We start from the raw sequence: 144,179 nt of genomic DNA, 5'->3' as shown, positions 1-144,179 counted from the left end.
AGCAACCAACAATAAATCAGATGTGTAAGTCGACGTCACACACAGAAAATATGGTCAAAGGGAGTATGAGAGCACTGCACGTGTAACACTGTTTTTTAAAAAAATCTAAACATCTAAAAATTATGGGGTATAGGAATGCTGTAGCAGGCAGAAGAGTAAATGTAGGTTTGAGACAATTTAGGATCGTTGGTAGAAATGAGAAAGGAGAAAGAATCCTAGAATTCTGGATTAAATCTGTGCTAGTAACAAGAATTACACTGTTCAAGAATCAAAACAAAAGCAATAGTTAGCGGAGAAGGTCCGTTCTGCCTAAGCTCTTCAGGATCTGGACCACATTGATTGCACCACTGTAGAGCAGCCCCTCCAGGGGGTAAACAACTCTTTTATGGATACGTTCGTGGCAAGCACGGTACCCCGAGCTTGTGCAGCTCTCTTTCCTTTCCAGGCTGCATAACTTCCCTTTTCACATCCCCCCCCCCCCAGTGTCCGATCCTAACCCCCCCCCTCTTTCTCCCTCTCTTTGTTGTATGTTTTGCGCCTACGTCCGGAGACTGACACTTTTGAACGAATGAAGTAGTTTCTCTTCTTTTATCTCTACAATGTAAAGCATCTGTCCTTACTTTATTATTCCCTTTCGTTGATTCTTCCTTTTACCATCTCCGCTGCGGCGTTTGAGAATTTTTACCTTCTTTCCTTTTCTTTGTTCCTCCCTTTTCCTTTCTTTCCTCCCTATGCGTCTGAAGACCAACCCAATCGTTCCCTCACGTAGCCGGTGACGGGGTAACGCATAATTCCCCACCTCAGGTAGACAAGTAAGACACATACGTACTACCTGGTAAAGGCCGGACCCAGGGAGGGGAGATTACCTGAGCTGGTACCTTCCAACCGTGCCTGTTGTTCGTCCGTTTCTTGGGAGTGTGAACTGAGGTGTGGACAATCAATTAAGGCGGGTAAGACGTCAAATGGTCAGACTTGGAGCAGGAGAGGCACCACAGGACATTTTAATTTTCACTGTCTATACTTTTACAAATAAATTCATAAATTCAGAATTCGCACTCATAGCAGTGGAAGTTCGAAAACATAACGAAATGATTTTTGTTACATGTGAAATTTCATCATTTTTTCACTTATTTGTTGCTATAGGTACACTTTTCTTTATAGGTAAGAGAGATTTTTCGATGAATTTTGCACAGCATACAAACCATACTTAAAGGTGTACGAAACTCTAGAATTTTCCAAATCTATTAAAAACTGTGGTAAAAATTGACGTAATTAACTATAAAATTTGTGTTTTTTCTAAACATGAAATTTAAAATACAACCGCTCATTCGTTTTTTCATAAATTAAATAAATTCTATGGTTTCATACACCTGTAAGCATGGTATGTATGCTGTGCAAAATTCATCGAAGAATCTCTCTAACTTATGAAGAAAAGTGTATCTATAGCAGCAAATGCACCCATTAGTAAGTGAAAAAATGATGAAATTTCACACGTAAAAAAAATTATTTTGTTATGTTTTCTAACTTCCACTGCAATGAGTGTGAATCCGGAATCCTTCCTGATGATGCTGACAAAGTTTTATGAACTTATTTGTAAAAGTATAGACACTGGAAATTAAAATGTCGTGTGATGCCTCTCCTGCTCTAAGTCGGTCCGTTTGACGTCCTACCCCCCTTAAGGCGGAGGTGTCCTCATATAGGAAGGAGCACATCATAGGAGACGCCGGAAATCGTGGGGGATATTTTCACAATGTTTTCTGCTACTTCTACAACTTGTGTCCAGAAGAGAAAGCTAGATGAGTTTCAGCCACAAAAAATTCTCCAATCAGTGCCAAAGTTCCTAGTTGTTTCTCGGTCTGATGGCCGATACTTCTCAACAGTAAACCCTTTCATTATTCAGAAAGATGTCAACACAATTGCAGGTCCTGTAAAGTCTTGGTCCCTGTTACGAAATGGCGCCTTGTTCTTAGACAGTGCCCTCCTGGCACAAAAATTGCTTCGAACTACACTGTTGCAGGCCTTCCCTGTCTGGGTGGAAGGTCACCATGCTTTAAACTCAAGACACAGTGTGGTTTATACAAGATTACTCGATGGATTATCAAATGAGGACTTTCAAAATTACCTGTGTGATCAGGGAGTAACAGCCGTACATCGAGTAATGAAATGGATTGAAAAGGAATTGGTACCAACCCACACTCTCTTCTTGACGTTTGACAGAGTTCAGCTTCCATTGAACATTGAAGCACGATATGAGATAATTTCAGTTCGCCCTTACATCCCCAATCCTACGCGTTTCTGTCAGTATCAGAGGTTTAATCGTTCCAGCCAGTCATGTTCCAATATGGCCAAATGCGTTACCTGTGGTAGAGATGCCCATGAGGGTGATTGTCCATCACTATCCTCTCATTGCATCATCTGTATGGGCGACCACGCTGCTTCTTCTAGAGACCGTCCTATTTTTAAAGATTAACGGATTATTTAGGAAACCTGAGTGAAGGAAAAGATGTTATTCGCCAGTAGTAAGCCCATTGCGCTCTCAGAGGGTAAATATAGCACTGTCCTCACCTCTCCTCCACCTACTAAGGAGGTAGCCATGCAGACTTGCGATCTCACCTTTAGCGCCACGGTCGTCAGATGGACCAGCCCAAAGATTGCCTGTTCCACCTCCTCACTATCATCTGCCGACTCTAAGGCTTAACCTTCATCGGCACCTGCTAAATCATGGGCCCAAAATTGGACGCCTGGACTTCCAAAAAGAGCCTACTCGAAGACTTTTTATGTAGCCAGACCTCGCAATTATCTACTACTCCTTCATCTCAAAATCCTGCTTCCAAGTAGGCTCATAAGAAACACAGTTCCTCTCCTCTGCCATGGCATGTCTCTTCTACAGCGCTACCTAGCGATATCCGCCCTCTACCATCTTCTGTGTTCTCAAAGCTGTTGGCCGATGAACAACATGATTAGTGGTGGCAATAGCTACTCCCAAACAATATATGGGTCAGGATCTTCTGCCTCTGACTAAATGCCATTCCATGTCATTGGCTACCAGCTCTCAGCGGTCGCTGAGCTTACGGCTACCATGGTGAGATTTTTCCTTTTTTCGTCCACCATATATCAATTATCCATTGCAATATCACTTTGTCTTCCCTTATTTCCAATCAGTCTGGTTTGATCTCCTCTATGTTGCTGGTGTTCTGGCACACAGGGGACTTATGATACTATCCAGTATCACCCAATTCACTTACACAGATCCTTCCAAGCTGGTGCTGTACATCTTTCCTTTCTCTGTTTGTACCATATACATCTCATCGTCCACAGCAGTGACAATACCCGATCTGCTTCATCTCCTTGGTCACCCCCACCCCCCTACTTGCTGGTAAGGGACTTCAAAGCTGACCAGCCGCTTTGGGGCTCTCTGTGTCCTTATCTGAGGTGCTCCATATTGATTGACCTCTTCCACCAAACGATTCTTGTTTGCCTCAGCACTGGGGAACCCACATTTTTGTCTGCCTCCACGACAACCTACTCTCGTTTTGACCTTGAATGGTTCGTTGCTGATACATGCTCAAGTGACCATTTTCCGTGTGTCCTTCGATGACAGTCACAAGTGCCATCTATGTGCCTAAGGCGCTGGCAGTTTTCCCAAGCCCATTGGACACTTTTCTCCTCTCAAATTTCCTAGCATTGACGATCAGGTCACTCATGTTACGAAAGTTGGAACGTTCAGTAACTTATACCTCCCCTTTGCCCATGAGCCCCCCGTTCCTTGGTGGAACGAAGCGTGCTGTGACGCAGTACGTGAGCAGTGACATGCTCTTCGCGTTTTCCTCCATCATCTTATGTTGGCCAACTGTATCTGCCATAATCAGTTACGTGCGCAATGTTGTCACATCATATGCAATACCAAGAAGGCAAGCTGGGACTTCTTTAGTAGCTCCTTTAATACCTTCACTCCCACATCAATTGTTTGGGGTCGAATCCGACTGATAACCAGCACATCAAGCCTTCCCTGACCTCTGGGCTAACTGTCATGCAGGATTCCTTAGTGGACCCACTCGCAATGTATAACTCATTGGGTCGACACTTTGCTGAGATTTTGAGCTCTTTTAATTACCCACCAGCATTTCTGCCGAAGAAACGATTAGCTGAAGAGCGACCTCTTGCTTTTTCCTCTCAAAGTCGTGAAAGCTATAACGCCGTTTTTCCTATGCTGGAACTCAGACATGCACTCTCCCCCTCTCGCTCTTCTGCACTGGGATTGGATGATATCCACGTCCAAATGTTGCTGCACCTATCATATCCTAGTTATGCTACCTCCTTCGCCTTTGTAACTGACTTTAGGTCAACAGTAACTTTCCCATAAGATGGCGGGAAGCCATCGTCATTCCTGTTGCAAAACCGGGAAAGGACAAACATCTCCCCTTCAGCTATCGCCCAATCTCTCTCACATGTAGGGTTTGTAATGTTTTGGAGCCTATGGTAAATTGCCATTTAGGGTGGTGGCTGGAATCCCGAAGCCTTTTAATAACTGACCAATGCGGTTTCCGACAGTATAGTTCTGCCGTTGATCATCTTGTTGCTCTCCCCACTTATATCATGTACAATTTCCTCAGGAAACGCCAAATTGTAGCTGTATTTTTTGATCTGGTGGGGGCAGACGTAATCCGCACACCGTTCTCTTGGGCTTTCGTGGTTGGCAACCCCTTTTCATTCGTTAATTTATGACAGAGCGTACATTTAAGGTGCGGGTGAACACTACTCCGTACTTTCTCCCAAGAACACGGGGTGCCCCAGGGCTCCATGCAAAGTGTTGTACTTTTTGCCATCGCCATAGACCCAGTTATGGATTGCCTCCTTCCTGATGGCTCAGGCTCCCTTTTTGTCAATGATTTTGCAGTCTACTACAGCTCTCAATGGACCAGCCTTTTCGGACGTCATCTTCAAGGATATATCGATCACTTCCACTCATAAAGCATCTACACTGGCTTCCAGTAAGATCGTCTGTGTAAATTTTTGGCGTCGTACGAAGTTTTATGTACGTTCCCTACACATAGGCTCTGTAGACCTTCCGTTCACTGACGTCGCCAAATTCTTGGGACATGTTTGAGAGTGAGCTGTTCTTCCAACGTTTCATATCTTTCGGCTCACTATCTCCGATCCCTCAACACGCTCCATGTTCTGAGTGGTATTTACTGGGGAGCAGACAGTGTTCCCCCTCTGCCCAGATCGCGCCTTAGTGCACTCGAAATTGGATTATAAAAGCGTAGTTTACGTCTCTACATGACTGTCTTTTCTTCAGCGCCTACATTCTGTCCACCACTGTGGACAGCGTTTAACATCTCGAGTTTTTTACACTAGCCCCATGGAGAGCCTTTACGCTTAGACTGCTGACACTCCACTGTTCAGTTGGTGAGCTGTCCTTCTGAGTCGTTATGCTAGTTGTCTATCTTCCGTGCCTGCTCATATGACCCATGCCCTTTCTTTCGACCCCTCCTTGGATTTAGGGTATGCTGACAGCCCTTCCTCTCTACTAACACCGGGAATCTGCTTCTGTCAACTGCTACACTCACCACCTTGGCTTCTCCCCCGGACCTGCCTTCTCCGTGACCTTTCTCACCTTCCCAAGGTTAGCACCCCCCAACTGTTTATTGTTGGGCATTTGCTGCTCTGTTTGCACAAATGGAGGAAGCCACATCTATTTACACTGACGGCTCCAAGACCACCTTTGGTGTTGGGAATGTCTATATTATTGACAACACCCCTATTAGATTTTGGCTTCCCGACCATCTCTCTATCACATCCACCCTCTGGTCCACTGGATTCTGGACTTACACATACTCCACTTAGGTGGCATCTCTGTGACATTCTTCTGGATCCCAGGGCATGTTGGTATGTGTGGAAACGAGGGAGCCGATACAGAAGCAAAGGCTGCTGTCTCTCTTGCTCGGCCCGCTGTTCGCATGATTCCCTTTGCCGATATACAGAACGTGTTATGTCATCGTGTTGCTCTTTTATGGCACACACACACACACACACACACACACACACACACCACACACACACACATTGTTCTGTACATTTGGATAATAAATATCGGGACACAAACCTTCTTCCCTGTGCTTGGACACCATCATCCCAGCCTCGTTGTCGGTAGGAGAATATTTTAAAACTAGACTCCAGCACTGTCTTTTTAGCCATCGATATGTTTCTAAGTGGCGACTCCCTCCTGCTCTGTCCCCACTGCTCTCAAGGGATACCATTTACTTGAGTGCCCCTATTTTAATCCGCTATATGCCTGTTTTCAGCTGTCGCCTGATATTCTCCCCTTTTAGAAGATGATGCACACCCAGCTGATGGCGTCCTTGCTTTTATAAGTGTTAGTGAGATGAGATTCGTCTTTTGAAGCTCGTTTCGGGGAAAACAATCCCACTTCAGTAGCACTTTTCTAAGATTTCTTTCCGTTTTCAGTGCCCCTCCTCCAGTTTTGCTCCCATTGCTGCTGATTTATATTCCTGTTTTTACCCTTCACTGAGCCACAGAATGGGCGGTTGTGACGTTAGCTGTTTTGTGCCCTAAAACTATGGTAAAAAAAAGTAACAACAGGCATGATAAACAGAAACTCAGCCTGCAGTAGATCACATTTCTCTCTGTCAACACATTTAGAGTGCTGAGATTACATCATTTATTGCTGGGAAGAGGGGTGCAGGGGCAGCCTCTTTACCCCAGAGCAGTATTTGCATCCAAAGTTTTCAGTTATTTGTTAGATATAATCCAATCATTGTCTCCCTCTGCAGGTTTTTCTCTCTACTGCTTTCATGGCATTTATTTCCTGATGTCTACACATGTATCCTATTATGCAGTCCCTTCTTTTCACAGTTTTCCATGTACTGCCAGTATCATAGATCCTGCAGAGAACTTCTGCAGTTCCTTTATTCAGTTCACCTTATTCTCAACATCCCCATTTTGAATGCTCCAGTTCTCTTCTCTTCCTGTATCTCCCATAACCCATGATTAACTTTCATACAATACTGTGCTCCGAATGTACATTCTTACATATTTCGTCACCAGATCTAGGCCTATCTTTGGTACCAGAAGCCCCAATTTTTCCTAAAAAGATGTTTTCCTGTGTTACTTTACTTCTTGTAACAACCTGGCTTTGTCTTTTTGTGAAAATTTGCTTCCCAGGTAGCAGAATCACTTAAATTCCTTTACGTTGTGGTCTCTAATTTTAATAAGTTTGTCACTGAGCTGTTCTGCTGCTCTGCAATCTTTCTTTGTTTAAATCACAATTCTGTGCTCATCCAACTGTTCACTGCATTCAACAGCTCTGGTAATTCTTCTTCACTTTTGGTGATCATGGTAATATCACCAGTGAATTTTATTAATGCAATACCTTCTCCCTCAGTTTTAATTTAATTCCTGTGAAGTTTATTCATTTCCACAAACGATTCCTTGATGTTAAGTTTGAATAACTGGGGAGACTAACTGAATCCCTGTATTGCCACTTTTTAGTCATATTACTTTTTTAAATTTCTTACTGTTCCTTGTTGATTATTGTACATTCAGTTACGTATATAATCTTCCTGTCTTCTATAAAATTTGTATTTTTGAGAATTTCACGTGCCACATTATTTTACATTGTCAATCTTTTTGAAGGTGGGCTAATCCAATGAAGGTCCATTGATATTCCTTACGCCTTGCTTCCCTTATCAAATACAAGATCAGATCTACCTAGTCGTTTCATTGCAACCTTCTGCAAGCATCATATAAGTTCCAAAGGAATGTTATTTAACCATTCTGCTTAGTTTTTATGCTACTCTTCCACAGCTTTGTTATTCCTCTGTTATTCTCTGCGTCTAATGACTAATGTTTCCCAAATCGACTTTCATTTCTCCTCCTATGGCGTCATCCAGTAGTTCGTTTCCCTCATGGAGGTGCTGCTCTGCGTACCATTTTCATTGTACTGATGAGCAAATCCCACAGAGGACAATTCAGTAATGAGAGCACATGTTAGGCCAAATGTCTTGAAATTTTTCCTGGATATGATGTCCCAGAGATCATATACATTTCAAAACTTGTTGTAGAATAAGAAATTTTCTTAGTCGCTCTATGTGTTAATATGATACTTTTCGAAGTTTAGAAATTTCACTTGTCCTTACCATTTTACTATCTGTTACTATTAAAGCAGTTATAAAGATACACTCATACAAATGCCTGTACCTGAAGCACATTGTTTGCTCCATACTGTTTGGTTTCAGGTGCCACACATCATGGATTGGAATCCACCCAATCCTAGGACGTTTATTATGTATAGTAAAAGACAATATAGAAAAGGGAACAGACGAACTGCAAGACAGTTACGTTCTGTGGGCTACATACAAATAGCCACAACCCACTCGCATGGTACAACTTGATGTGATTGTCACTGCCAAGTCGTTTGCACCATCTGGACAGCTACTCTTGTTGTCAGCGTGTGTTCTGGGTTTGTGTGTGTGTTTGTGTTTGTGTGTGTAGGCCCACCGCCACCACCAATGCCGGCGCATCCCGCCAGTCTCTTATTGCTGTGTCTCACATGGGGTGAGTTCCCTCATTAAAGTGTAAATTCTCAGTCTAAATTTAGTTAGGTTCATCAAAGTGAAGTGGAAATATAATCAGAACATACAGTCAGATGAATAATAGGGTGGTATCCACAGGATCAGGTCGTAGTATCATGAGAGAGGGGTTAATTAAGAACAGGTTGGTAGGGGAAATAGTGATTTATTGTCAACAGTTCAGTGATTAATCTGATCAAAATCAGCAAACCGATGCCAACAATAATTCAGACAACGCCGTACACAGAAAATCTAGTCGCAGGGAGAGAGTATGAGTGCACTGAATGTGAAACACGCTGCATCACAAGAGATGTATTGGATTTGTCTAGTAGGGGTCAGACAAACATACGTTTAGGAGACCATTTCGGGTGCTTGGCAGGACTGAGAGAGGAGAAAGAACCCAATAATTTGCCATGACATTTCTGCTAGTAAAAAGAAATATACTCGCCAAGCACCAAACAGAAGCAAACGTCAGCAGAGCCTCAACTTGTCAGCGTGTGGACCACCTTGATCGCACCTCTGTAATTTTGGTGCTCATGGCGCTCTAAACCTGTTGCTCAAACTGACAGAAACATCATCTACAGCGGGCAGAGCTTTTGCTTCGCATATGTGTGGTTACTGGGACTGGCTGTTACGCCAAAGTCCGCAGTCATTTGTGGTACGCATTCCTGTCTCTGTCTTGCCCAACACTCTCCTACACTCCTACACTCTCCAGCTACCTCTAGCACCATGGCATTATTCCCTGATGCCTTTATATATAACCTATTACCCCGATGCTTGTACTTGTCACAGTTTCCCGCATATCGCTGTCCTCACCTATTCAGCACAGACGTTCCAGAGTTCCTCTGTTATAAGTTCACCTAATTTCAACATCCTCCTATAGCACCGCATTTAGAATTCCCCAATTCCCGTCCTGTTTTCCCCGTAATCCACGAGTCATTTTCATGCACTACTGTGCTGCAATCGTACATTCAGATTTGTCTTTCACAAATTAAAACATCTTTGGTATTAGTAACTTTGTTTTGTGAGGAAATTCCTGTTTTTCTATGCTACTTTACTCCATACAACAACCATGCTTTGTCCCTTAGCGTGAAATGGCTTCATGGGTAGAAGAATTAAAATAAATATAATTCGTCTACTTTGTGGTTCTTAATTCTGAAGTAAACTTTGCCAACATTGTTATTTCTGCCACTTCCCAATACTTTCCTCTTTCTTCTGTTCATTAATCCTAATTCGGTGCTCATTGCACTGTTCATTACATTCACCAACTCCTTCTCACTTCCAGTGAACAAAGAAATATCACCAGTGAATTTTACCAACATAGTCCTATTCACTTTCAATTTAAATTAAATTCCTGGAAGTTTCTTCAATTCCACCATCCATCCTTCAGTGTTCAGTCTGAACATCTGTGGAGACTACCTGCATCCCTGTCTTTCACCATCTTTCATCAGAGTACCAGTCCTTGTTGATTATTGTACATATTATGTTACCTGCTTCTCCCTTTGTCTCATATCTATTTTTAAAGAAAAAATTCGCACATTTTCACTGTTTCACATTGTCGGTCGTCATTTAAAGATTTACAAATCCAATAAAGATCTCTTGATTTTTCTTATTAATTTCTTCCTCTAACAAGTCGAAGGTCAGCTCGGCCGCCCTGGATCCTTTGCTCCAAATTTAGCGTACTCAAACAGGTCCTCAGCTTTGTCTTCCATTCTCCTGTATGTTGTTACCATTCTTGTCAGTAATTTGGCCTTGCGCGCTTCCAGAATGTTTGGATTATCCTTTTCTGCAAGTCCGTTGTTATAACTCCTGTCTCATGGATTATAAAGACCAATGTGAATACTCATCTGATTGCCATGTTCCCCAATGGTCATGTAAGTTCCGAAGGAACATTAACTGACCATTTTGGCTTGTTTGTATGCAACTTTTCTGTGGCGGTGTTAAAATGTGACTCTAACGGACAGTCCCCCACGTTTTCCAATTAAGCTTTCATTTTTTCTTATGTCTTCAGATAGTTCCTCCCACTCATAGAGGTCTCTAACGTACCGTTTTCTGCCATCTGTTTTCCCCTGCACGTTTAACAGAGGAATTCCTTTCGAACTCTTGTTGACACTTGTGCATTTGGTTTCACTGAAGGTTGTTCCGACTTTCTCATGTGCCGAATGTGTGCTTCCTACGTTCATTTCTTCTGATTCTTCGTGCAGTCATTCTGCTTTTACGTCCCTCAAATTTCTACTGATTTCATTTCTTAGTAACCCATAATGCTGTATTCCTGCCTTGTCCTTTTCCTTTTCGTCAAACAGTTCAAACGAGTTCAGTTGCCTGAGACTGCAGTCATGTGTGTGAATTACGTTTGCCCATGTGTGTGTGTGTGTGTGTGCGTGCATGCGCGTATCTATTGCTGATGAAGGCCTATGGACGAAAGCTTCAATTGTGAGAGTCTTTTTGTTGTGCCTATCAACAACTCAGCATCTCCACCATAAGGTGACTCCCAACTTTCCTTCTCATTATATTGTTACAAATATTTCTTCAGAGTTCCTCTCCTTGTACCTACATTTATTTGTCAAACTTTCGTTATTGACATTTTCGGAGACGTCAACCACTGTATGCCTGAACTACCAGCTATGGCATTCATTATCGCATTATCTAGAGCTTCATAGAAATTCAAATTTCCATTCCATTACTCAGCACTTCAGTATCCATTTATTTACAAATTGATTCCTCATGACAATTCTCTTAAAATTCACTTCACTCCTCATCATAACTAAATTTTGATCTGACTGCAAATCGGTTCCTTGGTACACTTTACAATTCAATACCTGATTTCGGAAGGTGTGTCTGGTTGTGATATACTCCAGCTAGAAACGTCTTTACCATCTATACCTCCGCCTCCCTCCCTAAGAGCCGAAAACGCTGAGACACAGAAGCAGTCATGCAAATGTCACAGAATACAAGGTATAGCCTTGCAGCAAGTCCACCATCGAGAACATGTGGCGGAATGATGCAGGAGGGCTCCTCCACAGGGAGCGCTTGTAACAGTAACACCGACGACCTTAAATGGCGATCGATGCTAACGTTAAACATCTGTGAGGAATTTTTGAGAAAGTTGTGGCTGTGAGGTAACCTAATGAGAACAGAACAATCAGGTTGGGATTCTTTTCAGAAACACACCAGTATAGTATAACCAATAGTAAACAGGTGGGTCAGGAACAGACGTTCTCCCAGCACAAAAGCAAGTAGTAACATTATGTATTAATATTGGTCACCAGCCTAATTAGGCATTCTTGTATCAAACAATATAATAAAGCAGAAGGCTGTTTCTAAGGCTAACCCAACCTTCCTTGATACACACACACACACACACACACACAAACAAATTCTTTCTTTATATCTGTTCACAGTGCAACACAGTAACCAAAACCTTGCAGATAAATGTAGTAATAACTTGGAAGTCAGACAAACAAATGGCTAATGAGATAGCAAACAGTAACACATGCCTCTCAACAACATGTACCTTAAATGAACTAGATGCAGCAGTTCATAGAATCAATCACCAACACACATGAAACTAATAGCAGTACTAAATGATTCTGATTTAAATGAAGGGGTCTTAAAATCATAATCTATAACATCATTGCTTAGTACAGGCTCTATATGCCTGTGCATTAACCAACTTGAATTAGAACAGCTAACACAGGAAGTATTTCTTAAGCTCAGTCTGAAGCAATTGAACAGAATGCAAATCTAACTGCATTGGCTCTGAAGGAGCCTTTACTTTGCTTCATTAACTAATTAGCCTACAACATGAGGGCCCTTAAACTTTTGTGGTTTGAAGAACCATGCTTATTAACAAAACTTCACATGTATGTATGGGAAATGGTAAGTATTCTCATCAATATTTATTAAGTGAAGCACAACAAGAACGTAGCTCTCAAAATAACAAATGTGCTTTGATAAGCAGTCTTTTAACAAACTCAAAATATATTTGGATGTGCAAATGCCAACACAACATTAAAATCAAGTTCAGACACTTTCTCGTGAAATGAACAGTGATAAAACTTCGTAATTATGATCAAAGTGCATAAATGCAACAATTAATAACCTTTTTTGACTTCAAAGCCATATTACTTATCTTTTAACTAGCAACTTTAATATTTTCGGGCAGCTGGTCAGGAAAGGCAAATTATTTAAGGAAATGACAGCAGATAGATGTAAAAATGCACTGGAAATGGAATATTTCTCAAAATAAAAAACTGAACTATCGACACTATAACTCCACAAATTAGAAAGCAATCACAACTATTTTTACAGCTGCCAAATAAGTCTCTGTCATAAGTTAGGACACACCGAATTGGTTTTTAATTTGGGATAATCATGGGTGTGAGGTGGAGATTTTAGCAGCACCATGATTATTGTTAGAATCAACCAAATTTCACAAGTACTTGGCCCATTTACAGACTGCCAAATATAACAATTTCGTCGAAGGCAGGTGGACTGGTGGCATAATTTGCAGTGGCTGTTAACATGGCGGCGATGTAGTCATAGCAGTACTGTTGGCCTCACTCTGCTGCAGACCTTGGCGTCGGAATTTTATTTTTACAGGTCCAAAAAGCAAGCCATGATATTAGTATCACCAAATACAGCACCCAACGCCCATAAATAACGCTCTTAACCTCCTCTGGCCGCAAAACTCAAAGAATATTAGCCATAATGATGAGCTGCTGTTAGCGAGATGTTAACTGCAGCACTGCTCAGCTTAGCTCTCTGGCAGATGTCACAAGACCTAATACATTCGGTGACCTTTCTACTCGCACTATTGGCAATCACTATAACATTAGTCAGGTTATCTAGACGGTACATTGACTCACTGTGGTCCAACACTAAACGAAAATAATCTGGCATCTGTATCAAATTGGCTAGACCAACACACCCTCCATTCGTCAGTAATGAACTCATTCCTTCTATAAAAGATATTTTTAAGAATTTTAGAATGTTTCTTAATCTGGGAATACTGTATGTTATCAAAATTTACTTCCATAGAAGTCGAATTCTCATTTTGGTGGTATCTCATGTTTTTGTAAATTTGTTCAGTTTTCTTTTTTGCCTGAAACTTCCTTCACGTAATTATTTTGTAAAGTTCCATCTTCATTGCATTCCTTGGCTACCTCATCAATAGCATTGAGACAATGCATCTGCCACATAATTTTCTGTACCCTTTACATAGCAGGTGATATGGGTCTTATGATCACTGGCGAAAGCGACTGGGAGAAGGTATTGGAGGTCGTCAGCAAATTTGAACTTGAATCGAGTGCGAAGCTAATCAACATAAAATCATGCATCATGAAAGTGGGATGTGGAATATTTTTGCAAAACAGACGAGACCTCAATGTGGTTGCCCATACGAAAATTTAGGACACTGACTACAGGTCTGATATCAATCGTGCTACTGCAGCAAACTCTAGGAAAATCCTTCACAGCGTTCCAGCTAGCATCGGAGAACATAGCGCGAGCAGACTCGACGACATCCAAAAGCCAGACTCTGCAGATATGTACATGGTCTCTGAAGTCAACTGTGTGGCACAGGTTTTACCCGTAAAACGTGAAACAGCAGCAATATTTGTCACAGCTTTGGGTCATTTTGTAACTCTTGGTAACATTTTCAAGGTAAAGTTTGACATGTTGACCATTTCCGCTGGAAACCTGGGGGATAAAATCTCAGCGATGCTATGGAAGAAGACACCCACGATCCTCACGTCCCACTTACCAGACGAAATTACTCCGACTGTCTTGAATCCAACCCTAGATGTAGAGCACATCCCCAATGGCTTTTATCATTGTGCACAATTTTCATTTGAACTCAGGTATACTCGAAACAGAGTTCGCCCATCGAATATGGTAGAAGGTAGGAACATATATGTGGAATTTATTGGGAAGCAAAAGCAGAAATGTGACTGTACGAAAGAGCTGCACTACAGCTAGAAGGTCATTTGGATAAATATCAGCAGCCCTCCCATACCAACAACTGTGCAAACCACTAGCACAGGGCGGTAAACAGGAAAGTAGCAACCACAGCAAAACATGAAATCCATCTGAGAAATTCGCCAACACGCAAGAATTGCGACCTGATAGACATAGAGGAAGACACGATTGTGTGCGCTTCACCGAAGGACGTCTGGCGCGTTATCAGACAATTGATAGCCACAATAACACGAACTCCACCTTGCCTGCCGATTTCTTGAATCCTGGCGATGTAACATGTCCATTTATAATGAAGAAATGCTAACAAAACTAACGTACTTCCATATAAAAAAAACTTAGGTTTGTGTTAAAATACATACTTCTGTGCATTTTTTTATGGTTTGTATTAACCAATTACCCTAGCCCCTCTCCTCACGTTCGGTCTGTGGAATCGATTCGTCAGTATTTGATGTGGTTTACGAAATATATCCAGCGGTAATGTTAGGTGACTCACCCTATATATATATATATATATATATATATACAGCAGGGTGGTCCATTGACAGTGACCAGGCCAAATATCTCACAAAGTAAGCATCAAACGGAAAAACTACAACGAACGAAACTCGTCTATCTTGAAGGGGGAAGTAGATTCTATGGTTGGCCCGCTAGATGGCTCTGCCATGGGTCAAACTGATATCAACTGCGTTTTTTAAAAATGGGAACCCCCATTTTTTATTACATACTCGTGTAATATGTAAAGAAACATGAATGTTTTAGTTAAACCACTTTTTCGCTTTGTGGTAGATGGCGCTGTAATAGTCACAAACGTATAAGTACGTGGTATCACGTAACATTCCGCCAGTGCGAACGGTATTTGTTTCGTGATACGTTACCCATGTTAAAATGCGACCGTTTACGAAATGCGGAGAAGGTCGATATCGTGTTGATGTATGGCTATTGTGATCAAAATGCGCAACGGGCGTGTGCTATGTATGCTGCTCGGTATCCTGGACAACATCATCGAAGTGTCCGGACCGTTCGCCGGATAGTTACGTTATTTAAGGAAACAGTAAGTGTTCAGCCACACGTGAAACGTCAACCACGACCTGCAACAAATGATGATGCCCAAGTAGGTGTCTTAGCTGCTGTCGCGGATAATCCGCGCATCACTAGCAGACAAATTATACGAGAATCGGGAATCTCATAAACGTCGGTGTTGAGAATGCTACATCAACATCGATTGCATCCGTACCATATTTCTATAAACCAGGAATTGCATGACGACGACTTTGAACGTCGTGTACAGTTCTGCCACTGGGCACAAGAGAAATTACGGGACGATGACAGATTTTTTGCACGCGTTCTGTTTAGCGACGAAGCGTCATTCACCAACAGTGGTAACGTAAACTGGCATAATATGCACTATTGGGCAATGAAAAATCCACGATGGCTGCCACAAGTGGTACATCAGTGACCTTGGCGGAGTAATGTATGGTGCGGCATTACGGGAGGAAGGATGATTGGCCCCCATTTTATCGATAGGAATCTAAATAGTGCAATGTATGCTGATTTCCTACGTAATGTTGTACCGATGTTACTACAAGATGTTTCACTGCATGACAGAATGGCGATGTACTTCCAACATGATGGATGTCCGGCACATAGCTGCCGTGCGGTTGAAGCGGTACAGCGTCATGACAGGTGGATTGGTCGTCGAAGCACCATATCGTGGCTCGCACGTTCACCGTATCTGACGTCCCCAGATTTCTTTCTGTGAAAGAAAGTTGAAGGATATTTGCTATCGTGATCCACCGACAACGCCTGACAACATGCGTCAGCGCATTGTCAGTGCATGTGCTAACATTACGGAAGGCGAATTACTCGCTATTGAGAGGAATGTCGTTACACGTATTGCCAAATGCATCATCATTTTGAGCATTTATTCCATTAATGTGGTATTTTACAGGTAATCACGGTGTAACGGCATGCGTTCTCGGTAATGATAGGTTCACAAAGATACATGTATCACATTGGAACAACCGAAATAAAATGCTCAGATGTACCTACGTTCTGTATTTTAATTTAAAAAACCTACCCGTTACCAACTGTTCGTCTAAAATTATGAGCCACATGTTTGTGACCATCATAGCACCATCTATCACAAAGTGAAAAAGTGGTCCAACTAAAGCATTCATATTTCTTTACATACTACACGAATATGTAATACAAATGGGTGCTCCTATCTCAAAAAACGCAGTTGATACCCGTTTGACCTATGGCAGCGCCATCTAGTGGGCCAACCATAGCGCCATCTGCTTTCCCCCAGGCAGGTTTAGCTCTTTGTAGTTTTTTCGTTTAACGCTTATATCGTGAAATAATTGGCCCGGTCACGGTCAATGGTATATATATGGTGTTACTAAAAGGTACGGCCAAACTTTCAGGAAACATTCCTCACTCACAAATAAAGAAAAGGTGTTATGTGGACATGTGTCCAGAAACGCTTAATTTCCATGTTAGAGCTCACTTTAGTTTCGTCAGTATGTACTGTACTTCCTCGATTCACCGCCAGTTGGCCCAATTGAAGGCTTCCACCCCATGAACCATGGACCTTGCCGTTGGTGGGGAGGCTTGCGTGCCTCAGCGATACAGATGGCCGTACTGTAGGTGCATCCAAAACGGAGGGGTATCTGTTGAGAGGCCAGACAAACGTGTGGTTCCTGAAGAGTGGCAGCAGCCTTTTCAGTAGTTGCAAGGGCAACAGTCTGGATGATTGACTGATCTGGCCTTGTAACAATAGCCAAAACGGCCTTGCTGTGCTGGTACTGCGAACGGCTGAAAGCAAGGGGAAACTACAGCCGTAATTTTTCCCAAGGGCATGCAGCTTTACTGTATGGTTAAATGATGATGGCGTCCTCTTGGGTAAAATATACCGGAGGTAAAATAGTCCCCCATTCGGATCTCCGGGTGGGGACTACTCAAGAGGATGTCGTTAGCAGGAGAAAGAAAGCTGGCGTTCTACGGATCGGAGCGTGGAATGTCAGATCCCTTAATCGGGCAGGTAGGTTAGAAAATTTAAAAAGGGAAATGGATAGGTTGAAGTTAGATATAGTGGGAATTAGTGAAGTTCGGTGGCAGGAGGAACAAGACTTCTGGTCAGGTGACTACAGGGTTATAAACACAAAATCAAATAGGGGTCATGCAGGAGTAGGTTTAATAATGAATAGGAAAATAGGAATGCGGGTAAGCTACTACAAAAAGCACAGTGAACGCATTATTGTGGCCAAGATAGATACGAAGCCCACACCTACTACAGTAGTACAAGTTTATATGCCAACTAGCTCTGCAGATGACGAAGAAATTGAAGAAATGTATGATGAAATAAAAGAAATTATTCAGATAGTGAAGGGAGACGAAAATTTAATAGTCATGGGTAACTGGAATTCGAGTGAAAGGGAGAGTAGGAAACGTAGTAGGTGAATATGGATTGGGGCTAAGAAATGAAAGAGGAAGCTACCTGGTAGAATTTTGCACAGAGCACAACATAATCATAGCTAACACTTGGTTTAAGAATCATGAAAGAAGGTTGTATACATGGAAGAACCCTGGAGATACTAAAAGGTATCAGATAGATTATATTATGGTAAGACAGAGATTTAGGAACCAGGTTTTAAATTGTAAGACATTTCCAGGGGCAGATGTGGACTCGGACCACAATCTATTGGTTATGACCTGTAGATTAAAACTGAAGAAACTGCAAAAAGGTGGGAATTTAAGGAGATGGGACCTGGAAAAACTGAAAGAACCAGAGGTTGTACAGAGTTTCAGGGAGAGCATAAGGGAGAAATTGACAGGAATGGGGGAAAGAAATACAGTAGAAGAAGAATGGGTAGCTTTGAGGGATGAAGTAGTGAAGGCAGCAGAGGATCAAGTAGGTAAAAAGACGAGGGTTAGTAGAAATCCTTGGGTAACAGAAGAAATATTGAATTTAATTGATGAAAGGAGAAAATATAAAAATGCAGTAAATGAAGCAGGCAAAAAGGAATACAAACGTCTCAAAAATGAGATCGACAGGAAGTGCAAAATGGCTAAGCAGGGATGGCTAGAAGACAAATGTAAGGATGTAGAGGCTTATCTCACTAGGGATGAGATAGATACTGCCTACAGGAAAATTAAAGAGACCTTTGGAGATAAAAGAACGACTTTTATGAACATCAAGAGCTCAGATGGAAACCCAGTTCTAAGCAAAGAAGGGAAAGCAGAAAGGAGGAAGGAGTATATAGAGGGTCTATACAAGGGCAATGTGCTTGAGGACAATATTATGGAAATGGAAGAGGATGTAGATGAAGATGAAATGGGAGATACGATACTGCGTGAAGAGTTTGACAGAGCACTGAAAGACCTGAGTCGAAACAAGGCCCCCGGAGTAGACAACATTCCATTGGAACTACTGACGGCCTTGGGAGAGCCAGTCCTGACAAAACTCTACCATCTGGTGAGCAAGATGTATGAAACAGGTGAAATACCCTCAGACTTCAAGAAGAATATAATAATTCCAATCCCAAAGAAAGCAGGTATTGACAGATGTGAAAATTACCGAACTATCTGTTTAATAAGTCACAGCTGCAAAATACTAACACGAATTCTTTACAGACGAATGGAAAAACTAGTAGAAGCCAACCTTGGGGAAGATCAGTTTGGATTCCGTAGAAACACTGGAACACGTAAGGCAATACTGACCTTACGACTTATCTTAGAAGAAAGATTAAGGAAAGGCAAACCTACGTTTCTAGCATTTGTAGACTTAGAGAAAGCTTTTGACAATGTTGACTGGAATACTCTCTTTCAAATTCTAAAGGTGGCAGGGGTAAAATACAGGGAGCGAAAGGCTATTTACAATTTGTACAGAAACCAGATGGCAGTTATAAGAGTCGAGGGGTATGAAAGGGAAGCAGTGGTTGGGAAGGGAGTAAGACAGGGTTGTAGTCTCTCCCCGATGTTGTTCAATCTGTATATTGAGCAAGCAGTAAAGGAAACAAAAGAAAAATTCGGAGTAGGTATTAAAATCCATGGAGAAGAAATAAAAACTTTGAGGTTCGCTGATGACATTGTAATTCTGTCAGAGACAGCAAAGGACTTGGAAGAGCAGTTGAATGGAATAGACAGTGTCTTGAAAGGAGGATATAAGATGAACATCAACAACAGCAAAACGAAGATAATGGAATGTAGTCGAATTAAGTCGGGTGATGCTGAGGGAATTAGATTAGGAAATGAGACACTTAAAGTAGTAAAGGAGTTTTGCTATTTGGGGAGCAAAATAACTGATGATGGTCGAAGTAGAGAGGATATAAAATGTAGACTGGCAATGGCAAGCAAAGCTTTTCTGAAGAAGAAAAATTTGTTAACATCGAGTATAGATTTAAGTGTCAGGAAGTCATTTCTGAAAGCATTTGTATGGAGTGTAGCCATGTATGGAAGTGAAACATGGACGATAAATAGTTTGGACAAGAAGAGAATAGAAGCATTCGAAATGTGGTGCTACAGAAGAATGCTGAAGATTAGATGGGTAGATCACATAACTGATGATGATGATGAGCGTTTGGCATCATTGGCCGGGAGGCCCCTCGCGGGGCAGGTCCGGCCGCCTTTGCGCAGGTCTTATTACATTCGGCGCCACATTGGGCGACCCGCACGCCGGATGGGGATGAAATGATGATGAACACAACACAACACCCAGTCCCTGAGCGGAGAAAATCTCCGACCCAGCCGGGAATCGAACCCGGGCCCAGAGGACGGCAATCCGTCACGCTGACCACGCAGCTACTGGGGCGGACATCACATAACTAATGAGGAAGTATTGAATAGGGTTGGGGAGAAGAGGAGTTTGTGGCACAACTTGACCAGAAGACGGGATCGGTTGGTAGGACATGTTCTGAGGCATCAAGGTATCACCAGTTTAGTACTGGAGGGCAGCGTGGAGGGTAAAAATCGTAGAGGGAGACCAAGAGATGAATACACTAAGGAGATTCAGAAGGATGTAGATTGCAGTAGGTACTGGGAGATGAAGAAGCTTGCACAGGATAGATTAGCATGGAGAGCTGCATCAACCAGTCTCAGGACTGCAGACCACAACAACAACAACAACAACAACAACAATGTTGACTTCGGTGCTTGTGTTGACATGCAACTCATTGCTCTACAGTACTAGCATCAAGCACATCAGTACATAATATCAACAGGTTAGTGTTCATCACGAACGTGGTTTTGCAGTCTGTGCAATTTTTACAAATGCGGAGTTGGCAGATGCCCATTTGATGTATGGATTAGCACGTGGCCATAGCCGTGGCGCGGTACGTTTGTATCGAGACAGATTTCCAGAACGAGGGTGTCCCGACAGGAAGACGTTCGAAGCAATTGATCGGCGTCTTAGGGAGCACGGAACATTCCAGCCTATGACTCGCGACTGGGGAAGACCTAGAACGACGAGGACACCTGCAATGGACGAGGCAGTTCTTCGTGCAGTTGACGATAACCCTAATCTCAACGTCAGAGAAGTTGCTGCTGTACAAGGTAACGTTGACCACGTCACTGTATGGAGAGTACTACGGGAGAACAGTTGTTTCCGTACCATGTACAGCATGTGCAGGCACTATCAGCAGCTGGTTGGCCTCCACAGGTACACTTCTGCGAATGGTTCATCCAACAATGTGTAAATCCTCATTTCAGTGTAAATGTTCTCTTTACGGATGAGGCTTCATTCCAATGTGATCAAATTGTAAATTTTCACAAACATGTGTGGGCTGACGAGAATCCGCACGCAATTGTGCAATCACGTCATCAACACAGATTTTCTGTGATCGTTTGGGCAGGCATTGTTGGTGATGTCTTCCACCTACGCTCAATGGAGCACGTTATCATGATTCCATACGGGATACTCTACTTGTGCTGCTAGAACATATGCCTTTACAAGTACGACACAACATGTGGTTCATGCACGATGGAGCTCCTGCACATTTCAGACGAAGTGTTCGTACGCTTGTCAACAACAGATTCGGTGACCGATAGATTGGTAGAGGTGGACCAATTCCATGGCCTCAACGCTCTCTTGACCTCAGCCCTCTTGACTTTCATTTATGGGGGCATTTGAAAGCTCTTGTCTACGCAACCTCGGTACCAAATGTAGAGACTCTTCGTGCACGTATTGTGGACGGCTGTGATACAATACGCCATTCTCCAGGGCTGCATCAGCGCATCAGGGATTCCATGCGACGGAGGGTGGATGCATGTATCCTCGCTAACGGAGGACATTTTGAACATATCCTGTAACAAAGTGTTTGAAGTCACGCTGGTACGTTCTGTTGCTGTGTGTTTCCATTTCATGATTAATGTGATTTGAAGAGAAGTAATAAAATGAGCTCTAACATGGAAAGTAAGCCTTTCCAGACACATGTCCACACATCATATTTTCTTTCTTTGTGTGTGAGGAATGTTTTCTGAAAGTTTGGCCGTACCTTTTTGTAACACCCTATATATATATATATATATATATATATATATATATATATATATATATAGAGAGAGAGAGAGAGAGAGAGAGAGAGAGAGAAGTTTTTCCTGGATGTTGAAGGTGCTAATCACTCTGAATCTTGTCTTGCTACGCAGTTTTGTCTATCTTACATTCTGTTATTCGTAAACTGATGTGCAGAACTTTTTCATGCTAGGCGAGCTGACACGGGTCTGAATTGATGACCTCCATACAAGTGTGATATGTCATGGGAATGAGTACAGAAAAAAGATTGCTCTCTGTAGAAGCCATTCCTGTAGCCAAGCAAGCAAACAACTACGCTCGTTTGCCTGAGAGGCTGGCAAGTGTGTGGTAGAAAGAGGTTGCCATATGGTGCTGAAATAATAGGCATATCTGTAAAGGAATTTAGGAGAACATGATTGCACTTACAGTATCTTCAACTAATGGGTTTCATAAGTGGTTTGGGGCTTGTCGAAACTGACTGGTGTATGCAACGGATAAGGAACAATGAGTTGTGTAGAACAGCTGGAGGGGATCTCACATGGTACAGTTCTGAAATCACATATGGTGGACTGATGGACTGATGTGAAATCAGGAGGTATCAGTGATGAACAAATTATGGGCAGCGTCATGGGATTAAAAATGTGAAGTGCTCACTGACTGCTTACAAGCTGATGCTGTGTGTGTCTACCCTGCTCCTTGAGAATCACCTCATCTACATCTACATCTACATCACTACTCTGCAATTCACATTTAAGTGCTTGGCAGAGGGTTCATAGAACCACAATCATACTATCTCTCTACCATTTCACTCCCGAACAGCGCGCGGGAAAAACGAACACCCAAACCTTTCTGTTCGAGTTCTGATTTCTCTTATTTTATTTTGATGATCATTCCTACCTATGTAGGTTGGGCTCAGCAAAATATTTTCGCATTCGGAACAGAAAGTTTCGTAAATATATCTCGCCGCGACGAAAAACGTCTTTGCTTTAATGACTTCCATCCCAACTCGCGTATCATATCTGCCACACTCTCTCCCCTATTACGTGATAATACAAAACGAGCTGCCCTTTTTTGCACCCTTTCGATATCCTCCGTCAATCCTGCCTGGTAAGGATCCCACACCGTGCAGCAATATTCTAACAGAGGACGAACGAGTGTAGTGTAAGCTGCCTTTTTAGTGGACTTGTTGTGTCTTCTAAGTGTCCTGCCAATGAAATGCAACCTTTGGCTCGCCTTTCCCACAGTAATATCTATTTGGTCTTTCCAACTGAAGTTGTTCGTAATTTTAACACCCAGGTACTTAGTTGAATTGACAACCTTGAGAATTGTACTATTTATCGAGTAATCGAATTCCAACGGATTTCTTTTGGAACTCATGTGGATCACCTCACACTTTTCGTTATTTAGCGTCAACTGCCAACTGCCACACCATACAGAAATCTTTTCTAAATCGCTTTGCAACTGATATTGGTCTTCGGATGACCTGACTAGACGGTAAATTACAGCATCATCTGCGAACAACCTAAGAGAACTCCTCAGATTGTCACCCAGGTCATTTATATAGATCAGGAACAGCAGAGGTCCCAGGACGCTTCCCTGGGGAACACCTGATATCACTTCAGTTTTACTCGATGATTTGCCGTCTATTACTACGAACTGCGACCTTCCTGACAGGAAATCACCAATTCAGTCGCACAACTGAGACGATACCCCATAGGCACGCAGCTTGATTAGAAGTTGCTTGTGAGGAACGGTGTCAAAAGCTTTCCGGAAATCCAGAAATACGGAATCAACTTGAGATCCCCTGTCGATAGCGGCCATTACTTCGTGCGAATAAAGAGCTATCTGCGTTGCACAAGAACGATGTTTTCTGAAACCATGCTGATTACGTATCAATAAATCGATCCCTTCAAGGTGATGCATAATGTTTGAATACAGTATATGCTCCAAAATCCTACTGCCAACCGACGTCAGTTATATAGGTCGGTAATTTGATGGATTACTCCTACTACCCTTCTTAAACACTGGTGCGACCTGCGCAATATTCCAATCTGTAGGTACAGATCTAACGCTGAGCGAACGGTTGTATATGATTGCTAAGTAGGGAGCTATTGTATCAGCGTAATCTGAAAGGAACCTAATCGGTATACAATCTGGACCAGAAGACTTGCCCGTATCAAGCGATTTGAGTTGTTTCGCAACCCCTAAGGTATCTAGTTCTAAGAAACTCATGCTAGTAGCTGCTCGCGTTTCAAATTCTGGAATATTCCATTCGTCTTCCCTGGTGAAGGAATTTCGGAAAACTGCGTTCAATAACTCCGCTTTAGCGGCATAGTCGTCGGTAACAGTACCATCGGCACTGCACAGCGAAGGTATTGACTGCGTCTTGCCGCTTGTGTACTTTACATACGACCAGAATTTCTTCGGATTTTCTACCAAATTTCGAGACAATGTTTCGTTGTGGAACCTATTAAAGGCATCTCGCATTGAAGTCGGTGCCAAATTTCGCGCGTCTGTAAATTTTAGCCAATCTTCGGGATTTCGCGTTCTTCTGAACTTCGCATGCTTACTCCGTTGCCTCTGCACCAGCGTTCGGACCTGTTTTGTGTACCATGAGGGATTGATTCCATCTCTTACCAATTTATGAGGTATGAATCTCTCAATTGCTGTTGCTACCATATCTTTGAATTTGAGCTACATCTCGTTTACATTTGCATAGTTCGGAAGGAATGGAGATTGTCTCTTAGGAAGGCATCTAGTAACACTTTATCCGCTTTTTTAAATAAAATTATTTTGCGTTTGTTTCTGGTTGATTTGGAAGAAACGGTATTGAGCCTAACTACAACGACCTTGTGATCACTAATCCCTGTATCAGTCATGATGCTCTCTATTAGCTCTGGATTGTTTGTGGCTAAGAGGTCAAGTGTGTTTTCGCAACCATTTACAATTCGCGTGGGTTCGTGGGCTAACTACTCGAAATAATTTTCGGAGAAAGCATTTAGGACAATCTCGGAACATGTTTTCTGCCTACCACCAGTTTTGAACGAGTATTTTCACCAACATATCGAAGGAAGGTTGAAGTCCCCACCAACTATAACCGTATGAGTGCGGTATTTATTTATTACGAGACTCAAATTTTCTCTGAACTGTTCAGAAACTATATCATCGTAGTCTGGGGGTCGGTAGAAGGAGCCAATTATTAACTTAGTTCGGCTGTTATATACCAATTCGCACGGAGTATCTACTTCGACTTCACTGCAAGATAAACCACTACCGACAGACACAAACACTCGACCACCAATTCTGCCTAACCTATCTTTCCTGAACACCGTCTGAGACTTCGTAAAAATTTCTGCAGAACTTTTCAGGCTTTAGCCAGCTTTCTGCACCTATAATGATTTCAGCTTCATGCTTTCTATTAGCCCTTGAAGCTCAGGGACTTTCCCAGCACAACTACAACAATTTACAACTACAATTCCGACTGTTCCTTGATCAAAGCACGTCCTGTATTTGCCATGCACCCTTTAAGATTGCAGCCCACCCCGTACTTTCCCGAGGCCTTCTAACCTAAAAAACCGCCCAGTCCACGCCACACAGCCTCCGCTACCCGTGTAGCCGCCAGCTGAGTGCAGTGAACTCCTGACCTATTCAGTGGAACCCGAAACCCCTCCACCCTATGGCGCAAGTCAAGGAATCTGCAGCCAACACGGTCGCAAAACTGTCTGAGCCTCTGATTCAGACCCTCCACCCGGCTCTGCACCAAAGGTCCGCAGTCGGTTCTGTCAACGATGCTGAAGATGGTAAGCTCTGCCTTCATCTCGTAAGCAAGACCGGCAGCCTTCACCAAATGAGATAGCCGCTGGAATCCAGAGAGAATTTCCTCAGATCCACAGCGACACACGTCATTAGTGCCGTCATGTGCCACCACCTGCAGCTGGCTGCATCCTGCACTCTTCATGGCATGAAGGACCCTTTCCACATCAGGAATGACTCCACCCGGAATGCACACGGAGTGCACACTGGATTTCTTCCCCTCCTTAGCCGCCATATGCCTGTTTGTCAGACGCACCGGGGAGGCTTTCTGATCAGCCTCCGGGGACGTCTTTCGCTGCCTGCCACGCCTTGGTACGACCTCCCAATCAACCACAGGCGAGGCCTCAGCTCCACTGCAGGCAGCAACCGGGGCGACCACAGCGGCAGACAGATCTGGGGACAGACGGGACGAGATTGACATCCCCGTGATACCCAAGTCCGGCTCCCCACAGTGGTGCCCATTGGCAACAGCCTCAAGCTGCGCGACCAAAGTCAGTGCCGCCAGCACCTGTGAGCAAAGGGATGTCAACTCAGCCCTCATCCGAATACATCAATCACAGTCCCTGTCCATTCCAATCGATGTTGAACAACAGTTACTGAAACACGAGTCCGTGCCTAGATAACGCAAGGGAAACACGCAAAAAATGTATGAACTAACCTGTACAAATGCCTAACGACTGCGCTACAATCTGCCTGAATTTACGATTACAGAACTAAAAATTACACCTCCTATACGAAACTCACACGCAATTTTAGTAAGAATCTACGAAGTAAACACTAAAGCGCGATGCTACAACTCTCAAATACTATAATACGTTCGAAATTTATGAATTAAACAATGCAAGTACCAAAAACACTCAAAGAAATTAAGAATTGAACTATGTAACAAATAAGTAAGCTAGAAGTATACGACTTGCTGCTGGCAGCTGCTTATCCAACGGCGACGGGGAGCACACTCCCTCATATGGAACTGTATTGTAGCAACAGAAGAGAAATGTGATTGTGGCTCATTTGAGAACTTTTCTAAGTCGCCTCAGATGTTGTGCTACTTTGAAAGACGCTTATGTCAGTACTGTAAATGCACAAAACTAAAACTGAATATCGAGCAGACGGAAAGTATATAAAGGGTATTTATTATATATTACTGACAATTTGTGAACAGTGACCAAAAGATTCACGGAAATGGATGCACCACAACACATCACAATGAGACTGCCACGCCAGAAGGAGAAATTGGGTGACCGTTACACAACATTTTCGTGCAAACATCACTCCAGCTTCCAAAGTGTCATCTCTTCTTACTAAGTTTTCTCTTCTTCCACAGGATGACCGCAGCGTTTACGAAAAGACTATGTAATATCAGTATGATTTTATTGTAAAGTTGTTTTTGTATTGCCATTTAGCCTAAAGATGAGGTTTAACCCTCGAAACATGTCGCTAAATAAATAATACAATAGTTGAGCCGGCCGAAGTGGCCGTGCGGTTCTAGGCGCTGCAGTCTGGAACCGCGAGACCGCTACGGTCTCAGGTTCGAATCCTGCCTCGGGCATGGATGTGTGTGATGTCCTTAGGTTAGTTAGGTTTAACTAGTTCTAAGTTCTAGGGGACTAATGACCTCAGAAGTTGAGTCCCATAGTGCTCAGAGCCATTTGAACCATTTTTTGTTACAATAGTTGACAATGTTTGTGACTGGAAGCGGTAATTTATAAAAAGCTTTTACATATTTCTTGAGACAGTCACGGTCGAAAAATATTCAAGAAGGAAAGTAACTGGTGTGGCAATCTCAACATGATGCCTGAAATGGTTCAAATGGCTCTATGCACTATGGGACTTAACATGTGAGGTCATCAGTACCCTAGACTTAGAACTACTGAAACCTAACTAAGGACATCACACAATCCATGCCCGAGGCAGGATTCCAACCTGCAACCGCACCAGCAGCGTAGTTCCGGACTGAAGTGCCTAGAACCGCTCGGTTACAGCGGCTGGCATGATGACTGAATTTGGACAGTTTTATGATTAGTATTCTGAAACTATCAATTCATGTAAATAACTGCTCTTGTCGTAAATCCTGTGGAGACAGCATTTCAAAGTTAAATTGTTAGAGGAAACACCACTGCGATGTATTAATCGATTCCTTTTCAAAGGGCACTAGCATGAGTTTTTGCTTGCACTCATCTTCAAATTTTGATGTGATACAGCATCATGTCAGGCATGGCATCTTTCAAAGTTGTGTTGTCCATCCCTGAGAGTGTTGCTGTCACAAAATGGCATACACCCATAGCTGAGGATCCAGTATGGCTCTTCTGAATGTTCAACAAACGATCTCAAACATTACCCAACTGACAATATCGCCAATGACACAGTGATGTGAAGAGACAAGTATTTCCATCCCCAGAGGAGATGGTCTACTGCTTTGCCTACATCCTAATGAAAGTACAACTGATGCACTCATCGCAAAACTGAAGAAAAACGAAATAAAGTATACAATGGATATTGTCCATCTTAATGTTCTAATAACCAATAAGAACTCATTATCACAACAATATCTCTTTATGACACCCAAAGATCTAACCTTGGTGAGATGTACCATTTCGCCTGAGGTTTTTGACTTTTGATTTTTCCTTAAAACTGGCCTAAATGGGGAGCACATTTCCAGTAAATCCAGGGAATAAGTGAAATCCAACCTTGAACCCCGCGATTGTCACTAGTAGAATATCGTAAATGTTAAAAGTATATATCCAGTCCAGTTAAAGTTTGTAGTGTCACACGTATCTTAATAATGACAAAGACATATTTTTATAGCCTTCAGCCAAATTATTTCTGACGCTGAGTGGCAGCAGGTACATTGAATTTAAGACTTCTTAAGATTTCTGGTGCCATACAGTTTATTATAAATATTGTTAAATGCTTGATGCATTCCAGAGTATAGTTACTGAATTGGGGCACAGTATTAAGCACTCGCTGCCCATGGTTATCACCGACCCTGCTCCATTGTCCGGGATCACAACTACAAACGAGTATTGTATGAATACTTTGATCTAAAATCCGAATCTTGTAGGTCATGATATAAGGTCATGTATTTGAATTAGAAGCATGAGTTACACCATTTCGACAATGTGTAATTCACAACTGTCTCGCTGATTACAACAAGAGATTAATAAATGGTCGTCGTACTACATAGTGACCTAACCCAAAATTAATCTTTATTGTTCATCTGACTTGATAACTAACGCTTATCTTTAATCATTTTATGTAAATATTTGTGTGACCTGATGATGATTGGCAGTTTGTGGTGTAAACTAATAGAGCCTCTACAAAGTTCAGTCATGATGTTTCATTTATTAATAAATACTAATTACTTGAATGACAGTTACTACAGCCACCAACCAATCAACGTGAGATAGCACTGCAAGATGCTGAGCTCTGTCCCAACCACTAAATGTGATAAGCCTTTACACTAAAATTAAACAATTTATTTCAGACAAGTTACACAGTTTACCACGATACAATTTTAGATTTTTCTGTAGAATAACATGGTACAATGAACATTTTTAACCTAAAAATTAATCGAAATACTATGTAGCAAAATGTGGAATGCATAACTTTCTGTAGAAAATAAAACCATGTGTTTTAACACAAGTATCTGAAAAGCACAATATATTGTAGAGGAAACACTTATAACCCTGCTTTTACTCATTCAAAACCACCTCCAGCGTTGTGATACCTCACAAAGGTGTATTCAACATTGCCAAAACATGGTCCACAAACATACTTGTCACACATTATACATAAGTGCTTGCTTCTATTGTTGCCTCTGCACCCTCCAATTTGACCAGTCCTCCGAATGCTGCGATGTTGTGATGCTATATGAAGAAGAGTATTTTGTACCCTTGAGTCCTTACATGCTGAAGCCAACCCTTCTGCCAGTTTGTATATAAACTAACGACTGCTTAATTTTTCTCCTGTTACTTCCTTCCAGAGTACCCAAGCAATTATAGCTGTTAAGCCCAAGGCATTGAACAAAACGTGAATGGGCCATCTGCGGCATCCACGCTTCACCGTGCAAAGCCGAGCCATTTGATCGTTTACGTCAACGCCATACTTAGTGCTACTGCAATAGGCCACTGACTCTGCTAGCTGTTTAAGATGTCGTTCATCGATAGTTACTGTGTCATGCACTGAACTCAAAATAAGCACATCTTTGTTCTTTTTCCCCTGATATCATGTTAGAGTCATGTCACCTGACTTACAAAGAATAGTTGTGTGCAAAGGTGCCACAGTAGATTTTGCTGGTCGAGGTAATTCCCTTCTAGATTTCTTCACTGTACCTACAATGCTTGTACTCTTACGTTTCTAAATTTCTGCACGGCATTTCGTTGCGAAAAACTTGTCACAGATTACGTTTCTTCCTGCGCAAACAGAGGGCTGCATAAGACACGTTACAACATGCCTTGCAAGGGGAACACCTGTGGGACGCTTCTCATCTTTGCCTAGGTGAGGAAACCCTTTCACCAGATACTTAGAATTCGTATCAACTGCTAGCCGAAATCATATTCCTAATGTGTCAGGTTCATTGCTCATGTATTGAATGAATGAATGGAAACAGTTGCTCATCCACAGTGATATTTTCACTTTTCACATTTATATTGGATTATAACACAAAAAGGAATTGGCAATGAAAGGATTCCACACAGGGATAGCAGGTGCAAAACGATCTGTCTTTAGTCTATGTGACGTGTGCTCTTTTCGTCAAATCGCATAAACCAAAATATTTCGGTGAACTTATTTCTGATCTTTGTGTTCCGAAAAAAATGCTGGCCTCCATGTATTCGACCACAACAGCTTCAGAAAGTTTTTTTCTATATATACGCCCTGTAAATACGTAAGTGATATTGCGTCTTCTATTGAGTCGACGCTAATGTCTGATCATCATCATGTAGCTCTTGGCGTGCTCTATGTTCTGTACATTTCTTTATATTTTGTAGCATTCTGTCACCAATTAGCAGTCTCCATGCACTACAATATACACTTTTCCTGACAATCTTCTTCGCATAGCCTGTAGGTCCCGGTGCTACCTTCAAGTTGTTCTACTGTGGACGTCTTCCAGGAACAGCTTTCGTATGTGTAAGAGTCCATGTTGTTCCGTCATTAGCTGTATCACTACTCCCAATGGAAGGATTTCCTTCCATCTGAATTTTTCCTTTCATTCTGCCACGGACGCGTCTAGTGCCGTTAGCTGGAGGTAAGCGCACAGTGTTATTTAAAGTACCTAAATATACAGTATATAATAGAATAATACTGTCACTACAAGAACGATAAATTTCAAATTGTAATACAGAAAAATAGAACACATATATAACGCTTGCTGAAATATCAGTTGCGATTGAATATAAAATTATAGTACAATGGCTGTATAAAAGTACCTGCTGTAGGTAAAGCAACACTGGTTTGCAACTGCTTGTCCTTGTCCAGTAGTTGCAACATGGCTGTCTCAAGATTTACTTATTTCATTGATGGGAGGAATATATTCCTCATCATCAACAGCGCTTGCAGCGTCGTCTTCTCGTAATTCTCCAGCCTCACAAACATCATGAGGATCTTCTCCTTCGTATTCCCATCTGACACTGAGATCAAATATTTTAAAATTTGTTCATCAGACAAACCGTCACTTTGAACCACCATTACGAAACAACTGAAATGTCGGCCACAAAAACTGCGCCACTTGAGCAAAAAAGCTTCGTTGCTCCTCGACAATGAATCTGCAGAACACAATAATCAAATTAGGGAGATAAAAACCAATAGTTTGGGACATGACCGAAAGCTATTGTTTGGGACACTTTTCAGAATGGTCCCATTGGGTAAATTCTTTGCAGACGTCTACCTAAGAAATATTTATGAAAAGTCACAGAAAATGGGACCAGTAAAGAATCCATTTAGGAAAAATAAGTCTATAGATGTAGAATACCTGACAAAATGGCTGTGTTAGTAATCCTTAAAACTGTTCCAGACATATAAACAATTACTGTAGTACTATTACAGTGTCTAGACTGGGTAACTAGTGAGGATGTAATAAATTGGATCCGGATCAAGAATCATCAGTTTGGTAATGGAGGAAAGTTGCGATGGTCTGGGAGATGTGATGGACACTGCAGTGGGAGACCAGGGCTTGGATACAGGAAACAGGCTCGAATCGATGTAGGTTTCAGAGTTATGCAGAAATGGAGGGACCTACTGAGGGTAGAGTAGTGTGGAGGACAGCATCAGACTAGAGCTGGGACTGAAGCCCACAGCAGCATCAGGGAGTGGTCCACAGCCAGAGGCCGTCTGGTGAGGGGAGAGCAGTGGGCTGCTGCCCACCCAGTCCAGCACTGTAATGGCCTGACAGCTGGACCTGCCATAGCGTGAAGTTTGCCTGGACTGATGTTCGCTGACAGTGCTGCCAAAATTACTTTTGGTGTTGATGATGATGTTTGGTTTCAAGGCACTCAAGTGCATGGTCATCAGCGCCCATACAAAATCCCAATTTTTACACAGTACAATTTTTTTGGCAGTCCAATCTAGCCACTGTCACGAATGATGATGGTGATGATGATGAAATGGATATCACAAACACCCAGTCCCGGTGCAGAGCAAGTCCCCAACTGGGCTGGGAATCGAACCTGGGACCCCATGATCCAGAGGCAGCAATGCTAGCCACTAGACCACCAGCTGCGGATATTACTTTTGCGTTGTTGAGGAGAGTGAGGATATATGCCTCCTACTTTAGTAGCAAGATTGAGCTTATTGTCTCTGAGAGAATTTGTTGTGCAGAATGGGCCATTGTGTAACATGCTCGCCACACTGCAGACTAAGGGAACAACCTAGAGCAGTGTATCAGGACAGGAGGATAGATGCTGTTCGTGTTCCAGAAAAATAAGAAAAATTTTCAGAGATGTTAGATTATGTGCCGATATTTTAACATGCAAATGTCAGAGTAAATCTCAGTACCAGCTTTGTGCTCCTAAATATCTGCGCTTCCTATTCCAAGTGTGAGCATGTAAGATATAAAAGTCTGTTTCCATTGAAGAACCAAAACTTTAGTAACGGCCAGTTTTGAGATGCCTTATCGAAAAAAACTCTGGGAGATTCATACCTTGAACTAACTTATTTCAATTTGCCTTAAAATCGACGTCTTCTGCCTGTTTGCCATTTTACCATACGGAAAGCTAAAAAGGCTTTCTTTCATATTTGTCACCACTATAGCCTTAATAGTTTACAAGCAGATGAAATTAAAATACAGCGAGAAAGAGCAGCAGCAGACGAGAGCTCGGCAGAGCAGGGAGTCCCAGCAGCGGCTTTAGAAATGGGTGCCTATTGTTCAGTAATAACTTGGTGACAGTATTTGTTATTATATTTAAAGCTTACACATAGCTATTTTTGAAGCCTTTTGCTTAAATTAGCTAGCAAATCTAGGTCGTTAGTGTCTGATAACGTTACTCCAGTCTACCATTTACCATACATTGCTCTGCTGGGAAGCTCAACATTTCTACATCAACACCGGTGAGTATTGGAACAACAGTGGTACTGGGACAAACTACCGTTATCCGAGATGGGGGCGATGACGTAATCCAAATGGTGGCGATGACGTCATCCAAGAAGGCGGATTTTGGTGGAAGTTTGAATTTTACAAGAATGTGCCACAACCCCCTTCCCCAGAAAAATGGTGGGAAGTTCAAATTCCAACATGATAATGCGTCACATCTAGGAAAATGGCAGGAAAAATGGACTTGTCTTTATTATCTAACCAATTTCAAGCATGTGTGTTCGCCACTAGGTCTGGACTCCAACTGGCTTAGTTCATATCGTTGCCACCAGAGAACACCACTGTGATGTCAGATCATGATGCAAGTAGCGTTATTCAAGATGGCTGCACCCAGTGTATCCACCACCGGGCTTGGGACACAGAGGACGCTGTCTTGATGTTAACTGATAACGCGAGTACTGTTATCCAAGATGTCTTATATTGTCTTTGTTGGAGTCAAAGTTAAAAATCTCCACGTAGTTTACAGGTAGATAATTAAAACTGTATGCAGACAGAGCATAATTTATAAGCTTTTATCGGTCTTGAGGGTCCGGCAGACTTACTTGCATACCTGTCAATTTTTGGGTGTTCTTATAACTCTAGTAGACAAATTGTAGAACGTTGTTAAACATCACACAGCAACTATTCTGTAAATTATGAATTGAATTTTACAAGAATGTGCCACAACCCCCTTCCCCAGAAAAATGGTGGGAAGTTCAAATTCCAACATGATAATGCGTCACATCTAGGAAAATGGCAGGAAAAATGGACTTGTCTTTATTATCTAACCAATTTCAAGCATGTGTGTTCGCCACTAGGTCTGGACTCCAACTGGCTTAGTTCATATCGTTGCCACCAGAGAACACCACTGTGATGTCAGATCATGATGCAAGTAGCGTTATTCAAGATGGCTGCACCCAGTGTATCCACCACCGGGCTTGGGACACAGAGGACGCTGTCTTGATGTTAACTGATAACGCGAGTACTGTTATCCAAGATGTCTTATATTGTCTTTGTTGGAGTCAAAGTTAAAAATCTCCACGTAGTTTACAGGTAGATAATTAAAACTGTATGCAGACAGAGCATAATTTATAAGCTTTTATCGGTCTTGAGGGTCCGGCAGACTTACTTGCATACCTGTCAATTTTTGGGTGTTCTTATAACTCTAGTAGACAAATTGTAGAACGTTGTTAAACATCACACAGCAACTATTCTGTAAATTATGAATTGAATTTTACAAGAATGTGCCACAACCCCCTTCCCCAGAAAAATGGTGGGAAGTTCAAATTCCAACATGATAATGCGTCACATCTAGGAAAATGGCTGGAAAAATGGACTTGTCTTTATTATCTAACCAATTTCAAGCATGTGTGTTCGCCACTGGGTCTGGACTCCAACATGGATGCAATTGGCATAGAATATAGTGGGGCACATCATAAATACTGCTTGTTGGTGTCCAATACATTTAAACAACTTAGCACTGGGTCGAACACACGATCCATTCTGTAGATGTATATTGTGGCCTCCAGCCTGGTAATGCCATGCTCCTTAGCCAAAGAAGACGTACAATTTTCCTGTCGTCGTGTGTCTGGACACTGTAACATCTATAAGATGGTCACTTATAACTTTTTTTACTCCTGGACTTGTGATTTGACATATAAATTTGTTATATACTTTTACCCTACAATTGGGCCTCATCCACGTTGGACAGTCTCTTCCAGCTGTTATATCGTTGTCCACAATCACACTGCTGCTTCCCTGATGGTCTCCTTCCATGCAGAAGTCGTGGGTTGATATTAGGTACTCGCACATCTCCATTTCATTAAAAATTCCGGCAAAGTCTAGCGTTATGTCTAAATCCAAAAGGTAATAATCGTCCACAAGTAGCTGCTACAATATTCTGGGCAACTCCTCTATTAGAACATCCAATTTAACGTCCGCTAATTCCACTTTATATGGTACAGCCCCAAGATTTTTATATTTGTTCGAAATCGTCTCCAGTGCTTCCTTGCCGATTTTGTCAAAAATTCCTCTAGCTATCACACTGTCGCTTCGATGTAGGAGAAATGGTAGCCTCGCCTTGACACCGTGTCTTGCAGTGACGAACTTGGAGAATTTACTAAGTAGATAATAGTTAAATGAGCCACACATCTCCTATTTTAACATTACAGATCGTCCCTTCTCTAACTGCTCCTGACAGTCCTCTTGATCACAGATTTGAAGTACCACAATGTTATCGCAAAAGGGTTCTGTAATAGGAGTAAGCACATTTAAGTTCTTCTTGCTGAGGAGCGTACCATTTTCGGTGTAATTTATGTTACCAATGTCAGAAACCAGATTGTCGAGGTTCCCCAGTAGTAACCATAAACCAAAGCGTTCGTCAGTTGGTCTCGTCCTCCTCCCTAATAGTTGAAGCATGTTAAGCACTTTGGAGGAATCCATGTTGACACTTTCAACTACCACAGAAGACTGATTAGATGCGGATGTCATGCATCCTTTCATACCCTACAAATCCGAGATGATGGCACTTCCAGTCACACGATTTCCGGTCATACACTCTGCTTAGACTCTAGCCCAATTGCGCTATTTTGTCGCAAGGTGTCCTTAGGAGGGAAGGCGACTACTCCATGTTGGAATTTGAACTTCCCGCCATTTTTCTGGGGGAGGGGGGCTTGGCACTTTCGCGCCAAAATTCAAACTTCACGCCAAAATCCGCCATCTAGGATGACGTCATCGCCATAATCTTGGATGATGTAATCGCCCCTATCTTGGATAACTGTACTTGTAAGGAAACTGTAAGTTGGAATTTGTATGATCAATGTTTTCAAGGTTTGTACAGATTGGCATGGATGAGGTCAGATGTTTGGAGATACTCAGCCGATTAATACATTAAACCAAGATAAATCTATATTAGCAGTCCTAGTGACATTCCAACAGCACATAATATATACAAAACCTAAATTATCTGCAGATAACTCTGAAATATGTTTGCAATGAAATCTCCTTATTCACTGTTGAACATCGGACAGGTGATTATATGAAAGAAATAAGTTATACACGATCTAGATACTGAAGTATGAGGCACTCATTGTCTGCAGTTGATTATGCTTGGAGCTGCATTCGACACCATACTTTACACCATACTGCTTTAGCAGGGCAAGTCTATAACTGTGATTAGTAAATCTATTGACCTTTCAATTAATTAATGAAACAATAAATTCATTTGAATTATGTACTTGATTTATGGGCCAAAGTATAGAATTTTATTTCAATTACTTTAATTACGACCGTAATTGCACCCTTCTGGTTGATGTGTGCGTCCAGCATTGTGGACCATGTGTTGCTCTTTTGTGTTCACTGTTGGCAGTCTGCCTTCTGTCTGAAGTGCAACCTCAGTTCTTTTGACGGTTGTACTTTGATGTCGCAAAATTGACAGGATAATATCAAGAAAACACTCATTTTATTTTCCGCATACGCCGTCATTCATTCACGACTGTATTAGTGCATCTGGTCACTCCTTCATCTTCCTTTACTCTAAACCAAATTGATCTGTTGTTCATATTTTATTGAATATAACGTGGTTTCCGATAGTCTCAAAGAGTATTATATTACATTGCCATTGTATCGGAGCTTGTTAGATATTACCTGGCAGTCACTGGCAGTCCTCTGTTTGAGAACTGAGTCTGTTGACTGTAATCTTCGACTGTCTGTTTCGGCAGAAGGTAAACAAATACCTCTTTATCTTTGCAGCCATTTTTTAAATATTATGAGCGGTTTCGGGTTTTACCCCTTGAGAGTGGAGTGGCATTCACGCACTATCTGACATGTTAAATTTTCTGACAGAATTCCCTATACCAATTCCTCATTCAGTTGTACACTTCCCGCAGGCCATAGTTGGGCAGACCGATGCCTAAGGCAGTGGAGACGCGGGAAGTTCAAATTCCAACATGGAGTAGTCGCCTTCCCTCCTAGGGACACCTGTCTGGCCAGGGCTGCTGTGCAGCTGGTAGCATGGCGGCCCCTGCAGACTCGTTGTAGACGTGATGCCTGACAGAGGAAAATGCACTGAAGATGGGAAGAAGCAAAGTGTGGGAAAAAGGGAAAAATTTCTGTAACTTTCTGTAATGTGATAGTGCAGGTCAATGTTACGTGATACATGGTAATACGTCTTGTAAGTGGAGTGTCACAGCTGTGTGTTGTATTTGTGATTATATGTCATTCTACAATTCTTTCTTCTTTAAGATAAACTGCTAACTTTTCAAATGATTAGCACATAACTTCATTTGATTATTGCTACAGATGGCACACTGCAGTTATACATATTAGTCACTGAGTTACGCACATACATGAGTCAATTAGTTCCAGTGATAAAGTCAAGAGCTGGCACGCCAGTCGGGAACGTTAGAGCAGAGAGGGCTGTGAAGAAGACGTCTCCAAATAGTACGCTGACTGACACCTCTCCAAGACGACAATGCGACAGCAGCGGCCTCTGGGCGAAGAGAACGTAAGGGTAGGTCCTGACGGGTCGCGGCCACAGCGTCAAGATTAGGCACTTCAAGACCACCGACTTAGGAATTGTATATACTGAAGAGATTTTTTTGTTTGCGTGTCGCCCTTTCCTTGCAATTCTTCTGTGTTATTGACAAAGTTAAGTATTGCCATTGGTTCATTTAGTAATAAAACTAATACTATTTGCTTGAATTGCTGTCTAGCGATCCGAGAAGGAGGTTCCCCAGGCACAATATATTGGGCATCTAGGCATGATACAACATTGGCGATGAGTATTAAGAGGAACTCAGTCCCTGACGACCACGGATTTCGTTTTCTATTTTACTGGCGCTTTAATTCTGCTTTGGCTTTTCTTTGCAGGGGTGTGTTTACTTGCTTTAACCCTGTGGCGCATAGCGTCCACTACAGTGGACAGCTTTTAATGGTCGCTTCTCCGGCATTTTCAATCAGTCCTGAGGCTGCCAACGCACACGGTTGAGTGCAGTCGGCAGTCCCTACTGGTGTTGTGTCCTGCATGCATTTGCAACCGCATGACTGATTGAAAATTCCAGAAAATTGACCATTATAAGTTGTCCACTGCAGTGAAATTCACGCACCACAGGGTTAATAGTTTCTCATATTGTTTTCGCTAATCAGTGTTTCCAGGTGGGCGTTGCGGAGATTTTCTTTGCTTCTGTACTTATTTTTATTGCCTGCCTTGTCTGTTTATTGCAGTTCTCTCTTCGAAATCGAACAACCCACTACTCTCTCCCCTTGGTCCAGCAGCACAGCTGCTAGCGATATATGAAACGCAGCTGACACAGATGTTTCAGTTTCAGAGTCAGCAAATCGCAATTCTACTGAGTACAGTACAGCAGCTACTCACCACTCAAGCCACTAATGAAACGCAAAATACCACACCTCTAGCTGCGAGTGCCATACTGCCTTTTTGCCAGTTTAATTAACAACAAGACGAATGGCTAGATGGGTTCTAACAGTTTGAAGTCCACATAATTGGTCACTACATACCAGGTACTGTGGAACTTCATTACTTCTTATTAACAGTAGGAAGCGCTGTGTTTTGTCTCATTCAGAGATTATTCCCTACCGAAACTCTGAGTGAACTTTCCTATGATAAGGTTGTAGATTCACTAATTAACTATTAAGAGCAACAAGTAAATGTGGTAACAGCTAGATATCAATTCTTTCGTTGCAAGAAACGGCCAGAACAAACTTACTGTGAGTGGGTAACAGATTTGCATGGTGTGACGAGTAAATGCTAATTCAAAAGTGCTTATGGTGCTTTATATTCAGATGTTATGTCACGTGATGCGATCGTGTACAATGTAACTGATGTCTCACTTAGAGAACAGACTTTGAAACTGTCTGATCCATCATTTCAGCAAGTAATGCAAATACTAGAACAGCACAATTCGGGTGCCATGTCGGCTGATAAATGTAAGCAGCCGCCAATCTGTCAGGTTGATTCCCTTGCTCCCGACAGGCACATTAGGCATCATCCACTTGCGAGCGCCACGCCATGTTAACAGTTCTCTATGCAGCCCAACCAGCCCTCTACACAGGCAAACAGAGTGAAGTCATGCCCTTGGTGCTACTCACAAACGCCAAGACTGCCTGTGTAGACAAGCACAGTGTCATGCTTGGGAAAGAAAGGTCATGTGCAATCCGTATGTATGCAACAGAACAAACATGAACGAAATTGTAGTCACAAGGCCCATGTAATCAATGCAGTCTAGTCAAAGCCTGCTGGAGGCATCAGCATTACTAGCAAGCGAACAGTTTCTTCAGTGCAGTTTCTTCAGTGGGCACAAAAAGTTTGTGGGAGAACTTATTGTTCATCTGCACATTAGTGGAAAACATGTGAAATTTCAGTTGTACACAAGTGTCTCAGTAACATCCCTGAATCGTAGCTTTTAGGTTCCCCACGCCTGTATAAACCTAGCATGTACCTAATGGCTTATAACAGACAAGACATTCCTGTTCTCAGAAAATGTACTTTGCCTGCCATGTATCGCTCACATTCGTGAACTTTAACTTTCAGTGTGTTACAATCATGCGATTGTGAGAACTTATTTGGCCTTGATTCATTTGATTTGTTTGGCTTTCAAATTCAGTACAATGTGTTGGCAGTCAATGCATTCAATGCCAAAGACAGTGTAGCTAGTTTGCTAAAATAATTCCCTTAACTCTTTTCTGAACAGTTAGGCAAGGCTAACAGTTTTGTTCCACATATTGGTCTACTATGAATATCTATGGAACCGAAATTTTACCAGGCTAGAACTGTTCCTATTGCATTACTGGACGAAATAGCCGCTGGAAATAAAGAATTGCAAGCTAGCGGAGCTATTGTTCCCATTGGTTTTTCTTCCAAACTTTCAGGTCGCATCCGCCTCTGCTTCGACTTCAAGTGCATGGTCAACCCACAAACTGTGATTCATACTTACTCCTTACCTCGCTCAGAGGATCTCTTTGATAGATTAGGCGCTGGTCGCTACTCTTCAAAAATTAATTTGAATTGTGTGATGCGCGTCTTCAAATAATGTTCGATGAATAATCTCGAAAACTGTGTATAGTGAATACTCATTTGGGTTTGTTTAAATATTTGCGTTTGCCTAATGGCAGTGCTTCCACACATGATGTTTTCCAATGTTATTAGGAAGAGCTGACTGCTCAAGTGCCAAACTGTTCAAACTACTTAGACGATATTGTTGTAGCAGGTCGTACACCTGAAGAACTCACTGCAAGTTTGCGTGCTTTGTGTGTTACCTGATGCAGGACTAAAGTGTAGACTGGACAAGTGTGATTCTTTTTTAAACATGAGTTACAGTATGTTGGTCATGTCATAAACAGTCAAGGTTTACATCCTCTTCAGTAGCATTTGTTAGTCATACGAGACCTGCCAGTTCCTCGCTATGTCACAGAATTGCAGACAGTTTTAGGGAAAATGAACTATTATTCTCGGTTAATACCGAATGCTGCAGAAATTGGAGCTCTATTCGACCGCTTGCGTCGCAAGAATGTCCCCTTTGTTTGAACAGATAAGTGCCAAGTAGCTTTTCGAGAACTTTAAGATGCGTTGCTCAGTGATCGATGCTTAGTTGACTTTGATCCTGACAAATCAACTGTATTGCCAGTTGACGCTTCCTCTTATGGACTCGGTGCAGTTCTTTCACATAGATTTGGTGATAAAGACAGGCCTGTTGCATTCGCATCAAAAGTGTTTTCCAAAGCTCAGTGTAATTATTCACGAATAGAGAGAGGGGCACCGGCTATTGTGCATGGTGTCACCAAATTCCACCACTATTTGTATGGCATGAAATTCTACTTAGTAACGTATCAAAAGCCTTTGCAGTCGTTGTACCTACTGGCCAAAAGTTGCAATTATGGGCTTTGTTGTTGTCTCAATATTAGTACGAGATTGTAAATCTTATGACAGATCAACATGGTAATGCGGACATACTTTCATGTCTTACGATTGACCCTGATACAGATTTTGACGCTTCTGCAGCATTTTGTTGTCACATCGATGGTCAGGATTCTGAATTGCTTCAACCTTTGCCTGTGAACAACAGGAAAATTGCACAGGCCACAGAAGCTGATTCAGATTTGGAGATTCTGCTAAACTACATTCGCACAATTTTGCCTCGCTCATAGTATAGCATTAAGAACTCCGTAGCGCGCCAATACTTTGCACGTCGGCACAGCCTCGCTATACAGCGAGGGGTGATTCTTGTTCAGAATGATAGTGGACTGACACTGGGGGATAATTACGAAACAGCGCGTCGAGACTGTACTTGGGAGGGTATGGACAGCCAAATAGAACAGCATCATGCATGTGGGGAAATTCGGTCCGCTCCACCATAAAAATTCTCTTCTTGGCCTAAGTCGCAATCACCATGGCAACGTGTGCACATAGATTTTGTGGGATCTTTTTGGTTGCTTGTGGTATACGCTTATAGCAACTGTTTCTCACCTCCTATCGTTCGCATCCACAAGATGGACCATCGCTGGCGGACACTGCTCCACCAGCTCTGCCATCCTCAATATCCGGCGTCGAAGTATGGACACAGACGGTAGGTGCGAGGCGAGATCGTTCGTCGACTTGTTGCTTGCGTGTATCTCATTTCAGGTCCAGACGGATTGCAGTGCCGACATCAGGATCAAATTCGCCACTGTAATGTGCACAGTGATACTTGTGTATCTCTTCGCCCAGATTCACAGATCCCGAGGACGTGTGGCCACAACAGCTGTCAAAGAGTGTCGTCACGACACCACAGGACGACCCCGTGGAGACGGAGGCGTCGCCTCCTCCTCTCGTCTTACCCAAGGAGCTGGACCCGCCAACGCTGCAGCAGCTTGCGGCTTCTCCATCTGGTTATGGGTCTCAGGAGTTGGATGCGTGTCCTTCTGTCCGTTTTCCGGGGGACGTTTGCACCTGAGTGCTGGTCAGATGGCGGGCTACAAGTGGAAGCCTGACGTCCGCTGCAACCACAGTTTCCAGTCCACCGCTGCATCCACGCTCCTGCCTTCTCTCCCGTTGTCGCGCTCCTTATACGACGACGGTCCGTCGTTTTGGGGGGAGGAATGTTATGGCGTACAGTCGAGCACCGGCACGCCGATCGGGAATGATAGAGCAGACAGGGCTGTGGAGAAGACGTCACCCAATAGCACGCTGAGCGACCTCTGTCTAGGACGACAACGTGACAGCTGCGGCCTTCAGCGGAAGAAAACATGAGCGCCACTCCCTACTTGTTGCGGCCACTTCTACAGCAGACATTAGTCACATCAAGACCAGTGACTTAGGAATTGTTTATACTGAAGAGATTTCTTTCTTGCATGTCGCCCTTTGTTTGCAGCGCTTCTGTGTTATTGTCAGAGTTAAGTATTGTCATTGATTCATTTCGTAATAAAACTCTCTAATACGATTTGCTTGAACTGTTGTCTAGCGATCCGAGAAGGAGGTTTCCTAGGCACCCCATACTCAACAACTAGACAGAATACAACAACATTCAGTCTGGAATCGGAACTAATGTGTTGTAAGTACTGGTAATAACGCCAATTTTTAACTGCCGACACAAGTTGCTGGACTGTCAGCTCATTAGGTACAGAAGTAAATTCAGTGAAAGATCTCAAATGAAGATGTATTTTAAGTATAGAGCTTATGTGTCAGCAATCTGGATACAAGGAAATATATAAAAGTTTTATATAAGTTCCACATAGCACCAAACATGCACCTAAAATGTATTTTTCAGTAAAAAAATATTGTAGAAAACTAGTGTTCCTTAGTAATCGAGTATTATTCAGTTTGTTTTGAATTTTCAGTAAAAGGAGAGTCCCTCTTTGAACTTATAGTAGTCTATAAGCACTCTTGGTGTAATGGTACTTGAGTTGTTGTATGTACTATGTAAATATGGGTGCAAACCAAGGCTGCGGGATAAGCTTTTCTGTATTATTTATTTTATAAGTAACAAAGGTCACATAGAAGGCTTTTTTTATTTTACTCCAGAGTCGTTTGCACTATATTTAGCTTGATCCTAGGATGTCTATGAGCTGCTGGTGGTTGTTCCGCTTGGCTAGGTCCAGGGGCGTATCCCCATCGTCATTCCTGACTTCTCTGTCGACCCCTGCCTCCAGTAGTGCAGTCGCCGCGTCTGGGTGGCCACGCCGTGCCGCATCGTGCAGTGGCGTGTTCCTAATGCGATCCCTGGCGTTGCGGTCGGCAGAGGATGCCGCCAGCAGCCGCACCACAGCCGGATTGTCATTCCATGCAGCCTGATGCAGAGGCGTGTTCCGCCAGCGGTCCCTGGCGTTGACATCAGCTCCATCCTCCAGTAGACGCCTCGCCACCTCCACGTGTCCCCTGGCTGCTGCCCAGTGCAGTGCGTTCTGCTGGTTCTCGTCCTTCGCCTCCACATCCGCCCCCACTGTCAGCAACGTTCGCACCTTGCTCACTGACCCCTCCTTAGCTGCCGCAATCAGCATCTTGCCCTTCTCTTCTCCAGAAAGATCCCTGCAACAAAAGGAGAATACTTACAAATTGCTCCAAACACACACGCCCGAGGACGAAACACTACGGCAGAAGCAGAACTGTGATGAGTCCGTAAAAGTCATGAAGGTTACCGCAATGCACTGGTGTCCCAAATTAAAGCTTCTAACTGCGATTTTCCGTCCTGTGTCCAATTTACGATGTAATCGTGCAAACTGTCAACAGATGTCTGCACAACCGTGTTCTACACGCAAGTTAGCATTCCAGTCAACGGACAACCACGCCCACGACGAAGTCAGCGCGGCTAGCAATGGGGTAGTGTTTGCTGGGTACTCCCACATCCGCAATCATTGTAGACAGTCACAGATGGTGCAGTATGGTACAGAGAAGACGCATACCAGGCTCTCCGCAGTGGAGGGCCATAGGAGGAATGGGAGGAGAAGAACTGAATGTTTGGTGGAATGGCACAAGATTAACACACTGCCCTCTCCCAGTGTACTTGGGAGTTACTCTTGATAGGACACTGTCATTCAAGTGGCACATTGAGAAGAGCAGGGCAGAAAACCAATCACAGAATAACTTACTTGGCAAGCTAACAACATCCAGATGTCGACCTAATCATGCACCACCACAATGGCACTCTGTTACTCTGCTGCTGAGTTTGCAAGCTGGACACTGTCCTGAACCAGAAGTGTAGACATATTACTGGATGTCTTAAGTCAACAAGAATAGAACACCTATACTGCTTGTCAGGAATTGCTCTGCCAAATGTCCGATGTTCAATACAGAGCAGAATTGAACGAGCAAAACAGGTTCAAAATCAACATCATCTGCTCCATGGGTACCAAATGGTACCAAGAAGTAGTTTTCTCCACTCAACCAAACCGGTCACAGGTTCACCAAAAACTTCTAGAAAAAGACTGTGGCAGGAACAACAAGAATATGCACACGATTCTGAGGAAGTGCTGCCATCAGGTGCGGAACTTAGGTGGGAGAGATGGAAAACCCTGAACAGGCTATGTTCAGGAATGGACAGATGTAACAGAAATCTGTTCAAGTGGGGAATTAGTGAAAGTGCTTTGTGTCCATGTGGGAACATCCAAGCGATGAACTATCTGCTTCAATGTCCGTTAGTAAACCATCCAAGAGCGTGCATGGCCCAAGACCTGATGGCGTGCAGCAAAGTAGCGAGGGCATATGTGGACTTCTGGAAGAATGACATGTGAAACAAAGACTGTAAAAACTTTTATTATACTGTATATAGTTTTCCATGAATTTTATTTTATAAATTAGCATTGTAATATTGTAAATTTCATAGAGGACAAATTATTCTATAATGTGTGGATTTATTGTAAACTGTTTGTAATACGTATACGAACTATATGTAGTAGTGAGATGGGTTGCATCACACAAGCATCCACCAACAATTCCATAAGACTTGAGAGTAGCTCTGCAGGAGGAATGGTGTTATTTCCTCCACATGAGACAGCTTGCCCTGTCGATGTCAGGGTTGTATGAGCCAGAGGTGGTCATGGCCCATGCTGAGCACATTATCCAGTTGTTGGATTGTGTGCAAATCTGTTAAGTTGGAAAAAAACGAAGAACATTTTTTTCTACCTTTATGCATATTGTAGTTGTTTATGTTATATTCTTAACATTGATCCTACTTCACTATCACCTGTTTGTACTATTTTATGGCAAAATAAAGGCAACCTCACAAAATTTCTGTTTGTTGCTTTAATTTTGGACACCAGTGTACATCGAATTTCATGCGCTTTTCATACCATTCAAATTTCTAGGCAATCTGGATCTTGGCTGCGTGAATACACTAAAGACCTGACAGCATTTGCATACACTGTTGAGGTTCTTGCGGTCTTCAGTCCAGAGACAGCTTTGATGCAGCTCTCCCTGCTACTCTATCCTGTGCAAGCTTCTTCATCTCCCAGTACCTACTGCAATCTACATCCTTCTGAATCTGTTTTGTGTATTCATTTCTTGGTCTCTGATTACGATTTTTAGCCTCCACACTGCCCTCCAGTACTAAATTTGTTATCCCTTGATGCCTCAGAACATGTCCTAGCAACCGATCCCTGCTTCAAGTTGTGTCACAAATTCCTCTTCTCCCCAATTCTGTTCGGTACCTTCTCATCAGTTATATTATATACCCACCTAATCCTCTGCATTCTTCTGTAGCACCACATTTCGAAAGCTTCTATTCCCTTCTGTTCACTTCCATTCATGGCTACACTGCATACAAACACTGTCAGAAACGACTTACTGACACTTAAATCTATACTCGCTGTTACCAGATTTCTCTTCTTCAGAAACGCTTTCCTTGCGATTGCCAGTCTACAGTTTATATCATATATGTTTCGACCATCATTAGTTATTTTGCTCCCCAGATAGCAAAACTCATTTACTACTTTAAGCGTTTCATTTCGTAATCTAATTCCCTCAGCATCACCTAATTTAACTTGACTATATTCCATTATCCTCGTTTTGCTTTTGTTGATGTTCATCTTATATCCTCTTTTCAAGACACTGTCCATTCTGTTCAACTGCTCTTGTAGGTTCTTTTCCGTCCCTGACAGAATTACAATGTCATCAGCAAACGTCAATCTTTGCATTTCTTTTAATTCCTACTCCAAATATTTCTTTTGTTTCCTTTACCGCTTGCTCAATATACAGATTGAATAACATTGGGGGCAAGCTACACAATAGGATCAAAACTATCTAAACACCTCTATCTAATGTGTGACTGGCCAACAAATGTAATGAAAGGACGATCCGCCAGTATAAAAGGAGGCTGGTTATGTTATTATTCCCCTATTGAGCTTAAGAGAACACTAAATTCGACAGCATATGAATCACGTTTTCCAGCTTTATGTACTGCATACAATACAGTATCATTGTTTGTATTAGCAAGACAGTGCTCCTTGTAATAAATCATTATCTGTCACGTGAGAGTTTGTGGACAACAACATTCCATGAATGTACTATTCTGCCATGAATTCCGAGCTGAATCCAATGTAACTGCTTTGGGATGAGTTACAAGCTGACTTCGCTGCAGATTGAAGAGTCCAACGTTGAGGAACAATAGGTTCTCATTTTTCCACTGAAGTTCAGACCCATTACTGAAAGTTTCCTCAGCAGAGTCAAAGCCATCATAGGGATGAAACTTTGACACATCCCTTATTAATGTTCACTAATGAGTGTCGAGAAACTGTCGATGTAACTGAATGTCTACTGAGAAACGGGCCATGTTATTTGCATTTGACAGCAACACCTACATTTTGATGTTACAAACTGTGTGTTGCAGCCTCAGGAATAACATGTAAAACTTTCTTTGTGAACTAAAGACAATTAAGTACAAATAAATTCTATTAATCTGTCAAATGAAATTGTTTTAGCCAGTAGTTATGTAATTGGTTTGATGTGGCTTGCCATGAATTCCTCTCTTCCACCAACCTTCATCTCAAAATAGCAGTTACACACTACATGCTCAATTAATTGCTGGATGTAGGCCAATCTGTCTTTCTCTTCAGTTTTTACATCCCCCTCGTCTTGTCAGTCTTTCCCCATGTCACTAATTCTGCAAAATATCCCCTCTTTCCATATCCAACATGTCCACTAATTTTCAACACTTCTATCTAGCACCACATCGCAGACACTCGTAGTCTCCTTAGTCATGGTGTTTTGCCACTGTCTACGATTCAGTATCATACAAAGTATTTCTCTAAACATAGATTCTCATAAATTTCTTCCTCAAATTATGACCTTTGTTTCATAGTAGCAGAATTATGTTGGCTAGTTGTACCAATTTTGCCTTTGCTAGTATGCTTTTTATGTCCTTCTTGTTTTGTATATCAGGGGTTATTTTGCTTCCAGAATTCCTTAATATCGTCTACATCATGACCACCAATTTAAATGTAAAAAATTCCAATATCTGCTACTTCACATTAGTAATTTATTTCCGTGGTTCATTCTCAATTAATATTCCTTACTCATCAGACTCTCCATTCAATTCAACAGATCCCGTAATTCTTCACTTTCTCTGAGAACAGCAATGTCATCAACAAATTTTTTCTTTGACATCCTTTCACTGTTAATCTGAATCCCACACTTCAACCTTTATTATATTTCCTTCATACCATCTTCGATAATTAGATTGAATAGTAGGGGAAACGACTGCACCCTGTCTTACACACTTTTAATCTGAGCACTTTGTTCTTTATTTTCCCGTATTCTTCCCTCTTGGTTCTTGTACATATTGTAACCTACCTGTCTTTCCCTGTAACTTACTTATATTTATGTAAGACTTTGGAAGATCCTGCAGAATTTTATATTGTCGAACGCTTTATCTAGGTAAAAAAACTTTTGACTGTATTTTGACTTTTCGTCAGACTTGCTTCCATTATCAAGTACAACTTTCGAACTGCCTCTCTGGCACCTTTACCTCTCCTAAAGACAAACTGACCGTCATCTGACAGTTTCTCAATTTTCTGTTCCATTCGTATTTATATCATTCTCATCAGCAGCTCGGATGTATGAGTTCCAAAGACGAATGTGCTGTTGTTTTCACAATTATCTGCCCTTATTACCTTTGGAAATACGTGATGATTTTGTTCTGAAAGTGTGACGGTACATTGCCAGTCTCATTGATTCTACACTCTAACTTGGATAGTCGTTGGGTGCCACTTTTCCCTATGAACTCAGCAGTCATGATTAAATTTTATGTATCCTTTTAGCTTTATTTGTTATCAAATCGACCAGAGTTCTTTTAAATATTGCCTCTAACAGTACATCCTCTATATCTTCCACGCCAACACAGATTGCTTCCTCTTCCGTGTCATCAGAAAAGTTCCTCCTGCATAGAGGCTGTCAATGTAATCTTTCCATTTATCTGCTCTCTCTGCTGACGTTGGGAATGGAATTCTCATGGTAATTATTGTTTTGACTTTTCTATATTCTGTGTCAGTCCTTCTTACGACTGTTTGTTTAAAGTTTTGTCTTAAGTTTTCTGCAGTTATTTAGCCTTGGATACCTAGAACATGGTACTTATCTCATTCCTAAATGACTTACATCGAGGTGACAAGTTGTGCAAAAGTGATGTGCACATACGAAGATAGCGGTAGTATCGTGTACACAAGATATGAAAGGGCAGTGCATTGGCGGAGCTATCGTATGTAATCAGGTGATTCATGTAAAAAGTTTCCGACGTGATTGTGGCCATATGCCTACACAGCGAGAATTAACAGATTTTTCACACCGAAAGGTAGTTGAAGCTAGACGCATGAGACATTACATTTCGGAAATCGTTAGGGAATTCAATGTCAAGAGTGTGCCGAGAATACAAAATTTCAGGCATTACCTGTCACCACGGTCACTGCTGTGGCTGACAGCCTTCAGATAACGACCTAAAGCAGCGGCTTGTACATAGGTTGGTCAGTGCAAGAGACAAGCAACACTGCGTCAAATAACCGCAGATATCAATGTAGAATGTAATACCAGCGGATCTGTTCGGAAGTGCAGCTAAATTTGGCGACAGTGGGCTGTGGCAAAAGAAGACCAATGCAAGTGCATTTACTAACAGTATATTGTCACCTGCAGCTCCTGGTCTCATGACCATATTGGTTGAATCCTATACAAGTGAAAAAGCGTGGTTTGGTGAGGTAAGTCTCGGATTGAGTTGGTGAGAGCTGATGGTAGTGTTAGAGTGTGGCGATGACCGCTTGAAGCTACAGACCCAAGTTGCCAACAAGGCACTGTGCAAAATGGTGTTGGCTCCATAACGGCGTGGGCTTTGTTAACATGGAATGGGCAGGGTCCTCTGGTACAACTGAGCCTATCATTGAATGCAAACGGTTATGTTTAGCTACTTGGAGACCATTTTCAACCATTCGTGGACTTCATGCTCTCAAATAACTATATCATGTAAGTGGGCCAAAACTGTTCACCACTCGTCTGGGGAAGATTGTGGACCACTCGAGTAAATGATTTGGTCACCTGGATCGTTCAATATGAATTCCATCGATCATTTATGGGACATAATCGACAGGTCAGTTCCTGCACAAAATCCTGGACCAGCAACACTTTAGCAGTTGTGGGTGGCTAAAGGGGCAGCATGGCATATTATTTGTACAGGGGACTTCCAACAACTTCTTGGTTCGCCGCCACGTCGAGTTGTTGCAGTAGGCTGGGCACAAGGAGGTCTGACATGGTATTAGCAGGTATCCCACGACTGTTGCCACCTTAGTGAATGCAGCTGTCTTCCTGCCTTTCTCTGAAAATGTTTATACTTTCTTCTTTCATCGATCAGTTGTATTTTATTTTCTTACTCAACATTTCTTCGAAGTTAGCTTCCCTTTATCTGTGTTCGTCTGTCCACCGTCTGTGATTTTACTTTCTAGATATGTCCTCTCCTCTTCCACTGAACAGCCCACTGTGATATTCCTTACCGCAATATCCACATCGTTGGTAAACTTTAAGTTTCGTTTCTCAGTACTGCAGTATGTTACATCCTCCTACACTGATTCTTCTGGTCGGCTCTCTTAAACCTCACTCTGCTCTTCATAATTATTAAATCTATGTTTACATCTGGGAACGCCTTACATTCCAATATCTGATTTCGGAATCTCTGTCTGACTATGATGTAATCCAGCTGGAATCTTCCAGTGTCTCTGGGTCAATTCCAAGTTTCTTTTTTCCTCACATGATTGCTGAACAGAGTATTCGTTATTACCATCTGAATTTGATTGCAAATATCAATTAGACTTTCACCCGTCTCATCCCTATGCCAAGCCTGTATACCCCATGACCCTTTCTTCTTTCCTTTCCCCTAAAACTGCATTTCAATCCCACACTTCCTCTCCTTTCTCCTTTTGCTTGTGTCGTTGCCATGTGTATCTGAACTATCGTTGTCGGCGTTCGTTTGATTTCGAATCTGGTGAGAAAAACTCTGTCATAGAGCTGTTCGCAGTAGCCCACTCTCTCTCTCTCTCCTACTTCTTATACATAACGATTCCTACTCCCATTACACCATTTTCGGTCGCTGTTGATATTACCCCAATGTGTCTTATGACAAATTCTTAGCCTTCTTCTGTTTCACATCAATGACCCCCACCGTATCTGGACTGGGGCCTTTGCACCTCCGTATTTAGACCCCCTAGCTTTCCAATTACGATCAAACCTCTGAATTCAAAGCTCCAAGTCGTAGAAGGTTGTCCCTTTGTAAATTATTCCGTCTCGTTTTCATGGTCACTTCGACTTTGGTAGTCCACTCCCAGAGATCCAAAATGGTAACTTGTCCGGAATCTTTTCTCAATGCTGGTTGCTTCAAGACAGTTTCCCTGTTAACGACGTATGTCCTATGGATACACGTTATGTGGTTTTAATTTATTCGATTCCATTGCGTTCTGCATCCTCGCGTCATTGATCATTACTGACTCTTCTCCCTTTTAAGGCCAATTTCCCACCCCAAGGGCAAGGGAATGCCCTGAAGCTCTGTCGTTCCTCCACCCTATTTGACAAAGCCTTTGTCAGGAAAATGGCGACTCCTTATGCTGGATGTCTTCTGCTGACACTGCTGTTAATTTTTGTCCAGAGGTTAAGCAGTGCCTGTGTTGAAAACTGGGACACAAAAAATTTTGATCACTAGTCAATGACGCACTCCTAAGCCATTGGTATATAAAAGCAAACACTGTCCCAACGTTTATTAGAGTATCGTATAAAAATGTGAAGTAAGTCGTTCAAGAACTTCTTGAGATTTTGGTATCATTGTTAACAACGTCTTTTACTTTCTAAATGGTACATACAATGAAGGATTGCAGCACCAAGAAGAAGAAGTGCGACATAAATGAAAGTTGGTAGGCGTGTTTCTACATCTGAATGAAGGTGACCTTTCGCGGCAGTCACGTCGCTCAAGAGTGGCGCTAGTAGCACCACTGTAAGGAAGCAAATGAAGCCTGCTTTAATTATATGCTGTAACGGGCTCGAGCATTAGTTACATTTTGAGATTGGACGCAGTGAGTTGATGTAGGGCAAAAATGTCTTTCAGAGTTCAAAGACGCATTTATCAACATCTCATAGGGATTAAACGAAGTCTGTAATGGGGCTACGAGATGCTGGTTGTTCCTTCCGTGATGCAGAAATATTTCAAGTAATGTAGCCACTATACACGCCTGCTGGCAGCGGTGATTACAAGAATATTCAGTTGCAAGAAGACTGGGTTCCATATGGCCACTTGGTACTACTGAGAGGGAAGACCATCCTGTTCTGCGTATTACTCTGGCGCATTGCAATACATCTCCAGCAGCAGTTTGAGCAGCAGGTGTCACCAAGTAACACAATGAAGTATTACAAATCGGTTAGTTTAAAGACAGCTCCGAACCAGATGCTCTGTAGCATGCGTTTCACTGATCCCAAACCACCAGCCTCGCTGCCGGTATTGGTCATGTTTTGATTAGGCCAGTTGGGGGCCTACAACCAGCCTTTCTGTGTGTTAACACACTGGACCTACACCTGGAGTTATGGTCTGTGGTGCGATTTCGTATGACAGCAGGAACATTCTCATGGTTATCCCACACACCTTGTCTGTTTCAATCTGGTGATTCGACTCGTTCTGCTGCCTTTAACGAACAGCATTCCAGGGGAAGTTTTTCAACAGGATAAAGTTCGCTCACCTACCGTTCTTGTAACCCAACATGCTCTATAGAGTGTTGACAAGTCTCTTGGCATTCTCAATCATCAGGTCTATTTCCAGTCGAGCAGATATGGGACATCATCATACAGTAACTCCAGCATCATTCACCAACAGCATTAACCGTCCCTGTACTGACCAACCAGCTGCATCAGGCATCGAACTCCATTTCAAATACCGATATCTGATACTTGAGCAACACAATCCATACATGTTTGCATGCCTGCATTCGACCTTTTGGCAGTGCACCAGCATTTCACGTTTCAAGTGGCTTATCTCGCACTTACATTAACTTGCGATCCTGCAGTGTTAATCAGTTAAATATGTTACCCTGGCAAATGTATTCCCGACGTTTCACTGTTCTATATTAACAAGTTTGTGGATTTGTGATTCTTTTAAATCCGTGTATTTATGACTGTAAACTATCTTTGTTTAAAGCTGTTCTCGACTTTAGTCTTCCAAAGCCTATATTTATGTAGGACCTCGTACTAGTCACCACAGTCGTCTGATGCCAAAGAAAAAACGAAGCCTTGGCTCTCTTCGCCCCGTACATTGTTATTCACATAACTACCATGTTACACACGATCTGCTCTCCAGGCTGGTTTTCTTAACTCACTCTCAACAAACTTTTCACTCCATTATCGAGTATTGTCTTAACATGTTTCATTTCCTGCTCTTAATAGTTTATTTCCTCATGCTGATGTTTCTCTGTCGCTTTTTAGCCAGCTGTCTCCTCTTTTTATATTAGTCTTTTTATGCAGAAATATTTTTCAATTTCCATGTCTTGTATCTTATTCAACAACAATAATTTATCTTGGGTTGTCGGGTGTAATTCAGCGTATTACTCGTATTTCCCTTTTTGTGTATTGGTGTGAAAAGAACAATTTTCCAGTCTTTAGGTGCGGATCTTTCTGTGAGCGAGCTGATGTATGTAATTGCTAAACATGGAACAACATTTGTGACAGCATATTCTGATAGGAACCTGACAGACATACAATCTGGATCGTAGGCCCTGCCTTTATTAAGTGATTTAAGCTACTTTGCTACACCGAGGATATCTGCTTCTATGTTTCTCACTTTGAAGTTATTCTTGATAGGAATTCAGGAATATTTATTTCTTCTTATTTGGTGTAGGCGTTTCGGAAAACTGTGTATAATAACTCTGCTTTAGTGGCACTGTCACCAGTGACTTCACCATCGTTATGATACAGTGAAGGTTATTGACTGCTTCTTTCCACTAGTGTATTACCAGAATATCTTAGGGATTTCTCCGAGATTACTAGACAGAGTTTTCGCTGAAAACTGAAATTGCTCCAACACACCAGCACAGTCGTTATTCTTGGGGAAATATTTAGTGTTATCTTACACAAGTCACCTGTGTTAGGAGCTGAAAACGAGACTTGCAACAAACCTGTAGAAGGGTATATACACTCCTGGAAATTGAAATAAGAACACCGTGAATTCATTGTCCCAGGAAGGGGAAACTTTATTGACACATTCCTGGGGTCAGATACATCACATGATCACACTGACAGAACCACAGGCACATAGACACAGGCAACAGAGCATGCACAATGTCGGCACTAGTACAGTGTATATCCACCTTTCGCAGCAATGCAGGCTGCTATTCTCCCATGGAGACGATCGTAGAGATGCTGGATGTAGTCCTGTGGAACGGCTTGCCATGCCATTTGCACCTGGCGCCTCAGTTGGACCAGCGTTCGTGCTGGACGTGCAGACCGCGTGAGACGACGCTTCATCCAGTCCCAAACATGCTCAATGGGGGACAGATCCGGAGATCTTGCTGGCCAGGGTAGTTGACTTACACCTTCTAGAGCACGTTGGGTGGTACGGGATACATGCGGACGTGCATTGTCCTGTTGGAACAGCAAGTTCCCTTGCCGGTCTAGGAATGGTAGAACGATGGGTTCGATGACGGTTTGGATGTACCGTGCACTATTCAGTGTCCCCTCGACGATTACCAGTGGTGTACGGCCAGTGTAGGAGATCGCTCCCCACACCATGATGCCGGGTGTTGGCCCTGTGTGCCTCGGTCGTATGCAGTCCTGATTGTGGCGCTCACCTGCACGGCGCCAAACACGCATACGACCATCATTGGCACCAAGCCAGAAGCGACTCTCATCGCTGAAGACGACACGTCTCCATTCGTCCCTCCATTCACGCCTGTCGCGACACCACTGGAGGCGGGCTGCACGATGTTGGGGCGTGAGCGGAAGACGGCCTAACGGTGTGCGGGACCGTAGCCCAGCTTCATGGAGACGGTTGCGAATGGTCCTCGCCGATACCCCAGGAGCAACAGTGTCCCTAATTTGCTGGGAAGTGGCGGTGCGGTCCCTTACGGCACTGCGTAGGATCCTACGGTCTTGGCGTGCATCCGTGCGTCGCTGCGGTCCGGTCCCAGGTCGACGGGCACGTGCACCTTCCGCCGACCACTGGCGACAACATCGATGTACTGTGGAGACCTCACGCCCCACGTGTTGAGCAATTCGGCGGTACGTCCACCCGGCCTCCTGCATGCCCACTATACGCCCTCGCTCAAAGTCCGTCAACTATCATACGGTTCACGTCCACGCTGTCGCGGCATGCTACCAGTGTTAAAGACTGTGATGGAGCTCCGTATGCCACGGCAAACTGGCTGACACTGACGGCGGCGGTGCACAAATGCTGCGCAGCTAGCGCCATTCGACGGCCAACACCGCGGTTCCTGGTGTGTCGGCTGTGCCGTGCGTGTGATCATTGCTTGCACAGCCCTCTCGCAGTGTCCGGAGCAAGTATGGTGGGTCTGACACACCGGTGTCAATGTGTTCTTTTTTCCATTTACAGGAGTGTAGATCCCCTTATATCCTTGCCTCGTCGAACGTCACAATTAATGAAAGAAAAAACTTTATACGAGACCTACAACTTCTGCTTCGTTAAAAACGTAAAATGGTGACATTCGATTCCTTGACTTTGTCACTTGGCTAACTGCCCAACATGTCGCTCTGTGATTGTGGACAGGCTACACGTAAAGTGACTGAACTCACCGCAGGAGAGAGATGGCGACGTCATCAGGCTGGGGAGTCGCCTGGGGAGAGGTGGGGGCCACAGCTGTGGCTGGCCTCCGGCCGTCGTCGCTGTGGCCACTGTGCGGCTGCGAGGAGGGGCCGGTCCTGCTCTCTCCAGCGCCTGGCGTGCTGCACAGAAGGAACACTGCCTCAAAAACGGTTGTCACATCGAGTCCAGTGGGCAGATTACCACAGACTGTATGGCTGAAGTACTGTCCACACAAAGATAATAGAACACACACTGCCAACGACAGTAGTGGCCCACGTAAGACGAATGACAGCATTCAGGTATTCATACATCTTACTTCTCCTCATTTGTCATACCTGTAGCCTAGCATATTACACACTATTTGGTACAAAATAAAGTATAAATATAAGATGTGTACAAAGTTCAACAACTGTGGTTACAACACCCATTGGTCAACATAATTTCAATAGACAACAGCGTAAATCACAAAGTAATTTGAATGACAGTAACCCTTAAATGCACTTAATGTGGTACTACCGTCATGAGATGGTGTTTGTAGCTCGTATGTTAAGGGGGTTGGACGTCAAACGGACCGACTTGGAGCAGAAGAGGCACCACAAGATACTAAATTCTACTGTCTATATTTTTACAAATAAATTCATAGAATTTTTGTCAGCATGACCAGGATTCACAATCATAGCAGTGGAAGTTCAAAAACATAACGAAATAATTTTTTTACATGTGAAATTTTATAATTTTTTCACTTACTATTGGCTGCATTTTTTGCTATAGGTACACTTTTCTTCATAAGTAAGAGAGACTCTTCGATGAATTTTGCACAGCATACAATCCATACATAAAGGTGTATGAAATTCTAGAATTTATTTATTTTTCAAGAAAATGAATGACCTGTTACATTTTAAACTTAATGTTTAGAAAAAACTCAAATTTTGTAGTTAATTATCTCAAACTTTACCACAGTTTTTAATAGAGATGGAAAATTCTAGAGTTTTTCATTAAGGAGTTTGTGTTTAATGATACCACGTTGGAAAAGGATTGGGATATTTATTTTGGATGTTACATGTACCTGAGAACAGAAATTTTTGTTTTGCAGAAAAAGGCTATTAAAGTTTCTGGCTGCATTTGGCATCTTTTAGAACTGTCCAGCACCATAAAGTGCTTTTTTTTTTTCATTTTGTAAATCAGTTTTCGTCTTTTCCACATTCTTATCATTCACTCTTTCCGAATTTATCACTTCCAAAAATGATTTACGTGCTTTCACTAAACGCTCTCTGTTTATCGCATACAAAGCTTTGATGCAGTTCACTTTGCCCTTGATTCCCATTTTCTTTAAAATATATATCCGGCTTTGCACACCATCATTAAAACATGTAACTGCATCATAAACACCAACAGCAAGTGCATCTCTTCCACACAAAAATTGGTTTTTGGCAATATTTTCCATGCACATTCATTAAAGCTTTCATTGGGGTTTGAGTGCCGCGATCAAGACATATCTTCTGTGTCTATAGTCCTTTGTTACACGTATGACCATCTCTGGCGCAAATATAAACATTCGAATTCTACACAGCGAAATACACGTATGTATGACAGCAGACGTTTGTGGTCTAGCGCTTCATCTTGGTACACGTAGGACCAAATAGCGTGCCTTAAAATCACTGAAATATATATGTTTTATACATCAAACTATTCAGAAAGATGTACTCTACAAAACAGACATATTTCCGAAAAGTCGATTTTTTTAAAATTTTTGACATCCTACCGCTTAAGAGACAGGAATCGGACTATAGGGGGAAGAAATTGGAGACATGTATCTAAAAATCTCTTTGGGCTCTTTCGTCGCTGTTGACTGTCATAATGATGCGAAAATAAACCCAGAACACGAAGAAATGGGATATAAATCAAGAAGGGGATGAATTATGCCACTGATATGATGTTGTGCAAGGTTGTTAGTTTGTGGGATGTCGCTTCCGAACATTATTGATGGCCCAAAACAACACAAGGACCGCAACGCTCGAGTGACGTGAGATGACACGGTGAATGGTGCCAGTTCTGCCCTGGGGCCAGGATGACGACATCCTTCGTCAACCGCCCCAGGCAACGCGTCGGCCCCTGGGTGAACGGCAGACAGCCTGGCGGCTGCACCGGGGGTCACCACTGGGTGAGGCAAATGCCGCGCTGAAAACTGGGGTCGACCTGCATGTCTGTGTACAGCGAGAGAAACTCGAAAGCGCCGAACTGCTCCTTTGCCAAGCAGACTACCGTCACAAGGGGCGTCATTTCCGTCTCGCCGCTCGCTACTCGCTATCAAAGACAATTGAGGCGTAGGGTATTTATGGTATAATGAAAAAGTTGGTCTATGAGTACTAGAAGTAGACATATAACATGTAGGGATTAATTCTTATCACTTTACTGTTCCATCAAGTCGTTAGACTTCCACGAGTCTTAGACAGAGTGCTCGTACACCATTGCCGATTAATAGCTGCTCTGCGAGTTTTTTCCTGTATGTTGGTATTTTAATGAGGTACGATAGAAGACAGTTATCGAATTTTCAGATGTTTAAGTGAATTTTGCCCTCTCATGGTGAATAGAAAGAAATAGATAAATTGAATCATACCGGATAAGCGGTAATGAATGCATAATGCGGTAAGATGTCATTCTGGCTTCTTACACAAACACGCCATCAGCTGCAGTGTAACTGATCAGGGTTTCAGTTCTCCATGACTGGTAGACCGGACACCACAGCACGTTTATATAATGCCTGTGAACAGTGTCAGACGTTGTGTGATACTTGTGAAGGATACAGAGACACTTTCTACGCATGCGTTATCTGCAGCTGACATAATTTGGAAGCTGCTCCACTCTTGATCTCCAGTTGCGTGGCTGGTCTAATTGTGCAGCAATAAGATTTTGGGGCATTTAGATGTTACAATGTGGCAGTGTTGAGTTGCACATGACCACGAGGGCAGGCATTATCGTTGTCAAGGTTACAGTCTATCACGTCTGGTCAAGACAAGGGAAGAATGCCATTTTGCATACTGGGCTCACAGTGACCCCTTTACAACTGTGCCTACCATCTGAGACCAAATAATGGTATTTTATCAGCAATGTGTTATCCTGGCCCATGGTTCTGAGATTCATTTATTGGTTTATTTATTTATTTATGTGATTTCCTCAATACCCTCTCGGGTGGAACAGCGATCATTGCAATTTATAAATAACCGACTCATTAGCCAGAACATTATGATCACCTGCCTATCATCGATTAAACGTGTACTGGCAATAGCAGCGTTACTTCACGAGGAATGACTGCTAGTCAGACGCACGCACAGTCGATGTAGGATCAGCAAATGTGCTGTCCATCTGTAGATGGGGAAGGTATGCTGTATGTCCCAGTTTGAAGCAGGGAATTTTATGATGACCTGAATGCTCATCACGATTTCGGAATGCACGATTTGTTGAGTGTTCGAGGAGCGCTGTGGTGAGTACCTTCGACATGTGGCGAAACCAAGGTGAAACTATGTCCAGACGTCATGGGGTTGGGTGGCCATTCCTCATTACATTCTCGAATGTTGTAGGCCGGGCAGACTGGTAGACCGCGACAGATGGTGCAGGCTACAAGTGTGTCTGAACACACAGTGCCCTCAAGACATCTAACAGTGTGCCTCTGCAGCTGACAACCCATACATTTGCCAATGTTAACACCATGACATCAGCAACTATGACTGAAATGGGCACTTGAACATTAGCAGCTCCTGGGAACCTTTGCTGTGGGACAGAGAGAAATTGGCGCTGGTTCCTTTGGGCTCTAGGGAAATTCACCTCGACATTCATAGGTCCAGTAGAGATTGTTCAAGGCACCATGATGGCCAACAAATAATATACACTTGTTTCAGACCACATACTCCTCTTCATGAGGATCAGGTTTCACGATAGCAGTGGCGTTTTTCAACCAGGTAATGCACCATATCACAAGGAATGGAGGTGATGGAGTATTTCGAGGAACAGAGTGGCGAGTTTCAATTAATGTGCTCGCCCTACAACTCACCAGATGGGAATGTGATTGAACACATCTGGAATGTGCCTCGACGTGGCGTAAGAGCTCATTCCCCCCATGAGGAATTACTGGGAATTAGGTGCCTTGTGTGGGCAGTGTGGTGCCAGTTCCCTTCCAGACCATGATGCCTCACTACTGCTATCCATTGCAAAGGTGGACATATCAAGTATTACATAGGTGATTATAATGTTCTGGCTGATGAGAGTTTATGTTTTAGTCCTTAGTAGCAGTTTTCATTTAGCCTACTGGTTACTGGTTTTGGTACACAATACCACCTCAGGACATCCTCTGCCATGCTCTCGGGAAACTACTAGGTACCTCAAATACGTCAAGCTTGTTTTTCTTCTATTTCTTTCTTATTTTGAACATTATAATATGGTATGTCTGAAATATAAGATTTTCTCTGTCCTTTTTCTGTCTACTAGTATGATCCAACATTTATATGGATATCGATGTGGTGCTCTAGATAGAGGCATTCGTTATTTCAAATCATCTTGCCTAATTTTACTATTTCATTTTACATATTGCTATTAACACTACAATGAGAACTGATACTGTAATTGTAGTAATAAACAATATAACTCTTACAACTATTGAAAGCCCCTATTAATACTACATCACCATGAATTTTCTCTAGAAGCTACAACTACTACTGTTACTACTATGTTACTACTGACAGTTGTTAATAATATTAACACTAATAGAAATACTTATACTGCAGTCACAAAAGATAACATTATATCTTACTGCCTTGTATAGCTTTGCTCTTTCCATATGCAGTAGTCTAAGGTGGACGCACACACACACACACGCAATTTATTAGAAGGTGGGGTCAAATAAAAGCAGCCAGAGATTAGAGTTCCATAGTACAAAGCAATACAACAGAGGAAAGTAAATACAGCACTAAGATGACTATAGTAGCTGTTGAAAATGAGCACCATTCATCTCTTGATGCTTTTGGGCCCTGGTCGGTAGGTTGCTGAAGGTGGATCGAAGGGTGGATGCTTGAACTGCTGCAGTCTCATCTGGAGTGTTCTGCTGCAGTTCTTGATAACTGTGAGGATTGTTGTGATTGACTCAGCTCTTGAGGGCTCTCGTGCAGTGTAATAACACACTGACAGATCAGGTGACAAAGGTGGCCAGTTAGGGCCCCAACTAGGCTGCCCTCTGTTAACAACTGTGAATCATGAAATTGTGTATCTGTCTCAAAGGTTCGGCTTGCTGTATGACCAGTTGCTCCATCTTCTTGGAAGTAAATGAACGCGTTTCCCTCCTCCATTAATGCTGCCACAAATAGCTCCAAAATGTTGGCAATATGATGGGCCAAAGTCAGCAGCTGATTGAAGAAGGTGAAACCAGTAATGCTGTGTACGGACATTGCACACCAAAATCCAACCTTATGATCGTGCAAAGGTGTTTCGTGGAAGTTCTGCTGACTCTCTGCTACCCAGGACCTGTGATTGTGTTAGTTGACGTGACAACTCAGCTGAAATTAGTCTCCATCAGACATAAAGAAAAGATACATGTCCAAGCCATTCATCGTTATCCCAGTGAATGGACATTCACAAATGTGGAGGTGCTTAGGAACATCTGCTGGTTTTAATGCATGACCAACAGACATGCGGTAGGGATATAGAGGGTGGTCCATTGATAGTGACCAGGCCAAATATCTCACGAAATAAGCATCAAACGAAAACACTACAGAGAGAGATACTCGTCTAACTTGAACTGGGGAATCCAGATGGCGCTATGGTTGGCCCGTTAGATGGCGCTGCCATAGGTCAAACGGATATCAACTGCGTATTTTTAAATAGTAACCCACATTTTTATGACATATTAGTGTAGTACGTAAAGAAATATCATTGTTTTAGGTGGACCACTTTTTTCGTTTTGTGATAGATGACGCTGTAATAGTCACAAACGTACAAGTACGTGGTATCACGTAACATTCCGCCAGTGCGGACGGTATTTGCTTCGTCATGCATTACCCATGTTAAAATGGACCGTTTACGAATTGTGGAAATGGTCGATATCTTGTTGACATATGGCTATTGTGATCAAAATGCCAAACGGCGTGTGCTATGAATGCTGCTCGGTGTCCTGGACGAAATTATCCAAGTGTCCGGACCGTTCGCCGGATAGTTAGCCTACGTTATTTAAGGAAAGTGTTCAGCAACATGTGAAACGTCAACCACGACCTGCAAGAAATGATGATGCCCAAGTAGATGTTTTAGCTGCTGTCGCGGCTTATCGGCAAATCAGTAGCAGGCCAATTGCGCGGGTATCGGGAATCTCAAAAACGTCGGTGTTGAGAATGCTACATCAACATCGATTGCACCCGTTCCATATTCCACCAGGAATTGCATGGCGACGACTTTGAACGTCGTGTATAGTTCTGCCATTGGGCACAAGAGAAATTACGGGATGATACTACAAGATGTTTCACTGCATGACAGAATGGCGATGTACTTCCAACATTATGAATGTCCGGCACATAGCTCGCGTACGGTTGAAGCGGTATTGAATAGCATATTTCATCACAGGTGGATTGATCGTCGAAGCACCATACCATGGACCGCACGTTCACCGGATCTGACAGCCGGCCGAAGTGGCCGTGCGGTTAAAGGCGCTGCAGTCTGGAACCGCAAGACCGCTACGGTCGCAGGTTCGAATCCTGCCTCGGGCATGGATGTTTGTGATGTTCTTAGGTTAGTTAGGTTTAACTAGTTCTAAGTTCTAGGGGACTAATGACCTCAGCCGTTGAGTCCCATAGTGCTCAGAGCCATTTGAACCATTCATTTGAACCGGATCTGACGTCCCCGGATTTCTTTGTGGGGAAAGTTGATGGATATTTGCCATCTTGATCCACCGACAACGCCTGACAACATGCGTCAGCGCATTGTCAATGCATGTGCAAACATTATGGAAGACGAACTACTCGCTGTTGAGAGGAATGTCTTACACGTATTGTCAAATGCATTGAGGTTGACGGAAATCATTTTGAGCATTTATTGCATTAATGTGGTATTTACAGGTAATCATGCTGTAACAGCATACGTTTTCAGAAATGATAAGTTCACAAACGTACATGTATCGCATTGGAGCAACCGCAATAAAATGTTTAAACGTACTTACGTTCTGTATTTTAATTTAAAATACTACCTGTTGCGAACTGTTCGTCTAAAATTGTGAGCCATATGTCTGTGACCATTACAGCGCCATCTACTACAAAGCGAGAAAAGTGGCCTAACTAAAATGTTCATATTGCTTTACGTACTACACGAATATGTAATAAAAAATGGGGGTTCCTATTTTAAAAAACGCAGTTGATATCCGTTTGACCTATGGCAGAGCCATCTAGCGGACCAACCATAGCGCCATCTGGTTTCCCCCTTGAAGCTAGACAAATTTTTTCATTTGACGCATATTTTGTGAGATATTTGGCCCAGTCAGTCAATGGACCACCCTGAATATGCAGGTCTGCATAATCAGTGTGACATCATGGTCTCTTGTGACAGGTGTTGGATTGATTTGGTAGGTATCTGAAGCATTTTCTGGCGCACTGCAGCCATGTTTTGTGGTGTGCAGGGGAGTTTAGGCATCTTTTTTTATTGGTTCAAAACAGATCCTGTTTGACAGCACTTTCGGATTAAGCTTTGCATAGGACTCATTGTTCACACTTTAACACCACTAAATTTTGCAGAAAACAGCTGACCACACCGTTTCCATGACTTCGTTCTCACATAACTTATCACAACGAACGCCTGCTGCTCCAATGAGAGTACCATCGCCCCCTCTGCCCTGCTCCACTCACACTGGCACAGCCCGCACTACAACCTGAACTGATGTGGATCACGTGGTGCGTCACATGGCGTGCATGTCATAGGGTGTGGCTATATGCATATATTCACGTGCAATCGTATTCATTCTCCCAGGCCACTTTCATTTGCTCCACCCTGTACTAACAGAAGTATCTAAGGTCTCTCTAGGTTTGCAGCCAGATTGGCCACGCTATCATGTCCAGCAATATTTTACTGCCTCAAGACAGCATTGCAACTGATCAAAGTGTATCACTTATATTTCACTCATTTTTCTAATCTTCTTAGATACACTCGTGGTCACCTCCCTGAACACTTTTGTTATTGGACCAGCCAATCACAGTACTGTATTGTTTTGTTCACAGTCCCTAAGGCCATGAGCATGTCTTCCTCGTCGCTGCATTGGTGTCAGAGACTACTAGCAGATGGACTATGGAATTATTGAGCCATGTGTAGCTGTCATTACTAGCAACACAGAAAAGGCTACTACTGGGGTGGTGCTGTGAATATAATGCATAGACTACTGGCATTACAGCAATGAATCACATTTTGTACTGGCCCAGATGAGCATCGTCAGGCACTATGGCGGCGACCTTGGTAGAGGTCGCATTCTTCCTGTTTTCTGGAGACGTGCAGCAGTGTTACTTCTGGTGTCATGGTGTGTGGAACCACTGGGTATGACCTCAACTCAAGACTCATAGTGACTGAGGACACTGTCAGCACAATGGTACGCCACTGACATCCCGTGTCCCTATTTGCTGCCTCTCTTGCAACAGTGTTGTGACATCAACAATCAACAGGAAAATGCTCACCCACACATGGGATGTATCTGCATGAATTGTCTGCATGACGTTGAAATACCCCCATGTCCCGAAAGACATCCAGATCTAACAAGTAGGATCATGTCGGGTGTCAATCCATTGCAGTCGTAGTAACCGTGATATCAAGGACGAATTGCAATGGTTATGGGCCACTTTGCCTCAAGAGAGGGTATAATGACTTTAGGATGTTCTTCCCAACAGGACCAACGCACGTGTCCAGGTAAGTGTGGTTGCAATGTCAAATTATAAATCGGTTCTGTGTAAATTTGATTGGATTTTTCAATGACTGATATAATGTCACATACTGTCTCAACCTGTGAATTATCATTTAGTTTCGTTTGCCCTTCCAGATACTTCAGCTCTTGTTGATGTAATGTATATTCAAACATCAATTCCACATGAAGTGATGTTCATAGTCTTATGTGGAGGTTATCTTTCCAGTCTTACATGCTTCACTTTCTGCAGAGTCTACCTTTCACTTTTGCAGCTGGTAAAGTCCAAAAATTTATGTTCATCTCATATAGCAATGCACCAGCAACCTACTTCCACATCCATTCCCTACGAGATTAATTTGGGAGATATATAACCAACAATGAAACTAGAAACTCCATCCACTACATTAATATATACAGAAACTTTGGAAAAGAATTTTAGTTTAGGAAACAATCCCCCTACTACCACACTGAATGAACATAATACAAAGAAAGATGTTGACATCGATTAAAACTATAAGTTTACTGTTAACCATTGCCATCTCTGCTTTTTAGAAACTAAAATTCGATTTTTTCGCCATAACACTTTGCTAACGCCTCCCTCCTCTAATTTGTTTAAAGATATGCTTATGTAGTGACAGAACTCACGACATGCCACAGACGGGGGCTGAGTGGGGACCTGTGGTCTGCACAGCTGTGATGAGGGTCTGGCCACAGTCGCTGTGCACACTGTGTGGCTGTATATTGGGGGTTGGTCCTGCTGTGTCCAGTGGCTGGCCCACAGTGCAGAGGTAGACTGTTCCGATACATGTATTAACACAGGGACCACTGGGCAGCTGTCCATCCACAGATAATGGGACCAATACAGCCAAAGGCGACGGTGGGTCGACTAATCCACTAAGATAAATGACTAACTAGTGAGACAATCAGTTTACACACTGCCTCTCATGAGTTCCTCATACTAGCAGTTTAACATACCAAGTTACAATCACTCAGAAATTAGATTGGCAAAACGTTTAAATGTACTTAATTTGCTGCTGGCCAGAGTGGCCGAGCGGTTAAAGGCGCTGCAGTCTGGAACCGTACGACCTCTACAGTCGCAGGTTCGAATCCTGCCTCGGGCATGGATGTGTGTGATGTCCTTAGGTTAGTTAGGTTTAAGTAGTTTTAAGTTCTAGGGGACTTATGACCACAGCAGTTGAGTCCCATAGTGCTCAGAGGCATTTGAATCATTTTTTTTACTTAATTTGCTACTATGTCCATCAGATGGTGTTTGTAGGTCATATGCTATAGACTGGGCGGTAGGGGGAACATAGAGTAAATATGGTGACAGATACTTCTGAAATGACTGGGGAAGGAAATTCAGAGAAAAATGGAGCACACTATTTATCATATTACGAAGCTACTGCAGTAAAAATTTCACTTCCATTAAAACCTTTATCGCAGAATTGAAACTTCAGCCAATAGATTTATTTGATTCACACTGGCCAATGAGCACTCACACGAAACAGGTGAACATTGAATAGTACCTGACTGGGAGGCTGAACGAGTCTATGAGTATGATCAGCAAAATAAGAAGACACATTAATTTTATATATATATATATATATACGCCTAAGGGCTGATTACAGGTTGTCTCTCACTGAAATCAAGAATTTGGTTTGGTTACTGGGTTCAGTGTAATGATACTGTATTAGTATATGTCATGGATACAAGAATGATTGAGTATGATTGAAAACCATGAGAAATAGGTTACATAAGGCGATGCACCCAATATATCTCAGTAAAGATTCTGCAGGACTAATATTTACAAAAACCACAGGGAAAATTAAGCAAAGACTGGTCAGTAGATATTTGACAGACCCTCCTCTAAGAGCCAAGTACAGAGTTTTCACACAAAAAAGCGCCTTCCTTTGTGTGTTGCACAAGGGAGTGCACTGAAGTATGGCAATGTCATGGGAAAGAACAGACTAGAATCGGGAAGGAAATGTGAAGGAAGACAGAGCATTACGTGGAACTGCCTGAAGCGGCAGAGCTGTGGTGAAACCCGGTCGCCTTTCTTGTGAGGTGGTCATGTGGTGTTTAAGAATTATGTTTTTATATCATCTTCTTCAAGGGAGATGTTCCAAATATGCTACGATTGAGAATGACAACATATTCCTTAGAGATTAGTAAACTTCCAAAAAGTTTTTTCTAATTCCCCTCGAATAGTTCTTTAGAGTTAATGAATTTTGTTACAGAAATTGTCAGCGAATCACACATATATACCTAGAAAGTAAAAGGGAGATACATAACACACAAAACTGTTGTACTGATATGGGTGTAGCGACTAATGTGACTGACCACTACAACGAAGATTTCAGGTTTTACAGAATGGAAACATCACGAATGGGGAATTCAAAATACCTTGAACTGTGCTGCAGCATTCTAAGATACACTATATGATCAAAAGTATCCAAACACCTAGCTGATATTGAATTACAAGTTTGTGGCGCCCTCTATAGGTAATGCTAGAATACAATATGGTGTCGGCCGACCATTAGCCTTGATGACAGCTCCTACTCTCACAGGCATACGTTGAATCAGGTGCTGGAAGGTTTCTTGGGGAATGCCAGCCCATACTTCATGGAGTGGTGCACTGAGGAGAGGTATCTTTGTCAGTCGGCAAGGCCTGGCACGATGTTGGTGTTCCAAGACATCACGAGAAGTTCTTTAGGATTCAGGTCAGCACTCTGTGCAGGCCAGTCCATTACAGGAATATTACTGAGGTGTAACCACTCCGCCCCAAGCCGTGCATTCAGAACAGGTGTTTGATCGGGTTGAAAGATGCAATCACCACCCACGAATTGCTCTTCATCATAACTGCCTCCAAAGTTTACTGTTGGCAGTAAACACTCTGGCAGATGACGTTCACTAAGCATTCGTCACACCCACTCCCTGCCATCGGATGGCAACATTGTGTACCGTGATTCGTCACTCCACACAACGTTTTTCCACGATTCTGTCGTACAATGTTTACTCTCCTTAAACCAAGCGAGACATTGTTTGCATTTACTGGTATGATGTGTGGCCTATTAGCAGCCACACGACCATGAAATCCGAGTTCTGTCACCTCCCGCCTAACTGCCATACTACTTGCAGTGGATCGTGATACAGTTTGGAATTCCTATGTGATCATATGGATAGATGTCTGCCTATCACACATTAAGACCCTCTTCAACTGTCTGCAGTCTCTTTCGGTCAACAGACAAGGTCGGCCTGTATGCTTCTGTGCTGTACATGTCCCGTGACGTTCCCACTTCACTATCACATCGGAGACAGTGACCTAGGGATGTGTAGGAGTATGGAAATCTCGCGTACCCATGTATGACACAAGTGACACCCAATCACCTGACCACGTTCGGAGTCCATGAGCTCCGTGAAGCGCCCCATTGTGCTCTCTCACTTTGTGTAATGACTACTGAGGTCACTGATATGGAGTACCTGGCAGCAGGTGGTAGCGCAATGCACCTAATATGAAAAGCGTATGTTTTATGGGGAGTCCGGATACTTTTCACCACATAGTGTAGATGTTTCCCTGGTCCTGGTAAGGAGCGACAGACTTGCTCCGCTTCTTCACCTTCACTTTACACAGTATAACACCATTTATAGGTATCTCATTCCCAGAAGCAGGGGAGACAACAAACGAGAACAGAGGCTACTTTGAAGGAAGAGGTTTAGAGTAGCATGTACAGCACAGAGAACAGAGTGGGCTTTCCCTAGCTGCCAACAGCACATGTCACTGTGGTGTCTGTCTGTGATCTGAGCAGTCCATCATTGTGTCCATCACTAGAACGGAACCTGCAGTGGCCACAGCTAATTTTCCTTTTTCTTCATTCATTTCAGGAGCTAACGTTAATGACACCTTGTTGTACACATGCAATTCAATAGAAATGTTGACTGCAAATATGACGTAAATAATCAACGTAGCTATGGAAATCTTGGCTATTGCATGATTCTCTTCTTGCTAACTTATCTGCCAACAAAAGATTTGATGAAAATGTTATTAGAATTCAACGAAAGCATTGTGAGCCATCAGAAAGTGCTATTTCTATTTCCATTTTGTGTGTTTGTGGCTCTACTGTGCAATGGCCTTCAGACATCCATGCATGTTTGAAGAAACAAGTACTGCTGTGAGCTACAGCTGCGTGAAGTACGAGAAACGTATTCACAGTCGTGAATACGATGAGACTTCAACTGTACAGTTTACTGGTGATGTAAAAAGCTTGATGTCAGACCTGGACTGGAATCTGAATTTCCCAATGTGCAAGTATGATCGCCGAACAACTTCGTCTATGCGAGCATGCTTCAATGACCGACCTAAAACTACACATATCACCATGAGTTTCCATGTCGTGCTGTAGAACAATCACTGTAACTCACACAGGAAGAAACTTACTTATTGTTGTCACGACCTTTGCCTGGGCATATGAATACTACTTACAGTGCCTGTGTTTAAAAACCTCCTATGGCATGTTCTTCAGACAAGGATGCATGTCTGAAGGAACAGACCCTGCTGCAGATCACACCTGTATTTCGCATAAGAAATATGTTTGCAGTTTAAAATACGATGAGATTCTCACTCTACAATTTACTGGTGACATTAGAAGATTTGTGCCAGACTGGGACCCGAACCTGGATTTCCCACTTTATGCGAGCAGTGGCCTTAACAACTTCCAGGATCCAGGTTAGAGTGTCAGTATGGAAGAAATTTTACTATTTTGCCAACATATAGGGTAAATCACCGAATGCGTCCTCCAGAAATATTGCGGGTATTGAAAGTGCTATTCATCTGCTGTTTGCATACAGTGGATTGGTAGTCTGGAGCTCGTATTGTTAGCCAATCCATAGATTGTACTAATACCTAGGAAGTGTATTTGTTGTGACAAGATATACTTTTCTAAATAGACCTACTCCTATTGACATTAACAAACGAAGAGTAGCGTAGTTCAGAATGTCAGTGGTGTTTGTTGCAGGATCCAAGTACGAGTCGTTTACGAGATACCGTATTTGAAATGTTCGACATCGGCACTTGTTTGTGGCATTCAACCTGCTTAGTTGCGAAGTACAATGTCTTTATGTTTGCTTACTTCGAGCATGCGTGTTCCTTGAGAGCATTTAGACAAGCTATTCAGTTAGTGTGTGACAATCCAATGCAGACAACGCCGGTTTTTGTATGACATACATTATGTGACCAAAGGTATCTGGACACCCCCAGAAACATTCATTTTTCATATTAGGTGCATTGTGCTGATACCTACTGCGACGTAGTCCATATTGGCGCCCTCAGTGGACATTACACACCGTGATACAGCAGAATGGGGCACTCCACGGAACTGACGGACTTCGAATGTGGTCAGGTGATTGATGTCTCACTTGTCATACGTCTGTACGCGAGATTTCCACACTCCTAAACATGCATAGGTCCGATGTGATAGCTAAGTGGAAACGTGAAGGGACACATACAGCACAAAAGCGTACAGGCCGACCTCGTCCGTTGCATGACAGAGACTGCCGACAGTTGAAGAGGGTCGTAATCTGTAATAGGCACACATCTATCCAGAACATCACATGGGAAATCGAAACTGCGTCGGTATCCGCTACAAGTACAATGACAGTCAGACGGGAGGTGACAATACTAGGATTTCATGGTCGAGCGGCTGCTCTTAAGCCACACATCACGATGGTAAATGTCAAATGACGCCTCGTCTTGTGTAAGAAGCGTAAGCATTGGACGATTGAACGGTGGAAAAACGTTGTGTGGAGTGACTAATCATGGTACACAATGTACCAATCGGATGGAAAGGTGTGGGTATGGCGAATGCCCTGTGAACTCTCTCTGCCAGCATGTGTAGTGGCAACAGTAAAATTCGAAGGCGGCGGTTTTATGATATGGCCGTATTTGTCATGGAAGGGTGCCTGAGTGGTTGCATGACAGTAACGTCTTTGTGAAGGACTGGCCCGCACAGAGTCCTGACCTGAACGCTACAGAACACATCTGGGATATATTGGAAAGCCAGCTTCGTGCCAGGTCTGACCGAGCAACATCGATACCTCTCTTCAGTGCAGCACTCCGTGTAGAATGAGCTGCCATTCCCCAACATACGATCCAGCACCTGATAGAACGTATGGCTGCGAGGAGCGCTTCATTGAATTTGTAAGTCATATTCAACCAGGTGTCTGGATACATTTGATCACATAGTGTATACAAGAAAATGGATATCAGTAGTAGTGTATTTTACTGCGCATGCACATCTAATTAAACTTTGTGGTGGACATTGTAGGCCTGGCAGTACACACACTTATCGCTGTGTAACGTAGAATTGTGACTTGTCTCACACTTACCTGGTGTCTGTCGGTGTCTCTGCAATCAGGTGAGCCAACTCCACAACAGTTTGTGGGTCATTGACTACAGCCTCAGCCCAGCCCTGCGTCGCCATCACACGGACCAAGTGGGCCTTTATGAAGGCGACGGCGGCCTGCTTCAGCCTGTTGGCGGAATGCCTAATCGCGAGAACACCTGCAGCTGCCGCAGTCTCGACAGACAGCTGGGCGACCACCTGTTGCTCACAGTGCGCTTTCAGTACCGAGAGGCCGTATACGTCGGCGGCGACCAGCAGCTGTGGGGCCATGCTGGGCAGCTGGGGCACCTGCTGGGTGTAGAGGTATGCCAGCACCTGGCGCAGCACAGGACCCTCTGTGTCCGAGAGTACGAGCTGGCTACTGCTGCCCTCTACAGTGACGCGACGGACCATGTCCGCAAACACGGGACTCCTGGCGGCCAAGACAGCCCTGTGAGCCACAAGCCGCGTACTGTCCCCGGCCAGCAGAGTCACCACAGCGCCGTCCCCGGCGTCCAACAGAGCACCCAGATCCACGGCCGTGGCCTCCTCAGCCTGCTGAACTCGTCCCACTGTGAGGTATTCTGGAACACAGTTTCCCAGAGGAAAGATAGGAGTGGCTGCCAGTGCAGAGTTAATCATTTTATCAATTTAAAGACATTTATAATGCTGCCATCAGGATAAAATTCACACACAACATAGATTAAAGTGTGTAGATGAAGGAAATAATACTTTTGAAAATCTATTACATCTCCTCTTAAAACTTCCCTATTTGCTTGTAAAAAATGCCACGGAATGAATACAGGCCTCCTATCATTTGTCTCTTTGTACAATTACTTGCTCAAACTATCAAAATGGAGATCTAGCACAAAACTAAGAGCATATTTTATTCAACACACAGTCCCAATTTCTGCACTTATTTAAGAAAACAATGATACTTTATGTCTGAAATCTGTACCCCTCTGCCCTTAACCGCTAGCCCAGCATGTTTCTCTCCAGGAACTGATTCAGGGGATCAACTAACTGCTGTCACAGTCTGGAATGACTTTCTAGAAACATGATATAGAGATGGCGGGCATAGCTTGATGGCAACTTCTCACATATTCCAACATGACAACACCCAATATTTTGTAGGGTAGTGGCGTAACGGCCCCCTTCCCCCCCTCCCCCAGTGGATAAAATTAAATTTTATGTGGGGTACAAACAACTGTGTCCAACTGTGTTTCGCTCACAATACTAAATTATTTCTAAAAGATCATGTTTATCATTACTATTTCACAACAATGTAATAGTATATTACATAAGTTAACATTAATTAATTTTTATTTTCAAATAATAGAAGTAATGAATGACACAATTTGGTGCATGCTACAGCTTGTCAAACGAATGTATGAACTTCATATTCCACACGTTATCCTCCTGCTGCACGCAATAGTTTTCACTTTGTACCATGATGGAGAAATTGAGACATATAGATCACATATGCTTCAATATCTCATAAAAATTTCTAGCAAATGACCAGAAATTTCGCCATCACTCAGTTCATAATAGTAAATGAAAAAATATTAAACTTCAGCTCAACACTTACTATGTAGTGGCTATTATTGTAGTGTAAGATGTGTACAGTACTTTTTTTATTATTATTTGTGGCACCTAGTCAGACACAAAGCGTTGGCAAGTTAAAATCTTTCGATTTCTGACACTGCAGAAGTAAGGAGTCCAGCAATCAAGTGATTCAGAAACAGTAAGTAGAGTGCACGAATTTTCACTTGATTGATTTTAAGTAAAGGTGCAGGGTGAGGGTGACACAAGTGTCAACAGAGAGAGAAGTGGTGTAGAGGAAACAAGTTTTGTAACAAGTGCATAACTTCACTGCAGACAGTTAGTTAACTTCCATTTTTGAGTAGTCTTAGACGCAATGAGAAAGGCTACATCATTACAAATCAGAAGTACCAATTGTATAATTGACACATTAGTCTGAGGATTAATAAAACGTCTACAAAGCTAAGTATCATTTATCTTTCATCACTTTCAAAATAAAAATTTTCGAAGGAAATATTCTTCTAAGTGGAGTTTAGTTAATTGCTAAAGATGATGACTTAGTGTGTGTGTTTGGGTGGGTAGGGGGGGTGGGGCGGGGGAGGTGGAGCTCTAGCTAGTGTCTGTTTGCACTCTGGGATAATGGTCTCAGAAAGGTTGGGAGCCATTATTGTAGGGGGATATGTCAGGGCCAGTCATAGAGAATATGCTATATTTTCAACACACATTTTTTCCATCATTTGATAATTCATGACACCCTACCAAATTGTTGCAGATGGTACTGATAACTGACCTTTGTTGGTGTAAGTTCTTCATTACAAGCTGTTATTAGCGCTAAAAATAGTCACAGTTCCAGTTACTAAGTTAGATGATCAGGTTGATCCTTTAAATGACTTTTTAAATTACTATTATTTATTGCACTTGTTTTCTATCAGCTAGCTCCAAAAATCCGAGAAACAAAAAAGTCCTGGGAAAGACAACATTCTAGCTGACTATGTCGAACGTGGAAGAATTGGAATTAGAAATCTGTTAAATACTCGCTAGCATAACATATAGAAACTGGGGAATTTGCCCTCAGATTCTAGAAAAACATTATACGATATTTGTCCTTAAGGGAGGAATGTCTTAAAATACGAAAATTACCGAAGCCTTAGCTTAGTTGAGAATGCCTTATCAAATAAAAGCTTCCACTGTCTTCGAACAATTGAGACAGGATTATCAGAAAGTCAGTTTGGATTCGGGAAAAAACAAAGAATCCAAGAAGGAGTAATATCATTAAACTTAATTTGAAATTGTAAATACATAGCTTTGGTAGGTATACAGGAAACGTCACATGATGTAAAATGACCAAATAAAGTTTGAGGTACAGGAGAGTGTAGGAATATGCATAGAGAGTGATATATTATGTGGAAGCTGTATAATAAAAGAGAAGAGTTCCATTGGAGTACACTCTACACAGGTTCTACGCATGTTCACAAATGAGTCCGGCAGGGTGGTGTACTATAAACAATTATCTTTAATCTATTCAACGAACAGGTACTTAGGAGGGGGAGAAGTGTTACATGTAGTAATACAGGAGAATAGAGCAGGTATGGATGGCATAGCTGTTGTATCTGAAAGTGAATACAGTCTAGGCCCATGCTAGTGGCCTCTGTGTGCATCAGAACCAGAATGGTCCCAAAAGTGCACCTCGAAGGTGAATTTGGATAATCCATGAGTGGACATTGCACACCACACAGTCTCCCATTGAGGGTAAAGTGACATCTCGATCGCCAAATACTGCCTCTCAGCCCCCAACCGTGCCAATTTCACTTACTAACGAATCCATACAAATAAAAGTGGCCGAGAACAACATGGGGTGTTCGATGGGCATTCTAATTCCCATCGTGTCCCGCGGCTGCGGCATTGGACTGGATGAAGAAGACCCATTGAGTTCCCTCCACGGTCGCCAGATCTAACACCTACGGACTTTTACTTGTGGGGAACTGGAGGAACTTCCCACGCTGGAGGAACTTCTCCAGGAGATTACAGCGACATGTGCAGCGATCTACACTGTAACAGTGACTGACATAGTTGCGACGAGCCGGAAGCTGTGGCCGAGCGGTTCTAGGCGCTTCAGTCCGGAATCGCGCTGATGCTACAGTCGCAGGTTCGACTCCTGCCTCCGGCATGGATGTGTAGGATGTCCTTAGGTTAGTTAGGTTTAAGTAGCTCTAAGTCTAAGGGAGTAATGCCATAGTGCTTCGAGAATTTTAACTACCGCTCGTCATTCTGCTATGTGTATAGCCGCCGACTGTAAACATTTTAACACTTAAAGGAACCCTATGCTAAGCTGAAAGTTGTACAACATATGTGATGAATTATTAATTGTAAAATAAACACATAAGTAATAGTTTTCGTTCCTTATGGTGTGCATACATTTTTCTGGCTGACTATATAAAGAAGAAAAAAAATTTTAATTAGTTACAAAGTTCGGCGTGTTACAGTTTATTCAAAATGTAAACGTTACTACATATATTCGGATTAAGGTTATGACATCTTCGATGTGCCTGCCGTCATTGGCGATGAGGTGGCGCAGATGAATAGCAAAATTCTGCGTGACCCGCTGAAGTGTCGGAAAATCGATGCTGGCGATGACCTCCTGAATGTCTGTTTTCAGCTCAGCAATAGTCTCTGGGCTATTGCTGTACACCTTGACCTTAATATAGCCCCACCGAAAGAAGTCGATGTATTCAGATCCAGAGAACGTGGAGGCCAATCGAGGTCCATGCCCGTGCCTCCTGGGTACACCAGAGCCAGAATGCGGTCCCCAAAATGCTCCTCCAGGACATCAAACACTTCCCTGCTCGAAGGGGCCGAGCACTATCTTGCATGAATCACATCTTATCGAAATGAGGATAACTTTGGATAATCGTGATGATATCATCTTCCAAAACTTTTACGTACCGTTCGGTAGTCACCAAAAGAATATTGCACTGATTATTCCGTGGCTGGAGACTGCACACCACGCAGTCACCCGTTGAGGGTGAAGAGACTTCTCGATCACCGAATGCGCAGTCTCAGTCCACCAAATGCGCCAATTTCGCATATTGACGAACCCATCCAAATAGATGTGGGCTTAGGGGCGAAACGAAACCATATTCACATCAAAGTCCTGTTCGTCAATTCTGGAGACAAGAGTGTAGGCGAAACAAAACTGCTGTTCCATGGCTCTCGTGCTTAATGGCTGAGGAGTTTGAATTTTATATGGGAAAAGATGCAGGTCTTCAACAACTATACGTCGCAGTGCCTCCCAGTTGATTCCCAGCTGTTGTGCAGCGCGTCTGATAGATTTCCTGGGGCTGGTTTGAAACACAGCGCTTGTCATCCTGATGTTTTCAGGCGTTTCCATCCGTTTTGGTCCACCGACATTGCGAACACTGTCAGCACGAAAGCTACCCGTTGTCTCACACTTGCGAATTATATTCTTGATTTTTAGCACACACGGACCGGTTGTCTTCATCTTGATCTCGGTCGCACCACTTTCTTTGAGCCGCATTTGGGCTGTTATTGCTCGTGTAGTAGGCCTTCACAAGTGGTATATGTGCAGGTACGCTGTACCGTGACGTTTTCTCGTGTACATAGCCGACAGCAGCAAGGCGTGCATATGCAATCTCCCATCATCCCCCGCAGCCAACAGTACAATTTGAACGTCATAAAGGAAACCGTTCAGAAGCTATGAAGATTTCATTTCATGTAGGTCAATAATTGTCACCCTCAAACTTCCTGGCAGATTAAAACTGTGTGCCGGATCGAGACTCGAACTCAAGACCTTTGCCTTTCGCGGGCAACTGCTCTGTCGCCTGGGCTACCCAACCACGACTCACGTCCCGTCCTCTGGGCTTCAGTTCTGCCAGTACCTCGTCTCCTACCTTCCAAACTTCACTAACACTCCTGCCAGGAAGTTTCATATCAGCGTACACTCCGCTGCAGAGTGAAAATTTCAGTCTGCAAACATACCCCGGGCTGTGCCTAAACTATGTCACCGCAATATCCTTTCTTTTTTGGAGTGCTAGCCTTGCAAGATTCGCAGAAGACCTTATGTGAAGTTTGGAAGGTAGGAGACGAGGTACTGCTAGAACTGAAGACCATAGGAGGGGACATGAGTCCTGCTTGGGTAGCTCAGATGGTAGAGCACTTGCCCGCAAAAGGCAAAGGTCTTTAGGTCTTGTCTCGGTCCGGCACACCCTTTTAATATGCCAGGAAGTTTCATATCAGCGCACACTCTGCTGCAGTGGGAAAATTTCAATCTCGAATTGTCACCCTGTATGAATAACTTTCCTTCCTGATTTCTATCGTAAACATGTTGTTGTTGTTGCGGTCTTCAGTTCAGAGACTGGTTTGATGCTGCTCTATCCTGTGTAAGCTCCTTCATCTCAAAGTACCTACGGCTATCTACTTAATGTATTCATATCTTGGTCTCCCTCCACGCTGCTCTCCAGTACTGAACTGGTGATACCTTGATGCCCCAAAAAAAGGCAGACCAACAGATCCCTTCTTCTAATCAATTTGTGCCACAAATTTCTCTTCTCCCCAATTCTATTCAGTACCTCCAAATTAGTTACGTGGTATACCCATTTAATCTTCAGCATCCTTCTGTAGCACCACATTTTGAAAGATTCTATTCTCTTCTTGTATAAACTATTTATCGTCCATGTTTCACATCCATACATAGCTACACTCCATAAAAAGTCTTTGAGAAACGACTTCCTGACATTTAAAACTATACTCGATGTTAACAAATTTCTCTTCTTTTGAAACGCTTTCCTTGTCATTGCCACTCTACATTTTACATCTTTTCTACTTCCACCATCATCAGATAATTTGCTCCCCAAATAGCAAAAGTCATCTACTACTTAAAGTGCCTCGTTTGCTAATATAATCCCCTCAGCCTCACCTGATTTAATTCGACTACTTCCATTATCATCGTTTCGCTTTTGTTTAAGTTCATCTTTTATCCTCCTTTGAAGACACTGTCTGTTCCATTCGACTGCTCTTCCAGGTCCTTTGCTCTCTCTGAGGGAATTCCAATGTCATTGGCAAACCTCAGAGCTTTTGTTTCTTCTTCGGATTTAAATTCCTACTCTGAACTTTTCTTTTGTTTTCTTTACTGCTTGCTCAGTACATGGACTGAATGACGTTGGGGATGGGCTACAACCATGTCTCATTCCATTCTCAACCACTGTTTTCCTTTCATGCCCCTCGGCTGTTAATCTGCCATCTGGTTTCTGTACAAATTGTAAATAGCCATTCACTCGCTGTATTTGACCCCTGTCGCCTTCAGAATTTGAAAGAGAGTATTCTAGTCAACATTGTCAGAAGCTTTCTCTAAGTCTACAAATGCTAGAAACGTAGGCTTGCCTTTCCTTAATAAACCAAATAATCGTAAACATACGCCAGTGTATTGCTCTTACGTCTTTCACCTTAGGCAAATACATTTTTTTCAGCTTTGGAAGACAAGAGTCAATTATGAATGAAAAACGAGCGCAGTACTGTTATGTCGTCCATCAGTCCCTGCCGATGGGGATCCCAAACCGCACAGCAATACTCCAGAATAGGACGGACAAGCCTGGTGTAAGCAGTCTCTTTAGTAAAGCTGTTGCAGCTTTTAAGCGTTCTGCCAATGAACTGCAGTCTTTGGTTTGCTCTAAGCAAAAAATTATCTATGCGATCGTTCCAATTTAGGTTATTTGTAATTGTAATCCCCAAGTATTTAGTTGAATTTACAGCCTTAATATTAAGTGTAACTTATAGCGTAATCAAAATTTTTTTTGGATTTATTTTAGCACTCATGTGAATAACTTCACTCTTTTCTTTATTCAGCTTCAATTGCCACTTTTCGCACCATACAGATATCTTATCTAAATCATTTTGCTGTTCGTTTTGGTCATCTGATGACTTAACAAGACGGTAAATAACAGCATCATTTGCAAACAATCTGAGAGGGCTACTCAGATTGTCTCCTATGTCGTTAATATTGTTCAGGAACAACAGAGGGAAAATTTGGAAATTTGTGGTAAGGTCTTATGGGACCATACTGCTAAGGTCATCCGTCCCTAAGCTTACACGCTATTTAATCTAACATAAACTAACTTACGCTAAGGACGACACACAGACCCATGCCCGATGGAGGACTCGAACCTCCGACGGGGGGAGTCACACGGAGCGTGACAAGACGCCCTAGACCGCGCGGCTACCCCGCTCGGACACAACAGATGGCCTATAACACTTCCTTGGGGAACGCAGGATATTGCTTCTGTTTTACTCGATGACCTTCCGTCTGTTACTACGGACTGTGATCTTACTGTGAGGAAATCACGAAGCCAGTCGCACAACTGAGGCGATTTTCCATATTCATGCAGTTTGGTCAGAAGACGCATGTGAGGAACGGTGTCGAAAGTCTTCTGGAAATCTAAAAATTTGGAATAAGTTTGACATCCCCTGTCGATAGCACTCATCACTTGATGAGTATAAAGAGGTAGTTGTGTTTTACAACAACGATGTGTTTTGCATCAGTGAGGCAATACTGGACTTACGACTTATCTTAGAAGGAAGATTAAGGAAAGGCCAACCTACGTTTCTAGCATTTGTAGACGTCGAGAAAGCTTTTGACAATGTTGACTGGAATAGTCTCTTTCAAATTCTAAAGGTGGCAGGGGTAAAATACAGGGAGCGAAAGGCTATTTACAATTTGTACAGAAACCAGATGGCAGTTATAAAAGTCGAGGGGCATGAAAGGGAAGCAGTGGTTGGGAAGGGAGTGAGACAGGGTTGTAGCCTCTCCCCGATGTTATTCAATCTGTATATTGTGCAAGCAGTAAAGGAAACAAAAGAAAAATTTGGAGTAGGTATTAAAATCTATGGAGAAGAAATAAAAACTTTGAGGTTTGCCGATGACATTGTAATTCTGTCACAGACAGCAAAGGACTTGGGAGAGCAGTTGAACGGAATGGACAGTTTCCTGAAAGGAGGATATAAGATGAACATCAAGAAAAGCAAAACGAGGATAATGGAATATAGTCGAATTAAATCGGCTGATGCTGAGGGAATTAGATTAGGAAATGAGACACTTAAAGTAGTAAAGGAGTTTTGCTATTTGGGGAGCAAAATAACTGATGATTGTCGAAGTAGAGAGGATATAAAATGTAGACTGGCAATGGCAAGGAAAGCGTTTCGGAAGAAGAGAAATTTTTTTAACGTCGAGTATAGATTTAAGTGTCAGGAAGTATGGAGTGTAGCCGTGTATGGAAGTGAAACATGGACGATAAACAGTTTGGACAAGAAGAGAATAGAAGCTTTCGAAATGTGGTGCTACAGAAGAATGTTGAAGATTAGGTGGGTAGATCACGTAATTAATGAGGAGGTATTGAATAGGATTGGGGAGAAGAGAAGTTTGTGGCACAACTTGACTAGAAGAAGGGACCGGTAGGTAGGACATGTCCTGAGGCATCAAGGGATCACAAATTTAGCATTGGAGGGCAGTGTGGAGGGTAAAAATCGTAGAGGGAGACCAAGAGATGATTACACTGAGCAGATTCAGAAGGATGTAGGTTGCAGTAGGTACTGGGAGATGAAGGAGCTTGCACAGGATAGATTAGCATGGGGAGCTGCATCAAACCAGTCTCAGGACTGAAGACCACAACAACGACAACATGTCTATGTGTCAATAAATCGTTTTCTTCGAGATAATTCATAACGTTCGAACACAGTATATGTTCCAAAACCCTACTGCAAATCGACGTTAGTGCTGTGGGTCCGTAATTCAGTGGATTACACCTGCTTTCCTTCTTGGGTATTGGTGAGACTTGAGCAACTTTCCAGTATTTAGGTACGGAGCTTTCTGTGAGCAGGCGGTTGTATATAATTCCTGTATATGGAGCTGTAGCATCAGCATAATCGGAAGCGAACGTGAGTGGGGTACAATCTGGACCGGAGATCTTGCCTTTATTACGTGATTTAACCTGCTTTGGTACACCGTGGATGTCTCTACTTCTATGTTTCTCATCTAGGCAGTTGTTCTTTATCGGAATTCAGAAATATTTCCTTCGTCTTCTTTGGTGAATTAGTTTCGGAAAACCTGTTTCATAACTCTGCTTTAGTGGCACTGTCGTCAGTGACTTCGCCGTTGTTATCGCGCGGTGAAGGTGATTGCGTCTCGCCACTGGCGTGCTTTATGCACGACCTGTCGCTGTCCGTGATCACTGCCAACTGTCCTCAGTGCCAGTGATTGGCCGCAGACACGCACTGCCGCAGGAGGAACACCTGTTTCTGGAGCTGAGCTGTGCACCAAGTCTAAGACCGTGGACAGGGGTTGTTTGGACAAAAAAGTCTCCCTCGTCTGCCTCTCGCTAAAGGGTTAATAAAGGTGGCGTTTGGACATTTAAGCTGCTGATTCACAGCAGCTTACACCTCGGCACTTCCGAGGTAAACACGTATACAGAATCCCTGCATACTTACACATATGGAACTTTTGTGCATTGTGGTTGGCTTTTTCTTTCACACATTTGCAACCACACAGACAACGTTTATATATTGGCTTTGGCAAGTATTTCGGTGGTTATGTCACTTTGTACGTATATGCACACACAACTTTCAGTGCTTAGTCACTAAATGCTGTCGTCGTATGTCTCCCTGTGGCCGCCACGCCTACAGGAGAGATGACAGGCTGCTCCCTGCCGAGGACAGAGAGCTGTACCTCACCGTGGTCGTCGTATTCCACGCCAAGACAACTTGGTGGCCAAGGAATCAGGGGTGAGAAGATGTTTTGCTCTAAATGCAAGTCCGTCTGGAGACTACACACACTGTTCCTCGATGCTCAAAAACTCGGTGATGTTTTCACAATTCTTCTCTTACTTTCGTTTCTGCCCCTGTGTGGTCAGCAGAGAACAGGCCATTGCTTCAGTATCTTTCTTTCGTCAGTGAACATTATACTGTTGTGTGTATTTTGTTAATTCACTAGGATTTATCTATAATGCCTGGTCTCACTTCAGACGTCTCTCTTGTATGCATTTTACATCTGTTTGTTACCAGATTTTTCTGACACAAAAATTAAAGATTTCTGAGACACAAATTAAAGATTAATTGTATAGGCACTTAAGTATTTTGCAACCATACATAATTTTTCAGTTTTTTTATATATATATCTTGTGTGCTTCACCGTCGTAATTGTAAGTAAAAATGGACTACGCCTCTCACTATAGACTTTCATTTAGCCTCTACGCATTCACCCTTCAATACCTGATCTGCTGCCCATAGAAAAGTACACTTTCAATGGCTTGCTTTTGCCATGTGTACTTGCAAATAATAATCCATCTAAAACGTACGGCCACTAACAGCCATAATTATCAGTCTGCAAATGGCGCAAGTTGTTTTTTTGGTCATCAGTCTACTGACTGGTTTGATGCGGCCCGCCACGAATTCCTTTCCTGTGCTAACCTCTTCATCTCAGAGTAGCACTTGCAACCTACGTCCTCAATTATTTGCTTGACGTATTCCAATCTCTGTCTTCCTCTACAATTTTTGCCCTCTACAGCTCCCTCTAGTACCATGGAAGTCATTCCCTCATGTCTTAGCAGATGTCCTATCATCCTGTCCCTTCTCCTTATCAGTGTTTTCCACATATTCCTTTCCTCTCCGATTCTGCGTAGAACCTCCTCATTCCTTACCTTATCAGTCCACCTAATTTTCAACATTCGTCTATAGCACCACATCTCAAATGCTTCGATTCTCTTTTGTTCCGGTTTTCCCACAGTCCATGTTTCACTACCATATAATGCTGTACTCCAGACGTACTTCCTCAGAAATTTCTTCCTCAAATTAAGACCGATATTTGATATTAGTAGACTTCTCTTGGCCAGAAATGCCTTTTTTGCCATAGCGAGTCTGCTTTTGATGTCCTCCTTGCTCCGTCCGTCATTGGTTATTTTACTGCCTAGGTAGCAGAATTCCTTAACTTCATTGACATCGTGACCATCAATCCTGATGTTAAGTTTCTCGCTGTTCTCATTTCTACTACTTCTCATTACCTTCATCTTTCTCCGATTTACTCTCAAACCATACTGTGTACTCATTAGACTATTCATTCCGTTCAGCAGATCGTTTAATTCTTCTTCACTTTCACTTAGGATAGCAATGTCATCAGCGAATCGTATCATTGATATCCTTTCACCTTGTATTTTAATTCCACTCCTGAACCTTTCTTTTATTTCCATCATTGCTTCCTCGATGCACAGATTGAAGAGTAGGGGCGAAAGGCTACAGCCTTGTCTTACACCCTTCTTAATACGAGCACTTCGTTCTTGATTGTCCACTCTTATTATTCCCTCTTGGTTGTTGTACATATTGTATATGACCCGTCTCTCCCTATAGCTTACCACTACTTTTTTCAGAATCTCCAACAGCTTGAACCATTTTATATTGTCGAACGCTTTTTCCAGGTCGACAAATCCTATGAAAGTGTCTTGATTTTTCTTTAGTCTTGCTTCCATTATTAGCCGTAACGTCAGAATTGCCTCTCTCGTCCCTTTACTTTTCCTAAAGCCAAACTGATCGTCACGTAGCGCATTCTCTATTTTCTTTTCCATTCTTCTGTATATTATTCTTGTAAGCAGCTTCGATGCATGAGCTGTTATGCTGATTGTGCGATAATTCTCGCACTTGTCAGCTCTTGCCGTCTTCGGAATTGTGTGGATGATGCTTTTCCGAAAGTCAGATGGTATATCGCCACACTCATATATTCTACACACCAACGTGAATAGTCGTTTTGTTGCCACTTCCCCCAATGATTTTAGAAATTCTGATGGAATGTTATCCATCCCTTCTGCCTTATTTGACCGTAAGTCCTGCAAAGCTCTTTTAAATTCCGATTCTAATACTGGATCCCCTATCTCTTCTAAATCGACTCCTGTGTCTTCTTCTATCACATCAGACAAATCTTCACCCTCATAGAGGCTTTCAATGTATTCTTTCCACCTATCTGCTCTCTCCTCTGCATTTAACAGTGGAATTCCCGTTGCACTCTTAATGTTACCACCGTTGCTTTTAATGGCACCAAAGGTTGTTTTGACTTTCCTGTATGCTGAGTCTGTCCTTCCGACAATCATCTTTTTCGATGTCTTCACATTTTTCCTGCAGCCATTTCGTCTTAGCTTCCCTGCACTTCCTATTTATTTCATTCTTCAGCGACTTGTATTTCTGTATTCCTGATTTTCCCGGAACATGTTTGTACTTCCTCCTTTCATCCATATAAATTAAAGTATTTCTTCTGTTACCCATGGTTTCTTCGCAGCTACCTTCTTTGTACCTATGTTTTCCTTCCCAACTTCTGTGATGGCCCTTTTTAGAGCTGTCCATTCCTCTTCAACTGTACTGCCTACTGCGCTATTCCTTATTGCTGTATCTATAGCGTTAGAGAACTTCAAACGTATCTCGCCATTCCGTAATACTTCCGTATCCCATTTCTTTGCGTATTGATTCTTCCTGACTAATGTCTTGAACTTCAGCCTACTCTTCATCACTACTATATTGTGATCTGAGTCTATATCTGCTCCTGGGTACGCCTTACAATCCAGTATCTGATTTCGCAATCTCTGTCTGACCATGATATAATCTAATTGAAATCTTCCCGTATCTCCTGGCCTTTTCCAAGTATACCTCCTCCTCTTGTGATTCTTGAACACGGTATTCGCTATTACTAGCTGAAACTTGTTACAGAACTCAATCAGTCTTTCTCCTCTTTCATTCCTTGTCCCAAGCCCATATTCTCCTGTAACCTTTTCTTCTACTCCTTCCCCCACAACTGCATTCCAGTCGCCCATGACTATTAGATTTTCGTCCCCTTTCACATACTGTATTACCCTTTCAATATCCTCATACACTTTCTCTATCTGTTCATCTTCAGCTTGCGACGTCGGCATGTATACCTGAACTATCGTTGTCGGTGTTGGTCTGCTGTCGATTCTGATTAGAACAACCCGATCACTGAACTGTTCACAGTACCACACCTTCTGCCCTACCTTCCTATTCATAACGAATCCTACACCTGTTATACCATTTTCAGCTGCTGTTGATATTACCCGATACTCATCTGACCAGAAATCCTTGTCTTCCTTCCACTTCACTTCACTGAACCCTACTATATCTAGATTGAGCCTTTGCATTTCCCTTTTCAGATTTTCTAGTTTCCCTACCACGTTCAAGCTTCTGACATTCCACGCCCCGACTCGTAGAATGTTATCCTTTCTTTGATTATTCAATCTTTTTCTCATGGTAACCTCCCCCTTGGCAGTCCCCTCCCGGAGATCCGAATGGGGGACTATTCCGGAATCGTTTGCCAATGGAAAGATCATCATGACACTTTCTTCAAATACAGGCCACATGTCCTGTGGATACACGTTACGTGTCTTTAATGCAGTGGTTTCCATTGCCTTCTGCATCCTCATGTCGTTGATCATTGCTGATTCTTCCGCCTTTAGGGGCAATTTCCCACCCCTAGGACAAGAGAGTGCCCTGAACCTCTATCCGCTCCTCTGCCCTCTTTGACAAGGCCGTTTGCAGAATGAGGCTGACTTCTTATGCCGGAAGTCTTCGGCCCCCAATGCTGATTATTTATCAAAATTTAGGCAGTGCCGGGGATCGAACCCGGGACCGAAGACGTTTTTGATTATGAATCAAAGACGCTACCCCTAGACCACGGGTCTAACTTATGGCGCAAGTACTGATATAATATTGTTTAGTACACTGTTCTCAGTCACCAGTAAAAATATCTGCAGTTATACCCATTACACAATGTATGTCTGCATGTAGGAAGGTGAACGATCTGTACGTATAACTAACTACACACACTAAGCATTTGAATGTTATATACACTGAAGAACCAAAGATATTTCGTGTAGGGCCCCGCGAGCCCGCAGAAGTGCCGCAACGCGACGTGGCGTGGACTCGACTAATGTCTGAAGTAGTGCCGGAGGGAACTGACACCATGAATCCTGCAGGGCTGTCCGGCTGTCCATAAATCCGTAGGAGTACGAAGGGGTGGAGGTTTTTTCTGAGCAGCACGTTGCAAGGAATCTCACTTATGATCAATAATGTTCATTTCTGGGGAGTATGGTGACCAGTGGAAGTTTCTAAACTCAGAAGAGTGTTCCTGGAGCCATTCTGTAGCAATTCTGGACGTGTGGGCTGTTGTATTGTCCTTCTGGAATTGCCCAAGTCTGTCGGAATGTACAATGGACACGAATGGATGCAGCTGATCAGACAGGAAGCTTATGTACGTGTCACCTGTCAGAGTCGTGTCCAGACGTATTAGGGGTCCCATATCGCTCCGACAGCACACGCCCCACACCATTACAGAGCATCGACCAAGTTGAACAATCTCCTGCTGACATACAGGGTCCATGGATTCCTGAGGTTGTCTCCATACTTCCATCCACTAGATACGATTTGAAACTAGACTCGCCCAACCAGGCAATACGCTTAGAGTCATCTACAGTCCAATGTCGTTGTTGACTGGTCCAGGCGAGGCGTGAAGACTTGTGTCATGCTGTCATCAAGGGTACGCGAGTGGGCCCTCAGCTCCGAAGTCCGTTATCGACGATTTTTCCTTGTCTGGTTTTGCAGCCTGATTCTTGTTGACGGCCCAGAATTAAAATCTATAGCAATTTGCAGAAGGGTTGAACTTCTGATAAGTTGAACAAAATGGTGGTACGGGAAATTGTCCACTTCATCAGGACATCGGAGATGCTGTGTCCCATCGCAACTGCGCCGACTATAACACCACGTTGCAACCCACCTACGTCTTGATAACCTGCCATTGTAGCAGCATAACCGATCTAACAACTACCCCAGAGGCCCGCATCTCGTGGTCGTGCGGTAGCGTTATCGCTTCCCACGCCCGGGTTCCCGGGTTCGATTCCCGGCGGGTTCAGGGATTTTCTCTGTCTCGTGATGGCTGGGTGTTGTGTGCTGTCCTTGTGTTAGTTAGGTTTAAGTAGTTCTAAGTTCTAGGGGACTGATGATGTTAAGTCTCATAGTGCTCAGAGCCATTTGAATTTGAACTACCCCAGACACATGTTGTCGTATACAAGCCCTGCCGACCGCAGCGCCGTGTTCTGCCTGTTTACATACCTCCGTATTTGAATACACACGCCTATACCAGTTTCTTTGGCACTCCAGTGTAGATGACTCATCATAAATCTCACTGTAAACACAGACATACACGTTCTGTGCGTAATGCCTGTTGACTTTTCCTTTCATACATTTGTAACAACACGGAAAACATTTCTGTGCTTATGTATGTTTGTAACTTTACAGTCTTACCAGTCTTAATCATTAAATGTTCTTGTCGTATGTCTTCCGTGAACGCACACGTACTTCTTTAAAAGCACTGTTCACAGTCAATTGTCTTCCTTTCACAATTATTGTTGGATATACGCAGACCAATGCACTACTTTTATTTCAGCCACGTTAAGTACTTAAGGTTCGATTTTCGAGTCGTGTCGAGTACTGTGCATGCTTTCCATTGCCATTCAAACAAACGAAGTGTCTGTATGTAAGTTCTGTGTAGTGAAATATTTTTGAATACACAGTATTTTTTATTTCTCCATCTGGCGCGGACACGAATAAATCAGAAGGTTTTCCAACGTGTCATCAGGCCACATGCAGCATGTGAGAAGCATGTATTTGCCTAATTTAGTAATCACACTTGCAGCGAAATTTCCTGTGCTTTGCTGCTGGTTTCTGAAAATGTGCGTCGCAACCGGAAACAGCAAACATTTCAACTCGAGTGGCATATCTGCTGGAATCATTGAGTTGTGAAGCAACAGTATATCTTCTCCTGCAATGTTCCCATTTAAACGTGTGGTATTAATGATATTGTCAAATTATTTTTGTCAAAAAGTGGTACCATTGGAAAACCGTGGGGGCTTTATCATTCGAAGAAGGATGAAATCCAAGCAAATTTCCATAATTAAACCGTGCAGCGGAAGGCCTGAAGTGAATTTAGGAATATGGCTGAATTTTTAAGAACTTCATTCTGATTCATTGCAGTATCAGTGCATAGATATACAGTCGCTTCGCCCAATACTTTGTTTTACATGTAGATGAATAAGTATGTTTAAGGATGTGTAGTTCATGAACGAATTAATTGAAATGAACTATTCTGAGAAAGGAACTGTTTGAAGAGGCCTTTCTCTTAGTACAATGTAGTTCGTTTACTTCTGGTTTCCCCTACATATTGGTAGTTAGAATCCGTGTAACAAATTTCTCCTTCCTTGATACTGAGTACAGCCAATTCCCAGGAAGTAAATGTCCTTCGTTCTGACCTCCTAGTGGTGGACTGTACGGACTGCATGTGATTAGAAGACTGAAACCGTTCTGTCAGTTTGTAATCTCACCCCTCCTTCCTACTTCCATCTGTTGTCCACATAAGGTAAAAGATTTTATGGGGATTTGAGAGGAGCGAAGATTACAGTTAACTTTCTAGATTACTTAGCTTGTCATTTTTAGTTGTCTTCTGTTCTTCTTTTCTAAAAGTCTGATTCTTTGAAGATATAAATGTCACATCAGCCCCTCGCCCTTGGTTTAAATCAAATACATTGGAAGATTGTGGTTGCAGCAAGTTTTTCACATAAATATATTTTCTCATTTTGTAGTATACCAACAGCATTTTGATTTTTCGCATTAAGAAATCCAAAATTAAACTGTTCACACAAAAATTCGTCCGATCACAGACATGCTTACGACTCTCTCACTCTGCAGAAGTAGCAATATTCGAAAGGGTTTACAATTTTGGTTAACAAATTAATTTTTACTAGATTTGTTTACATGATTAATTTCGATTATTGTCTCACAAATGAATCCAGAAATCAACATAGTAAACTGTATAGAACTGTGTAATTAATTACACAAATTTTAAGCGTGACATAACTCGTAATTTCAAATGTTTCTAAAAAAAAAATATTTTAACTATACATTCATAACTAGTACTTATCGATTATAACATCTAAACTAAAATATGTCATAAAGTAATTGCATTTCATAAATTTTAGCTCGTAATATTACATACCACATATGAAATTATATAAAAGTTTTCAGAAAGGCAGCTGAGATAATACTGACCTGTCCAAGATTCGGAAAATAATACTGGTATCGACAAGTACTGTTATGGAAAAGTAGTGCTAGAGGAGGATGTCCCATTACATGTCCTCTTACTTAAGTTCAGCCTCCAGTTCCGAACTGTGCGAACTGTGTGGGATAGAGGAGAGAAGCCATTCCGTTAGTTGGCTTAGTTCACCTCAGTCTACAGTACCTGCATCTAAATATTTCCTTCTCATGTTAAGACCTAATTTTTGCGAAATAATTAATAAGAGAGAGTTTTTCCTATTTCTAGATCTAGTCAGATGGAAAATTAGATAGCAGATAATCGCTTTGGTGACGAGGAGAATAATTTCATCCTTAGTGCTTCCCACTTCCTGGGTTCCCAACTAAATACTTTGGATGAAACTGAAAACGCTCAGACCATTGTGTCAGAAAGACTGCATGTAAAAAAATCATAGAAATATGACGTCTGATTTGTTTTTAAAGGTCTGAGTCATAGTTCGTTTCGCATAGCTATGACGCGCCGATGTCTGCTCGCGTCCTGCCCGTCGTGGAGTGCACGAGCTCGATTTCTTTGTTTACTGCTCACCGCGGCTCCGTGCACTGCTCCCTGTTACGAGCGAGCCATGGCGCACACTGAACGCCGGGTAGCGATCAGGATCACTTTTCAAATTGAGTATGCACGGCTACGACCTTTTGAAATTGAGTTGTACAGGATGATCTTCGCCTGGACCCACAGGATGTAACTGGCATTCACTTTTCCATTACTGGTAACGTTGAAGGTGTCAGTATGCGCACCAAAGAATTGTGTACCGATATTGAGATCCACCACGTGCCAAACCTCAAGTTTAATGACCCTGACGGACATGGAGGGGCCTCCATTCGATTAGGGTCTTTGAACTACCGATTGAAGTCCCACCAGACATCATCATGTCGTCTTCCAAGCCATATGGCAATGTATGCAGTCACCAGGCCGACAGGTGGAAACCCTTGATACCTATCCTGTTCTCAACAGTGTCCGTCAACTGAAATATGAATTAGTGAACCATGTGCCGTTATACCTGTTTATAGGAACATGCAGGGCCATCATCACATATGACATGCAGCCCCGTACCTGTAGTTGCTGCAACTAGGAAGGACCTTCCGCCAAAACTGCCTCTGGCGCTGGCTTGGAGACACACCACTCAACGACGCTGCCCCCATTGACGTCCATTGTCCATCGTGTCACCTATGCTGTGGGCACTGCACAAACTGCTGGTCTTCAGCACTACTTACGTGATCCATTACAAACGATGACTGCCATCGCAGAGACTGATCTGGCACCTATCACATCACTGGAACCAGAGCTGTTAACTGGAGGAGACACTCTCCTGCCTAGCACCGATGACAACAACACAGAAATGGCTCCTAGTGCTGTACCGACTTCTGCCTTCCTTCTGTCAGCCATTGAAGCAATGGGCAATTGTTACCACAACTCTGGATAGCATGTTTGCAAACAAAAGCCTCAATGGAAGCGCCAGAAATGGCACTGTGACCATTGGATGACTACCCTTAACAAATGGTGCCTGATGATGACCAAATGTCTGATGACGCCAAGTCCTCTGACACTTTGTCTCATGATTGCTTAATGTCATAGTGACACAGTCATGCCAACCCTTTTTTGCGTGCATCCCAGGTGGCATAACTCTTTTGGTACCGACTCCACTTGTGCGCACAGCAGACGACACAACATCTATAGTAATGAGCTTCTGGGAATATGAGGTAGACGATGACACCGCACTACTGCCTTGTGCTACCGAATGGAGTGTCCAGATGGTGGTATGGGGCAGAGCAACAACACAGTGACTGACAATGCTACAGATGCCACAGCTGGTATACCATGGAGAGCCACTGACAGAGGGCATGTAACTTTCCAGGTGGGCATGGGGACTAAATAATACAGACAGGCCATGCTCAATGTCAGTAACATCAATCCGCGCCATAAACTGACGATGTTACAAGGTTCACAGAATACAGCAGGTGCAGGCATAGCCCTCCTCCAGGAGATGTGATGTATTTCGTCAGCTCTTTCAGATACACCACTCGTTTTCCACGCAACTGCCATTGGCAGTATCATGACGTCCTTCTCTGTGAAGGCTTGATTGCCTCACAGAAGCGGCACGGCGCTCACTCTCCATGGCATCAGAACTGTAAATATCTACATCATCTGCCAACTACACACCACAATTCATTCAAATGTAAATGTCATGTGACTAGCGCCTCCCGTCAGGTAGACCATTGACCGGGTGCCAGTCTTTCGATTTGACGCCACTTCGGGACTTGCGGGTCGATGCGGATGAAATGATGATCATGAGGGCAACAGTCTCTGAGAGGAGAAAATCTCTGACCCAGCCGGGAATCGAATCCAGGCAGTTAGGATTGGCATTCGGTCGCACTGACCACTTAGCTACCGGGGGCGGACTTTCGACTTGTTGACACGTGGGAATAAGTACATGGCGATAGGGAGGGTTTCACACACCATACCAGCAATTCCCATCCACATACACGGCATCTCTCAAGCCTGAATGCCAACAGCTCATGGAGGCAATATGGAAATCCGGCACCGTAATGGCTTCCTTGAAGAGTGGAAGCATCAGTGTCTATTGATCCCTGTTGCTCCAGAACTCTGACATGAAGATCTTCACTTGACTTTCTACACCACAGCTGAGAAGTTTTCCCTGCTTTATGGTCTCCCTCAATCAGGCGTCTTTAGGAGGCAGTCACACAATCTGCACTGTCTTATGTCAGTACTGTAACATACTGTGCTTATGCAGACATTGTGTCTGATGGGAGTCTTGGCCTCCCTTGATTTCAGCTAGGCATTCGAAAGGGTTCATCACTCTTATCTGGCAGCAGTGATGCAGAATATGGGATTCCCAGACAGCTCTGCTGCGCAACATCTTGGATCCTATATGATCGTCGACTTATGCCATCCATGCTGGTACAAGGATTGGTGTGGCAGATGCTCTTCCAAGGTCCTGTACTTTCTCGCCATGGAACCGTTACCTTGCGGCCTCCGCCAACTCCTCAGTGAGTCTATGGGCGACCTGGTCCTTGTCCTGCGCAGCAGAAACTATGTTCAAGCAACACTGAAGTGGGTGGGGTACTAGGGAATTGCTTCAGACAGTGTCATTAACATTTGCAAAACTCGCTCATTGCCTATAAGACATGGACTGCCTGCTGAATGTGTTCCTCTGCTGCAGGTCCGTGACGTGATAACATGTCTACGCATTAATTTTTACAGTCAACTTGGGCTGTTTTGTCGCCCTTAACAATAGGCGCTTATTATGCTGGATCCGGGCAGAGCTCCTTTACCACTGAATCTGAACCCTGCACATCTACAATGGAGACAGTATACAAACATTTATGTTGCATCGCAAATCCTGCACATGGCCCAGACTTTTCCCATCCTGCCGTCAATGGATAGACACAAGTTATCCACACTGGCATGTGGTTTAAGGTGAGCTATGAGTCCCCCACCCTCAGGCCTCAGTCTTTGTCATCTCCAACATCAAGCAATTGTCCTCTTTAAATTCTTGGATGTCAAGATGTGGTAACGTATTTTGACTTGTCTGATCAGCTTATTGACCAGTCGCTGTCATTGCCCCAATGCTGCTGACAAATGTCCCAATGTCCATTCCCTGCTGGAGCTATTTCTTTCATGAATAGAACTACATCTGGACCCCGCTTCTTCCTCCACATCTACCGATGGCCAAGATTATGCCTCACTTGCAATCGTAGCTTCTGCTGAATGTGATTGAGGAGAAACAACCCCTTGTTGCGTGGAATGCTGTATTGCGTCAGATGTCCAGTCCACCTGATGCATGATGGTTATTGGGAAGCAGGTATTGGAGTCGCTTCTATCCAGGATACACCTCGTAGCATCGCCATTATATACCACGTGTGGCCTACAACGATGGCTGTGAAGGCCAGGCGACTAATGTTTAGCCTTTGGTCCAGCAGATGTCGCCATTTATTTCACACGACTCCTGACATTATCACAGACCAAAAGCTTCTCTTCCCAGCTATGGACTGTTTCCTGTGGACCAAGACTCAATCAGAAGCTCGGATTAGCGGACATGCTGCCTAGTACCTGTTTGGTGGTGGTCGATTTGTAGCAGTACCTTAATGACTGTCATTGTGTAGTTGTCAAGAACTCTAAGAACCAACAATATTTATCGTACATTCTCAAGGGTGCTTTCTGTAATCACCTTCACAGCTGGATTATACATGCTAGGAACAGCGACATACCTTCCTTTCCTCCATTTTACAGAATCTATCCCCTGAACAGTTATTCATACACACTTGTGAAAAGCTATGCATCAGTGATTTGCGAACGCATCCCTACCACCCAGATTTTCTCTCGATGATGCTGAAGGCTATCGTCAGTCCTCATGGGGAAGTGCTGGTACAGCGAAGATGGCTTAAAAACACAATTAAAAAAGAACTTCGCTGTATCCTCCTTTCCCCTCTGGTAAACGTTAATGGTGTCTTATTAACTGGGGCTACACATGAAGTTGAGAAGATTTTTTTCAGGGGGGGGGGGCTTCTTATTAAGTTTAGGCCATGGTATTAACTTCTGCTTTTCTTTGTATGCCTGTTTATAGTCAAGAATGTAAGAAATATGGTAAAAAAAATTGTCAATGAGGCATAGCTGACATTTTCTCCACCCAGGGACTGGGTATTGTGTTGACGTCAACATCATTTCATCCCAATCGACACGTAGGCGCTGAATTGACTTCACCTGAAAAGCCTTGCGACAAGTTGTTGGACACACACAGGTGAGGCTCCTGGCGTGTCCACAAGCATCATCATTGTATTCACTTTTGTAGGCAATGAAATTATTAAATATGACTTTCTAATTATTGCCGTGCGGAGTGGCTGCGCGGTTTAGGCGCCATGCCACGGGCTGCACAGACCCTACCACGGGAGATTCCAGTCCTCACTCGGGCATGGGTGTGTGTGTTGTTCATAGCATAAGTTAGTTTAAGTTGTGTATAAGTCTTAGAGACCGATGACCTTAGTTTGGTTCCTTAGGCCTTCACACACATCTGAAAGTTTTCTAATTATTAGTTTGTGGGTTTTTATTACTGCTCTTGTTTTTTGCTCATTTCAACTGGTTCATCCAACTGATTCAATAAGAAGAAATATCTCTAAAGGAGTAGTTGTGTACAAAGAACTGGATCGCCCATCTCACAATTTTTGTAATTCTGTGGGATATTTTGAAAAATTTGAGCATAACTTTGTATCTTATTGCTGTGGCTTTGCGGAAGTTCGTTGCCAATGTGATGCATTGCGTTGATTCATCGGTTGTCACTCTTACATTCCAAATATAGAACATCTGTGGTACATAACGTTCAGCAAATGCATCATGTAGCTGTTTCTCATTGATATTCGTCTCCAAAGTCAGTTCTGCACATATTTCTATAATACCGATAATTTTAGAAGTGCTTTCACTTCATCAGTGGCTTCTGGATTAGGTACAACTGATAGAGCTTTGTCCAGAAGCAGCAGACAAGAAGACAAATGCGCCACCAAAGTGGCTCAACTCTGAGAGTACGATGAAGTCTTTTATGCTCTGTAGTGCATTCGTCCCTCATAATGAGCTGACGTGATTGGAGTTCTGTACCCATTAAAATAGTTTTGTGGGTACTGGATGGAGATATCGCACTGATTGAACAGTCGACAGTAATTTTGTGGCTGAAAGCGATGTTTGGCCACTATCGAAAACAGTTGCTGCAGTTCCAGATGACGCAGCTGCAAGGGTATTCGACCATATGTTTTACAAAATAAATGAAACTGACAATGTTCTGATTTTGCCTCCTGGGGATGTAGGATATACTATCAACGACATTGCCTTGTAATTGTACGCATGGTTGTGTCATAGCCTATATGTTGTTCTGGAACCAATCCCAGAAGATGCGTTTGAACTGATGTGCCCAATTAGTCAACGTCATAGAGTGTTTCCCGCTGTTTATTGTGAAAGAAAACGTTGTTTGAGGCAGATTCGGGGCAGTCATTCCCAATAGTTTGTTAGGGACTGATAAGCATATGTCGTCCATCGAAACCATTACCTCGTTATAGAGGTCTGGCGTGAATCGAATGTTCGGATTTTGATTATTAGAATGCATCGATGTTAACCCTTAAATGGAAGCGATATTTTAACGAACGTAACTAAAATCGCGGGTCTAAATGGACCCTTGAATGAAAATTCAACACAATCCCCATAAAAGGTATAATTCATATGTAAATGCCTAATGATTGTATTAAAATAAATTTTATTTCAAATATAAATAAACTTTTATTGAGGAAAAATTTTATATCGTGTTATTTGTTTAACTTTAAGTCCTATGTTTTGTATTTTATAAGAATTTTTAGCATGTTACTTTGGAATGCTATATGACTGCTTACATAAAAAAACCTAGATATACTGTGGGGTTTCTCATAACTTCCGCTTAACATAAATAACGGCTCTACATGCCATCAGTCAGAAACAAAAATAATGAAAATGAAACAAGGAAGTGTCCAAATGTTGTCTGTATCAGTACCTGAACGAAGAACGGCACTTGGCGCACACACTTCTTTCCCTGCATGCCGTTTACAGATGAATTTAAAACAAGTGTCGCATTTTTGTGATTGTTTGCTGTCAATTTTAGGACCACATAAATAACGTTTTCCTCTTTTTCGTGATCCACATTGATTACAAGGCGAATTTTCTGGTCATTGGTCATTTTGTGGTTTATCAGCTGTCCCTAGAAAATTATCTATCCTACTCTCAAATCTACTGAACATGAAGAATCTTTCTTTCTGTGATAAAGGGCCTTATCAAATTTAGTCCAATTTCTTTTCTGTAATTATTACTTTTCATACGTTTTCCACCATTTGATGCCTTCCATGATACAAATCCATTTGCACTCGCAACATTGAATGTTCTTGTAAAGACTGAATAATTGGCGAATTTCTGATGTAATGTATCAACACCAACTTTCGTTTTGTTGTAAAATTCAATTATCTCAGGTTTTCCACTACTTTCATTGACTGAATTGTCATGGTGCATTGATGAGATCACAACTGCGCTTCGATCCTTCTTATGGACAGAAGATGCCAGTGTTTTATCCTTCATGAAACCAAATAACGTAGATCCTACTACCCCTTGTTTATTGGCTAAATATTCTGGTGGTATTTCCCTTTTAATTTTGTTCATCGTTCCAATGAAGGTCCAACAATTTTCAATCAGTCTGTCAATGAGCTCCACAAGAGGAAACCCATTATCTGCAGATATATTTCTATCTGTTCCAAATAAAGGTTCTGCAAGCTACAGTACATTCTGTGTTGGAACTGAAAGTTGGCTTATTTTATTAGTAATTGCTTTGCCTGTATAGATAAAAGCACTGTATAAACAGTGTGTTTTAGCGTCGCAAAGGGACTTAATCTTGATGCCATATTTAGCAGACTTCGAGTGCATATAAACCCTGAAAAAACATTGCCCTCTAAAAGCGCAAAGCAGTTCATCAACTGTCAAATATTCTGAGCAGCTATTTTTTTTTTTTTTGACAGTTCAGAATGAAATTTCCAAATATTTCTGAGTGAGAGTAGCGCGTCCATTAGTTCTTCTTCCTTCCCTAGAATTCATATATTGAAATCTCAAAGCAGACAACAGGAACATAAATCGCTTCGCTGACATCGTTATTCTGAATCGTAAACAAAAGCATTCTGCACTGTTTGGGTGACCAGTATACAAGCGGCCTAACCTGTCGGACGGCTACAAACCAGGACGACCTGGAACTGCTCTACGTTGTTGGCGGCGTTGCAACTTGTTCGCCGATATTTTCTGCTACAGCGTAAAGTCAAGCGCCGGTATACCAGTCGTGAACGGTAGAGAGGAGATGGCTGTGAGAATCGCACGCTGGCCGACGCTTCTCCAGGATGACAACGCCAGAGGACGACATTAGCGCCGCGCCCGACTGGTCGCGGTCCAACTGAGTGGTAGCTTCAAGGTCAGCGAGTTCTACAGCAGCTTCGAGATTAGGCACTAGTATATCAGCGACTTAGGATTGTTTATACTGAAAAAAATGGTTCAAATGGCTCTGAGAACTATGGGACTTAAGATCTCAGGTCAGTCCCTCGACTTACAACTACTTAAAACTAACTAACCTAAGGACATCGCACACATCCATACCCGAGGCAGGATTCGAACCTACGACCGTAGCAGCAGCGCGGTTCCGGACAGAGGCGCCTAGAACCACTCGGCCACAGCGGCCGGCGTTTATACTGAAGATCATTGCGTATTTTTCATGTCGCCCTTTGCTTGCGACACATCTGTCTAATTGACAAACTTTTGTTATCTTTTCCTTTCGTAATAAAACTCACGAATACGATTTGTCTGAGTGTTGCCTAGCGATCCGAGACTAGGCCGGATTTAACATTTTCCGAAATTGCCAAATTCCACAACTCGCTGTTGGTGTGAGACTTGCACGTTTTCGAGGACGACGGTGAATGTGGTATATCGTAATGATTAACTACTTCAGTATCATTGTTACATAGTTTTAAAGTGATCGATTTTTCGGTATCTTCAGTCAATGGTCGACGACAAAACTGGTATCATTGCCAGGTGTAGTCTCGCCGACAGTCATCTTATCTTACTTTTCCGGCATTTCCCGACAGGCATGCAGGGATAATCGCTGTTGCAGAAGTCATATGGACTATAAATCATGTTTTTGTTGAAGACTTCCATTAAGTATCGGTCAATGTCGACTTTGGGTATGTGTGATTCTGTTGATCAGTGTGAAGTTGCCTGGATTTTGTGGTCAATAAAATAGAAATGTATGCCTGTGAAACTCCTCTACTTTGCCGTTCAACGGGATACATCCAGAAGCGTGTCTCTCCAAAACCATGATGATCGGCAATGAAAATTATTGAGAACTTCTGTGTTTAGTTAATGTCAGGCGCAGAAAATATTATGACATTCAGGTGATGACCCCCCCCCCCCCCCCAGTGATCCTAAGTTCCTTTACTTCATCCCACGAATGTCTGCTTGTGAATATGTTAAAGTAACCTGAGTGGTCGTTAGTGCAAACAAATGTTCGATAGGGTTATGTCACCTGCCACTAACAATGATAATGTTGAGGGTGATGAATGTAATTTCGTCTGTTTCTCTTATCCACCTGCTCAGAGCATTGCTGGTGTTTCATTTTAGATGGCACTACAAGTTACAATTATCAGTTTTTACGATAACCCCACCTGTGTGATGCCTCAAATCATAATTAGCACCACAGTCTAATGCACCAAGATATAGATCGGTATGCAGTGTTCGTCTGAATCGAAAAGCGCGTAGTCGATTGCTTTCCATTCTTACTTCACGTTGCTCGTTTGTTTCTGCGGTTCGTGATGCCTTTTTATTCCGTGCTAGAGGTCTACATTGACCAATAGCTCTTTGTAAAGATCTGATTTGAAGGGAGGAAGGGAGGAAATTGGGGCTCAAAGTCCCGTCGAGATCTAGGTCATTAGGGGCGGAGCACACGGTCGGAATGTTTCAATGACGGGGAACGAATCCGGCAGTTCCCTTTCAAAAAAACCACTCCAGTATTTGCCAGGAGCGACTTAAGGTAATCACGAAAACCTAAATCTGGATGCTCAGACACATATTCGAAACCTTTGTCTTCCCTAATAAGGAACCAATTTGGTAACGACTGTACCATCCGGTTCGCTTGATAGTGAAAGTATTGCTTCGGGGAACTATTACAATTAGTTTGTAAAAAGAAGAGAAAATGGAGTCAGTTGTGTTATGCCGAGTTGCAGTTTGAAGTTTATAATTAACACCACTTGTTACGTCAGACACGAACTGAAATATCTATATCTATGTTTAACTCATTTCACATACGTCATACATACGGGACTGCAAGAACTGCCGCTGAACAATGTCACACACACAAACATGTTGAAAGGACAGCGCACCACATATTCGAAAATAAAATTTTAGTAGACGTCTATGGTAACGCCTAAATGTTGGCGCACCTGCACAGACGGATAGCGTTTTCGCCTGCCGCCACTTGCATTCAGTTGAAAGCTGGCAACTTCCGAGATGCCTCTCAGTTACGTTTGCATTGTGTGTTACTGCTGCTAAAATGTTTGCTTCACTTTTATCAATAATTGCTCTTGTTTCTTCTTGGCGTGTTCTATTCTCTACACTTACAGTTTCTAGATTTTCCTTAAGCAACTTTAATACAACTCAAAAGCCTCCGTTTGTTGACACACAACAGATCAGCAAAGTTTAATTGCAAATAATCGAATGGTATAGAATCGAAGGAGGGACAAATAATGAAACGTTCATATATAGAGGTAGGGGTGCAAATGTGGAAGCGTGTGGGTAATGTGGAAACGTCTAGTACCTGGCGTGCAGAGTGTTGTACTCTAGTAGGGCAGCCAGAAATTGTGGCAATAGTTCCTGTTTGTCACGGTAGAGGGTTAGCAGTCAGCTGAGCAGCAGGCGCTGTGACAGTGATGCAATTTACTTTCGCGCATTTTCTAAACCTTTTTCGAGGGAAGCTGTGGTATTATATTTATCTACATACTTTGTAGTTATCTTTCTTTACTGATAGCTTATAAAGGGAGGTGCATAGAAGGTTTTAGCAGTCCTTTGTCAACCTTAAATGGATAGTTGCTTAATGTAATCTACCGAAATTGAAAATGGCCATTGTGTAGGTAATGTGGAAGCATACATAGGATGGCTTTGTGGAAACGTTTCCTCAAAACCAACATCAAATACATTACTTCTAATACGTTTTGCGTCTGTTTCTAGATGCCACGAAAGCTAACTGATGGGAAACCAAGAGTTATTGTGAAGAAGTGGGATGCTGAAAACATGATTAAGACTATAATAGCCTTAAGGGTAATTGGTGAATGCCATCCTTCAGGGTGGATTCAAACTGAGCTCTTCTCAGGGTGGTTAGACAACTTCATTTCTAAGGCAAAAAAAAAAAAAAAAAGGTTCAGATGGCTCTGAGCACTTTGGGACTTAACATCTGTGGTCATCAGTCCCCTAGAACTTAGAACTACTTAAACCTAACTAACCTAAGGGCATCACACACACACATCCATGCCCAAGGCAGGATTCGAACCTGCGACCGAAGCGATCACGTGGTTCGAGACTGAAGCGCCTAGAACCGCACGGCCACACGGGCCGGCTCTAAGGCACATCTCTCAAAACAATCTTCTGTGTTGTTAATTCTTGATGGGCATAACAGTCATGCCAGAAACCTTCAAATTATAGAACGTGCCAGGGAGAACCATGTTGCAATCGTAAGCATCCCGCCTCACACCTCTCATAAAATTCAGTCACTTGATAAGACCTTTATGGGCACTCTAAAAACGTATTACGCTTTGTTCGTCAATGGTTGCGGCACAGTAGCCGGCCCTTAGGACCATATGACATATCTGTGTTGTTTGGGAAAGCCTACCTAAAGTGCCAGACTGGCTCTACTGCTGAAAAAGGATTTTTGGAGACTGGAATTTTCCCATGTGACGGGACTGTTTTTGCATAAATCGACTTTATAGCTGTAACGTCGGCTTTAGATGAGGCCAGAAGTGTGAGAGGACCTGATGAGAATCCAGCATCTCCAGGTGGAAGTGATGACCTCAGACGAGAAGACACTCAAAACGCATTCAGACCTGTGACAACTGACAGCCCAAGTGAAGATGGCCAAAGAGAAAGTAGAAGGTCAACATCGTTGTCAAATACCTCATCAAACGCGGGTGTGTCTGCACAAGACATCACGCCGATCCCTCCTCTAAAGAGGAAGGTTTACAACAGAGCTGTTTTGACATCTTCGCCTTATAAAACACGCCCTGAAGACCCCTCAATGAAGGGTAAACAGAAGCTTCCTAAGGCACCTGCCAAAAGCAAGAAAAAACGTGAAGCTCCTCCTAGAAGATCATGCAGAAAACGGTTTAAGTTATCTGAGGATTCAGTGAAGAGCCCAATGCACCAAATGTCTCTTCAGGCGAGTCAGATTTGGATCTCCCAGTTGGGGAAAAAAACCTACTGAAGAAGATGCCATTTGTGTTTTTTGTGGAGGCGCATTTTTAAAAGACGTTCGGGGAGAACTGTAGATTAAATGTGTAGTGTGTGAGGAGTGGAGTCCCTCTTTGCGTGCCAAAAATGAAGGAGATATTAACATATGCGAATTTTGCAAGTGAACTTCGCATATGAAGCATTTTTCTATTACTGTTTCGTTTAAAAATGTTTTTGTCTAATATAAATTCAATATAAAATAAATTAGTTTCTAATATTTTCAATAGTTTTCGTTTGAAGTAGTCAGTTTCCCACAATTTTAAGACGTTTGCACATTACCCACACATCTTGAAAACTTAATAAGATGTTGTGCAAGCAGAAAATGTTTTTTGATTTTTAATGTATTTAGTTTTTGTGTTTCAGAATATTACATTCATTGCTAAAACATTATGAATTAGCTTTGGCTAATTTTTAAAGCTGAAAGGGAAATATACATTTTTTTATACAGCAAAAACAAACTGGGTTTTCACATTTACACAGTCCTTGTGTGGCGTTTTCTTGTTTTTGTAAAATGTTCCACCGACACAGTTGACGAAAATGTGCATTAGTCAGGTTGCATAAGGCTGAACCGCCGTTTTCTGGTATGGAACGCTACTTGGATGAACAGCCACACATGCGCACCACCTCTCCCATAATCTCGTCTCTCCAATTGATTTTCAGTTGCCATTCTATCAGATTTGTGAATGCATCCGCGGCTCATTTTTAAGTTGTTTTCGAGTGATTTCAGTGCTGGGTCGTTGTTACATTAAAGAGCATGGCATACAGAAGCCGTATTATGTAGAAACGAGCAAAGAAGTTACATAAGACGCAAGACAAATACAGACAATATCTGTAACAGTGATACGGGTTCGACAGAATGGTCGGTCCCCAAGACAGCAACATGTGAGGGTAGTTTGTGATCGGAAAATTACCACGCAGACTGGAAGCCGCACATTTAATTCCGGATTTAAATGATGTTTGTTGACTTAGCATTTGGTGCTTGCGATATGGTACAGGCTCTGCATTTCGTCGCCTATCTGCTCGTCTGTCGAATTAACACCAACATGGCGAATAATGCGCTATGTATGAAGCAGGAAGGTGGCGGTGCATACAGCGAACTTTGAGAACGGAGGACTCTACTGGCAGCCACTGCGGACTTCAGTCATATATTAACACTGTTTCTGCCTGGCAGGCTAATGTTGATAATGTCATGCCTTAAATGAGAGCTACAGGCATGCAACAGCTTGGCCAGTAACACCAGATGGAGTTTAACAATGTTAAATATGACTGTAGTCTTCCGCAGCCATTGTCACAGCCAGTAAAATGTTTCTGGGTTTGTGACTGCATTGTAAAACCACCGATGTTTCTGTCACTGTTGCAAGTGACCTTCTGCAGTGTGTTTTGGTTTAATGTTTTGTAAGCAAAAACACCCTGAAGAAGGACATGTGCAACAGTGATCGAAACGTCAGCAGTTTTATATACCTAGAATGTAGTCACAAAACCAGAAAAATGTTATTAAGTTTACCATTCTTCTTATCTAAGTTCTCTACGAGGAGGAAGTATGGGCATGCATCAGATCGACTGTACCGTTTGTACAGGGAGAGTCACTAACTGATGCCACCTAAAGTAACTCCGGAAGTGTGACAGTAGCTAAACAGTTTGTGGGACAAATGTTCCATGGGACAATGGGGGCTACAATATGACGTTGGTTTTTTGTTACTACATAGGGTCGTGTCAGAGATATGGAGGTCAACTTTGTTTTTTCTTTTAAATGGGATGCTATAGTTTGGTATTTGTTTTCTGATAACGACTGTCGAGACGAATGCAATGATGTGTAACAGTAAGGTCTTTGAAGGTCAACGAATGTCCAAAGGTGGCATGAACGTCCATTTACAGAAGGTGTTCCAAGTGATGACCATCGGTATCAATGCAGTACTGAAATCTTCTTATCACTGATTGATTGGTATTCCTTACCACATCACCACTTAGAGAAGCACATACTCTGACAACTCTCTCTCGTATATCGTGCAAATAGTAAATATTCGCCAAATATAGTATATCCATCTAACGTGCCTTTCACATGTAAACACCATTCGACGGTTTCGCAATACAGCACTAATATTGTCGAATCAAGCGAATGTGTGTGATGTATTCCTTCGAAGAACAAGTCGATATGCTTCTCATTTACGGGGAGTGCCAACGAAATTCAGTGAGAGCTAGAGACTTATATGCTGAAAGATATCCTCAACGGACCCACCCTATACGACGTACATTTAAATATGTGTATGATAAATTGAGAACAACTGGATATTGAACGTGTCGGAAGCATATCAGGCGAAGGAAAGTTACTAACGAGGAAACGGAACTTGGTACTCTTGCCACTGTGGTTCGAGATTCTTGTGTTAGTTCACGTCAAATCACAAGGGAATCTGGTCAGGGTTTCAAGCTGCCCCAGTACAGCTCACATTATACCCAGTACAGAAAGCTGGTGAAAACGCGGAATTGACATCAGTGAAACACTGATAAAACTTTCAACCTGTATCGAAAATATACACTGAGATAGTATGGCATTTGCCACAGGTCACCAACAAATTGTACCAACCAAAACAGAAACATAAATTGCGCGTGAGGCTTTCTGGGAAAGACACAGTATCATGGTGGGCATTAATTTGGAATCAGGTCCCTCTGTCAACTTCTAGACCTACTCCAAATGCAACCAAAAATTATGCAGAAGACTAAAGTACTGTTATATAAGTTTCCAAGTCACTCTCTCATTGATGAAATAGATGTTAATTGGGCCACAATCTACTGGTTAAATGACAGTTCAGTAAGGGGTGGGGGAGACAAGACATCTGGTAAAACATTTCTAAATGAGTTGTCTGATGATTACCTAAAACAGTCTGTTTGGGAGCCCACTCATGATGTTGCACCTGATGGTTTCAAAATGACCATACCTCTTTGAGGAAGCTCACAAAGAAACTAGTATCAATGCCCATGATTTACAACATGCAAATGGCCACTAAAACAAGTAGCAGAATACATATATGTTCAGCAAACAAGATAAAGAAGCAATTGTGACCTATTTGAATACAAAACTCGAAATATTTAGCTCTTGAGAACAACATGTAGAAAAATTGTGGCTGAGGTTTACAGGAACAGTCAGCTGTGCACTTGGTACGTATCTACATAAATATCATCCTTACCATAACCGTTCAAATGGCTCTGAGCACAATGGGACTTAACTTCTAAGGTCATCAGCCACCATAACCGCCTCCACCAAGAATTAACTGCTACCGATTGTATGCGTCGCATTGAATTCTGCCGACGGGCTCAACTTCATATTCAGAGGAATGACAGATATATTAATTTGATTTTATTTACTGATGAGGCTACATTCATGGAAATGTTAATCTGAATAACATTCATTATTGAGCAACTGAAAATCCATGTTGGCAGTGGCAAGTTGCACACCAAAGCCGTGGTTGGTGAATCTATAGTGTGGGATACTGAAGGACAGAATTATAGGCCCCTACTCATCCAAGGAAATCTTAATGGTAGGAAGTACACCACCTTCCTGCAAGGGACATTAGGTCTGTTATTGGAAGAAGTACCTTTAGGAACGAGGAACAGAATGTGGTATCAACACGATGGGTGTCCAGTACCTTTTTCAAAGATGGCTGAAAATGAGCTGCAGGGACAATTCCCAAATTGTTGGATTGGATGCGTAGGAGATGTGTTGTTAGGGGTTCATTCGCCAGACCTGACACCTCCGGATTTTTTTCTTGTGTGGATTCGTAAAAGACATTATTTATAAAGATGTTCCTACTACACCTAATATATTCAAGGGAGAAATGTCAGAGCTGGTGCTTTGATAAGTGCTGATGTGATGACGACTACCACTCAGTCCATGATAAGAAGGTAGGAGCCATTCGAACACCTTCTGTAAATTGACGTTCATGCTACCTTTGTGACCCTGTTGACCTTCAAAGAACTTACACATCATTGGATTCGTCTCGATAGCCGCTTTCATAAAATAAGTACCAAACTGCAGCATGTTATTTAAAAAAAAAATTGACCTTCATATCTTTGACACGACTCCACCAAGCAACAAAAAACCAACAGCATGTTAATACCCCATCGTCCCATGCACGCTTTGTCCCACAAACGTTTGAGGTTCTATCACACTTTTCAAGTTATTCTTGGTGACAATGGTTAGTGACTCACACTGTAGACACTCGACCGAGCAAATGTGTCGTGGGGAGGTGGGGGAAGGGGGGGGGGGTCGGGGGATGACCGCGAGAGTGCTCTCTGTATTTCATCACTGTGCCAACACAGAAGGGGATCTGAACCCGGTACCTCACAGTCTGGGACAGTATTAGAGAGTCGGCACAGAGCATTTTAGTAATATGGCCTGCTCTTCTGCTGCTAATGGCCTGCTGCACAGGTGTCAAGAATGAACCTGTTAGGGTGGCGGTATCACCAGGACAGTGACAGAAGGTTAACTGACGATGACTACGATCGTGAAGGTGTGGCTAGGTTGAGGTGTATAACTTTGGCGGATCTCACACTATACGCTCTTCCTCTACGATAACGACGCTACAAGTACCAAAAGACTTATAAGAACGTGTAGAGTGCGAATCGTCAAACCCGCAACACAGTCAACGCAAGGGAGCACATCAAAAAGTGATCGCTACGAGAGCTCGCTTGAAACTGTCGTGTGGAGTTCTCAAGTATGCGTGACAGCAAATTTTCTCGTAATCCAGAATAATGGGATCCACAATGGACTGAAAAATCGGCCATTGATTAACGGAGATATTAGAAACTAATAGCTCTTAATTTTAACCCACTCTTCACTGAATTTAGACGCTTAAAAAAAGGGAAGTTATTTCTCAAACACAAATCTTACATTTTCTGTTCGATAACCCCATCAACTCTGTTCATCTACGTATACATCTGCATCCATACTCTGCAAACCACTTTGAAATGCATGGCAGAGGGTACCTCGTAATGTATCAGTTATCAGGACTTCTTCACATTCCAGTCACATATGGAGCTTGGGCATGGTTGTTTAAATTACCTCTGTGCGTCCTGTAAGTCTGCTAATTTCATCCTCACGACACCTGTGAGAGCGATAAGTGGTGGGTTGTAGTATATTGCTAGATTCGAGGTGTAAAGCAGCTTCTTGAAACTTTCAGAGTGGGCTTTATCTTCAAAGTGTGCCAGTTCAGTTTCTTCATGGATCAAAGAAGCACTGAATGTTGGTGTTGCTCTTCTCTACGTGTTTACAATACCTGCTGCCAGTCCTATTTGATACGGTTCCTACACACTACAGCAATATTCTCGGTATCGTCACATGAGACAATTGTAAAGAATCATCTCTGTGGACTGATTCCAACACCCTAGTATTCTACCAATGAACCGAAGCCTTCCACCCGTCTTATCTCCAACTGAGAGCGCATCATCGTTCCGTTTGATGTCCCAAATTGTAACGCCCAGAGATTTGTATGAATTAACTGGTACCAGATGTACTCTTTCATTGGTGACTATAATTTTTTTTATCAAGATTCTACTAAATATTTGTGCAGAATTCTTCAGATAGTACATCATTATAGATAACTGCATCATCCACGAAAATTCTAAGACTATTAAATTGCTGCAAGACGATTAATATATAACAGAACCTGTGATTCCCAATACACTTACATTGTCCACACCAATTTCTCTTCATTGAAGGTAACACGCTGAGTCCTCCCTAGTAAATAAATCCTCAGTTAAGCCACAAATTTCGCATCATACGCCATATGATCTTTCTTTTGGTAATAAGTGTGGTTATGGTACTGAGTCAAATGATTTTATCGAAAATCCGAAATTACTGCATTTATCCTACTGTCTTGATTATGGCTTTAAGGATGTCATGAAAGAAATGTCACTATTTTCGAAATCCATACTGATTGGCAATGAGGTCCTTCTATTCAAGGAACCTCATTACGTTTGAGCTCAGAATATGTTCAAGAATCCCATAACAAATGGATGGCAAGGATATTTATTATACGGTAGTTTTATGAATGACTCCTGATGCTCCTCTACTTGATGGGTGTCTCCTCGGAATTCTCCCAACTACTGGACATTGTTATTTGTGATAGATATTTACAATTTATTATTGTGTTATTTGTAGAAGGATTTTGGTTAAGAGGGGGGCTAACTTAGTCGCAAATTCGGTGAAGGATCTGATAGAGATTCCATCAGGTTCTGGAGCCTTGTTAAATTTCAGCTGTTTCTCAACACTAGTGACGCTAATTCTACATCTATATCTGTCATTGTCACAAATTGGAGCAATACCCCACAGTACCATCTCTAAACAAACATTTCGGAAAACTAATTCAGTTTCTGATTTTTATTTCCTATTCTTAATTTCTGTCATTACCCAGTCTACGAGTGTCTGAACACTAACTTTGGTACCAGCTTTACATAGAACCGGAATTTCCTTGGTTTTGTGAGAGATCCTTCCTATTCTATTACAATAGTTTTAGTAGGAATCAAACTATGAAACATCCAGGATGGAATGTGACAATATTACGAAAAGGAAACTTGCAACTCACCATAGAGCGGAAATGCTGAGTTGCAGATAGGCACAACAACAAACTCTCAGAATTAAAGCTTATGGCCAATAAGGCCATTGTCAACAATAGACGACAGACATGCATACACGTACACTCCCCTTCCCCCCCCCCCCACACACACAAGAACGCACGCACGCAACTCACACACACGACTGCAGTCTCAGGCAACTGAAACCACATTGTGACCAGCAGCACAAGTGCATGGTGGGAGTGGCGACTGGGTGTGGGGAGAGGAGGAGCGGCAGGGTGGTGGGGTGGTGGACAGTGAAGTGCTACAGGTTAGACAGGGGGCAGCAGAAGGGTGTGGAGGGAGGGGAAGTAGCAGAAAAGTAGAGAAATAAAAAGACTGAGGTGGTGGTGGCATGATGTCTGGGTAGTGTTGGAATGGGAACAGGGCACCTTGCTGGTTGGGTGACGGCAGTGAGTAACAAAGGAGGACACCAGGCAGGTTGTGGGAACCTTTGTCAGTCACTGTCTTCACTCATCCATCCCTTTCCCTGTTCCCATTCCAGCACTACATAACCGTCATTCCACCACGAAAGACAGTGTTTCTTTAATAATGAGAGTCATTTTGTTGTGCCTAACTGTGACTCAGTAGGCTTAGTAGGTTGGACGGAATTTTCTCTCATCAGCCAAATACATTTAGCATCTTCCTACATGTAGGGCTACGTTTTGCCTAGCATTCATTGACTTTTTCTTTAGATGTTTCTTTCAAATGAATGCAGACCGTGGAGTGTCCCTCTTATCATCAACTGCTTTACATACGTACCAAGTGCACAGCCGACTGTTCTTGTAAGCCTCAACCACAATTTTTGTACATGTTGTTCTCAAGAGCTGAATATTTCGAGTTTTGTATTCAAACAGGTCACAATTGCTTCTTTATCTTGTTTGCTGAACATATATGTATTTTGCTACTTGTTTTAGTGGCCATTTGCATGTTGTAAATCATGGTCATTGATACTAGTTTCTGTGTGAGCTTCCTCAAAGAGGTATGGTCATTTTGAAACTATCAGGTGCAACATCATGAGTGGGCTCCCAAACAGACTGTTTTAGGTAATCACGAGACAACTCATTTAGAAATGTTTCACCAGAACCCCACCCCTTACTGAACTGTCATTTAATCAATTAACATCTATTTCAACAATGAGAGAGTGAATTGGAAACTTATATAACAGTGCTTTAGCGTTCTGCATAATGTTTGGTTGCATCTGGAGAAGGTCTAGAAGTTGACAGAGGGACCTGATTCCAAATTAATGCCCACCATGATACTGAGTCTTTCCCAGAAAGCCTCACACGCAATTTATGTTTCTGTTTTGGTTGGTACAATTTGTTTGTTACCTGTGGCAAATGCCATACTATCTCAGTGTATATTTTCGATACAGGTTGAAAGTTTTATCAGTGTCTCACGGCTGTAAGTTCCGCGTTTTCACCAGCTTTCTGTACCGGGTATTATGTGAGCTCTACTGGGGCAGCTTCAAACCCTGGCACGTTGATATCAGTGCTTCGGAAGTTAGCCACTGGAACTCTAATACTCTCGCAAGTATGTGACACTTCTTTGGAAATATTACTGACACTTTCAGGTCCCTATCGTTATCTGGAATGGACGAAGAGTAGTCTAATCTAAAAACCGTTGTGTACACTCCGCACCCAAACAGCTACCTGAGCAGCAGCCTCTGATGTGTACCACACCCCTGACCCATTTAGGGTGTCCATAGAGTACTCAACCCCTTGATGCAAGTCCAAGAATTTTCAGGCTGCTTTGTCACAGAACCTTCGAACTCTGAGTCAGTCGTTCCATTCGATTCAGAACGTGGGATGCACGACCAGTTTTGCACTGCAGCAAATTGTGAGTCTCACTGAAATTAGAAGAGGCCAGCTTTCACAACCTTCACTGCCATTTGAATGATCCAAGTGTGGCCGCAGAGCACAGTCAGCAGCTGGTAGCGCCCGGCTTCTGTAGCATGCTGAATAAGGCTCCCAGCCATACACACTGACTGCACTTAGTGTTCCCTCACATCGCTTTTTGCGTTTCCCTAAGGGATACATTCACTTGCCGTACATTTGAACTTCCTCCTGTTAATAGGTCCTATCCTTTTATGTTTGCCCCTTCTTGACACAGCACATACCATGTTACTCAACAGCTGAAGTCAGTCTCACTGACTCAGTTTCGATTTCAGTGGAAGACTGCACCTCATACTTGTTGGTTATGGTGATGAGTACCACGTGCTGATTCCTCCCCGGTCCCTGCCTCCACCGTCCATGCAGCCTAGTACTGCCAGTAGCAGACCGGTCACAGCCAAGTGCATGAGCGGTGACAGATCTTGTACCTCGTGTAGAAGTGACAGCAGGATATGATAGTAACTCAGGTACCTGTGGTATATCGGATACATGACTGTTGGTAACTCTCCCGAAACACCAACGCACAGCAGCTTGCAGGCGGCTGATCTTAGCTTATGAACGTCGGCTTACTCTTCCCACGTTCGAGGAGAGTGTTCATAGTAGGGCTGTAGTGTGGCTGGTGTAATGTCTTACAGAATAGTAAACAAGAGTCATTAAATTAAGCCTAGAGATTCATTTTTATGCTCTGGACCAGTTAAGCTCCAAGTATGACTAGTTACCGTTAATATCTGAAGCAGTCCGTACTCAGATCAATGTTTCCTTTACAGCCTCAGTATCACCTTCTATAAACGCTACTAATCTCCTGAATTTTTTTAGAGGCTGTAGTCGAAAACAAAATCAAGATAATAATTACTTTGCGGTGAATGCAGACAATGGAACACGACATGCAACTTACAACAAGCGCTACAAAAACACTGATTTTCTACGACATACGTAATTCTCATCACTGGTAACTTATTAAAATTCTCAAAAATTTATGTTTATTCACGTTGATATACAATGAATGATGGGATAAACGTATCATTGAATGATATTGCTACTCCGGAATTTTTATAGAGGATAAATGCTGCTCGTAACGTATGCTATAGCACAAAATTCGTTTCTCGTGGCACACAGCGTACGAAAATACGGAATATAGTGCGACACAAACACGGAGTTTGATAGAGTTAACACGAATAACTTGTTTAAAATTGATATGGAATGTTAGGACGTGACTTTTAGAGCCGAATTTATCTGACACATCTGGTTTTACTCGGACACGAAGGAAATAGCGGAAGTTGGCTTGTATACGAAATTATGAGTAAGTAGTCAAGGGAACTGCCGGATTCTCCATTTTGCTGGTTTCGTGTCACATTTGGCACTTGCGTGTCAAAGATGAACTCTGCAACATCAGTACGTCTCTAAAAAAAAAAAAGACGTACAGTGTGCAGCATAATGCAACTAAAGGCGCTTTGGTAACCCTCTTTGAAAATTTTACTATTACGTTCCGTGGACAGATTGCTTTTATCACTGTAAGGGTCTATGGAAGATACTAGGTGATTTTTTTCTACGATGTACAAACACTAGGGGTTGATCAGTGAGATGATAAGGAACAAAAATGTTCTAATGATGTCCAGAAACGCATGGTTCCCATGACAGAGACCATTTATTCAATCATACTTTGTTACAGAAGCTGCAGTGCAATACCACACAGCCATACTTATAGAATGCATTTTTTCCTCCTAGAGGGTCGTACTCATTCTCGCACGTCATTACCTAACATGCAGGAAATCATGAAGGACGTACCCGAAATGAAGAGACACTAGACATGGAAAAAAATGTGATTAAAACTGTCAGTAACAGGCAATGGACCGGCCTGTACGGGGTAAGCCAGACGACCGTGTGGGACATTCTCCATGACGATTGTTACTACGCTTATCAGTTAGAGCGTGTGAAGGAGTTACTAGCGACAGACTTTCCACATCGGCAGCAGTTTTGTCGTCGGTTGCTTCACCAGGCAACCATGATTGCAGGATTTGTGTCATTGTCCGAGTAAAGGACAAGGATAGTGTTCTGCTCATGGGTGATTTTAACGCCAGGATTGGAAATCGAACAGAAGGGTATGAAAAGGTTATGGGTAAATTTGGAGAGGATATGGAGGCCAACAGGAACGGGAAACAACTCTTGGATTTCTGTGCCAGTGTGGGCTTAGTAATCACAAACTCCTTTTTTAAACATAAGAACATTCACCGGTATACTTGGGAAGGCAGGGGAACCAGATCTGTCATTGACTATATAATAACAGATCAGGAATTCAGGAAGGCTGTGAGGGACACACGTGTATTCAGGGGATTCTTTGATGACACTGATCATTATTTAATCTGCAGTGAAATTGGGATTGTGAGGCCGAAAGCGCAGGAGGTCAGGTCCATATGTAGGAGGATAAGAGTGGAGAAACTTCAGGATAAGGAAATCAGGCACAAGTACATAACAGCGATCTCAGAAAGGTACCAGTTAGTTGAATGTAGCCAATTACAGTCATTGGAAAAGGAATGGACAAGGTACAGGGACACAGTACTAGAAGTGGCTAAAGAATGTCTTGGAACAGTAGTGTGTAAAAGTAGGAAGAAGCAAACAGCTTGGTGGAATGATACAGTCAAGGCGGCCTGTAAAAGGAAAAAGAAGGCGTATCAAAAATGGCTACATACCAGAACCCAGGTAGACAGAGAAAGTTATGTTGAAGAAAGAAACAAAGCCAAACAGATAATTGCAGCATCCAAGAAGAAATCGTGGGAAGACTTTGGAAACAGGTTGGAGACTATGGGTCAAGCTGCTGGAAAACCATTCTGAAGTGTAATTAGCAGTCTTCGAAAGGGAGGTAAGAAGGAAATGACAAGTATTTTGGACAGGTCAGGAAAACTGCTGGTGAATCCTGTGGATGCCTTGGGAAGATGGAGGGAATATTTTGAAGAGTTGCTCAATGTAGGTGAAAATGCGATCAGTAATGTTTCAGATTTCGAGGTAGAATGGGATAGGAATGATGATGGAAATAGGATCACATTTGAGGAAGTAGAAAAAATGGTCAATAGATTGCAGTGCAATAAAGCGGCTGGGGTGGATGAAATTAAGTCGGAACTCATCAAATACAGTGGAATGTCAGGTCTTAAATGGCTACACAGGATAATTGAAATGGCCTGGGAGTCGGGACAGGTTCCATCAGACTGGACAAAAGCAGTAATCACACCAATCTTTAAACATGGAAACAGAAAAGATTGTAACAACTACAGAGGTATCTCTTTAATCAGCGTTGTGGGTAAAATCTTCTCAGGTATTGTTGAAAGGAAAGTGCGAGTACTAGTTGAGGACGAAATGGATGAAAATCAGTGTGGGTTTAGGCCTCTTAGAGGTTGTTAGGACCAGATCTTTAGCTTACGGCAAATAATGGAGAAGTGTTATTAGTGGAACAGGGAATTGTATCTATGCTTTATAGATCTAGAAAAGGCATATGACCGGGTTCCTAGGAGGAAGTTATTGTCTGTTCTACAAGATTATGGAATACGAGGCAAACTTTTGCAAGCAATTAAATGTCTTTACATGGATAGTCAGGCAGCAGTTAGAGTTGACGGTAAATTGAGTTCATGGTTCACAGTAGTTTCAGGGGTAAGACAAGGCTGCAACCTGTCTCCACTGTTGTTCATATTATTCATGGATCATATGTTGAAAACAATAGACTGGCTGGGTGAGATTAAGATATGTGAACACAAAATAAGCAGTCTCGCATATGCGGATGACTTAGTTGTGATGGCAGATTCTGAAACGTCCCCTTAGAACAATGTATACAAAACTGTGCTTAACCTGGCACACAATAATTTTAGCGCAACGCAATCTGACTATCAAAAATCCCTGCAAAAGAATGGCCCTGAGTAACATTAAACTATACCTTTCAGAAATCACTTACCTCACAAAAATCTTCGTTACTCGAACTACTGCAATACAGCGAGCGCCACTACTGCCAGCTAAATAAAAGATTCAAACCACAAAAGGCACTAACTACTGATAGGGATAGTTAGCAAATGAAAGATATTAATAGAGAACAAACAATGTATTTACCTTAATATTCATAATTGACATGCAGTATTACAAAACTCCGCCATCTCTCTCCCCACATCCACCACTGCTGGCGGCTCACCTCCAACTGTGCAACGCTACGCGCTGTTCCCCGCTGCCTAACACTACAATGGCAGACAACAATGCAAACTAGCCACAGACTGCACACAGCACAGCCAGTGATTTCATTTTCATACAGAGACCGCTACGTGGCGGCAGCGTTACCAATATAAAAATCTAAACAGCCTACTTACATAAAGAAAACATAAACAGCCTACTTACAATTCGAGTGAAAGTTTGCAAAGTAATATTTCAGAGCTAGATCAGAAATGTAAGGACTATGGTATGAAGATTAGCATCTCCAAAACGAAAGTAATGTCAGTGGTAAAGAAATATAAACGGATTGAGTGCCAAATAGGAGGAACAAAGTTACAACAGGTGGACGGTTTCAAGTACTTAGGGTGCATATTCTCACAGGATGGCAATATAGTAAAGAAATGGAAGCGAGGTGTAGCAACGCTAATGTAGTGTGCGCTCAGCTACGATCTACTCTCTTCTGCAAGAAGGAAGTCAGTACCAAGACTAAGTTATCTGTGCACCGTTCAATCTTTCGACCAACTTTGTTGTATGGGAGCGAAAGCTGGGTGGATTCAGGTTACCTTATCAACAAGGTTGAGGTTACGGATATGAAAGTAGCTAGGATGATTGCAGGTACTAGTAGATGGGAACAATGGCAGGAGGGTGTCCACAATGAGGAAATCAAAGAAAAACTGGGAATGAACTCTATAGATGTAGCAGTCAGGGCGAACAGGCTTAGATGGTGGGGTCATGTTACACGCATGGGAGAAGCAAGATTACCCAAGAGACTCATGGATTCAGCAGTAGAGGGTAGGAGGAGTCGGGGCAGACCTAGGAGAAGGTACCTGGATTCGGTTAAGAACGATTTTGAAGTAATAGGCGTAACATCAGAAGAGGCACCAATGTTAGCACTGAATAGGGGATCATGGAGGAATCTTATAAGGGGAACTATGCTCCAGACTGAACGCTGAAAGGCATAATCAGTCTTAAATGATGATGATGATGATGATGATCCTATTCGCCATGAGGCCAGCCTTATGTGGAGTGGCATCTTCAACTTTCATAACAGTCATCTGTGGGATAGTATGCAGAACCCCTGTGGTACGATGACAGCGAATCATCAGCATCGGTGTGGCCGGAATGGGTGGGCTGGGATAATTTGCGACCGTATTTTGGGACCAGTCTTCCTTCCACGTCACCTAACAGAGGGGAACTATCGGCATTTCCTACGGCCGTCTTGCTGTAAGAAGTGCCATTGATGATTCTAATGGTTATGTTATGATGGTGCTCCAGCCCACTTCGCCATTAACGTCCGGATGCATCTCAAACGTGTCTTCCCAGGTTGAAGGATCGGACGAGAGGCTCCAGTTGCATGGCCTGCTCGTTCACCGCATCTCAACCCGTGCGACTTCTGGTTATGGGGCCACCTCAGAAGCATCGTGTACGCAGAGGACATTCCAGATGTGGAGACACTGGAGCAGTGTATTCATCCTGCCTATGACGCTGTTCGCATGCAGCCTGGCCGATTTGAACGTGAGGGACGGAGCACGCTACTGCGCGTATACACGCATGCGTTGAGACACACGGAAACCATTTTCATTACGTACTGTAACTGTCGTTGCGTGGTACAGCGAGTTTTAGACCGCAGTCTTTGTAACAGTGTATGAATAACTTGCGTCTGGTGTGGAAACCACGCGTTTCCAAACATAAATTCATTAGACCTTTTTGTTCCTTATCCTCTCATCGATCAATCCCTAGAGTCTGTATACGGAGGTAAAAATCATCCTGTATACGCTACGTGATGACTAAATGGCATTCGAACTGGAGCTTTCTAGAACACCGAAAGCGATGACACACTGATACCCAATGATGTTGCGAAGTTCCCTCGCAGTATCCTTATGTCTGCAACGTGACCCAAAGCAGATACCCGAACAAGTTCACTCCGGCGTATACCACGGGTGTTATGCTACTGCCAAACCAGTAGCGTGGGACGTACGTATTGCCTGTCATCCAGGAGCAATGAACAGTACTGAATACAAGTTCGTGTGACCCTTGGACGAGACAGCATTCTGAACAAATGAGATATCACATTATTAAGATTAAATTAGCGCAGAATTATTTTACATCATCTATCGCTGTTTTAAAAATAAAAGCTGGATATATTCAAGTAGCAATCTACTGTGTTTGAATATGGCCGCCGCCCCACGGCGCCGGCGTGGACGTCTCAGACCACCAGATAAGACTGCCATGATTAAATAAAATAACACAAAATGAACCCTGTGGACCATGACGTGTTTTTAGTAGTAACGGATCAAACACTTACCTGAGTTGTCGGTTGTTAAAGTACGCAAGGTGACTCCGGTATAGGATTCTGAAAAAGAAATTCGCAAAAATCTCAGTAAAAAAATTAAACTTATTGTTCATTATTTCACAATAAATTGTTATCCATTATCATAATCAGACTCTTATGAATCGAACAAAGTAATAATTTTACCTGTAACAGGAACTGGGTGACTGTAGCCAGTAAATATGACCACCGCCACAAAAATGCGGGTGAACCAACTGAAGCCTCTGCAGAACATGATGGAAGGTCACAGGTTTCGGGCCAAGTAAGGAACTTTTCTCTCAAAATAACCTCGCCAAACTTGCAGTCTGCTGATCAACCTGAAATTTTACGAACAAGTGTGACCACAAAACACATTTTTTTGCCACTACCTGTCTAGTAAATAAAGTAGAGTAAATTAATTTGGATCACACCATTTTACAAGGTGGATGCCACTCTGTTGTTTCGAAATACAGTGTGATTCACGAAGAGATGCAAATTTATTTAATATGTTATTCTACAAGTAAAACTAAAGAAAAAAGTTCAAGTAAACATAGATCCGCAAATGCTTGGTTACCAAGTTACGGCTAATAAACGATTTGCCTGAACTTTAACAACTTAGCTAATATGAAGCCATCGCAAAACTGACCGAGGTTACAGTAAAGGACGATGTCCATTTATTTTGTGGTTATTGGTCTGGTGAATCTAATAAAACATGCCCCACATGTGTATCTGCAGTAATTTTCCAGGACATCCATAGAAGCAAATAAGTAGTTTCGTAAAATTTTTAATTTATTACAAAATTATTGAGGCTTTCGTGGCCACTTGTTGACAAACTGCCTATTGGCTTCTGTCTCGGGTTCTTCAGCCAACGTTCATCTAATGATTTTTCTGACGTTTCGCCAGCACGAGTGGCTGGCATTGTCAAAGCTTCACCCTCCACTGCCAATGGTGGAGGGTGTAGCTTTGACAATGCCAGCCACTCGTGCTGGCGAAACGTCAGAAAAATCATTAGATGAACGTTGGCCGAAGTACCCGAGACAGAAGCCAATAGGCAGTTTTAATTTATTACTTGCCCCAATTTTGATTTTTTTAGCACGACCGCTACGGTCGCAGGTTCGAATCCTGCCTCGGGCATGGATGTGTGTGATGTCCTTAGGTTAGTTAGGTTTAAGTAGTTCTAAGTTCTAGGGGACTTATGACCACAGCAGTTGAGTCCCATAGTGCTCAGAGCCATTTGAACCGTTTTTTGTTTTTTTAAATTCCAGACAACTGCCCAAAGTTTTCAACAGAAGTTGCAGAGAAATTAATTTTGCAAAAATGATGGTAATAACGTTAACTGAATCTGTATGAACGTGTCAGATTATCTGCTTTTTTTAGTGTCATAGCACACGTGAATTCATCTTAAACCAGAAAAACCAAAGCTCAGTGTTAAGGGAATTGTACATACAGTTTCATAATACATTCACAATAAATGTTCAAAAATGTCTCCACTGAATTCAACGCATTTAGCTGCACTTGTATGAACAGATTTCGTTGCTCGTTTCAGTTTCACAGGGTTGTTCTTAATTTCGTCTGTTGCACTCACAACGCGAGCAAGCAATGCCTCACGTCTATTCACTCTGTCCTCATAAACTATGTCTTCACTCAGCCCCATACACAAAAATTCATTGGTGTTAAATCGGTCGATCTGAGTGGCCACAGACGTGTAGCACTTCGACCAAGCTATAACTGGGAAAAATGTGCTTTTAAATGTATAGTGACGGGTTGGTGGAATGTGGAGGCGCGGTCATGTTGGAAATGCATTTGCAGTCGCGTAGCAAGTGGAAGATCTTCGAGCAAGCGGGGCATTTCTCCTTGAAGGAATTGTGAGTACTTCTCTGTAGTTAGACGTGCTGGGAAAATATTTTCTTAGATTCACCACATCAATAACAACAAAATGAATGGAAACAGTGCTTTATTTTAAGCTTGTACAGTTTCGCAATGGCTTCATATTAGCTAAGGAGCTAAATTTCAGGCAAAATCTGTTGTTAGCCGTAACTAAACTTTTGCGTATCTCTGTTTATATGAACTTTTTATTTAGTTTTACTTGTATAATAACATATTAAAATACTTGCATATCCTCGTAAATCAACCTGTATACTGGCTGATCAGCTTAACTGTTTACGTCAAAAACAATTGAAAGCATATAAGAGATCGTTATGATGTTTGCACCTGATTAAATGAGAGAGACTGCTGTATGAGCCACGTATAGTCCGTTGTCATACTTATATTCTTTGCAGGAGACGGGGATCAACTTCTCTTTTTCAAATGAAACTATAGTACACTACTGGATATTAAAATTGCTACACCAAGAAGAAATGCAAATGATAAACGGGTATTCATTGGACAAATGTATTATACAAGAACTGACATGTGATTACATTTTCACGCAATATTGGTGCATACATCCTGGGAAATCAGTACCCAGAACAACCACCTCTGGCAGTAATAACGGCCTTGATACGCCTGGGCATTGAGTCATACAGAGCTCGGATGGTGTGCACAGGAACAGCTGCCCATGCAGCTTCAACACGATACCACAGTTCATCAAGAGTAGTGACTGGCGTATTGTAACGAGCCAGTTGCTCGGCCACCATTGACCAGACGTTCCCAGTTGGTGAGAGATCTGGAGAATGTGCTGGCCAGGGCAGCAGTCGAACATTTTCTGTATCCAGAAAGGCCCGTACATTACCTCCAACATGCGGGCGTTCATTATCCCGCTGAAATGTAGGGTTTCACAGGGATCGAATGAAGGGTAGAGTCACGAGTCGTAACATACCTGAAATGTAACGTCCACTGTTCAAACTGCCGTCAGTGCGACAAGAGGTGACCAAGACGTGTAACCAATGGCACCCCATACCATCACGCCGGGTGATACTGCAATATGGCGATGACGAATACACTTTTCCAATGTGCGTTCACCGCGATGCCGCCAAACACGGATGAGACCATCATGATGCTGTAAACAGACCTGGATTCGTCAGAAAAAATGACTTTTTGCCATTCGTGCACCCAGGTTCGTCGTTGAGTACACCATCGCAGGCGCTCCTGTCTGTTACGCTGCGCCAAGGGTAACCGCAGCCATGGTATCCGAGCTAAGAGCCCATGCTGCTGCTGCAAACGTCGTCGAACTGTTCGTGCAGATAGTTGTTGTCTTGCAAAAGTACCCAGCTGTTGCCTCAGGGGTCGAGACGTGGCTGCACGATCCGTTTCAGCCGTGCGGGGAAGATGCCTGTCATCTCGACTGCTAGTGATACGAGGCCGTTGGGATCCAGCACGGCGTTCCGTATTACCCTCCTGAACCCACCGATTCAATATTCTGCTAGCTGTCATTTGATCTCGACCAACGCGAGCAGCAATGTCGCGATACGATAAACCTCAATCGCGATAGGCTACAATCCGGCCTTTATAAAAGAAGTCGGAAACGTGATGGTACGCATCTCTCCTCCTTACACGAGGCATCACAACAACGTTTCACCAGGCAACGCCGGTCAACTGCTGTTTGTGTATGAGAAATCGGTTGGAAACTTTCCTCATGTCAGCACGTTGTAGGTGTCGCCACCGGCGCCAACTTTGTGTGAATGCTCTGAAAAGCTAATAATTTGCAGATCACAGCATCCTCTTGCTGTCGGTTAAATTTCGCGTCTGTAGCTCGTCATCTTCGTTGTGTAGCGACTTTAATGGGCAGTAGTGTATATGTCAATACGTGGTGATCTACTGTGCAGAGGGGGAGGAGGGTTGGGGGGGTTGGGGGGTTGTTGTGAGGGAAGATGCCAGACGGCGAGGTCATCGGTATCATCGGATTATGGAAGGACGGCGAAGACAGTCGGCCGTGTCCTTTCAAAAGAGCCATCCCGGCATTTGCCTGGAGCGATTTAGGGATATCACGGAAAACCTAAATCAGGATGGCCGGAAGCGGGGTTGAAGCGTCGTCCTGAATGCGACTCCAGTGTGCTGAACACTGCGCCACCTCGCTCGGTCGAGGATGTGGGCGTGTCTCGCCTACAGCAGTGGCGTTAGCCGGCTAGACGAGCCTTGGGCGGGTAAGGCCTCTCCAGCGGGTACTTCGGAGTGTGGTGCTTGGGGAAACTGCTCTCTAACAAACGAATTCTGTATGAAAAAGTATAATCCCATTTCAAAAACATCATAACTGTTATGCTATTTAAGACACGTGCGTGAACAACATACTGAAGGAAAGAGCAAACTCTCGAGCTTTACATGGTTCCCGCTTGTTGGCAGGAGTGAGCGCCCACCTCAGTTGTAGTAAAAATGGTGTCGGGACAACCGAAAGCGTTTCGTGTTTTACGTTTTGCGCAGTGCAGTTCAGTAATAACCGTTGGACGTGACTTTCGTACTAGGTATGGTGTGGATCCTCCTACAGCACAGAGCATTAGGCGGTGGCACGAACAATCCGTAGAAACAGGTTCTTTGTGTAAAGGCAAATCGCCGGGCCATCCCCGAGTGCCTGACACAGACATCGAATGCATTCGCCATAGTTTCGCAAGAAGTCGTCAGAAATCCGTTAGCCGTGCAAATCTATAGCTCAACATGCCCCCAATGTCCATCTGGCGTGTGCTGCTTCGACGTTTACACACGAAATAGTACAAAATTCAGCTAATACAAGCTTTTAGTAAAGGTGACAAACATAAACGTTTGGAGTTCTGTAATTTCGCTCTTGGGAAGATGGAGAATGACAGTTTTCTGCCACGCTTAGTGTTTAGTGACGAGCCAAGATTTCATTTAAATGGAACCGCCATAATGTGAGAATATGAAGTACGGAACAACCACATGAAGTTGTACAACATGAGAGCGACTCTCCAAAATTGGATGTGTTTTGTGCAGTTTCACGGTAAAAGGTGTACGGCCCATTTTTTCCCTTTTTTGGCCGAGAACACTGTTACAGGAAGTACATACCTCGATATGCTTGAGAACGTTCTTATCCCACAGTTGGAGACTGATTTGAACGACTCCATTTACCAACAGGCTGGGGCACCGCCACACTGGCATCTGCAAGTGTGGGAATTTTTAAATCAAAGTATTATTCAACGATGGATCGTTCACATTGTACCAAATGTTTCAGCCTTACATAACTGGCTTCCAAGGTCACCAGACCTGACTCTATGTGATCATTTCTTGCGAGGGTCTATGAAAGACTCTGTTAACGTGCCTCCATTACCAACAAAAGTGAACGAACTGAGAAATCTCATAACAGCAGCTGCGGCAGCTGTAACTCAAGACATGCTCGCTGTAGTATGGGAACAATCTGAATACGGCATTGACATTTGCCGTACGTCTCAAGGCCGGCATATTGAAGAACTATGAGAAGGTATGAAAAAAACTTTGAATTTCCCGTTCATAGGAAAACAAAATCAATTGTATTTGTTTATTAGTTTCAGAAGTATAGGTGTGACGTATAGGATGATTACTTTTTTGCTGCCCGTATAGTGTCGGCAACTGACGGTGGCTCGAAACGCGACATTCTCCTAAACACCATATCATGAAACCGAGGATATGAGAGAGATATTCGTGAAGAAATAATCTCACCGCTACATGGATCACAATTTGTCGATATTTATTACAACATTTAGGAATGCTTTTGATTACGAATATTGTGATAGGCCTTTCATAATTAATAACTAGCTCGCTCTTCGAGGTGTCGTACCATATAGGGTGTCAAATCAAAGCTAAAGACGGTCATAAACACTAAAAAAAGTCTGATTTCATTTATGTAACTTGCTCTGTCTTCTAGCAGCACGATTGTGTAAATGTGACAATATTCTGATTTAGCCACAGTTGAACGAAATAAGATGGTAATTTAAGTTACTCAGTTGCATAGGTAATCATAATCGATGATGAATACCATAGTTAATGTTGAATACCATTTCATACTAGGTTTACTCATAAATGCAAATCGGCGTTAGTAAACTGTGCACTTCGAGTTTTAAAGAAGAAATGAACAGATGGCAGATTAACACTCCTTTTAAATTAGTCACACATTAATCGTATATATTTAAGTAGCACAATTCTTGAGAGTACTGAACAACGTACCTAAATATGATTTACATTTTTCTTAATATGTTAGGTAATACCACACAGCTCATGTTTTGAGTGGCAACAAAATGATTGTGATAACTTTGAGGTTATTTTGAATTTAATGATTTGGAATTTAATGTAAAGTACGTGTGAGGGACAGCCTTAAATATGAATATTACTCAGTGTTAAACGTCGAGTCAGTGTTGGGCGATGCCACAGAGAATGTTGAAGGGCGTGGATCACTGCGCGTGTTCTCTTTGCGTCTTTCGGTTCATTCGTCGTTCGAGTTTCGGCAGCTTTCCGTCTCGGAGTGTCGTTCCGGTGATCTCACGAGAGGTAAACCTGTAGAAAGATCTGGTCGGCGAGTTAACGCAAACTCTTCCTGGCTGCAGAGCGCTGGACTTCCCTTAATTTACTGAGCTCTGCCCCACACTTTTACTTCGTGCAGGATTTGAAATACTCTAAATAAAGTTTCGATTATTTATTTTGGAGAACTTGTTGTAACCTTAGCATCGTACTAGTGAGAATCAAGGCAGAAATGAAATTACAGGGTGAATATTATTGAAGTGAATGAAGTAAAATCGCCATAACGTGTCAACGGTTGGCGTTAGGACGTTAAAACTACGCTGTTAGCCATGGGGCATGATGGGAATTAATACCCGCATGCGTTTGGTTTGCTTTGGTGACAAAGCCTGAGCCTTGATTGTCTGCCATAGAGTCCGGATATGAACACACGTGACTCCTCATTGTGCGGCTATATTAAAGATAGGGTGTACAGCAATAACCCCAAAACCACTGCTTAACGGAAAACAACCATTCAGGAGGTCATCGACAGCATCGAAGTTCCGAAAATTCAGCGGGCCGTGCAGTATTTCGCTATTCGTGGGCACCACATCACCGCTAATGATGGCAGACATAACGAACGTCTCATAACCTAAAGTCGAATATCTGTAGTGACATTTATGTGTTAAGTAAAGGGAGTGCACGCCTGACAGTTTGTGACTAATTTGCGATTTTCCTCATACAGTTGAATAATTGTCACAGCATAGCTTACTTTGCTATAGCTGATGTTATTAGTGGCATGGGAGCAGTGAACCATGTTTTGCATCGTGTTTAGTAAAGAATCAAAATTTGTTGAGATGTTTGCACATAGTTTTGATAATTACTGCTTTGAGAAAAAGGAAATCTGCAAGCATATGTTCTGCGTTTACGCTGTACTTCTGCTCTTTATTTATGATTGTTTGTTAATGACTTTGCTTTGAATCCACACTGAAGTGAGATCAACATTCACAGATATTTCTGTAATATCAATTAATATTTATGAATATTGAACTACAATCGCATTGTGTTGGTCAACTTCATTGGCTCTACGGTTTTGATTGTTCAGTCCAATACTCAATACTCCGCTAAATAGCCTATAAATTGCTTGAGAAATAAATCATTTCTTATCTGCGTGCCGGCGCATTAAAACGCTGGTGTGCGACCAACCTCTGTGACACGTAAAGGGGAGCCAGCGCCTTGCGACGTCCAGACACCGCTGCCAGAAGACATGGAGGAGACTCATTTGCAAATAAAATTTACAGTTTAGGATTTAGGATTTATGTCTTTTGAACATCGAACCGAAGCTTTGTTGTAAGTCAATTCGTGAATTCTTTTGGAAGTACGAAAATACGAAGTTTCCCGCTCTCAGTACAGAACTTAATAACTGGAAAAATAAATTAATCTATTCTACTTCTTTCCAAATACCGTGGACAAAAGACAATAAGCTGTATGACTCAACAAATCTGAAAGTTAATTCAGTGGAAGTTTTGAAGCCATATGTCCTGACACTATGTGACGCAATGGTACCGAAAAGGGGTTGACAGACAGTGGACATACTAAACTTCGTCTCCAAAATTGTTTCGCTGAGGAAGATCTTACTATGGTGCCTTATTGAATTCATCAAGGGAACGTCTGAACAACAGATATCGAAATAAATATTCATTGGAAAGAAAAACAAGTGAAATTATTCTGCAGAGGAATAGGCACTGGATCTGACACAATATCAATCTGTTTCTATTTGCAGCTTGTGAAAGAATTTTCTCCTCCTCCAGCAGCAATATACCGCACATTTGAGGAGCGAAGCGTTCCTAGATTTGGAATTCTCTCTTTACAATTTCTTATTGTATTAGAAATAAAAAAGGTAATGGAACGTTATCTACAACTTGTACAGAAGTAGGACTGAAATTATAAGGACATGAGAAGGTATCTTCGAAGCATATTGCGTATGTAATTGAATGTACACATTGATCGTCTTGTGAAGAAACCAAGGGCAAATTGAGAAACGAAATAAAAAACTAACGGAGAAGAAATGTAAAATTTAAGGTTATCTGACGAAACTGTAATTGTGTCACAGACTGCAAATGATTTGAAAGATCAGTTGAACATAATGAATACAGTCTTGAAAATAGGGTGTAAAATGAGCGTCAATAAAAGTGTGACAATAGTTCTGAAATTTCGTCGAATTAGATGGTGTTGACTGGAGAATTATGTTAGTAAATGAGTCACTAAAAGCAGTTGCAAAACTTTGTTCTACGGACTGGAAAATAGCTGTTGATTCCCAATATAGATGGGATATAAAATGCGGACTGGAACATCGTGAAAAGAATTACTGAAAAGAAGGAATCTATTAAGTTCTGATGGCAATTTAAGGGCCAGTTAGTGGTATCTGTTACGAGTGCAGCCGTGACTGGAAGTGAGACGTGGAGGGTGAATAGTTCAGACAAGGAGATAATGGTACATTTTGAAATGTGGTGCAACAGGAGGACGTTGAAGATTAGATAGGTAGATTGAATAAGAAATAAACATGCAATAGACACAGAATAAAATACAGTAATTTTATCTTGAGTGTAATCGTTCAACTGTACAATATTTTCTGTCACTGAGCATTTGTGTAGAGTCACAGATATAGAACATGCAGTATTTTCGTTGGATGAAAGGATAGACTCTTATTGTACGACTACTTCAAATGGCGGAGGGTGATGTATTTATTTCAGAAAATGATCACAGTTCGAAGCAAGACATGACCTTAGCACGGTAAGTGCAGAAAAACTCTCTGTTACATTGGCTATTTAATGGACAGGAACTCATAACGCCAAGAAATTAATCAATATGTATGTGTTTGTCTCGATCTCCTGGTGATAATTTGGACATGTTTCTCAATAAATTAACAGAAGTATTAGCTAAAACCTCAAGTACAATAGTCTACATATTGTTGTGTGAAGACATAAACATGAAGACATCATAAAAGAATCTAGTAGCATCCCCACAAATATCCTTCAGAGTTTTGGGATATCCCAGTTGGTCAATAGTACAACAATGGTTACTACAACAACGGCATCAGTGATTGATAATCTCGCCAAAAGTATGGACAGAGAAAAGTGTGAAATAGCTGTACAAGATCTTGGATTATCAGAGCGTTTCTGTCAAATAACAGTAAAATTGGGTATGGAAAATTCCCCAAAACTGCAAGCTTATGAAACATATTTATCAGAAATCAAAATACAAGATTTTCCAAAAGAACCAGCGTACCAAAACCTGGGATAAATTGTAATGAGGAACGAATGTAAATCGTAAATCGTCTATACCCTCAACATTGTTTAAATTGAATTTTCAAAAGAGCTTTTGCAAAGCACCCAAATCACTAAAAATGTTTCACAAAAACAAATGGATAACCGCAGTTGTTAAGAAGTCTTTACAAATCCTTCTGTGCCTCAGTTACATTAAAAACAGTCATAATGAGCGAGAATTATTAAATCTTTATCGCAGGTGCCGAAAGATTTACAAAAAGTTGCAAACTGCTGCAAAAAGTTGCTACAACAACAGAGCAAGGACGTAGTAAAACTATGCAAAACTAAAGTATTAAAGGTGAAAAGGATTAGACGAAGTAATAATGTGTGTACTGACACACTGCACAGAGAGTATACAAGCTCCCTTAATACACACGAATTCTTGACATCAAGGAAATTTCCAGAATGTTTAAAACAGGCAGGAGTTGTACATCTACAAAACCATAGGTAAGCAGGCAGTTAGAAGACTAGTGGCCCATTGCCCTGTTATGAACACTCTGGAAAATATAAAACACTTATGAAAGACATTTTAACTAAATAATTTTTTGGTTTTCGAAGAATTAGGAGTATAGAATGAGCCATAGTATAACTCATAACTTGATGCTCTTGACAAAGATGAGTGAGTGACACACAGTTTTCAGATTATTTGAGTGCTTTTGATACTGTAAACCATAACATTCTACTAAATAAGTTAGAAACATTAGTGATAAGAGCAGTAGCTAATGATTGGTTCTGACCATATCTAACACAGGGTAAAAATTGTGCAGATAACACATACCTCAAATATGTCTAAGGTCTTAGTAAAGCATTTATCAAAGTTAATACATATTAATACAGGAGTGCCTGAGGGTAGCATTTTAGGAACAATACTCTTCCTGATATACGTCCATGGCTCTCCCACTATTGACAGTCATGGAGAAATAATATCTTTGCTGATGACAGCAATACTATAGTCTCTGAGAAAACTAGGGAACTCCGTGTAGAGGGATAAAACAAGGCCCTTAAGGAGTTTTACAATCGGACAATAAGCCATAAAGTGACGTTGAAGATAAAGAGAACAAACGCCAGGAATTTCAGTTTGAAGAGTGAAAGTGATCCTATTCAGTTAAATGTAGATGGCACCTCTATAGACAATTTAACAAATGGAAAACGTCTAGGGATGAATACTGATTCTCAGTTGAACAGCCAAAGGTACTTGCGACGTAACGTATTCAGCACACTATACCCTTAGAGACCCGCCATCATTATGCACTGAAGCACCAAAGAAACTGATATAGGTCTGCGTATTCAAATACAGAGATACGTAAACAAGCAGAATTCAGAGCTGTGGTCGTCAACGCCAACATAAGACAACAAGTGTCTGACGCAGTTTTTACATCGGTTACTAATGTTGCAATAGCACTTCGTCAAGATTCAAGTGAGTTTGAACGTGGTGTTACAGTCGGCGCACGACGGATGGGACTCAGCATCTCCGAGGTAGCGATGAAGTGGGGATTTTCCAGTACGACAATTTCACGAGCTTACCGTGAATACCGAGAGACCAGTAAAACATCAAATCTCCGACATCACTACAGCCGGAACAAGATGCTGGAGGAATGGGACCAATGACGACTGAACAGAATCGTTCATCTTGATAGAAGTGCAACCGTTCCCAAAATTGCTGCAGATTTCAATGCTAGGGCATCAACAAGTGTCAGTGAGCGAGCCATTCAACGAAACGTGATTGATATGGGCTTGGGAGCCGAAGGCCCGCTTGTGTACCCTTGATGACTGCACAACACAAAGCTTTACGTCGCGCCTGGACTTCTCAACACCGAAATTGTATTACTGACGACTGGAAATTTCTAGCCTTGTCGGGTGAGTCTCGTTTCAAATCGTATCGAGAGGACGGACGGAGACAAGCTCATGAATCCATGGACGCCACATTCCAGCAGGGGACTGTTATAGCTCGTGGAGGCTCTGTAATAGTGTGGGGCATGTGCACTTGGAGTGATATGGGACCCCTCATATGCCTACATCCGACTGTAACAGGTGACATGTGGGTAAAAATCCTGTCTGCTCACCTCCACCGATTCATGTCCGTTGTGCATTCCTATGGGCTTGGCCAATTCCAGCAGGACAATTCCAGATATGAAAATTATTGGGCATATCTGGGATGCCTTGTAACGTGCTGTTCAGAAGAGATCACCACCCTCTAGTACTCTTACGGATTTAAGGAAAGCCCTCCAGGATTCGTGGTGTCAATCCTCTCCAGCACTACTTCAGACATTAGTCGAGTCTGTGGCACGTCGTGTTGCGGCACTTCTGCGCCCTCGAGGGAGCCCTGCACGTTACCAGGTACGTGTACCAGGTTCTTCGACGCTTCAGTGTATTACAGCCAGCATCTTTTAGTAACATACAGTTCATATGTACGCTGAATTATTAATTATGATATTCTCTTCTGGGAATCAAATGTACAAAATACGAGCACAATTTTCAAACTGCAGAAAAGTGGCATCACATCAATAACCAAGCGTTGTACTCGAGGTAATTGCAAAGATCTGTCCAAAACACTGGGGTTTTAAGTGCACTGTGTGTGTACATTTAGAAACCAGTTGTACACATCAAAGGTGTCATTCACTTTTACTGCACGAAGAGCTGGAACAGGATTAAGACGGAACTTGCCTTTAGGAAGAAAAAAGGAATAATACTGCACACTAGGTTTCCAAAGGAGACCACGGAAATTGCTAATACAAACCTATTTAAACGGAAAACTGAAATGTACCTGTTAATCCAAACATTCTAGACAGTGAAGGATTACTTACATAACGCAGAGAATGGCCTGATAAGAAAATGCAATACAAAAAATAACGATAGTAAAAAACCTAAAATTCGATGTAACTTTTTCACTCTACATTTCCCTTCCCCACTTTTTTGCCTTCCTTTTTCTGGAGGGATTGCTCCTGCCAATGTTGTGCACCGTATAACAGTGAGACGCTGTCCTCTACCTGAGCTAAGCATCCCACTCGTTATAGAGGGATGCAGGCTCTGCTTTTCAGGTTAGCAGGTGCGAAGCTGCGGTGCACTAAATGCTCTTCACGTCAGCTGTAGTGTGCGCGTGTGTTGTGCTATGAAACAATCTGTGTACAGCGTGTTTAGACTGAGAAGTGACTGTGTGTGAGAAAAGAAAGGACAGTGTAGCATTAGCGTTTGATCACTGTGAAGTAACCCGTTTGTGAGACAGTATTCCGCCGCGCACGCAAGTTTCCTAACAAGGCGCCGGCTTATCCGTCAACAGAGCGCCATTTCCTGGTTCTAGGCCGGTCGGTGTGACCGAGCGGTTCTAGGCGCTACAGTCTCGAAACGCGAGACCGCTACGGTCGCAGGTTCGAATCCTGCCTCAGGCATGGATGTGTGTGACGTCCTTAGGTTAGTTAGGTTCAAGTAGCTCTAAATTCTAGGGGACTGATGACCTCAGAAGTTGTTCCATAGTGCTCAGAGCCATTTGAACCATTTTGAACATGATTCTACCCTCGGCACTTCCCGCGTTGAGGTGGCCGCGAGCTGCCGAAAACGAGGCTGTAGAGTTCTGGGCAGCGTGAGCTGAGTTGAACCGTGTTTACACCCGGAGGACAGTGAGGTATCACGTGGAGCGGAACCGAAGCTGTGTCCAGTACAATCAAGTACGTTCATAAGAATACGTTTTATGCTACGTTTACCTCCGCTTAGACAACGTGATAATGCAGAACAGCAGGTTTAGCCGCAGCACTGGCCAGCCATCTGGTCCAACTAAACTACAATGCTGTGGGCAGTTGGAGTTCAGACGTAAAATAAGACGAGCTTCCAATGTCAGTAATCTTTAAAGAGAATGAAATAACATTCGGCACTACCTCACGCTTCTTAGCTGTCCAGACGGAAGCCATAAAATGCTCTCGTTCTGACCTGACATAGTGTAAGTAGACTGTCTACATCTACATCCATATTCTGCAAGCCACATGACGGCGTGTGGCGGAGGGTACTCTGAGTACCTCTATCGGTTCTCCCCTCTATTCCAGTCTCGTGCTGTTCATGGTATTTCTCTGTGTGGGTTCTAATCCCTCTGATTTTATCCTCATGGTCTCTTTGCGAGATATACGTAGGAGGGAGCAAGATATTGCTTGACTCCTCGGTGAAGGTATGTTCTCGAAACTACAACAAAAGCCTGTACCGAGCTACTGAGCGTCTCTCTTGCAGAGTCTTCCACTGGAGTTTATCTATCATTTCCGTCACGCTTTCGCGATTACTAAAGCAACAAAGCGCGCTGCTCTCCGTTGGATCTTCTCTATCTCTTCTATCAATCCTATCTGGTACGGATCCCACACTGGTGAGCAGTATTCAAGCAGTGGGCGAACAAGTGTACTGTACTGTAACCTACTTCCGTTGTTTTCGGATTGCATTTCCTTGGGATTCTTCCAATGAATCTCAGTCTGGCATCTGCTTTACCGACGATTCATTTTGTATGGTCATTCCATTATAAATCACTCCAATGCCTACGCCCACATAATTTTAGGAATTAACTGCTTCCAGTTGCTGACCTGCGATATTGTATCTAAATGATAAAGGATCTTTCTTTCTGTGTATTCGCATCACCTTACACTTATCTACATTGCGATTCAGTTGCCATTCCCTGTACCATGCGTCAATTCGTTGCAGATCCTCCTGCATTTCAGTACAATTTTCCATTGTTACGACCTCTTGATTCAAATGGCTCTGAGGACTATGGGACGTAACATCGGAGGTCATCAGTCAAGCCTCAGTGAACTTCCGATGTTATCCACAAGGTCATTTATATATACTGCAAATAGCAACGGTCTCACGACACTCCCCTGCAGCACACCTGAAATCACGCTTACTTCGGAAGACTTCTCTCCATTGAGAATGACATGCTGCTTTCTATTATTTGGGAACTCTTCAATCCAATCACACAATTCGTCTGATAGTCCATATGCTCTTACTTTGTTCATTAAACGACTGTGGGTAACTGTATCAAACGCCTTGCGGAAGTCAAGAAACACGGCATCTACCTGTGAACCTGTGTCTATGGCCCTCTGAGTCTCGTGGACGATTAGCACGAGCTGGATTTCACACTATCTTTTTCGAAACACATGCTGATTCCTACAGAGTAGATTTCTAATCTCCAGAAAAGTCATTACACTTGAACATAACACGTGTTCCGAAATTCTACAGCTGATCGACGTTAGAGATACAGGTCTACAGTTCTGCACATCTGTTCGACGTCCCTTCTTGAAAACGGGGATGACCTGTGCCATTCTCAAATCCTTTGGAACGCTACGCTCTTCTAGAGACCTACGGTACACCGCTGCAAGAAGGGGGGCAAGTACCTTCGCTTACTCTGTGTAAAATCGAAATGGTATACCATCAGGTCCAGCGGCCTTTCCTCTTTTGAGCGATTTTGTTTCTCTATCCCACTGTCGTCTATTCTGATATCTAACATTTTGTCATCTGTGCGACAATCTAGAGAAGGAACTACAGGGCAGTTTTCCTCTGTGAAACAGATTTGGAAAAAGACATTTAGTATTTCGGCCTTTAGTCTGTCATCCTCTGTTTCAGTACCATTTTGGTCACAGAGTGTCTCGACATTTTGTTCTGATCCACCTATCGCTTTGACATAAGACCAAAATTTCTTAGGATTTTATGCCAAGTCAGTACATAGAACTTTACTTTCGAATTTACTGAACGCCTCTCGCATAGCCCTCCTCACACTACATTTCACTTTCTGTAATTTTTGTTTGTCTGCAAGGCTTTGGCTATGTTTATGTTTGCTGTGAAGTTCCCTTTGCTTCCGTAGCAGTTTTCTAACTCGGTTGCTGTACCACGGTGGCTCATTTCCATCTCTTACGATCTTGCTTGGCACATACTCATCTAATGCATGTTGTACGATGGTTTTGAACTTTGTCCACTGATCAACAACACTATCTGTACTTGAGACAAAAGTTTTGTTTTGAGCAGTCAGGTACACTGAAATCTGCTTTTGTCACTTTTGATAAACAGAAAAATCTTCCTACCTTCTTTAATATTCCTATTTACGGCTGAAATCATAGATCCAGTAACCGCTTTATGCTCGCTGATTCCCTGTTCTGCGTTACCTCTTTCAAATAGTTCGGGTCTGTTTGTCAGCAAAAGGACTAATATGTTATCGCCACGAGGCGGTTCTCTGTTTAACTGCTCGAGGTAGTATTCAGATAATGCACTTAAAAAACTTTCACTGGATTCATTGTCCCTGCCACCCGTAGTAAACGTATGAGTCTCCCAGTCTATATCGATCTCTCTTGTTAAACAGAAAAATCTTCCTACGTTTTTCTAATATTCCTATTTACGGCTCAAGTGATCGATGGAGTAACCGCTTTATGACCTCTGATTCCCTTTTCTGCGTTACTGTTTCAAATAATTCGGGTCTGTTTAGGTTTTTATGTTGGTAACGCTACGTACTGCTCTGTATGAAAGTCGCTGACTGTGCTGTGTGCAGTCTATGGCTGGTTGGACTGATAGTTGGAATATTCGCTTGTGTAGCGTTGGGCAGTTGGATGTGAACAGCGCATAGCGTTGGGCAGTTGGAGGTGAGCCGCCAGCAGTGGTGGATGTGGGGAGAGAGACGGCGGAGTTTTGAGAGGTTACTATGCGCGGACGATCTGGACGTGTGTCCGTCAGAAAAAGGAAATTTGTAAAAAAAAAAAAAATGGCTTTCAGCACTATGGGACTTAACTTCTATGGTCGTCAGTCCCCTAGAACTTAGAACTACTTAAACCTAACTAACCTAAGGACATCATACACATCCATGCCCGAGGTAGGAATCGAACCTGCGATCGTAGCGGTCGCGCGGTTCCAGATTGTAGCGCCTAGAACCGCTCGGCCACTCCGGCCGCCGGAAATCTGTAAGACTGGATGTCATGAATGTGACTTTTGCCTCTATTAAGGTAATCACATTGTTTGTTCTCTATCAAAATCTTTCATTTTCTCACTATGCCTATCAGTAGTTAATGCCTTCAGTAGTTACAATCTTTTATTTAGCTGACAGTAGTGGCGCTCGCTGTATTGCAGTAGTTCGAGTAACGAAGATATTTGTGAGATAAGTCATTCATGAAAGGTACCAGTTATTGTTAGTCAGGCCTATTTTTTTTGTAGGGATTATTGAATGTCAGACTGCGTTACGCTAAAATATTATATGTCAGTTTAGTGATGATTAGAATAAGTAAAGAGAAAACTGTCTGAGTACGTTGAGTTTTGCTTAGCTGTTTGAAAATCAAATAACGTAAGAGTTTTTCCAGCACTGTCATTCTTTACATACAAAGGGGAAATTTCATATGTCGACCCTTAGCCGAGGATACCTCATTGGAACCTTCTGATCTTTTTCTTGTAGTTTGTGTAATTAGTGTAGTTATTGTTTATTGCTAGCGCTCAGTTGTAGAGGGAATCTCCTTTGTAATTGTAGTTTTCCATTGTTGTACATTAAAACAGTTGTGAAATGCATGTAGATTTGCACCAAGTATTTCGCAGCCGCCGTTGCAATTAATTCGATATTATTTTCAGTGCAATTTTAATGTGTTTTCTTATTTTGCTCTCCAAATTGGGCTTCTCTGGGTTATCGTGTGAAATATTTTGCCGATTATGGCATGTGAAAAACGTAACACTAAGAGAGATTGTGTGCGAAATAAAAGAGTTATTTCGTCTGAGAAATAGAGTGAACTACAGCAATGGTGCGGACTTTGATATAAAACTTGAGTGTGTACCGACGTGGTGCTTGAGCGAATGGGAAGTAATAAACTGATAAAAGTATTGCACAAATTATTTAATGTCAGGACCAAAACACACGTTCTCAAAAGTGTGACATCAAATAAAGTGACGCCATCCAACTCGAGTGACGGACTGTAAATTTTACGGCAACATGTGTTATTAATTTCAGGTGTGCAGCAGGGCAGTGTCATAGGACCGTTGCTATTCACAATATACATAAATGACCTGGTGGGTGACATCGGAAGTTCACTGAGGCTTTTTGCAGATGATGCTGTGGTGTATCGAGAGGTTGTAACAATGGAAAATTGTACTGAAATGCAGAAGGATCTGCAGCGAATTGACGCATGGTGCACGGAATGGCAACTGAATCTCAATGTAGACAAGTGTAATGTGCTGCGAATACACAGAAAGATAGATCCTTTATCATTTAGCTACAAAATAGCAGGTAAGCAACTGGAAGCAGTTAATACCAAAAATTATCTGTGAGTACGCATTAGGAGTGATTTAAAATGGAATGATCATATAATGTTGATTGTCGGTAAAGCAGATGCCAGACTGAGATTCGTTGGAAGAATCCTAAGGAAATGCAATCCGAAAACAAAGGAAGTAGGTTACAGTACGCTTATTCGCCCACTGCTTGAATACTGCTCAGCAGTGTGGGATCCGTACCAGATAGGGTTGATACAAGACATAGAGAAGATCCAACGGAGAGCAGCGCGCTTCGTTACAGGATCATTTAGTAATCGCGAAAGCGTTACGGAGATGATAGATAAACTCCAGTGGAAGACTCTGCAGGAGAGACGCTCAGTAGCTCGGTACGGGCTTTTGTCAAAGTTTCGAGAACATACCTTCACCGAAGAGTCAAGCAGTATATTGCTCCCTCCTACGTATATCTCGCGAAGAGACCATGAGGATAAAATCAGAGAGATTAGAGCCCACACAGAGGCATACCGACAATCCTTCTTTCCACGAACAATACGAGACTGGAATAGAAGGGAGAACCGATAGAGGTACTGAAGGTGCCCTCCGCCACACACCGTCAGGTGGCTTGCGGAGTATGGATGTAGATGTAGATGTAGATGTAGATGTTAACGAAACTGAACTTTTACAGACACCGTGTCATGTAGACGATATTGCTGATATGATAAGAGATGAAAAACATTAAGAGGCGTCCGATGAGGGGAGCGCTGGAGACATGCAAATTGGTTTCCCCATTCCATCCAGTGACTGGGATATGTCGCATCGTGTATGTCACGTACTTCCACAGATAAGGCTTCAGGCGTTCCAATTAGTCGTCGTTTCGAACACCTACTGTTGTACATAACGTTGCTGAGTAAACTTTTGGAATCAGCCTGCACATAAATTGAACATCCAACTTTCCTCCACGTTGTTACTTAGTTTAGTAAAAACATATATGAACCCAGAGCATCCGAATTTCTTCCTGCTGGCAAACAGATGTTACGTACATTACCACTCTGTAGAAGTGTTCCAGCAACTGTCGCCTGAAACGTCCTGGCAGATCAAAACTGTGTGCCGGACCAAGACTCGAACTCGGGAACTTTGCCTTTCGCGGGAAAGTGCTCTGGCAGGAAGTTTCATCTTAGGCACACTCTGGTGCGGAGTGAAAGCCTCTACATCTACATCTACATACATACTCCGCAATCCCCCATACGGTGCGTGGTGGAGGGTACCTCGTACCACAACGAGCATCTTCTCTCCCTGATTCACTCCCAAACAGAACGAGGGAAAAATGACTGCCTATATGCCTCTGTACGAGCCCTAATCTCTCTTATGTTATCTTTGTGGTCTTTCCGCGAAATGTAAGTTGGCGGCAGTAAAATTGTACTGCAGTCAGCCTCAAATGCTGGTTCTATATATTTCCTCAGTAGCGATTCACGAAAAGAACGCTTCCTTCCCTCTAGAGACTCCTACTCGTGTTCCTGAAGCATTTCCGTAACACTCGCGTGATGATCAAACCCACCAGTCACAAATATAGCAACCCGTCTCTGAATTGCTTCTATGTCCTCTCTCAATCCGACCTGACAGGGATCCCAAACGCTCGAACAGTACTCAAGAATAGGTCGTATTAGTGTTTTATAAGCGGTCTCGTTTACAGATGAACCACATCTTCCCAAAATTCTACCAATGAACCGAAGACGACTATCCGCCTTCCCCACAACTGCCGTTACATGCTTGTCCCACTTCATTGCGGAAGCCTCACCTGCTTCAGTTGTCATTTAGATCCGACATGTATACATCAAAAACAACATTCGTTCTGAAACCACTTTCAAAACCATGCAACTCGGGACAATAATAACTACTGCTAGTAGCACCATTATTTCCATTGTGCTGTAAGAATCAGTATTTACCAAAGATCATAGCTGACATGATACAATACAGGAGTTCATAATAAGAGCTGTCACGCTACGGGCAGAAGAAAATAGTTGGGAAAAGAGAAAAACATCTCGGCCTTCCTTTAGTTTTCACCCCGTTTTCATAGCCACTGCTTTTAAGTGTGGATAACACTGAGAACAGGAGACTGCCAAATCGAGCGAAGTTATAGTCACAGTATACACCTACCGTACGTTGATGGAGGGAGTAGGTGGAGACTCACCAGACACGTCGGGCGGCGCGGCAGCCAGTGCAGTGGTGGTCGGCAGCGAGACACGCCACTTGTCCTGGACTGGGCTGCCGCCTCCCACCCACTCGGTCCGCAGTTTTCCTCGAGACCCCCTCCCTCCCCCACTCCTTCCCCCTCCCCCCTCCGCACCGACAACGATAACCCTTGGATAGGTCTGACGTTCGTCATATTTCTGCCATGTGATCTTAGCCGAAACTCTAAGAATTCTTGCTCTTACGCAAAGTGAATTCATATCGCGTATTCTGTAGCCCAGTGGCCATTCTGGCACCGTAATGGAAAGTGATGCATTCGGTATTTCTAAACTGTTTCACCGCGAAATGCGGTCACTCCTTTCAACCATCTCACGAGGCCCCAAATTGCACAGACTGAGATAAGCGATCGCGGAACAGAGTGGCTGGAGCTTCTGACTAGTAGAAAGACACGTGGGCCACATCAGATGCTGTTCGTTCCCAGCCTCTCCCCACTCCATTCCCCGACATCGACGAGGTGTTCATTTCAGTGGCCTTTCTCTCTCCTTCTCCGAGATACGCACCTCGGACAGACCATTATTCGCCCTCAGGAGGGGCCTCGCACTTGCCGTCACCACCATGTCCAGCCACGCCAGGGGTCCCAGTCCAGCGATGTGCCCAACAACTGATGACCAGATTTGTAGAGCTACAAAATTGAGAAAATCTTGACTGCTACATTTCTCTCACTGTTCCAAACAGTCCTTGGCCTTTTCTATATTCTTCCTGTTGGATGAGAAGGCGTTCGCGCCCGAGAGTGTATAAAGATGTCGATAATCTTGTGATTGAGGGGGGAAACCACACGAGGAAGCTGTTTGACGCCGAATTTTCGAGATTCTTTTGTGGTGGGAAGATTTAATCAAAATTTTAAGCAATTTTTATATCAGTTAATTCATATTTCGAACAGTTTTTGTGAATTTGTTTGAATAATTTCAGCCAAAATTAACAAAGTTAGGCTGGGATGTCCGCTGAAGGTTGTGAGTACAGTTCTCCAATTGCGTGCAGTGCAGCCATTCCGATTTTCATCTGAAATCAAAAAGTTTTAGATTTTACATTAGTAGCTTATTTTCTAAGAATATGAAGCTCAGTCCAGGTGAAAATAATGAATATTAAAATGTCTGCAGGCGTTGGAACAATTTACTTCGATTTTCAGGATTTTCTCTAATTAAGGAAAGAAAAATACTCTTAAAACCATGATATCATCTCACACATTGGTTCAAATATTTCGTAAGTTTATAAAGAATCATACTATCAAATTTCATAATGATCGGTTCTGTACTTTTTGAGTTAGATTGCACGCAAATGTCAGAAAAGTCATTTCGAGATGAACGCCTTTGAAAAATAAATTCTCGGAAACTAGAAATTCAAGGAAGTTAACAATAATGTAAAATGCTTTCCGATCAATCTGCGATTCCAGCAGCAAATAGTAACCCTTCCTCATATGCTTCGTTTTGCGCTTGCAGCTGTTCTTTCCGAGTTTTCTGACCTTCTTTCGATTCCAATCGACTAAGTGTAAAATTCGATGAACCGGTAAAAATGCAACTATTACGTTACTTGAGATACGTGCGTGAATAACGTACTGATGAAAAGAGAAAACTCTCAAGTTTTACATGGTTCTCGCCAAGTAGCAGTAGTTCTAGTAAAGACAAGAGAGAGCGTTTTGTGTTCTACGTTTTGTGCAGTGCGGGACGGTAATAACTTTTCAGCGTGACTTTCGTACTGGGTATGGTGTGGATCCTGCTACAGCACAGCTGCAGCACATTAGACAATGGCACGAACAATTGCGAGAAACAGGTTGTTTCCGTAAAGGCAAATCGCCGGGACATCTGCGAGTGTCTGACACAGACGTCGAACGCATCCGCCATAGTTTCACAAGGAGGCCGCAGAAATCCGTTCGCCGTGCAGGCCGACAGCTCAACATGCCTCCGATGTCCGTCTGGCGTGTGTTGCGTAGACGTCTACACGCGAAACCGTACTTAATTCAGCCACTGCAAGCTCTTCGTGAAGGTGACAAACAACAACGTGTGTTCTGTAATTTCGTTGTCAGCAAGATGGAGGGTGACAGTTTTCTTCCACCCATAGTGTTAAGTGACGACGCAACATTCCATTTAAAGGAAAGGTGGACCGTAATGCTGCGAGAGTATGGGGTACGGAACAACGACATGAAGTTGTTCAACATGAGAGGGATTCTCCAAATTTTAATGTGTTTTGTGCAATTAGACGGTAAAAGATGTACGGTCCATTTTGATTTGCCGAGAATACTGTTACAGGAAGCACAAGCCTCGATATGCTTGTGAGTGATCCAATCCCACAGTTGGAGACTGGATTCGAAAGACTTCATTTACCAACAGGATTGGGCACCTCCACACTGGGATCTGGAAGTGCGGGAATTTTTAAATCAAAGGATTATTGAACTAATGTAGCTTAAAATCCCTCTTGATTGCAAAAAATTTTTTATTATTCATATGACCGGTTTCGGTTCATTCAGAACCATCTTCAGATCTGTAAAAATAATTATACTAATTTACCATTTCACCGAAGCAAATGTTTTTCATCCTATCTAATCAACATCAAATGTACCAGAACGTACCTGATATTTCAGTTACTGGAGTAACCCGTCCAAATCCAGCAACTTTCACATGCTACGTCACATAAAATTGGTTGGCAGAGTGCACGTCATTTATATTGATTATAGCACTATTACCGACAGGTGGCGTCTGGTACATTTGTTACATTCCATTTGTACATACTGTATTCAGTAGATCTTTTTATATTAAAAATATTTGGGTAAAATATGTAGATGTCATAACGCCTATTTTAACATTTATGACGACCTACTAAGATGACAACTGTTGCGTGTGGAGATCCAGGCCGAGGGACCAGAGATTGTGCGCGGTGGAGAAGCCGGAAGACGCGTGCAGCGCCTGCCGTCGCTGACGGGGCCCTCCTGTGCGGCCCTCTTGCCCGCGGCGATGGACATCAGACGACTGAGCGCACCACGACACAACACCAAAATGGCGGGAACCACGGAAGCAGACCGTAGAGGAAAACAAGTTCACACCAGCACCATAGATATATAAATCGCCCTATGCTTTTAGATCGAATAAAAATGATAATTTTACTGTTTTTTAATCCTGACAAGTACAGATTTTAACTTTGACATCTACATATTTTAGCCAAATATTTTTAATATAAAAAGATCTACTGAATACAGTATGTACAAATGGAATGTAACAAATGTACCAGACGCCACCTGTCGGTAATAGTGCTATAATTAATATAAATGACGTGCACTCTGCCAACCAATTTTATGTGACGTAGCATGTGAAAGTTGCTGGATTTGGACGGGTTACTCCTGTAACTGAAATATCAGGTACGTTCAGGTACATTTGATGTTGATTAGATAGGATGAAACACATTTGCTTCCGTGAAATGGTAAATTAGTATAATTATTTTTACAGATCTGAAGATGGTTCTGAATGAACCGAAACCGGTCATATGAATAATAAAAAATTTTTTGCAATCAAGACGGATTTTAAGCAACATTATAAAATCACTGATTGCTGTTATCCGATAAGACATTATGTCTGTTTTTGCAAAGGATTACTGAACGATGGATCGATCGCAATGGACCAAATGATTCACCCTTACATTATTGGCATCCAGGTCTACGGTCCTGGCTGTATGTGATTATTTCTTATGGGGGTTTATAAAAGACTGTGTTTATTTGCCTCCATTACCAACAACAATGAGTGAACTGAGACATCGCATGACAGCAGCTGTGGAGGCTGTGACTCAGGACATGCTCGCTGCAGTGAGGAACAGTTTGAATACCGGATTGGCATTTGCCATTCATGTCAAGGGAAGCATACTGAACACCTACGAAAAGGTATGAAAAAGAAACTTTTACAGTTTCCCGTTAATGAAAACAGGATATTCATTGTACGAGGGTCACTGAGTAAGTAATGTTCCACATTTTGTTTGGAAAATGCGTTAATGTACAAAGACAAATGTCCTTGTTGATGCTTCACGTTTTATGTTTGTTCTGTGCCCGGTGAAGTTTCGAACCGTTCTGTCAGATGGCAGAGCCGTAGTACAGCGTCAACATGGCGTCTACATACGACTAACGTTACAAGAAGCGTGCTGTTATTGAATTCTTGTGTGCGGAAAAACGAACTGGGGTGAACATCCATAAAATTTTGCGTACAGTCTATGGCGATGATGCAGTTGATAGGAGTACAGTTGGTCGATGGGTAAAGAAAGTTACAGCCTCAGGAAATTCAGAAACAGAACTCCATGATTAGCCATGCTCGGTACGTCTCGTCACAGCCACTGCTTCAGACATGCCGAGTCGTGCGGAAGCCATTATTCGTGCCGACCGGCGCATCACAACTCAACAATTGCCTCGACAGTTCTCGGCCAGCATTGGAAATGCGTCTGCAATGATCGAGACTCACGGATATGCAAAGAGGTGCTCACGACTGGTTCCACGAATGCTCTCAGCGGACCACAAGATTAAAAGAAAAGCCGTTTCATCTGAAGTTTCGAGACCGACGGAGGGACCTTTCTGTCACGGATCGTTACCGGTGACGAAAGATGGGTGCGCCACTTTGTGCCGCAAACAAAAAGGCTGTCGATGGAGTGGCATCATCCTCATTCACTACAAAAGAAGAAATTCAAGACAACCCCCTCTGCCGGAAAAGTCCTGATAGCAGTGTTCTGGGATAGTGATGGCGTCATTCTGGTAGATGTGATGCCAAGGGAGTCAACCATCAATTCATTGACATACCTGAAGACTCTGAATAAAGAACCGTTTCCGACATGTCCGATCGGACAAGAATCCAGATCTTGGTCCTACACGATAATGCATGCCCGCACATAAGTATGAGTACCCGGGAACACATCGCCAAACTGGGTTGTACACCATTGCGGCATCCATCCTGCCGTCCAGACCTGCCCCCCCCCCCCCCCCCCACTTCCATCTCTTTGCGCCGCTTGAAGATTCTCTACGGGGAACACTGATGATGACGAAAGTGTCAGTTATGCACTGAAAATATGGCTACGCCCGCAGGACAAGAGTTTTTACCAGCGGGGAGTACATGCTCTTCCACAACATTGGGGTACAGCCAAAGATCGTGAGGGAGATTACGTAGAAAAATAGGACATGAACAAGACATGTTGATGTATATTGTAACAAAATTCTGAGTCTTAACAATATATATGTTCTGAGGAAAAAATGTGGGGTATTACTTAATGGACCAACCTCCTATATCTTTGTTAGTTTCAAAAATGTCGACGTGCCAAATCGGATGATTCTTTTTCATACACCCAGTATAATGAAAACGGCGATATAATCTGACGTGAACCTGTATATTAAACATATCATAAAATGTGCAGACAGAGAGTGCCTTTACGTCTTTTTCCTCATGTCCAGCGCCCTTCTTCGCAGTTTGTTTGTTGCTCAGCTGCACTGGTGAGTAATTACTTCTCAGAAAAGAAAAAATAAACCTTGATAGCGACTGCTGGCGGTCGAGGGCACAGGTTCACAAGCGATATGCGGCGCCTGGCCTTCGCTAAGTCGGCGGCTCCCTGCGTCACACCGAGAAAGCGCGGTGCACTGGAGGGGCTGTTTCAGTCCGCAGAGTTACAACATGGCGAGCGAGGCAGGGACGTAGTGGAACCCATCCTCCCCCCACCACCTCGAGTGTTTGTGATATGACGTAAAAAATTTAAAAATATTAAATTATTCAAACATATGTTCATTATGTACTGCGCATCTTTCTCGAGGGTTTGATGTATAAAATATACATGTTCGAGGATTTGTAAGACAAGTTATTCGGTCTTAAGTATGCCAAACTGGAGTGCCACGCTTCTTCACACAGGATTCTTCCATCACACGTGACTGTATTTTGCTCTGTGGAATTCGATCGTGTATATTTTGCAGTGGAAGCCATCAAACGTATATTCAGGGCAGTGGAATTTAAATTGTCCTGTAGTGTCTTCCCTGCCTCTAGTCATTCGGTTTCACATCCTGCCTCCTCCTAAGGAAAAAAAACAGTAAAAACAAGAGACCATCAAAACAATACACATCTCTTTAATCCTAGGATCCCAGAAATTTTTTGTCTCTAATCTTGCTACAGATTTCCATGGTGTGCCTTCCTTCCTGTGAAAGAATCTACTACCTCATCAAAGTCCGTCAAACGGTCTGCTATATGCAAAATCAAGACGTCGTCTTCTAATACTGTAAAAACTGTTAATACGCGTAGTACCCAAGACTTGTGTGGTTTTTCGACTTGATTATGTCTATTTTTACACTGTCTGCTAGATCAAATGAACTGCCCTTCCTAATATTGCTGCAATTGTAACACACACCAAATAAGTGAGACTGTTTTCGCACAAATGATCATTTTTATTTACCTCGCTTACGTAAGTTACATGACAGCATAATTCACGAAGTATCAATATCAAATGCCTATTAGGCCTACTATAAGCAGAAAGTTTTATATTAAGAAATAGTATCACGTTTCGTTCATGAGATCGAAAAATAGTAGTACCAAATCTTTTATATAAATTTGCAGTCGTCATATTCTTCCACATAATTTGTGTGGTGTCGCCGTTTCCTCTCCTTCCTCGTTCTAACAAGAATCTTTTCATCAAAAATTCTGTAAGTATTCCTTCCATTGTGAAAGCTTATTCTCTGGTTAATTTCAGTAACCCTGCCAGCACCACAGGTTCAATTATCGCGCGTTTATTCCCCGTTCAGGCGTCATTACGTATTCGTACGACTCGTTTTCCGCTCTCTACCGAGAACAGAACTTAATGCGACTGCTAACCGGGGAGTGTACAACTGGCAATGTAGCGATCTGGCAAAAATTTTCTGTCAAAATTTCCTTTTATTGGATAAGCGCAGAAATACAATATGTAATCCGTCTTACCAGTTATTTCCACTCTGATAGTCTGAATTTATGGATTTAACTAATAAAATAACGCTGATAATTCGCACTGCCAATCAACCACATAAACAAACTGCAAATAGCATTCACCCATTCGGGTTTATTCGGCTCAGCTCGTATAGCACCGTCCTCTGTTTTTATTTCTAGACGCGAGGGAATTCCCTGGTAGAGATATCACTTAGACTATGTATACATGCGAAAACAACTTATGATTCTTTCAGATACCAACTTAGTATGTGTTCAAAAATACCCAGAAAACAACTTAGATGCATTTCAAAATCATGTGAATTAGTCATGGACAACATGCACTGGATGCTCAGGCGACATGTGAAACAAGGTTTGTTTCTTCAAGAATATGAACTTGGCGCCCTGTGAAATTGCCGCGCTGGGCAGGTACTCCCGTCTCCCCCCCTTCCCCCCCCCCCCCCAAATCCGGGCCTGAACTATTCTCGTCGAGCCGTCCTCAGGCGCGTGCAGTGTATGTTGATATTTATCACGTTAGGTTCAAATGGTTCAAATGGCTGTGAGCACTATGGGACTTAACATCTGAGGTCATCAGTCCCCTAGAACTTAGAACTACTTAAACCTAGCTAACCTAAGGACATCACACACATCCATGCCTGGGGCAGGATTCGAACCTGCGACCGTAGCGGTCGCGCGGCTCCAGACTGTAGCGCCTAGAAGGTCGTTCATAGTCATGTGAATGAACGAGTTTTATGAGGCTATTAGCCTTGATTTTTTGCAAACGGTGTTGTCATTGGTAGGGTGTGTGAATCATGTTCTGGTTTAGTTCTATTCTTGTTCTTCCTTTTGTTCGATGGATCAGAGCTGGCAATCTGAAGATTATGTCACCTCACGTTATCTTATGAAGATAACACAGAGAAAACGAGTGTTCTTACTGTCAGTGGCGTGCTGTTGAAAATTCCAATGGCAGGAAGATGAAGAACAGCGCTGAATCCTGAATAAGAAGGACCTTTTTATCGTAGGTCGCATGGAGCAACCAAGCGTAGCTAGCGACTGAAAAGAAGCGCAGCTCATTTTCATTTCGAAGAAGGTTCATAAGACCGAGGTAAATAATAATACGCCTGTATCGTTGACATCAACCAAGAATTACGGAATATGAACTACGCTCACGGAAGCCTACTGTATAAAAATCAACACGGATTCCATGTATAGAGATCTTGGGACACTCAGCTCGCTGTGTTCTTCCATGAGGCCCGCTACGGTGTATACACCGGTGGCCATGTTTTTGACGTTTTCCTTGACTTCAGGGAAGCATCCGACACAGCTTCACACTGCCGTTCAGTGATAAAGCAAAATCGACGCTGTTATTGTGGGAGACCAAACACTTCCTATCTCAGACTGCACGAG

The 144,179-nt window shown here is 42.6% G+C and overlaps 1 protein-coding gene across 2 annotated transcripts; it reads right to left on the bottom strand.

The window, feature by feature from the left end:
- Positions 1-43,245: 43,245 nt before the first annotated feature.
- Positions 43,246-135,880, bottom strand: LOC126108804 (poly [ADP-ribose] polymerase tankyrase-1-like). 2 transcript variants are annotated; one of them, XM_049914169.1, is made up of 6 exons: positions 135,824-135,880; positions 115,928-116,097; positions 115,757-115,804; positions 70,994-71,573; positions 55,692-55,841; positions 43,246-43,973 (listed from the first exon to the last, which is right to left on the bottom strand). In XM_049914169.1, exons 2-6 carry the CDS (start codon positions 116,013-116,015, stop codon positions 43,487-43,489), a joined length of 1,353 nt encoding a protein of 450 aa, XP_049770126.1. In that variant the 5' UTR covers positions 116,016-116,097; positions 135,824-135,880; the 3' UTR covers positions 43,246-43,486. The 2 variants fall into 2 exon arrangements, with proteins under 2 accessions (XP_049770126.1, XP_049770127.1); XM_049914170.1 differs by having other exon boundaries at positions 135,790-135,865.
- Between the last annotated feature and the right edge of the window lie 8,299 nt (positions 135,881-144,179).

The sequence above is a fragment of the Schistocerca cancellata genome, chromosome 11 (assembly GCF_023864275.1).
Source record: "Schistocerca cancellata isolate TAMUIC-IGC-003103 chromosome 11, iqSchCanc2.1, whole genome shotgun sequence".
Lineage (NCBI taxonomy): Eukaryota > Metazoa > Arthropoda > Insecta > Orthoptera > Acrididae > Schistocerca > Schistocerca cancellata.
Note: the sequence above shows the minus strand (reverse complement) of the source record. Positions and strands in the feature narration are given on the sequence as shown.

What these genes read in the sequence shown, in the direction of transcription:
- LOC126108804 (XM_049914169.1), bottom strand. Translation starts at nt 116,015, where the DNA reads ATGTTCTGCAGAGGCTTCAGTTGGTTCACCCGCATTTTTGTGGCGGTG. An exon ending in TTTAACAACCGACAACTCAG is followed by an intron (nt 71,574 to 115,756) that starts GTAAGTGTTTGA and finishes ACTGTGTTCCAG; the next exon opens with AATACCTCACAGTGGGACGA. An exon ending in GTCGCCATCTCTCTCCTGCG is followed by an intron (nt 43,974 to 55,691) that starts GTGAGTTCAGTC and finishes CTTTTGTTGCAG; the next exon opens with GGATCTTTCTGGAGAAGAGA.